Source organism: Rhipicephalus sanguineus, chromosome 8, assembly GCF_013339695.2.
Source record: "Rhipicephalus sanguineus isolate Rsan-2018 chromosome 8, BIME_Rsan_1.4, whole genome shotgun sequence".
NCBI classification, from domain to species: Eukaryota; Metazoa; Arthropoda; class Arachnida; order Ixodida; family Ixodidae; genus Rhipicephalus; species Rhipicephalus sanguineus.
In genome coordinates, this window is record NC_051183.1 from 36,465,950 (window position 1) to 36,610,128 (window position 144,179).

General features: G+C 47.3%; 1 protein-coding gene across 1 annotated transcript; it reads right to left on the reverse strand.

Moving 5' to 3' along the window:
- Positions 1–56,990: 56,990 nt before the first annotated feature.
- Positions 56,991–114,138, reverse strand: LOC119401723 (ras-related and estrogen-regulated growth inhibitor-like protein). Its single transcript, XM_037668657.2, has 5 exons — positions 112,898–114,138; positions 63,306–63,362; positions 62,525–62,601; positions 60,932–61,165; positions 56,991–59,860 (listed from the first exon to the last, which is right to left on the reverse strand). The coding sequence occupies exons 1-5, from the start codon at positions 112,959–112,961 to the stop codon at positions 59,645–59,647; spliced, it is 648 nt and encodes a 215-aa protein (XP_037524585.1). The 5' UTR covers positions 112,962–114,138; the 3' UTR covers positions 56,991–59,644.
- Positions 114,139–144,179: the final 30,041 nt, after the last annotated feature.

The window sequence follows — 144,179 nt, forward strand, 5'->3', positions numbered from 1 at the left end:
TGGTCTTCCTCCCCGTCCGCTTTATGGGGTATATACGTGCATTTAAACCTAGGAGCATTCATCAGCACCGCTAGTAGCCATGATGGCGAGTGTGGAACACTCTTTTTCTGGCTGTAGGCGTCTCGTAGCACGTGATCTTTTTTTACGAGCTGGCAGCTAACCAATAATCCCTCGCATACTACCTGAAGGCATCAAGTCTGCCAGAACGAGACCCTGGTATACGACTATTAGACAGACTGGATCATATTGTGGCTTTAACGTGTAAAACCTGATAATTCTTTATTATTATTTCTAGTACTTAAAAGGGCGAAACCAATACAGGGATATCCCAGCGGTTCTTTATCTATTCTTTTTTTAATACTGCTGGTTGTTGTTGTTCTCATTCTAGTAGTTGTTGCGGTTGTTATCGCAGTTGTTGTGGTAGTATAGTAGTAGCAGCAGTAGTTGTAGTAGTCGTAGTAGCAGTAGTAGTAGTAGCAGTAATAGTATTTAATTTATATGTGAAAAATGGGACTGTAGGCGGTTGCACTTGTTCTTGTGATTGTTGTTGTACTTGTTGAAGTTGCTTTCGTTGTTGCTGTTGTAGCCGCAGAGAACACGTGCACGTGCGTAAAAGATATGGCAGATTTCGGCAGCAACTATTCTGGAAGGCCTTCAAAAATTGAAAAAAGAACGTACCCAATAACACGGTAAGATCAGGGGGTCATTGGAGCAACACAGTTCTCGTGCGCACAGATTTGCATAATTCCTAGACCTCGGGCGCTCTCGAAGCGCAGTGCACCGGAATCCTAAATGAGCACCGGCGCACCCTGTTTACTATTTTTTCTTTGATTTAGCTTTTGTTTTCGGTGCTTGGAATAACGTGGTAGGTGGAAACGGCACACGTGGATGTCTGGAATAAAAAGCAAGTCGACTAGTTATTTAAGTCACTCGGTCAGGAAGGATTCTCTCGACCTTTGCCGCTGTCTCATCGGAAACTAGCTCCACCTTTAATCGCGTCTAACATCTGGCCTATTGCTGCTCAGTGACCCCTTAGCGCATGTACAGCGCATAGTAAAAAACTTAAACGCGGTTGAGGCGGGTGTTTTGAACCGAGAAACGTAGGCGTGGCTTACCTGAAAGGGTAAACGCTTGAAGCTGTCAAAGCGGTCTCTTCTTAGACTCCGTTGCATTCATAGTCTCCATTCGCCGGAAGCGTACCCCGTCAACACTTTAAAGCAGGGTGTCGGAACGGAACGAAAACCGAAAACGAAAAACGAAAAAAAACGATATTTTTGACCGGAACGAAAACGTAACCGAAACTTTATCTATTATTTCGTTCCGGAGTGAAACCGAAATTTTTTCAATCGTTTTTCGGTTCACGAGAAAACTTCGAAGTCCGGAACAACTGGGCTCATGCAATGTGAGCATATCTCAGGTTACTGTATTAACGCGTACCTCAGGCAGCAATTCCAAAGCAAAGATATGTTGAAATTGTGCGAAACACGAAAACAGTGGCAACCAGAGATGTTTATACTAACACAAGTGGACTTTTGCGGGCATGTCATGCAGGCCAAAGTGGAGAGGGCATTGTCGGCGCTGAAGTTTGTTACAGCGAAGGCTCTTATGAGATGACAACAGCTGATTTTGGCCCCATAGTTGTCCGCCGCCGCCCTTGTCCGTGACCACTATCGCGTGAAGTGAGAAAAAATGAAATGAGAAACAAATTTTTAGGATCGGATGGGATATTTATCCGCGCCCCCTGCGTGGCAGTCGAGTCTTACACCACAGTGCCACGCTGGTGCTTATAACTCCGTCGCAAAAATACTCTATACAGGCGTCATGTCGGGCAAGGAATCGTGTTAACGTATGTAATACAGCGTGGCAGAAGAGTAAAACGACAACCAGCCATCACACAATGCTAATTCCGCAGAGTGTGTGGTTTATTGCTTCTCACCCACTGCAAAATGCTCAGCCATAATTCATCGTCATCAGCCACAGCACAAAGCGCACATAATGTGTTACAGATGTGTAGCGGCTACCAAGATTCTCCGAAGAATTACAAAAAATGACATAGTGGGAACTTCGCTACTTCAGAAAAATTACGATGATTTATGGCGTAGTGGGTACCTTGCATGTGTACTTGTAGCAGTTGCCCCAAGAGACTCTACAACGGGCTCTACAAAGTCCACTCTTCGAACTTTCGCTGTGACTGTGCTGCGCATTCCGCGCAGGCCGGGCAATCTTTTTATCAGAACAGCGGTCTCGCACATCAGAGAGTACACTCAATGACGTGCTGCTTCTGAGATCGTGCTCACTCCCTTGACACAAAGCACTGAGCCCACTAAAAATCGTAATTGAATTTGGAAAAAAGAAATACTATGACTTTGAAGGGTATACTGGTTTGTGCTAGTTGGTAGGAATTCATCGTACAGTTACTTCCGCACCTCTGAAGAACGTGTTTTACCCTTGTCCCGCTTTCTTAGGAGGAAGGCAAGTAACTACATCACAAATCAAATGATTTTTTATGATTACTTTAGCTTCAAATTTTCCCATAAAGAAACGTTACGAACCGTTACGGAACATTTTTTTTTCGTTCCGGAACAAAAACGGAACGGAACTTTTTGCGGTGGAACGAAACTAAAACCGAAACGAAAAACATTTCGTTCCGACACCCTGCTTTAAAGCAACATGAAAATGAACACACATGTCTTTAATCGATGCTTTTAAGAGTTACAGATATTGGGGGGGGGGGGGGGTGGTATAGTTATCGGAAAACCCTGCTCCGACTACTGCAGAGAGATACGGTCCTCAAAGGTGCGCTGGGCACATGCGTATTTCTATGCGCCGTTTCCCAAAAATTTATTATTTCTCGATCGTGGGCTTCTCGTTGATCGGGAGTTTCTGATACGGCAATCTAATTTTTCTATCGGCGTCAGTTTTCATTTCATGTTGGCGCGTTTCATTGTTACCTGTATATGAACGCATGACCGTCATTGTTGCCCGTGACAAATGAAGTGGGAAGCTGCTATGCACATGCATGAAGAAACAACTTAGGATTGAGCATTGGTCAATGCTAAAGAAAGAAAGAAAGAAAGAAAGAAAGAAAGAAAGAAAGAAAGAAAGAAAGAAAGAAAGAAAGAAAGAAAGAAAGAAAGAAAGAAAGAAAGAAAGAAGTTGAAGGTAAGCCACGCACTCGCCTAGCTTCGCTTGCTCCCATTGTCTCGCTAGAAAGTGGGTTCCTAAATTTTTATCGAAGTGTTGTTCTAGCTGATGCCTTTAGTGGACATTTGCGGGCATTAGTAACCTTCATACACGTAGCAGGTACATTTTAGCTCGGAGTATGGCTAACCATGTGCCATAGCTATAGGCATCTTATGAAACACTCACCTGATACTTCATAAAAATTTCAGAAGAGCTGTTCGATATTTGCCATTAATCTCAGTTTTTCTTTATTATTCATAAAATGTGACATTTGCATGACATTGGTACATTTTATGGTATTTCTTCACATGTTATGTGGAGCAGCCATGCTTAATTTAGGAAACCAACTATGGCGGAGGTTTCAGAGCTTATCTTTGGTAACATTGCATGAAAATAGTTCGTTAGTTGCACTGGAAGGTAGGTCAACAGTAGTAGCTTTTTAGTGGTTAATTTCCGTAATAAACTCTTCAAGCGGAGTACGAACGCAACGTCTATCCGTATCCCACGATCTCGTTCTCTTTTAGTACTTTCGATCAAAGACCGCGTTTGTCTTTACGGTTCGTAAAGAATGCAAACACGAACACAGGCTAACATCTTCCTCCCAATGCCATTGTCCTACAGAGGCGTTTCCGAAAGCGCCTTGAAAATTTTATTCGCTTTGACAGTAGTTGACCTGCACGAGCTCTTTGCATTTTACGAGCACAACTTGCAGGCGCTTATAAGGAATGCAAATGCGAGCAAAAGCTGGCAACTCCATTTACGCTCCGTTGTCCTTCAAAGTTTGTTCTCAAACGGCAGCAAACATTTAAGCCGCTTCAATAATGGCCGATCTTCATTATTTCATTAGATTTTACGACCACGAATTCCAAGCTTCAAGCGAGGGCGTATTCGAATCTTTTCGATGCCTTGCAAAGAAAGATAAAACTTTGGCATTAAGGATTAAACACGTTGATTCGCTAATTAGGAACAAATTTAGCGAAGGTCATACGAGTTGTGCTAGTTAAGAGCCTTCCTACGTGAACCAATTTAAAACAGCTCTTTTGTTACCGACTTCGTACCTCTTATGAGGATTAGAAAAAGTTAGACGCAGTTGCTAGGGGGAACTTGCTGGTTCGAAGCCGACTGGCGCATTAGCGATTCAAATAACGTTACCTAAGAGGTCGCTAACTGGAGGCTCGCTGTCTAATTTATCTTTACATTGTCGAGAGCGTAAATTCACGCGAAAATTCGATGAATACACAGTTTTATACAGGCACAGGAATGAAGAAACTCGTCTAATGGTTGAGGCCTGTTAAACCGGTAGTAGTCGTAGCGGATGCGTGGGCCAGCCGTCGATTAACTTGCACAAAGAAGAATTCAAATGCCTCAACAGTTATCTCTCACGTAGACTCCCGCGCGTGCCGGATTGATAGGTGTCGCCTCTTGCCTGGGCATGCGCAGACGGGTATGTGTGTCCACTCTCTCTTCCGCCGCTGTGTGTCTTTTCAGTTGTTAGTCGGCGTTTCCGTTGTGCTGACTTCTCTCTCGTGTGCGTGTTTGCACGCATGCCGTCTTTTATCAAATAGAGTTTTTGTGAAATCATATTCTGTGTCTTGAAGATGCGACCTTTCACTTGTGCCTATCAACCGAAGCAGCTGCTAAATCCCATAGGCGCGCGCACAAGGGGGACCGGCCACCCATCCCCCTCCTAATCATCTGAGGAGGGCCCCAAGTTTGTCCCATATGTTTATTCATACGGGCCTGTGCCGTCATTGTTTAAAGTGCAAGATCATGGCCATGCATGTGTCTGAAGATAAAGGCGGCCAAGGAACACTGATGTGGCTCTCGAAGAGCTCTTTTTGCGCCTGCAAAGCTGGGGACCAAAGACAGGCCGTTGTGGGAAGCAGGTCACTGCTTCGTTTTCCTTTTTGCATCCACTACGAAGCTTTTCTTTCAAGTGGAAGGAGGTGGGGGAGTGCTACTGCGGTGAAAATTCGCACCCCCGCCCTCCCTTCTAATGGGGAACCCTGCGCATGCCTATGCTTCGCTCGAGTGCTTGACTAATATGGCTGTGCCAGTTGCTAATCTGTCCGCTCCATATTCTGTCAAGTCGTTTCGGCGCCGTTAGTGACATCGGACCAGGTCCTCAATGTAGGACATCGCGAATGCTACGAGTCGCAAAATGGTGAAGCGTATTTAACGTTTGAGAGCCCGCGCAAACAAAACCATTGACTGAGTGATACACTTTGCACTTGTTTACGTTTATCTTTTTCATTAACCGACTACGGCGCCAGACTTCCATGGACGAGGTGCTCAGAGATTTATTCCTCCGGCGCCTTTCACGTAGTCTCATATGAGGTCCCGCAGGTAAATTTAGGGCAGTGATCCCCGTAATATATTAGCACTACATTTCAGCTCTCCTCTTCTTCTTCTCTACTGTTCCACCCACCTCTCAGTCCACAAGTCTTTAGTCTCGTATCTAGAAGAATTTATTTGACCTTGAACTTCCACCAGGCTTCTAATGACCGCGATGCCTGTATGGTGAAAAACGCCTAAGCCTGGCCGAAACGATCGTCATTAGACACACTATCGACTTCGCTTTTGGGTGGGCACCCTCCGCCGGGCGTTGATAACCTGTAAATCTTGTGAATGGCTTCGCATTCCAGTTTGGGCCTCCCGAGCGGTTAGTTTTACCTTCGCTTCGCGTCTTCGATGAGCATGGCGCGTGGTGTGCGTGTCCTTCTGGAGGTCACGAGTTTCCCTGATGCGCGGGGCTGGTATACGGGGTGTGGTCGCGAGTGAAAAAAAAAATGCAATTTGCGGCCCACTGACGAAACGAAGGTGTGAGGTAATCACCGAATGGGTACTGAGTATATATATAATAGTGGTCACGCGAGCCTTAAATGGGAGAAGCCGCGTCGCCTTTGTGAGTAAATCACGTGGTTCGCGGTGTGAAACCCTTCCCTGTTCAAGAAGGTGCGGGCTGCAGCTTTGCACTTTTTTTCTGCACTTTTCCAGCTTGCGCGAAAGCTTGGCGTGTGTGCTTTCGAGATCATGTGCTACACCAGAGTGTTTTAGGGCGGAGCACCTAAGCGGCTTGCGCACCCAAGCTCTTGCGTTCCTTTGTATTTCCATTTGGTGCGGCTGTGGAACAGAAGAAAGCGGGAAAGAACGCGGAGACCCAAAGGCCTGGCACTAAAACTCTCTATTAGAAAGTTTTAGTGGCAGTAGTACTCGTACATTTAGTGTTATCAGAGAGCTTAGCATGCGTGGACCTCTATACGTCTCGTCCCCAAGCTTTAGCCTTGTTTTGTACTTTCCCCGCTTTCTACTGTTTGCCAACCACTCCCAAATAGAGCGCAAGAGAACTAAAGAGCTTGGGTACGTAAGCCACTTCGGGGACTCGGCACTAAAACTCTCTACTAGTTACTTTTCGGAGTGCTTACCTAAGCTCTCAGTAAACGTAGAGGCTATCGTGTCGGCACATATGGACCCTCGACTAGAGCTGTGCACGGGCCGTATTTCAGAGCCCGAGCCCGGCCCGGGCCCGCTGACTTTGTCGAAGGCCCGCCCGAGCCCGACGGCAAAGGGCTGCGAGCCCGCCCGGCCCGGCCCGACGTACGAAAACACAACCCCGGGCCCGGCCCGGCTTTTTGAAGGTTCGCTGCGAAAACAAAACATCGTTTTCCGGTAATTTGCCATTTTATTGAGCATATCAAATATTATCAAACGACACACGACGAACAGTCTCTAATAGAGACTGTTCGCGGCACTTTTGCTATACAAGTAGACGGCCTCATGCCAGCAGCAATGGAGTTCGCTCGCCAAAGCCGTCACGTGTATGGGGTATGCCTATGCAAGCGTCAGCTTGCACGAAGGCGATCTACGTCGGGTCGCTCGTCGCTGTCGCGTGCATTTTCACTCATATGGGATTTAACATTAAATCTAACGCGGAACAGGCGTGTGGCGCCGTCACTAGCTCAGGTAATGTTACTTCTCTGTTTGTCGGAGTGCAACAGAGGCAGTGTTTTACCTGCTCCCCTTTAGTTTAAAGTAGCGAATGGAAAGGAAAAGCGGCAAAGGGCGGTCACGGAAAAGGCGCTGTATGCGTGCTGGAAAACAATTCCCGCTCTTTCTCTACATTTCGGGCTTGAGTCGGGCTTTGCGCCGGGCCCGAGCCCGGCCCGATAAAACTCCAAGTAGCCCGAGCCCGGCCCGGGCCCGAGGTGAAAATACGTCGGCCCGCCCGAGCCCGGCCCGTGGGCCGGGTCGGGCTTTCGGGCTACCCGGGGCCCGTGCACACCTCTACCCTCGACCGTGCCTACGACGTAGACGAGAGCTGACGTGCCTGCTCACGTGAGCATATGCGTGTGTGGCTGCGGGCGTTGATTCTTTCTATGCTGTCATATCTGTTAAGCCATTTCTTAGCTTATGAATCGTGCGCTAAAAATAGCATTGACCGAACTGAAACAAAGTTCATTGGGAAATCTGGGTTTCCGACGCCTTATCTCGTTCTGACGTACTTTTGTGCGCAGTGTAGAGGAATTCATACAATGACGAGGTCACCCGTAGGCTTCATTTGCATTTTCAAGCCAGAAATAGACTCGCATCAAGGCTAATTTGAAGTGGAACAGCATCCTATTCTTGCCGATACGTTCATTAGGGCACTGTTTAATCGGGAATGTCCTCGTTCGACTTATCTTTGGTCTACAAACGCGGCTGGCCTTCGAAATGTGGGCAGAACGTTTTCCTCGCGGCGTGCCTGGCTTGTTGGCACGGAACACCACCATTTGGCCGCGAAGTTTAATTACTCTCCGATCTCTTTCCTCTTTTAATTAAAACGTGGCAGTGTAGTTTAAACTGCGAAGTCCTTCTTTTATTACGCCCCGCAAGGACTCCCGAGGGTTTCTTTTTTTTTTTTTAAAGACACGTTGCCCACTTATCGCGGCGTGTATTGCATCGAACCTATGCTATCGTTCTACGTCCGTTGTGTCGTTGAAACCGTTTATCTATGTCCCTCGGCTCGACAGGCTACATTCTTCTTTGTCAGCTCACCTAATTTACACACCCATTTAACTATTTGAAAGCCAGAAATGAAGATAGAGAAAAAGAACAAAAGGGAATGAAGTTAAGAAAGAAAGAAAGAAAGAAAGAAAGAAAGAAAGAAAGAAAGAAACAAAGAAAGAAAGAAAGAAAGAAAGGAAGAAAGAAGGAAAGAAAGAAAGAAAGAAAGAAAGAAAGAAAGAAAGAAAGAAAGAAAGAAAGAAAGAAAGAAAGAAAGAAAGAAAGAAAGAAAGAAAGAAAGAAAGAAAGAAAGAGAGAAAGAAAGAAAGAGAGAAAGAAAGAAAGGCTGTAAACGTCTCGCAGCTAGCATACTCCCAGACAGCATCAGTTTCTGAACGCGGAAAACGCAATTTTCCTTACCCGCTATCCAATGTTCACTAAAAAAAAAAATTCTCAGTTTCCCGAAACACGCGGGTCTGATTCCGGCTCCGGTGGTCTCGTTTCAGCGGGGGTGAAATGCTGTCCCCATGTTTTTTAAAAACACTGGCCCACCTCAGCCAGCGCTTACCAGTGCCGGTGGCGAGTGTACACATACGTGAAGCCATGACACAACAGTATAGACTTCGGCGTGGGCGGGGTGTGTCAAGGAGCCCCCCCCCCCCCCTGTATTCACCTAGGGCGGGGGGTGTAGTGCAAAGGTTGCCTCATATTGTTGCTTATTCGGACCTGTACCGTCATTATTTATGGAACAGGGCTATGGCGACGCAGGTTTATGACAATAATGGCGGCGGGCGCTCGTGTTGCGTTCCAAAAACGGTTTACTTTCCTTCTTAACTACCGGAAAGTTACCGAACAAAGGCAGGCTACTGCGAGCAGCACGTCGTCGCTTCATATTCATTTTTTTTTTTCATCCATTGTGAAGCATGATTTGTTTTCGACTTGACCAACGTGGAGATGGTGGGGGGCACGGCGGTTAGACTGTGCCCCCCTACACCCATAACCCTCCCTCCCCCGCCACAATGGGGAACCCTGCGCACGCCTATGCACAACAGTGCTGGGCTTTCACCGTGGGGTTTTCACGCTATAATATGCTCTGGCATTTGAAACATCAAGAGTATCGGAAGAAAACCCAACCCTGTGGCCTAGTGGTTATAGTGCTCGACTGCTCACGTGAAGGTTGCGGGATCAAATCCCGGCTGTTGTTTCCGCATTTTCGGTGGAGGCCAAAATGCTAGAGACCCGTGTGCTTAAATTTACGTGCACGTTAAAGAACCCCAGGTGGTCGAAATTTTCCGCAGCCCTCCACTACGTCATCCCTCATAATCATATCGTGGTTTTGGGACGCTAAACTCCCACAATTATTAAGTATCAGAAGAAAATCTTGCCGAACTGTGGTGCCGCAGCAGACCGTTTCCGAAAAAGCCGCGCGGTTGCGATCGTGGTGGAATGAGCAATGCGAGGGCGCCCTCTCCTAAGGCGTTTGAGAACTACTGGCCGGAAAAAAAAAAGAAGGAAGCGCCGGAACTTTCTTCGCACTCCGATACCGCCAAGTTCCGTTCGTCAAGCGAAATGCCGATTCCATTGCCGGCTGCTTTTGCTGCCGACCCGAAGGTCGCGGGATCGAAACCCGGCCTCGGCAACCGCGTCTCCATACAAGCGACATGCTAGATGCCTCTGTATTTAGATTTAGGTGCACGTTAAAGCAAATCAGATGGTCAAAATTTCCGGAGCCCTCCATCTCGGCGTCCTTCATAATCGTCTCGTGGTTTTGGGACGTAAAATCTCCACAATTATTGTTATTTTTATATTATTATGGTTTTGCTGCCGCTGGTATACCAGCACTTTTTTCAGCGAAACAGTAAATGTCTAGGCGAAATCAAAATTCGTCCGTCCAACGCAGGCAAAAACTCCTAGCGCTTATGTGCCTCAGGAATAGGGAGAGCCCCACTATTCACCTTTAGAAAACAAAAAATTTAGAAGTCGTCTGCGGGCAAAGACGTGCGTCTCACAGAAATTGGGCAGATTCTCCTACTCACCACTGGTCCACTAAAGATGAAGAAGGGAACGCATGGCCGGCAAACACCAATTAAGATTTCTGAACAGACGCAATCAATTATTGATAAATACCTTAGTGAACCATTCGGTTTAACCATAAACACTGGGACCGCACGTTTGAGCTTCGTTGATTAACCACCTGTCTGGAGTGCTTTGACAGTGTTTCGTGTTTCAATGCTCATTCTACATGCATAAGTTGTTACCTTGAGTACTGGCGTCAGTTAGTGAGATGTGGAGGGTCGCAGTGCTTTGCTTCGTGGTTAGTTAGCTTTTGTTTGTAATCCGTGGTTGCCTAAGTGTTACTGAGACCTCTTCCAGAGAATTTACTATCGTGAGCAATATGAGCTGGAACACTGAATTCATGTTTATTCAACGATTACTTGCAATGTACAGATATGAATGGGACGTATTAAATTGTCAGAGATACCTTTCCGATTGAATATTGAGTGTCATGAGCAATTTTGAGCTTGCGAATGGCGTTTAGCCGCTGTGCCTTGTAAACGGTAATTTTGGGTTCCAGCTTATATTTTTCATGACTGTACTTGTAGCCGGGCTTTGTCTAATCTGCATAAAACATGGCCTCAACTGCTTTATTTATCTTCATGCCATAATTAGGCTGCTTGGCGAACTGAGCAAAAAAAAAAAAGTCTCAGTATACACAAGAGAAAATTTAAGAATTCGAAAAGCGTTTCAGCAGCGAACGGCAAGGAATACAAAATATTCTTATTTTGACTCATTCTTATCAAAACAATAGGATTAAGTAATGCACGACCATGATCACGCTGTACTTATCACAAAACAGTCGCCCCCAATCAACCACTACGCTCCCTTGCCTAACATAGCTGTTGTCCTTCCCGTATTCTAACTCGGCCTGCTCGGTTTTAATAAGTGTCTAATTAACAAATGGTCGTTATATATAGCTGGCACGAATCTAGTTCGTCCCTGTTGAATATTCACCCGTACCTTTAGTGTGCTCTATCACATAATCAGGCTTCACAGCCGTAAAGCGCCGAGACCAAAGCATGTATACACAGATCAGCAAGACAAATACCGGCAGAGCAGTAGCAAAACAAAGGTTTGTGTTGTCCGAAGTGATTGAGTACCGAAACCATCACGAACGCAGTGGTTTGTTCAAGGACGATTAGTTAGACGTTGAAAGGTCCGATCAAGGTTCCTCCATGACGCCACGCCGTGGTTCTAGACATTGTTGCCTTTTAGCGTGGTCGTGATACGCTGTTGACGATTCTGGCGATACGGTGTGCACTGGTTCCAAGCCGAGAACTCGGCATGCGTTTCCTCAATAGTGACCTCGGAGCTGCATCTCGCTATTGGAGCCATCGTAGCGGACAAGGACTGCGACCAGGGATGACAGCTGGAAAGAAAGGCACGCGGGTTTGGCAGCGAGCCCAATCTCAACACGGTCGTCGCTTTGCTCTGTTACATTGTGAAATATACGTAGACGTTTGAGGAGAATATGAATTACATCAATGAAAGCCGACGTAGAGCCAAGGAAATCTTTAGCGAGAAAAAAGTCTAGGCTAAAGAAATGTTCCGGCTCCCACACGATACACTCGACATAAATTGTGAAATAGCAAGAAAAATTTATATTTCGACCCCCCCCCTCCCCCTCTACCGAGGGACTATTTTAAAATGCTCAAGCATCCCGTCGTCATGGCTATAGAAGCATCGACTGGGTCCCGCAGCTTCGGGTAAGTTGTTGCCACGTGTCGGTGGAGGCAGTCTCATATCTGTATATGACCCGCCGGCTGCGCTCTAAAAACGTTTGCGCATCTTTCTCTCAGGGGGCACACATATTATCGATGTCGGGGCATTGCGCAAGAGATCGACGGTAACAAGCAAGTACACTCTTAATCAGGTCCTGGCTAAATTCTGGCTATATCCAGGAAACTAGACGAAAAACGTGCGGTTTCTTGGCTATATCTAGCACTTTAAGCGGGACCTGATTAAGAGTGTAATAAACACGGCTACTCGATACGTACTCGATCAACGTGTCGTCATTCGAGAACAGAAGCGGCAAGGTGTGCACTCCCCAGTAATAAAGTAACCAACCCCTGTGCTCATGCAAATACCACACAGCGCTTCAGGAAAAGAGGCAGAGTTCGTAGCTTGAGCCGAGAACGCGGGAACGCGTTCCGCTTCCCGCTGGCGTGTCTTTTTCACTGCACTGCAATACACTGGCAAGGAGGCGTCACAGGCTAACGCAAGGACGAAAATCAAAGCACGTAATAACGTCAATACGGTGGCTAAGCGGGCTTTAGAATAACTATGTAATTACGTCGTCACCGAACCAAATCACCGCGTACGGTGCATTGCGCCTACCGTAGAGTTTCCGACAATATTGCACCGAAAGCCTCCGCTCCGCTGAAACTATCGAAGCGCTCCATGTCGCCCAAAATTGGACTTTCATCTGAGAAAAAATTGGCCGCGTATCTGCGTGCTTCGCTGCAAATGTCGTCGAAAGACGATAGTCTTCTGCCGGCCATACTACATGAGTCCTCCTCCTCTATGTTGAATCGCCGCATCTGGCTCATAGCGTCGCATTTGCAGTGCAGCCTAAGAAACACTAGCATTTTCAGCGCACCCTAAGAAACACTAGGGTCTTTAAAATTACGCATCTATGTATTTTCTAGTAAAGGAACACACCACCTAATACTTACGTATTGATGTTGCACCTCAGATATGCGTAATGTTTGCATTTTGATCGACAATGTTCACAAGTATGAATGCAGCTACCAGTTCAAGATGGTTGAGCGTTCAGCAAGTGCTTATACTTTGGCCGGGTGGCTGAATCGTGTGACAGACAGACAGACAGACAGACCAAAATTTCTGCGTTTAAGTTCCCCAAGAAAGACTATCGTCTTTAAAAAGTGCTCGTCTATCTGCCCATAAATGAGGCCACCGAGGGACTATTTTAAAATCTCGAGTGTCCCGCCGTTGTCATGACAACAGACGTAATCGGGTGGGTCCCGCAGTTTCGGAGGAAGTTTGTTGCCACGAGTCGGTGGAGGCAGCCTCTTGTCTATAACGAACCACCGGCTGCGCTCTAAAAACGTTCCCGCATTTTTCTCTCAGGGGGACACATTTTATTGATGTCAGAGCGTTGCCCAAGAGATGGATGGCGGCGGAAACTTCGATACTGCCAATGGCGCGTTGAGCGGGCCCACGGTGTTTTTGGCAGAGCCGCGAACGGCAAGTTAATCGGTCTCCCCAAAGGAACGAGCCGGGCCCGGTGAAAGGGCGCTCGATCAAAATGTTTCGATCTGACTTCCGGGTTTCCGGGGTAGCACCCCACTGCCCGATGCTGAGGTCTCGATGCAACTGTTCCACTGTTCCAGAGGCCCGGCTGGAAGGCGCCAGCAAGTGAAGCATTGTCGTCGCATCTTCATAGCGTTGTTCGTTCGCATGCATTGATGATATACATAGTAATTCTATGACGGCACTTCTCTATTGGCCAGGTACCCGCCGTGGTTATCTAGTGGTTATGGTGTTGGACTGCTGATACGAATGTTGCGGGTTAGAGTCCCGGCAGCGGCGGCCGCATTTTAATGGAGGCAAATTGTGCTTAGATTTATGTGCACGTTAAGCACGTTAAAGAACCCCAGGTGGTTGAAGTTTCCGGAGCCCTCAACTACGGCGTTTCTCATAATCGTATCGTGGTTTCGGGACGTAAAACCCCAGCAATGATTATTTATGAAGGCATACTGCTGCAAGTCTTACCTTCTATACTAAACGTAACCACTCCATTTTAGTGATAGCAGTATAAACGCTGAGAGAAGTACTAAAAATGACACGGAGCGAAAACGAAGAGATATTACAGTGACTTCAATAATCCCTGCACATAATATGTTTGCTGGTACAACACGTAAAGTTCACTTTACATTAAAAGCAGAGGACACGGGGCAGCATTCTCGGTACTCCATTCTGTGTCACTTATTTACCTCTGTTGTCTTCCGAAAGGACACCTGAGGTTAATGAACCCGCGGCTTCCGATGACAGAGAAAAGCGATACTGAATTCCGCGCCACAGCTCGCCCTGCTTGCTACCGTATAAATCTCACTTCCTTGAGTATAGCTTCCTCGACGGTAATCGTCGCCGCGAGCGTGACGAATGCGTTTTCCTGAAATCGTGAAGTATCTGGAACAAATACGGCACCACGCTTCGCCGCCAGGTCCCATTAGCCCCGACGTCTCTTCACTAACGCCATTTTTCTATTCGTCTAAAGCCCTGCAGCACTCGATCGCTGTTTTTTCCCCGCTGAGCATTAAACGCCTGCTCTTCCGACGTTCATTAGCCGTGATATTCTGCAAATCAGAGGGCGGAAGTATATTAGTCATTCCGAGATAGTGCGTGATATTCGAGATATGCGGTGTTATCTCTCCATGGCCGTGAGTGAGAGTCCACATTTTGTCGCCTCCGTTGCAATATACACCAACCCACGTTGTGGCCCATTTATCACCCACTACGTAGCAGGTATACGGGCAGCGGCTTTTGTAGCGAGCAATTTTATGAAGTCACGTCAAGAGGTTTTCGTATGCAGGTTCCGCACCCACCGCAGCCGCGTAATATGGCGTTGTTCTGATAAGTTTGTGGGTTCTATCCTAGCTGCGACAGCCGCGTTCTCAGGGCACAATGCGAAAAAAAAAAAAAAAAACATGAGTGTACAGCCGTATTTAGGGTTCAACCTGCGCACAACACTTTAACATATCTTTTTCGTATATGTATCAAATATCCATACAATAATGAATGGACCCTGCAACACGTTTTCAGGTGTTCATCGAATGGCCTCATTAAAGAAGTTTATTGCCTCATAAATCGACTGCCACGAGAGTTTTTAGAATCCTTCAAGTACTAGCGTAGTTACCGGGATTTGCCGCGCGCTTTGAGAGCTTTCTCTGTCCTTTCGTACCCGCGAGCGCGCTGAAAGCTTCGGGAAGGAGCGTATCACAAGGGGTCAAGAAGCTACTTCCATTCGTCAGCGGGCGTCATGACCTTGAGCGCTTTCGTTTCTTTGTTTTCTATTTTATTTTATTTATTTTTTTGAGCCCGCGGCTTACATTAGTGTGATGGCGAGTGAGCGCGCGGACACGTGGCGCCATCCCGCGGCGGTCGCGGTAACTATGCAGCTCACAATGCTCAAGTCGGCCAATGGCCGTGGACTTTGGGTTTATGGCGTCATTTGTCGAGAGAAGAGCGAACGATTTTTAGCTTACTTTGATAATTAGTTGCCTTTGATTATTGCCTTTGATTTGATTAATGGCCTTTGATAATTAATTGCTTTGATAATTCCAGGCCTCATGCTGCGCTTTAATGCTTGGCTCACGCGTTCTCAGTAGATTAGACTACCGATCGGCAGCGCTTTCTGACCATGCTCAAAAAGTGTTGCAGGGCCCCTTTAAGTCCAGATATTCAGTGTGAACGCTTGCGAGTTTCAGAGACGGATATCGCGCCGTGTTCCAGGATAAAAAATGGCTCAGCCGAAATTAGGCTACATCTACGTGATTGCTAATCCATATCAAGCGCGTGATCTCTGATAAGCAATGATAACTCATCCGGCAGCAGTGTTGTGTTCACACCAGAGCCGAGACTCGTGACGTTCAATTCAGATCAAAACTCCTCTCTACCGCTGCTTGCGTGTGTTTAGGGTTATTGAATGCCCTGTTAGATTTCAATGAGAGCTTCTTTTCATTTCTGCGCTCCTTTCGACGCCATGTGTGCGAATCTCAGAATTGTATGACGTGCGTGACTGTTGTGAACAGCCTGTGAATTACACGCGTACGTAAAACAATGTGCTTACCTGCATTGGGCATGTACGACATAATGTACATGTACAGAGTCGTCCACATTTAAGCTGAACACCTCATTAGTATTCAAGACCTCATTGAAGCTGTTTTTTAATACATAATTCAAAAAAATCATTACTGTGTTTGTCGACACCATGATTAGACGTTCTATAACGGGCATTGCACTCGTGAAGTATAAGAAACGTTCTAGTTTTACCGGTTTGAATACCAATGAGGTGTTCAGCTTAGATGTGGTCGACCCTGTACATAATGTACATGTACATGGGCATGTACGACAGAATTGCTCTATGTTTATTGATGTCCACGCAGAATTCTCTTTTATATGAGTGTGGCGCCTAACGTCTGTTTTCCCTTTAGCGACGTTTAGTACAAGACTACAGGCGGTACGATAACTCCGCAACTAAGTGAAATTTATTGCGTAGGGCTGTTCCCTTTCACCTCTTATTCATTGTACACAAGAAAATCATGTAATAAAAACAGCGACGGCACGATTAAGTAACGAGGTGTAGTGAGCTGGCGATAACATCTTTTGGGTTTCACGAGGCGGTGCCGTGAAACGCGTTTCTCGCAGCAGTAAATTAAAATCGAGCGTTTCGCCTGACCCAGTGAATAAGAACGCCTTGGTGAATAAGATCAAAAGCGGCGCGTCGAATCGCCAGAACTCATCGCACCTGGGTCGATTTGTAACGCGGTTCGCACTTTCACAACGGCGCGTGGATGCGACAAAACGTTTCCGTTCGAGAACAGGGGATTAAAACCGCGCCATTTGCATATCTCCACCGAGAAGGCCACCCACGATTCGATCTGATAGCGAATCGAGTTTATCGTCGTCACCTGCGTTTCCTGCTAATACGACAACGCAGAAACTGAAGGTGGCAAAAAAGAAACAAAAAATAATAATGAAAGTATCGTTTAGGTATGCAATCGCCGCGTGCAGTGCTCTACAAGTTTTCTCCGGCACAGATCGTGACGATGATTCAGTGAAACGCGTTGCTCTGGGCATGACACGACTTCTTGATCAGCGTCTTAACATCGAAGCCGGGTGAGAGGCTCTAGCCACTCGGAGGATTTCGTTAGCGACTGACCGCGTCCCTTCCGCACTCGGCTATTGCCAAAGCCTGTTCGCTGAGCTGCCTTTCCGCGCCACGCCTTCGTGGGAACGGTTGTGCAGCAAAGGATGTTTAGTCGTTATTGAAAAGGCACAGACCTGATGGGTGTATTCGCGACAGTGGTGTATGCATGTATACACAGTGACTGCCCAGGTACTCGTGTATGCAAGAGGAAAGCACTCATTCGTCACTTTCAATGTTACACTAAAGTACGGGCCAGTCTTTCCACGTTAACGCGCTCTCCATTCGTTGAAGTGGACCGAGCATACACACGAGGTCGTGCTGTTCTGAATCCGGCTTCGCCAGCCCGCGCTTAGCAGGCAGTCATTAGGGTTTGTGAGAGACTAATGGTTAATTGAAACACATTTCTACTGCGGCGTGCGGAGAGCTCATGCCTCAGAGACAGCGTCACGTCTTCATTAAACCAGACGCTGATCTAGCGATTGGTAATACTTACCTGCAAGCACTTTAACGTGCCTCAGTGTTCTTATTTGTGTATAGCCATTATCACTGTATGTTCTTGTTTGTGCTTGAGTCCGGGCGGTGCTTGCATAATCAGTGGGTCTGCTAGCACCGTCTGAACTTATTACTGTCCCAAGATGTTCCATTCTAATGACTTATTCTGACTAGATGCATGGTTACGCGTGAGAACCGTTACTAAGAGAAGGGTTTTTATGCTATATGTTGTGTTGTGATAAGCATGCTCCGGTCTCGAAATATCTACTTTTTTTTTTTTTTGTGGCCGGAAGTCGTCGACGTAATGTCGCCGGAGTCAACGTTCTGGAAAAGAGGCATCGCCTGACCCGGAAACTTCTCACTTGCTCGGATGTCTCCCTTCAGGTTATTTAAACATGTACGCTAGTTATCGCTCTAGGAATTGTATCAGAGAACGAAAAGACTACTAAGAAATTTCGTCTCACGGTCTACAGTGCCTTCTTCATATTCTGCTTCGCTCACAGAGGAGATGCGCCGATTTGTCCAGCGTGAGATGCGATAACTCAGATGGGTGAGAGAACGATTTCAGAGAGATAGAAAGATAAAAAAGGGAAAGAAAAAAAAACAGGAAGAGAGAAATTCTTGGCGATAAAAGATTTCCTGGCGAGTCAGGATTTCAACCCGCGTACACGCGATCCGGAGGCGAGCATCATAACCACTCGGCTATCCAGGCACGTTAGCAGAGCATAACATATCCTTGTATAGTATAGTATGGCAAGGGGTGGGAAAAGGAAGTTAGGGTGAGGAGGAGATATGGGAGCTTGAGAAGGAAGGGAAGAAGGAGGGGAGAGAGTAAAGTATATCATAGGAAGAAAGAGAACGAGAGAAATAGAAAGAAAGTAATGAAACACAGAAAGAGATAGAAAGACAGTAAAAGAGAGAACGAAAGAAAGAGAGAGAAATATATAGACAAAAAAGAAAGGGATCGAAAGAAAGATGAGTGAGAAATAGAGAGAGAGAGAGAGATAAAGAAATGGAAGAAAGAGAAAGAAAGATAGAAGAGCTAGAAAGAGAAATCTATAGAGAGAAAGGAAAAAATAGACATGAACAGAGGCAAGAAAGATATAGAAAAGATATAGAAAAAATAGCGACACAAGATAAAAAGAAAGAGATGAAGAACGAAACAAAAAATAAAAAAAAATAAAGAGAAACAAAAAGCCGCCCAGCTTCACACTTCCTTCAGGCTTGGCGCCACTGTATATAGTGCGAACCTGCCTTGATTTTTTATTTTTTAGTAAGTCACTACTCGCTAAGTCGCAAAGAAGGAGTTCTCAGAATTCTAATCGCTTTCCATGTGGTTAGGCATCAGATCTTGTTGTAAGCTGGATTTCCTGCGATGCAATTAGTGCAACTACGGCCGGACTGGAGAGGCGCGTGGGCGTTCCTTCGTAAGAAACAACGACCGCGCGGCTCTCCACTCCGACCGTGGCCCAACTAATAGGAGCTAGTCACTTCTGCAAGCACGGTATGAAACCGCGATTTGCTTGCGATATGACACTAAAAATGTAGACTCAGCTCTCAGACATGGACACGCATAATAGACAAGCTCCAGCAGGTGCAACTAGGACCTTAACTCCACCTTAAGCACAACAGGTGCCGCCATTAGTTGGGCGAATACGCAGCGCAGGGAAGCGCACCTTTCGTTTATGCAAAATAATATAGTGATTCTTTCATAACCCTCTGTCCATCTATGACACGATTCTATCTTTTAATCTACATTGTACTCCATTATTTCATTAATTATGACGATTAGCTTGTTAAAAAGCAGTTGCAGCATCCTACGCGTCAAACGCGCCATATAATTATCAGTGACTTACTGTTCCCTTGCAATTATATGACGTTTTATGAACAATTAACCTCTGAGCCAAACAATGTAGGGGTGACAGGATACACGAAAGGTGGCATTGTTTTTTGGCTTTAGCCTTGACGTGGAAGTGCTTTTCTCTGTAAAACAATGCTAAACAAAAAAGTAAAGCCATCCGCGATAATTTTTTTTTTTCATTGAGAGCGCTTATGTCGCATGAAACAATGCTCTAGTGGTCTTTAACAATGTACGTTACCATAGCGTTACCTCGGGCTGAAACAAAGTTCGCATTGACCCGACTCTGGGGGCGCTGCTGCATACATTATTCAGGCGAGGCGACGCCCATACGTTTAGCAGTTCCACGTGCTCCGTTGCTACAAAGGGCGACTGGACAAAGACTTTCCTTTCTGCGAACTGCAGAATTAATCCGGCATCAGCAGAGGCGGTTCCGGAAACGTTACTTGTGATCTGCAATTCACGGGCTCTGCAGCGAACGCTGCTCTGCACAGCGTGGTTGAGCGAGTGCTCGATATTAAGAGGGCCGTTGCCTGCTGTAACACGTATGCTTTTAACTCGTATGTCTCATGTCTCGCGTTCGCGTCACGTAAGTCCCACGCTTAATAGAGGATGCACGTTTCGAACGCCCGCGCGCGCATGCCCGTGAACGCCAGCGTCACCGAAGGGCTAATTCGTCTATCCCAGCCAGCGAAGCGACAGCGAAACGCCATAAGGAGGAGTTATGCCCCGCCACGGTGGTCTAGCGGTTATGGCGCTCGAGTGCTGACACGAAGGTCGCGGGACCGAATCCCGGCCGCGGCGGCTGCATTTTCGATGGAGGCGAAAATGTTTGAGGCCCGTGTGCCCCAGGTGGTCGAAATTTCTGGAGACCTCCACTACAGCGTTTCCCATAATCATATGGTGGTTTATGGACGTTACACCACAGATATTATATATGATTATTATTATAAGGAAGAGTTAGGCACCAATCTACGGAAGAGAGAATCGGAGGCGAAAAGCCAGCGATGGTAGTTAGACGCACCACGCTCGGAGCAGCCAACAGTAGAAAAACAATAGAAAGGAGACCATAGAGCAGAAATAGATAATTGCAAGGCATATGAGATAATCACAAGAAAGTGATATGAAATACCACATAATCACGGGGAGAAGAAGAAAAAAAATCAGATAAACACAAACTAAACAAAAGAGAAATGCAGGTGATTTAATGCTACGCAGTTCCCACAGTTTTCACTTGGGATGTGCTGATAGGCACTGAACAGTGGCAACAGGGGAACCAATGCAAACAAGTTCTTTCACCTACAGACACGCTCGCCCTGACCGGCCCTCAAGTGTCCTTGATAAGCGTGGTATTTGTCTAGTTCATTGATTGTACTTCGTTTAACTGAGGGAGTTACGGGTAGTTTGCTCTATTACTGAGGGATCTAGGTATCCCTCCGTCTAATTAGGATGATGATGATGATACTGAGCCTCTGATAGGGTGCTCCTTTTTCCATAGCCGTGCCTTTCACCAAATACAGCGCACACAGGAGCTCAAGATACTCAGAAGCACACAGTTTTAATGTCACTTTTATTAAGATCATCGGTACATAGCTAACAGAATAAGAAAAGAAACTGAGCACGTCCTTGCTCAAGGCGCTACGTAAAAAAAATAAACAAGAAAACATCCTAACAGTCCTACATATATTTTTCTGAGCGACAGTGGTCGCAAAAGACAAGGCATAAAAAAGGTGAAGGACGCTTTCGTAAGGGATGTCTACCGGTCATCCTCTCTTGCTGCTGATTTCGGTAGAGCGGTTCGCTACAATCGGCTGAGGACTGCTAAAGTCGACTGTTAGTAAAAAAAAAAAATGACTTTCACCTTCGAGTCGTTTTAGATGAATGCATAAAGACCCCGTGACTCTTTTTTCCCTGTGCATTTGGATACTTTGATTTACAAATGGGCCGTGGACTAGGAAAGAGCACGTTAAAACAATAATAGGTAAGTGACAATGAAACTGGGGAAGGGCGAGACATGTAGAGAAGGGTGTTTCTGCTGCACTAACGTGAAACCTGGGGAGGGGCGAATCATGCAGTGTGCGCCGGTGTTTCCCTCAGCAAAATCTTTACTCTTTAGTGCTTTACTCGCCACCGGTACACTAACGCATCACTTTGCAGATATGTTTCAAGAAGTGGTGTTTCAAATAGCTGACTTTACCGTAGAGATGCGCGTTTGTGTCTCTGGTTTTAGGTGAGAAACTTGAGCGCCTTAGTAAATTTCGTCGGAGATTCTGACACTGCTGCTAAGCCAAACATAATTATTTAGGCAGTAACGACGAGCCTCAAACTCATATGCATAGTATTGACCGGTAGCGAGTTGTGGGACCTACCCAATTTTTGTGGCGCATACCCGTTTATGACGAACCGTGACGACGACATGACACGCCGACAAGACGAAGCCCTAAGGTGCTTTGCCTCTAAAATAGTCTATCACGCTGTCCTTTGACTTCGTCGTCCTTGTGCTTCCCTGAGGCAGATAAGCCCGGCTGGGGTTTTCTAATGCCGCGGAGCGTGCCGCTTTGCATCCTACCAGTAGTTCTCGACCTGGAGTCCGTATGACGCATGTCTCGGGAATCTGCTTTCTGCCATGGAGCTCTTGTAGGGTTTTCATGGCGTCACTGGGAAAATACTCTGACTTTTTATAAGTTGCGCCGCTAAAAATTTTTTTCTGAAGTTAATCTCATTAGCAGCAAAGTGCATCTCATCCGCTTAGGAACTTCTCTGTAACAACGCCACACTCGCCACGCTCGTTGCTTCTCTGCAGAGGTGAAAAACAGTTATGTGCAAGGCGTGTGCAAGTCAGAAGGCGTTTATAAGGCAGGTAAAATAATGCATTCGATACCGTATTCTTTTCTTGTGCGACTCCTTTTCCCCCTTATCGAAATAACAATCCTAGTTTAGCCAGTTGTGCATTTCCGGTTCTTCCAATACCCTAATTAAACGTTCGTTAGGTTATCGTGCGTTCCTAAAATCAAATCCCACCGCAAGGACAGACAACCACGCGAAATGCTTGCGCTAAGCCGTGCGCACCTAGCGCGTGACGCTACAAAATCTGTCGACCTACATATCACAGATACTGATAGCAACTGCATTAGCGAGACGTGTACCTTTATGATCTCTGTTCTTCATCGGCAACACTGAAGAGGTATAAGGCTTGATATCATCCCATCCTCCTGCAAGGAATCTTTTATTTAGCCGTCACTTCGCCGTGCGGCGCGAGCCCTTCGGCAGAGGGAACCGCAGCGAATAGTGTCAACGTGCAAATTGCAAGGACGTGAATCCGCCAAGTCCGACGTTATCGGCGCGTCCGGTCAGCATTTTACGCCTTCTTCAGATAAGCTAATGAGATAAAAACGGGGGGGTGGGGGGTGGATAGTAGTCGTAACCGGTAAGGAAGACAACACCGGTCCATCACACCCTTCCTCACTCGTATCTTTAAACACCCTTCTCACGGCCGTATTATGTTTTCTTTAGCGGCTTCACACTCGACAAATTGTGGCCGCCGCCGCCGCCGCATCTCTTCTTCCTGTTGAAATGTTGCGCATATGTAGGCTCCGCGGCCCGGAAAATCTAGGTCCCGGTCTGTTGCGATTGCCATCTGAAACCGGACCAGCGCTTCAGGAGGAAAGGTCTCTTGTTCTTATTTTCCTTCCTTTAAACAGATCGAGCGCTCAGCGTGTTGGAATCAATTGGTGAAGAAGTGATGAGCTTCGCGAGCTTCTCTCTGCTCTGGTTCTGCGCTTCAGCTGCTCGATGTCTGGTCATCGATGCTTGGGCGTTCCTGGGATCCAGTGATGCGTGGAAACGGGTACATCTTAATATCAAAAGAAGGCCCGCTCAAAGAGGTGGTCGGCTGCCTTCCCGTTAAAAATATTGACGAGGGGTCAGCGTGGACCCTAATGGCGCGGCTGTGAGGTTTATGCACGAATGTAGAAGCAAAGGTGCGTGTTGCAGCGTTGTGGCGAGATGGATGGATGGATGGATGGATGGATGGATGGATGGATGGATGGATGGATGGATGGATGGATGGATGGATGGATGGATGGATGGATGGATGGATGGATGGATGGATGGATGGATGGATGGATGGATGGATGGAAACAACTTTATTGTGGTGGTGAGGTCATCCGCTTCCTGGGTCCGATTCCCGCCTTGGTGGACCGCGCGTGTCCCCATGAGTGTAATAACCGATCATCACCATCTTCGGCCTATTTTAAGTTTCCTCGATTCAGCATATTCACTAAATACCACAGGCGAATGCAACACACCTAATACTGGTTCTTCATGGTACTTTTATGCAAGGTATGAGCAAACAGGTATGAGCATGATTAACTTCCTTTGCGCAAATGTACAAATAGTTGATAGTTTGCTAGTTGGTGTTGATAGTTGGCGCTGATGTATTCGGTATGTGTATTTTCTTCGCCGTGTCCAGTACTTTTAAAAGTTGATAAGGTCTAACCAACAAGCCCATTGTGAGGTTTTTCTTGCGTATGTGCCAATCAGCTAAGTCGAGACCCTTTGCGTGAAATATGTATCGCGTAAGCCCTAGCCGCATTGGTTGAGCAGTGGCTATCACGTCCAAGTGTCCAGTTTACGGTCATACGTTAAAAGCCGGCGTAGGAAGTCATATTTAAAAGGGCACTTATTTGAATAACGCGCGTGAAGTACTTAGATTTATGTGCACAATAAATAACACGCGGAGATCAAAACTCTCTCCTATACCCTTACCACAGAGTGCCTCGTAATCAGGTTGCTGTTCTAGCTCGTAAACAGTCCTAATATATGAACTATTTTCTTTTGAAATGAGATATAAAGATTATTAATATTATTATTCTCTTAACTACTCTAGGTTACCAATGGTACTCACCTACTGCTAGAACCGACGCATCCATACGTCTTCATGCTTCGTGAATTCATTCCTCATCCTATAATCCCAAGGTATCCTTGGCCGGGCTTTCTTCACTCTTACTCGCAAATCACACTGCTGTAATTGGTCATTCCTTATCCGCTCTGCCCATAGCACTGACCCACCAACGCATCTTCAGGTATAAAAACAAGTTCACTGTGCATTAACAAGTGGAAGTAGCCGAGATAAAAGCACATATGCACTGATCAATTTTTAATGAGCGCGATCAGAGAGCATTAGAAAGAGTGACGAACGCCTATAGGTATTTGTGTAGAAACGTGCACCACCATTCATTGCTAACGTGAACGACTCGGTGATATTTAGCGCCCTCAGAAACGCTAAAATTTGACGCTGGGCTCAGAAAAATGAATTCTCGTCATGACAGGCGCCGCGTTAGCCAATATTCCCACACACGTTGTGACAAGCGCTGAAGTTAAACTTGCATGGTTATGCGACTTGTACGACGAGCCACAAATAACGGGCACTGCACGTTGTGTGTCATCTACACCATTGTACCGGTTCAAGAAAAATGCGGACACGCAGTGATACGCCCGGTTTCGATGCGCGTCAACATCTGTCTTCACATAATATTCACCGAAATATATTAGCCACGACATTTACTGTCACATTAACGGAAGAATAAATGTTATCGTCCATGACCTGCCAATCGCTCCTGTCAAGCAGCAATTGCCACGTCTTTAAGATCCGCCGCTCTTCTAAGGCTGATAAGTGCTTCTCGCAGAGGTTTTTTCGTTAGATGTATTCTTTTTTCCGGCATCGGCTGTGGCGTGAGCTCTCTTTCGCGGCCGCCACATGTCGTCTCATCGGTTGCGCCGCGGCCTTGAGGGTTTAAAAATAAGGAGAGACGTGACTTTCCGGTGGCCCGCCTTGCTCGGCTAGCTAGCGATCGATTCCCGGCCAACGTCTTCGTTCGTCCCAGATTCGTACGTTTACGGCGCCCGATTTTCGTAAGTACATCGTCTCCTTGTGTGAAACCGTACGCGGCGTCTTCGCAAGCGGGCCGCTATGTACTCTCTGCGAAAGCCCCCCTCCCTCCCCCCCCCCTTAAGCCCCGCTCGCTGAGAGAAGCAGCCCAGGGACTCCAGGCACACGTTCCTTTAGCGAGACACAGTGAGGGGAAAGGGTCAGAACCTCGGAGGCCTTGTTTGCCGGCAGAGGGAAGAGTTACAGCGCATGCTTGCCCTCCCAACGTTCTTTCTTTAGATTTGCTTCGTTTTCTGGTCTATCGGGGATCTTGTACCGGTGCTTGTCTAATCTTCGTCTACTTTACGACAGTTCCTAGACAAGCATCACCCGGCGGTAGAGGTCCGGAGGCCAAGTCCGCAAACGACAGCGGGGAGAGGGGTGGGTGGAAGGGGTCAGAACCTCGAAGTCTTGTTCTCGGGGCGAAGAGGAAGAGAGAGGAAGAGTAGCCACGCGTCCTGTCATCACGTTCTTATTTCTTTTATTCCTGCTTCGTTCCTTCACTTATCGCGGAGGATCTTGTACTGACGCTTGTCTAATCTTCGGCTATTTTACGACCTTTTGTAGACCAGCCTTATACCTTGAGAGGCCCGGAGGTGAAGGCCGAAAATAAGATGTGCCACATCCGCCGACGCGACAGTTTCGTGTAGGGGGCGTGCCGTGTTAAAAGAAAAGCGGTCACGTGGGACACTAGCAGTGTTCGGAGCCTAAGAAGGGATACCCAGAGGGCAAATGCAACGGGAAAAGAAGCCAAAACGAAAATAGCGCGCACGGGTAAAGTAAACAGTGAGCGGTGAAGCCGGTGGATGTGGCCTTGAGGGTTGCCGAAGACCGAGGAGCCGTAGTCCTGGATCACGCGCGCGACACTTAAGGGGCGAACTGGCCGCCTTTTATACCGACGGAGGCTGTCCGAATAGAGGGCTGTGACTAATTACCCCGGAGACCGAAATTCGGGCGGCTGTTTTTACCTATATAAGGCATTTCGATGGTTGCATCGGATGGCGTGTGATTTAGAGCGCGAAGAGAAAGGAGGGTTCAGTAGAGCAGTGTGAAACCGGGGTGTTCTTGGCAAGATGCTATAATTAAATCTCCAGACCGCCTCTGCGGTGGCAGCGGCGTCGTTTTAATGGTTCTCGTGCTAGAGCGTCGCCTTTCTGTGTTCCGTCTTTTGTCTCTGCGTGTTTGCATACACGCCAAGGAAAAAAAAAGAGTATGTGTTAATCAGTTCGGTGAGTACAGACTTGCCACGTGTATGACCCTCTTTAAAGAGACGTGTTAAATGGCTTCTGCGTCCCACCACTCTCCGACGAGAGTACCATAGTGATCTACAAAGAGAGCCCATGCGTCTCTTTAAAAAGAGTCACAGACGTGCTAAGTCAAGACTCAGAAAAAAGTCAAAGAGCTTTTTTTTTCTTATAGTGTACCTCTTAGTTAAGCCAGCGCTCATTTTAAATGCAATGGGTTGCCGCTTGTGAATACCATAAGGCGTCTACGTATGGGCGTCAACATCGCTAAAGCATCTAACTGAAAATTTCTAATGTTCCCACCTTCTACAGACCGAAAGAAAAGAAATGGACCAAACGACCTTTTCTGTTTTTTTTTTCTTTAATTTCTTAAACGCAACCTTGAAACGCAATCATATCCTTCGAAGGACTCCAATCGTGTTTTTTATATTGTCAATTAATGTCAATGAGGCCACTACGCGATATTTCGGTAATCTCAGACTATTCAAATTAGCTGGAACACTTCCGCCTCACTTACAACACTCTAAAACCCGCGAAATGTCCTTACTTTGCTTGTCATCACCACCCCATTCATCCATCATCTGTTTGCCTTGTCCAAAAACATAAATCACGAAGCACCAGTGATCACGTCAGGACAGAACCCGCACAAGGCATACGAGCGAGTGGTAGGTATCCAACAACCGTCAACGCCTGTCAGCCGCCGTCGTGCTCGTTAACGCCGTGCAATGCGCGTATGTGTTCCTCCTACGTAAATGATAATGCGGTAGCGTTTTCTCGATTACGTATCATTAATTTTTTTTTCTCGGCAACGAATCAATCACTCTCACCTACCTTTTTCGTGCTTCGTCTCGATCCTTCCAAGAAGGAAGACGGCACCGCTGTCTTTGCAGTTTCGTGTTGTACTGTGCATTGCTGGACTGCGCACTGAATGAGGGGTCAACGTGACGGGTGCGATTCCCTGGAACATGTTTCTTGAAAGTTAGGCGTCAACATTTGCATCTCTTGTCAGAAGGATAGCACTGGACTGCCGTTTATTAGCCCACATCTTTAATTGCTGAGGCAGAGTTCTCAATGCCCTCTTTTGACCATATGTTTCCTCACGGGGGTGTCAACCAAAATCGTCTTTTTTTTTTTTCTAATGGCATGGTTTAAGTCCTTCAAGGTCGGTCTAGTTATAATAAGCAGCAAGTCGATTTGGCGGGAGACCCAGGGAGAAAAAAATTGATAACATATCGACTAATTGAATGCAGTAATTTTGTCTAAGCTGGAACGCAGAATTTATTTAGCGGACGGCAGCTTCAACCAGAATGCTAAATGTACGACTAGACATAATTTAGGGTGACACCTTTTGAATACTAGGACAAGCTACAATAGTTAAGCAAGGCGGTAAAGCGAGATCAGCAGCCTTCAAAAAAGCATTCGCGCTGCCCTTCTCGAAGTGTCCGAATATATTAAGGCGGAGGCCTCAGATGCTTTAAGAAACGCGTAGAGTGACCGTCGGCGCCTACCCGAATGAGGCAAGAAATCACCACGATGTGATGACGTCATCATGTGACGTCGTCGTGATGTGACAGATCGCCAGTATTGCTGACGTCACATGACCACGTAGCTATGTGACATCATCGCCTGGTCAAAAGGGTTGGAGGGGATCCCTGAGGCACTGGAAAAACCACGTGAGGTGCGGAAAGCTAGCAACGCCTCCGATCCCGGAGGTAGTCTACAACCACGTTAGGTGCACCGGCAACGAAATCAAGAGTTGGACGAAAGCTTTTGGGGGGAGGAGTCTGTACAACATTTTTAGACGAACACGAAGACAAGAAAAGACGAAGAAAGGACACCAACCACGGCGCTAAAGCTAACAATCGTGAACCAACCAGCCGAAATGCGTATACTTGGTCGTGTTGCATGCGCCAGAATGCAAGAATTAAACGACTTTCTACGTCCTTGTCTAGTCGCGTTTGCTCAGTCTCCATGGATGCAAACCAACTAGCCCACCAACGTATTTTAACGAATTAAAAGACCCCTTAATTCGGTACCAACAGTTTCAGTGCGACGTAAAGCGCTGTAAAGAATGGATAAAAAATACTTCTCGACAAGGAACAAGGGGCAAAGGAAGCACTTGAAGTCCCATTGCCATAAGGTCAGACGAAGTGGAAGACTTTCGGCAGATTGAGGGAACACATACAAATCCTACATTTCATCAGGGCAACACATCCAAACCAAGCAATCGGTATTATTACATTCAGCCCTAGCCTTGCTAACATGCTCTCATCATTTAGGCAACACAATATTTTATGTCTTATTTCAATTTACATTTGTTTTGGAAATTTTTTTTATGAAAGGCTTGCCCAAATTCACCAGGCGTGAAAGGGTTTAAAACCCAGTATGAGAATGATTCTTACAGATAGGATGTTAGAGAGTCCAACCGTCTTTGCTCTTTGCATTTTCGTAAGGCCCTCACACATACCTCTCCGGTAATGAGGTATACATGCCGAGAGTTTAGTGTTTCCTTAGACGCTTGTTTCATTTGTTCTAACCCATCATCTACGCGCGATCATCTCGTTCTGGTGCGCGGAAAACGCTTTCCTTCCACGCCCGGCAATCTCCTCTGCCACAGGTGCGAAGTACGCGTGAACCAAGGCGCTGAGGGGGTCGCTGCAAATGTTGGTGCGGTGTTAACGATCTCCCGACGATTCCACGTGCCACCCTTGACGAAGGGGGTCATTGCCACGCCCCCTGTTTGCCTGGGCGTGCGAGCTCGCGTGCCATCGATGGCGAAGAAGGGAAGGGGGCGAGGGAGGGCGATGGGATAGCTCGCGTGCCATCGATGCTTGTGCTCTTACCTATTTGCGTTATTCTTCTTCGTTGGGATCCCAAGAGAGAGAGAGAGAGAAAGTGGGTGAGGATGAGTACGAAGGCATGGTATTTAGACAGGGCTGGACACATATTTTAGTGGATGGGAAAGCGCTATACGTTTTAGCAAACATAAAAGAACGATACTTAGCGAGGTTAAACATCAGGAAAACTGTTGCCTTAGTGTAGTACTTAACTTGGTCTCGGAATTCCGGACCTGACGTGATCAACAATGCGGTGACGCCATGGCACAGAGACACTTATGATCAATATTCTCGTTGGCTAGCTTCCTCACCTTGGAAGTGTCCAAGAAAATCTACGTCCCGATCTCTACCGGGGCCGTAGCCAGAAATATTTTTCGAGGGTTCGACCACTCTTTATTTATGTTCGTGCGTGCGTTTGTATGTGCACGTATATATATGCGCATGCACAACTGAGAGCTTTCAGGGGGAGTTTGAACGCCCCCAACCTAGGCGCCCACTCTCTGGCTAAGCCAGTGATTCTTACAGAGCATTGCAGTATAACATCTCGTCTAGGTCTAGCTGGGAGTGGGATAGTTTTGTCACACAGGAAGAATTCCAGAAACTGGAGCGTAAAACAAAAGGTATAGAAGCTTCAATGGGTGACTTATGCACGACATCAGCATGCACGAGATCGTGTTCTACTGGTTGATGTGTAAGGCTGTTGTGATGGAAGATATATTTGTTCGATAACCTCCAAATCGGTAATGCATTTCTTTCTGTAGCATTAAAGGCGGTTCTGACACAACTTGGAGGTACCTAGGAGAAAACTCGTGGAGATGTGTTTAGAGCAAGACTGCGTATCAGACTGTGCAATAAATCGCGAATTTCTAAAAGACACGCGGAATAGCAATACGTTTCCTGAACTAGAGGATGCAAGGTCGTGTGTGGCGCACGACGCTGTCGCTACGAGAGCCGGTACATTACAATCGAAGTATGCACGCCACACGTACTAGCAAACCTCTTTGGTGATAGTTGGCTTTTCGATTGGTTTATTGAATTACTTATTTGTTTAATGATATTGCAAATATGGGCAACATTTGTCACCAACTGCTGCATGAAGTTTTATTAGTCCAAATATTAACATAAGCATAAACTATTGTTACCAACTGCTACATGAAGTTTTATGATTGGAAATATTAACATTAGCATAAACTATTGAGACTTTTACCCACTGACGAGCACTTGTCGTGGACGTCACTTGGATTCACGAGAAGGGTGGCAGGTGGATGCCGCGCTGAGGCGGTTGTTTGGACTGACGTGTTGATCTGTAGCTGACGTCTACCGCAGGATATCGAGAACGCAAGCTGAATACGTCTGTGGTTTTGTCCCGCAGCTAGTTGTTCCTTCAAGCATGTATCATGATACATGCGAATATAATTATCTCGCACAGTTCAGCTAGGCCCTGCAAACTGCTCGAAGAGGCATCGCTTTCGACGCATCCTCCACACCGTGAACATTTCACGCCCACCGTGCGTAGTTGTATGCGGGAAATTTTGACAGAATGTACGTTAATTCATTAGGTACAGTGCGCAAAAAAGTACCCGTTTACGGCCTCTTTCGCGGGAAGGGTCACATGACTCGTTCTGCCCTCCATTCCTTCCTCCTCCTGGCGCCTGCCAACTGATATTGCTAATTCCGGACTGTCGAGATCACATTCGAACGAACGAGCACCGTTAGTTCACCGTTGAGGGTGCGCCGAACCGTTAGAGCAATCTCCGCCGACCCGCCGGACGACCGAGCTTGGCAATCAGAATTCCAACGTCGTTTATGTTACTCTTTCTCTTTTATTCGGCTTTCACCTTCAGCTCGTTTCCTGGTCTTCTTGCCGAGCCTTCCCCCCCCCCCCCCCCCCAACTTTATCGCGCAAGGCTGCATTCCTGAGGCGGGCAATTTCGATTCGACGAAAGCCGTAGGTGGGCTGACCTGTCTTCCTCCTCGCGTAAGCGCGAACAACAGGTTCGTACTAACGGTACACTCGTCCACTGGAGTCTTCGATACTTCAACACTCCGGCAGCGAACAACCGGCCGATGTGTCCGTGTAGCATTTAAAGCGAGAGAAAGTCAGAGCTTGTTTTCGCTTTCTCTGAACGGCTTTCGCTGCCACCACCAAAGAAAGTTGGGCAACAAGTGTCGATCGTGCTGGCCTGGGAGGGGGGCGAGAGGTACTGAAGCGAGATTAAACGGGCATAAAAGCCGACGGGGAGAACTCCATCCGCGTGCCACGGTGCAGCTTCCAAGCCGTAGCTGAGAGGACGGCGCAACCACCACTGTCGAGAAAAAAAGCAAAACCGCAGCGGTGAGCTAGTCAGGCTCCATACTCTCGCTGTGCTTCCGCATTGAGCATGCCTTCGACGTCGTGAAAATCTCATCCACTTGCTGGCGCCAGACGTTCTCCGAACGGCTCCGGATGCCGGGTCGTCTGCTGCGGTTCGGTCGGCGATCGTCTTGCTCGCCTTGGTTGCCCATAGACTGTCTGCATGGGAGGTGGCCTTTTAGGGCTAGCAGTGGTCTGCTGCCCACGACGTGGTGATGATACTAGTTTAAGGCTTAACGGTGGGGCGCCGATACTGCGGAGGCCGCCGCGCCGACTTCCTTGCCTGCCCAGCCATGCTCAGCCATGCCTATGTTCCCACCCTCTTTACACCCAGCCGTGCCCGACAACTCTCTCCCTCTCTTTATTACTTCTTTCTCTAGGCCTCATCGCTCCGTGCATGCCGCCACCTAGCGGCTCATAGTTTTTCTTTCCTTTCCCGGCGTTCTGAGTGGCGCTGCTTACTACTTACGCTCCATCGGTTAACACCATGAGCCGTCGTAACTCTCGAACACTCAAACGGGTTCGGCCGAACCAACCACAAACTCGCCTTGGAAGCGCGCCTTTGATTTCGCACCACTGATGTGCGTAGGTGCGGAATTGCCAGCACCGCGATGCTATTGCCCCAGGAAATATAGTTAATCCTTTCGCGTTGCCCAAAAGTAACCAGTTCGCTTTTTTGTTCGTTCATCGGTGTTCAAATGCGCGCAGCTCTGCCGATAAAATACGGGGTGATGACCTTGAGAACTCGTTTTTGTAGCCGACCTTGGGTGTGATGTGCAGCGATGCTCGAGTTGAGTCGACAGAAATGCGGAAATGGAGTTTGGGTGGGACGTCGCCATTTAGAGTTGGTTGTTACCATTTTCTGGTGAGGTTGTCCGTGATGTATAATTAAACGCTTTCTTATATTTGCTTTTAGCGTCCAGGATAGAATAAAAGCGAGTTTTGTCCCTAACGTGGGCCGCAGAGGAAACCAATATGGCACTTTTATTCTCTAAACATCAAGTGCCCAAAAGCTCTTCGTTCGCATGTTTCTTGGGAATTCAGTCAATAGTCTTTACTCTCACCTGTTCTCGTCCATTGTCACTCCTCCTCGACACCCATATACTCATGCACTTACTGTCTACTTGGAATCGCAAATCTTGTTTCCAAACAAGGAGAGAAGTTGCGGAGAAGATGGAGGCTTGGAGAGATAAAATTCCTTGAACAAGGTGTATCATTGGAGCCTGCGTTTCCCTAAGGGATCTTGTCTTCTTCGAGACAGCTGCTGATACCCCCGGGTCAAGGATTGTTCAAGTCGTGATTACGTTAAGTTCATCAAGGCAGTGTGATGCATTAGACATTTTGACCGCACAAAAAAGACGAGGACAGAGGGAGATACGACGACACGGGCGGTAAACTTTCAACTCATTTTATTCACTGAAAGCCGTAGCAATATATAGACATTTATGACATGCGCAGATACAGTTACGTCCGCTCATCAGTTTAGTGGGGCAGCCACTTGTCGAAGAAAGACAGATCTGAATGAAATAATTTGATAGAGGTGTGACTGACACAATCATCATTTTTATTTCTTATAAAATAAGCTTCTAATAGCTCCCGAGCTGTTCGGTCTTGGCTTCTGCCCAGAATCTTTATCTCCTGAAAGCGTGGTTCACACGCGCAGTCTTTACAGTGCGCGGGCAGGTGCGCCAAAGCGTCTTCTGCGTAAATGATCGAGCCAGGGAACACGAGCAAAAGGTAAAAAGAGAAGACGCTTTGGCGCACCTGCCTGCGCACTGTAAAGACTGCGCGTGTGAACCACGCTTTAAGGAGATAAAGATTCTGGGCAGAAGCCAAGACCAAACAGCTCGGGAGCTATTAGAAGCTTATTTTATAAGAAAGAAAAGTGATGATTGTGTCAGTGACACCTCTATCAAATTATTTCATTCAGAACTGTCTTTCTTCGACAAGTGGCTGCCCCACTAAACTGATGAGCGGACGTAACTGTATCTGCGCATGTCATAAATGTCTATATATTGCTACGGCTTTCAGTGAATAAAATGAGTTGAAAGTTTACCGCCCGTGTCGTCGTATCTCCCTCTGTCCTCGTCTTTTTTGTGCGGTCAAAATGTCTAACAGTAAGCACCAACTAGGCCAAACGCAAGTTCTCCTGAAGTGTGATGCGTACCTTAGAAATGTACGTCCACGAAAGCTATGACTTCTCAAGGGTTCGAATTCGCAAGAAGACCAGAAATAAACCGCACCGGGAAGAGTACTAGAGTACTAGGGAGACGGCGTCTGGTTCGCCAGCGCCTTGTTCACTTTCACCTGATTGCTCACGCCACCACAAGACAGCAGGTTCACCACTCTTACCAGGCACAGACAACAGCAAAGGCCAATGGCTATCAGGTTCGAGATGGCCACTTGCCAGCGGCAAAAACCTCACAACTGCTCTGGAAATCACAGTTCATTCGCTGTTCGCTCAGAACAATACAAGTTCGACATAGCAGCAGTCTTCATCTCCTTTCAGAAAACAATAATCGCTGCCAGATCCATCTGTTCTCGTAAGACCACAGTAATGTCCTCTTGTTGCCCTTTGGAGATGTTCACGAGTTTTCTGGAAGGAACATTCTAATATAACAAATTGCTCTATTTTGTAACCATTTCATTTTTGTTATCTGCACTTCTCAATTTGTCTCCGACCAATTTCGCTCGACCAAATCCTTTCTGTAGCAGCACTTACGTTTGAATGTCTGGCTAATTTGCAATTTAATTTCTCAAACATTTGAGACAGTTAAGAAGGATTCAAACAAAAACTGAATTAGTTGCTACTCAGCTACTTTCAGACCAAACCCTTGAAGTCATATTGTGTATGTTTCCCCGTTTGCATCGGTAAAAAATTTCTCTGATTGCATGTAGCCAGTATTAGAACAGTGATGTACTCGGAAAAAATCAGTAGTAAGCATACGCACACGTGAACCTCATAGGCGACCCTCGATGACTGAGCTCAGCCCGAATATAGCCCGAACATATCGTTGAAATGACCCACCTTTTGGAGGTTAAGACCTTGTTCCGTCAAAGTAAATAACAAATTAAGAATAACCTTCGAGCAATAGGAAATCTAGTTTACCACTGTAGCCCTACCCTTGAATGGAAGGTATGTGGAATTGTGTAACTATGAAAGCACCGCGTTATCATTGTGGGGCATATGTAATGCATTGATAGAATACCCGGAATAGAGCACAGGTTTCTTGGGCCTTCATTCGTTCTCACGTCAATAGGGCCGATATCAAGGCGCTGCTATTGAGCAACGGCTTAAGAGGTATGTGACCCATATTTGAGGAATTCATAACGAGATAAGGCAGTGTCGTGGTCATCGTATTGAGACGACGTCCGGTTTTCCGGCATAGAATTTTGTTAATTTCGTGCCCCCTTCTCTCGCGGCTTGTATTAACCCAGGGGCTTACAGATACACTCAAACTGATCTTCTTTGAATGCTGCTAGTATATGTGTAGTCTGGAGCATTCAAGCCCCCTCGCCTTGGCACGGAGAGCAGCCTCTTCCAGAAAGGTGATGGAACGACGCCGCTCCACGCATCTGTCATATTCTAGGCGATAAGATTCCGCATTATGGCTGGAGTTGGAGGCACTTAAACCGCTTTCTACCAGCAGCTCCGGAAACGTTTGCTCCAGACAGGCTCCGGCCTACATTTGGATCAACTTGTGGAGCCGCTTTACTCCGGAATCCAGCCAAATATGTGTGAGCATCTAATAGTGGAACGTCAACTCCAGCACTACTTTGCGAGGTTTGTTTAGAGTGAACATTACTGCGCGTAAGATGATTAGCACATTTTGGTTGTTTGCAGCGCTCACAGAACTAGGAAAAAGAATGAAGAAGCACAGGAGAGGCGCTATCCTGTGCTTCTCAATTCTTCATGGTCCCGTGACCGCTGCAACAATCAAGAATGAACGCATGCCAACTAGCTCAAGTTTCAATCTTACGCGGATTAGCACACTTAGGTGTGCGCACATGCTCTCTGTCTGTTTTCTCACACCCTGCCGCATCTCTGGGCATTAATTTGTTCACACCCCAACTTAAATACTCCAGCTCAAACTGAGTTCTTCAGCAAGCTGCAATAATAAATATCCGAAAGTCTATCAGCAGCATTAGTGCCCATTTCGTTATTTGGTCCTATGTTAGTAATCCTAGTGCTTCATCTGAAAATCATATCATTAGGTAACCTTTCGCATAGCACTGAACTCGCTTTTAACTCTGTCTTTATACAAATTTTACATAACATCTACGCTGACGGGCTACTCAATGGCGGGCTGCTTCTTCAACTACCGTACGTGTCATGTTGGACGGGTTATGAATGAAGTGTTTCTACACGATGTCTCGTCGCATGAAAGGAGTCTTTAGCATAGCAAGATTTAAACGACCGGGACAATCTCTCTCGCCTCAGCACTTCTAGCTTTTTTTTCCCAGATATCACTAGTGACGTTCCTGCCTTGTCTCCTCATGATTCCACTGACGTTGATTTCCTGTGTATGAGTTACAATAAGCGTTATTTTGTTCGCCTCACCTCAGCGGATATTCGAGTACAGGAAACAAAAGTAGGCGTCTTAGAAATTTCGGTCTCCAGATCGAAACAAATGTTGGGAAAACAGGTCGTTACCACTGCAACGTAAATTCAGTGGCATCATATTCTGCAGCTTCTTAGCAGGTGAAATAGAAGCAACCAATCACTTCAAATCCAATTTATTAGGCCTGATTATTTCAGCGGGGGAAGAAGACGAAGATGGCCACTGATTTTCCTCCAGGACCAGAGCCTGCTCCTTGTACGTATTTAGGCATTGCTTAATTAGACCTGATGACACCGTCTATTTAACTTTCTCTGAGATTATACGTAGCAGTACTTTGAAAGTTTTTATGGCTTGAAAGGGTCCTGCCGACTTTTTTACAACGTTCTCGTATTTAACCCACGATAAGCCAACAGATTTATTCAAAGAAAACACTTCAAGTTTTCATTGCCCTCATTTAATCATGTTTACCATGCGACACGCAATCACGGGCGCTCTCGGGTCTTACATGGAACTTTGCTATAAATATTTGTCAGTCATTATTACATATTTAAGAAGACATTCAGTATGGGCCCTTTTCATCCGCTGGGTCGGGCGGTATCATCCTGTTCGTTTCAAGCTACCTCAGGAGCAGTTGTTCCATCGCTACACCAATCAGCTCGTAGTGGTAGAGAAGCCCATCTTATGGAGTAGACAGCATGTACACAAGCACAGCTACAGCTGATGGTTTGCAATAATGTACTTCAGACAGCGTTGGCAGTGACTTCTGAAAAGAGTAACTGTTCAGATTATCTTGTAAGTGGCGCGTGTGCCGTTCGCACGAAGAATTCTTGGATCTCGAGATAAGTCTAGAATCTGTTCTGGTAGAAGAAGAACAACTTTTATTGAGGGAAAGGGAAGAGGTCTACGAGCTAGATGGGTGGAGCCCTATGTCCAAGGCTCCACTGGCTTGTGCAGAAGCGCTAGTTCAGAAGCGCTAGTTGCACCTCCGGGCCCGAGCTAGCGAGGAGTGCCTCCCATTGCTCCAAAGAGTTTTCTATGCTGTACTTATGCTGTAGGCAGTTGAGGTTATTTGGCGTAAGCATTCAGGTTGTAAAAAGGAACTTTGTTTATTGATCTGCCGATGTGCCGGGTTTTGCAGTTTGACTTCGCAAAAGTTGTTTTGTCGAAAGTATCTCTTCTTTTAGGCGTACAATTTCTCAAAGTAACTTGCCCAGTGTAACAGCTTCTGAGATGTATGCTTCCTTCAAGTTTTCATGCGCACGTACACTCCAGATATTTTAAAGGTACGCCGACAGTCGATGATTTACAAACCTGATACTCTTTTACAAATCTCGTGCCAGTCGCAGTAATTATCCGCTCTATCATCATTGTCAGGAGTTGCAAAAGAAGAAGTGTATAATGGTCATGACGCTGACAACGTTTTTCTTTCAGCGACAAAGTGCTTCCATCACCTCCTTTCCAAACTCGAAATCATGGACTGTGCAGAACCAAAGTAAACAAACTTGTAAACAAGTGACGCGACAAGAGAGGGCGAAGACTCCGTTTTACGTCAGTCTGCTACCGGTTTCATTGGGACCCTCGCTCACCCCGTAGAACCAGGGCACCGTTATCTCAAGAACGCATTTAGAGGTCATGCCCCTTGAGGCACCGTAAACGACCGGGCGATAAGTGAGAGGAGACATCTTGAAGAGGGGAAAACCGTTGCCTAAGGCAACGTGTGACACGACATAAAATCTATCTCTTCTTATAGCCAGCCTCTTGCCCGATTCGTACATGGTAGACACGTTGTTACTCCTATCTTGACGGCGCCAGTAACTAATGGTAATGACCTGGACGTAGAGTAGACCAAGACATATACGAATACGCCAGTCACGCTGCGCAAAACTAAGTTCTTACTGAAACATCTGCATTGTGGTGCGCATAATAATCTGTCAATAAGTGGTATATTCCTCTTGGGAGACTGCGCTGACCAGCTCAGAGCCGCAGGAGCAGCGTCTGCTGATCCGAGGGCACGTGAAGTGGCATGAGACCATGGGGCCCTGAACCTAGGACTCCACGGGAAAATCGTTCATCCTGCTTCACATAAAAGTCGTTTCTCTCTCTTTCAATAAATTCGGTGTGAATGTCAGGGTGCAAGGCGCGATATAACCCAGCCGTCGCCATTACGTTCGTTCTGGTCAAGAATGAACGAGTTGTTGCTAGGTTGATCCCTTCAACAAGTGGAGGTGTTGAAGAATGTGTAAATGTATTTGGCTTTTAGCAAACGATTGTGACCTGCGCGAAATTAAGAAAAGGACGACACAAAAGAAGACACACGAAACAGATAGAACGCCAATCTCTTTTGTCTATCTGTTTTGTGTGTCTTCATTCGTGTTGTCCTTTTATTTGCAGGTCCCAATCATTTACCAGAATGCACCAACTTGCTGCTCAAGATGTTCTCAGTAAAGTATTTGACTTCTTAAACGTACTTCCTCGAAGCGTGTATGATGCCCAGCATGTCAACAATGATTTCTGAACAAAGCGAAATGCCGTATTTATTCGCATACAAGCAGCACTGGCTACTGTTCCCTAACTGTCACGCAATGTTGGCCAACTGAGGGTAAAGTGTAGGCTAATGTATATACTAACGTCGGCTATCCGCTGTTATAACAGCAGCATTGTCTTTATTCAACCTGGATTCAATGACGACCTTTGATAGACGCATTGCCGACATAACGTCCGCGTCGTCTGCGACGGCGAACGTCTGCCTTCCAACGTCGCGTCTCACGTCGGTCGTCTGAGTGACGCGCGGGCAACGCAGGTGCAAGGTCAGAGAAACGTGTCGATCCTTACGAGGACCGCCGCGATCGTTGCGAAAAATAGCGCCGCAAGCCAGACCAGGTAACGGCATGGCAGTGACGGTCATTAGCGCCCGACTCCTCTCTTTCACCTTCTCTTACCCCCATCGTCTTTCGTGCTTCAAGAGACGACGAGACTGTGTACACAGACGGAGCAAGAGGGGGGTCTGCTGACGCCAGAAAGCGTGTCGACCTTGCCGTAACGGCGCTTCCAAGCCTGCCTTCTTTCACCTTTTATGATTTATTTCTTTTTCTTCGAGCGTAACCGACGCAGGAGCTTCTCTTTTGCGTAACGGCGAGTAACGGTCACGAGGACACCCGTCTACCGGCTTCTCGCATCGACTTTCTTCTTTCTTCATTTTTTGTCTCCTTCTCCTTTTTATTTATTTAGTTCTTGTTGTTCGCTCCACCCTATTGTGCCGCGATTAGGCTCGCTTTTCAAGGATCGGCCTCTACAGCGAAGGACAAACACAAAATTTTCGCTCTTTACGCAGAAGCAGCTCACGCTCGTGAGTCCACGAAATTTGTCACGCCTTTGACACGGCGTCTCTTCCACCCGACAACGCTCGATACCTGCCATCTGGCACGTGCATACCGAGCTGTTCCGGCTGTTCCTTTTATCGCGCGTTTCGTGGTAGTCATAACTCGAGACGCTGGGCTGAACAGCCAGTTCTATATGTATGCGTGGAAATACCCGTCTTGTGGTTCGGAGTGGTGCATTCGTCGACCTCGGTGGTACAGTGGCTACGGTACTAAGCCTTTGATCCGAAGGTCGCGGGTTCGATCCCTTCCGCGGCGGTCGCATAGCGATGGAGGCGAAATGCTGAGGCCGGTGTACTGTGCTTTATCAGTGCTCGTTAAAGAACCACCGGGTGGTCGAAATTATCTGGAGCCGTCCCCTACGGCGTGTATTATAGTCATATCGTGTTTTTAGAGCATAAAACCCCCGATAATATTATTACGAGTCTGTTCGTTTCGTGTTTTAATCGCACGTGCTTCGATCACATATACACATGGGTGATGTGGCCAGTGATTCGCCACTCTTCTGTTGATCTTACCTACAAATCTACTTTTTCCCTGCATTGCCTGGTGGCGCACCTTTACACTAACAAGCATAGTTGTTCTCAGAGTTCCCCATTGGCGGGAGGGGGGGGTAGGGGGGGAAGATTGTTGATTTGCCCCTCTCTTAGGTAACTAGTGGGAGGTGGGGGGCCTTGCCACCCCCCTCCCCCTTGTGCGAAGGCCTGTGCTAACTAGCACTTTTTCTACTTTCAGGCCCAATTTTTCCTAGGGGTCCTGTTCATGTTCAGCGAAGCTTTTTGTCTGAAACTTTCTGCGCGTCATTCGCACCCATGAGGCGTCTAAAACCAATATGGAAGTTCACGGGAACATGTAGTCTCGAACGGATGAGAATTCGCAGGGCGAGGAACTTTACTGGAGCCCGCCTTTCTTCAATGAGCTATTTCTTCTTGAAAGGAATTAACGAAAACAATTCCCGTGACGAAGGCAACTCTTGTAATTGAAACGTCGAGTCCGGTGACATGTCCTGGCCAACGACTTCTTACCAGTGCCGAGATGCCTCCTGACCCCAAAATGACAACATAGTTGCGTGTGGCGGCACGCTCTTGACCTGATATTTTTATCCGCCTCAGTATGGCACTGTATAACAAGCATCGTGACAGAGACGTGAACCGGGGCTAGAAGTTGTGGTTAATCCGACAGCCATCGGTGTGTGTGTTTTACGATCATTCGACGCCAGATAGTATCGCAGATTTGCCGCAAGGAAGTGGTAGATCGCAGGGTGCTGTTGATCTAGTTCCGTTAAACCACACAGATTTGGGGTAACCTTGTCAACGACGCCAGCAATAAACATGTATACGGGGATAAAAACTGCAGGCAGGAAAAAAAATGTTGGAAAAAGAAGGCGACCGTTTGCCGGCGTTAAAGCTCGGACTGGCAGTCGAATGCACGCCTACTTTGTGACCTCACATGAACAGATAGTTCTTGTACGCGCACACGCTCAAAGATGCGGATCGGCGAATAAAACTTACGACTCTAAGCTGCCTTTGCGTAACGTGTCGTTCGTGCCCTAAAAGCCGGTTCGCTAGCAACGTGAATCAGGCGCCTAAAGTGGATCATGGCTTTTTCAATGCCATGGTTCTAATATAAAATTTACGTCTACAGTTATTGTAATTACAGAACGTGTGAGAAAGAAGGACTGTTTTCAGTTATATGAGAAAAAAGGTAAGCCCATACGCGACCAAAATGTGCACTTGAGAGCCAACATTTATCGTCAAACAGTTGAGGCCCGCCATAACGATAGCAGTGAAAACGCATGCGTGATGTGGCCTTCGATTAATTTACGCGAAGAAATGAAATTCCTAAACATTTATCTCTCGCGTGGACCCCCGCGTGTGCCATATTGACCGGTGGTCCTACCATACCGGAGCATGTGCAGATGAGTTTTAAAGATGATAGTCTTTCTTGGGGAACTTAAACGCAGAAATTTTGGTCTGTCTGTATGTCTTTCTGTTTGTCGGCACGTCACTCGATTCAGCCACCCGGCCAAAGTTCAACCACTTGCCCAAGGGCCAGCCATCTTGAACGGCTGACTAGGTTCATACTTGTGTACATTGTTGATCAAAAAGCAAACATTACGCATATCTGAGGCGCAGCATCACTAGGTAAGCATTATGTGGTGTGTTCCTTTAATAGCTGGAGGGCGCTGCGGTCGCCGACGGGAGCAGATGCGTCTCACATCGGCTCCGTCTTTTTCGATGTTCCGCTGGCCAATTTTTCGATGTACGACGATTTCAAGCGCATCATCAGATTTGTGAAGTTGCCCAGAACCGACTGATACCACGTGTCGAGGTGGGAACCGATTTTTGACAATTTTATTGGACATTTTCTGTTCACCCTACTTCGCGCGGAGCTAACCCTGACGAGGAGTAGGGCCCGTAGCCGGCCTACGTGCCCCGCGGACATGGCGGATTCCCGCATGGAAGAGGAGGCTTCCGACGTATACGAGAACAACGAGGAGGATTTCGGCTGGCAAGTGGCTACCGGCCGCCGATCCCGTGCTGGAAAGAAGAGCAGCGACGCGGCCAACGCGACGCCACGAAACTCGCAAGCGTCCGGCGGAGACGCCGTCACCGGTGGAGATGGCGTCTCTGGCGGTGGTACGGGACCCGCCAAAGCCACCGCCGCCGCGATCAAGAATCGTATAGTCAAGGCCTCGAGGATGCCCCAACTGCCCGAGGAGCATCACAAGATTATAATCCGGCCACGAGGAGGACTAAACTTGAGCAAAGTAAGTACCACCGCTATTGGAACTGCAGTGATCGAGGCTTCCGGCCTAACGGCAGAGCAAGCAAGTGAAGACGTGGTGTGCCCCAACTTCACGCAAAATATCGTGGTGGTCAGCACGCCTGAACCAGACCATGCGGCAAGGTACGTGAGAATCAAGTCCTTCAAAATCGTGGAAACAGAGTATGAAGTCAACGCCTACGAGACGGCCCCGCACGCCACTTGCAAAGGCGTGATTAGACGAATCGACATCAGGGACTCCCAGTCCGTTATTACAAGGAACATCGTGCACGAGCGCAACCCGCTCGCTTTGGCCGCCAAGCGCATCAAGACGTCGGGCTCAGTCATTGCCCTCTTCGACGGACTGAAAGTGCCAAAATTTGTGCGCTACGGACCGACCTTGGTGAGATGCTATCTCTACAGGAAACAATTTGATGTGTGCTTCACTTGTGGTAGGGTAGGACACCGCTCGGACGTGTGCCCCACGCCGGACTCTGTTCAGTGTAGAGGGTGTGGAGCCCTCAACCCGCCAGTGGACCACGTTTGCACGCCCAAGTGCAAGTTCTGCGGAGGAAACCACCCCACCGGAGACAAGGCGTGCAGGCAGCGGTTTCAAATACCATATGTGGTACGGGTTCGCCGAAGGGAACGCGGCCGGTCGCGATCGGCCACGAGGGCGCCTGCGGAGACGTCACACCCGACGCCAAGCCTTCAGCAGGGCCCCAGAGGGCGCTCACACTCTCGGAGCCGCGCGAGATCCAGACACCGCTCGTTACCCAGGGAGAAAAGCCGCTCCAAGTCGAGAGGAGCGTCCGTGATCTTAGAAGACGGAGCACCTGGTGCCAAGCCGACAGCTGGGACTGCCTGGGCCGATAAAGTAAAAGGTACGGTGAGAATCGCCGGTGGCGCTGCCACGCCAGCGGTGACTGAAGACAATGATGCCCGAATAGAACAGTTGATTAAGGAGGTAAACGCGTTACGGAAAGCTAACGAAGAGCTGACCAAACAGGTAGTAGAACTTAAAAAGAAGGCACAGCCGAGCCCTGCTAGGATAGCAGTAGCCAGGCCAGTAAGTCAAAGCACCGAACCAAGTGAGGGAGATAGCTCCCCCGCCCCGAAAAAGAGAGCAGTAAGCATCGAAATCGACTCGGTTTTCTCAGTCCTCAGCGAGCTGAAAGAGGCAATTAAAGAAATTAGAGAGACGACGGAACGGACTAACTTTAACGTGGACAAACTGTGGAAATGGAGGTTAACGGCCGAACAGAGATTCAAGAAACTCGAAACCAGGTATGACGACGACGACGAATTCTTGCCTTCAGACTCGGAAAGCGCGAAATCACTCCCCGGAACGTCAGGGGGCGCTCCAAAGAGAACGATCGCTGGTAATAGCAAAATGAACCCGTCCAACAATCATGGATAGCAACCACAGTTTTAGTGTGTGGCAGTGGAATTGTCGCGGATTCCTCAACAAAACGGCATCGCTGCGCCAATTAATTAGATCGGTGGGGGTTAAACCAAACGTAATTATGCTGCAGGAAACTTTAGCGGACGAAGTCAAGCTAACCGGGTGCAAATCGGTATGTAGAGAAAAAGATGGTGGAAGGGGATTGGCAACCCTCGTTGACAAAAATCTACCCTTTATCGAACACGATATCCACCTCGGATTGAGTAAAATCGAGTATACCCTAGTAGAAGTCATTCTTAAAAGGCACAAGGGCAAGGGGCACAGTATCTTCTGCCTAAACATTTACAGCAGTCCCTCCGACAAGAAGCAGAGCTTTCGGGCACTTTTCAACAAGGCACTCGCAATCGCCAAGAGCTCCACGCTACTAATAGGAGGGAACTTCAATGCCCCTTACCACGCGTGGGGATACACTTGGAATACAAAGAAAGGAGAGGGGTTATGGGACCTTTCCACGTATCTGGGCCTGTGCCTGATCACCGATCCGGCTTTTCCCACCCGCTGTGGCACGTCCACGTGCAGGGACTCTACACCTGACCTCACTTTTGTGAACAGCTCGACACAAGCTAGCTGGGAAAACTCTGGCACCGATCTAGGTAGCGACCACTATATCATACACATAGGTATAGGCATGGCGAAACAAGAAACTAGAACGTTTCGGTGCACAGACTGGGACCTTTTTAGGAAAGTTAGGGCAAAGAGACTAGAATCGGAACCGATAGAAGTGGGCAGACAGTCCTACCAGACTTGGGTCAACCAGCTCGGAGAGTACCTCAAGGAAGCCACTAAAGAAATTAAGACCGAAGAAAACATAGAGAGCGTAGACAATAGGCTCGCGCATCTGATCGAAGCCAAACAATCCATTCTCCAAAGATGGAAAACACAAAGACTGAACCGAAGGCTCAGGAAAAAGATAGCGTTGCTAAACAGACAGATCCAGGAGCATTCGAGAACACTCGTGAAACAGCAGTGGGACGAAGCTTGCAACTTGGCAGACGGCAGAATCAAACACGGGGGCAGTTGGAACCTCCTCAAACACCTACTGAACGAGAACGAAACTAAGTCAAACAAGAGAACGGCCATTACAAAACTAGTACATCAGGTCAGCCAGTACACGACTGAGGAGGTAATCATGAGGCAGCTCGCAGACAAATATCTTCCGCTCAAACAACCGGGTGATAGTGCAGATTGCGTAGAGTACTCGGGAGGACCGTGCGAGGACATGGACCGTGACTTCACCGAGGGTGAGGTACGGGCCGCCCTCCATGGTCTCTTTAGCAGATCGGCAGCCGGACCCGACGGTATTACTAACAAACTCTTAATTAATCTAGATGACGAATCGATCACTTTCTTGACGGATCATTTCACCGAGTTGTGGAGAAAGGGAGAATATCCGGATGAATGGAAGATGGCCAACACCATCCTCATACCCAAACCGGGAAAACCGCTCAATCTGGTAACCTCCGTCCAATCTCACTTACATCGTGCCTAGGTAAAGCTATGGAACACGTTATTCTCAATAGACTCACTAGATACGTCGAGAAAAACGACATCCTCCCGTATAATATGATCGGTTTCCGCCCCGGGCTATCGACTCAGGATGCCATGCTCCTGATCAAACACCAGCTCATACAGGTTAGCCCGGTGCACGCGAGAGCGATTCTGGGTCTAGACGTCGAAAAAACTTTTGATCGCATAGAGCACAAGGCCATCCTCGAGGTCGTCTCCAAGCTGGGTTTGGGCGAGAGGCTTTTCCGCATAGTCAAGGCGTTCCTCGGCGGTAGGCAAGCGAGCCTCAGGCTAGGAGAACTAAAATCTAAGGTGATGAGCCTGGGAAACAGGGGCACCCCTCAAGGAGCCGTGCTCTCACCCATGTTATTTAATCTAGCAATGACCAGAGTCGCGCGACAACTAGAGCAGATAGAAGGTATACGCTTTGTGATATACGCCGATGACATAACCATATGGAGCGCCAACGGTAACGTAGGCCAAACGGAGACTAGACTGCAGGAGAGCATACAGACCGTGGAAAGCACACTAAGTGAAATGGGGCTCAACTGTTCAGCGGCAAAGTCGGAGCTTTTGGTTCTAAAACATCGATGCAGGGGTCGAAGGCCAAAGGACTACGTACCCGGGGAGGAACCCAAGATTATCTTGCGCTGTCACGACGGATCCGCGATCAAGCAGGTCGAAAAGATTAGAGTTTTAGGCTTCCACATAGAAGCGGGAGGCACGAACCTCAGTACCATTCGACACATTTCCAACAAAACGGACCAAGTCCTGAGGTTACTAAGGAGAATTACCATCAGACATAGGGGCCTTGGTGAGGACAGCGTTTTAAGGCTAGTACACGCCTTCGCTTTCTGTCACTTCACCTACGTAGCAGGTCTACTCAAATGCTCTCAGGCGGAGCTGAACAAGCTCAATATTATTATCAGAAAGCTAGTTAAGGTTACCTTAGGTATACCTAACAGCACCTCGAACGAGAACCTCATGAGCCTAGGCGTATATAATACGATGGAAGAGATGGCGGAAGCGCAACAGATGGCGCAGCAGGAAAGACTGACAAAAACGCGCGCGGGTAGGCTTATACTCAAAGCGATCGGGACAGACCCCAATAGATCGAGGACCCCGAAGGAGGCCGAGGTGGAGCTGAGCGCGGAACTTAGAGCCGCAATCAGAACCACCCCTCTCCCAAGAAACATGCACCCGGAGCACAATGTTAGCAGGAGAAAGGCGAGAGCGAAAGCTTTATTGAAATAAATTGAACAGGTAGGTGAAGAGGCAGCCCTCGTAGACGCCGCCTGGGTCAAAGGCAAAGAGGCCTACACGGCCGTCGTGGTCGACAGCCAGGGCGAGATACGGGGCGCCGTCACCCTGTTCACTAAGGAAACAACGGTGGCGGAGCAAGCCGCGATTGCTTTAGCTATCAGGAACCGAAAATGGTCTTACATTTATAGCGATTCCAAAACAGCAATTAAGAGCTTTGACAAGGGCTATGTCGCTGGGACTGCTGTTAAACTTATCGGCAATGTAGAACCTATAGAAACTGAAATCCGATGGTTTCCTGCACATATGGGACAAGTGGATGAGGCTCGGGTCAACCTCAACGAGGTGACGAATGATCTGGCACGAGGACTCGCTTGCCGTGCCGGTCAGAACCGAACCGACGCCCACTACCATTCCGGGGATCATAAAGATAATTTACTAACCTACAACGAGATCACTAAATACTACTACTTGGGGCGTAGGCAATTCCCACTGCCACACGTAAAGTTGAACAGGGCTCAGGCAGTCACGCTACGTTTACTGCAAACTGGGACGTACCCCACTCCGTATTTTGTAAAAAAAATTCACCCTGAAAGTCAAATTAGAAAAGAATGTGACGCATGCGGTGGCATCATTGAAACATGCTGGCGGGCTGTCCCGCGACTCTCGCCAACCCCGAAGAAAAATGGCTTCACTGGCAGAAGATGATCTCCAGCTGTTCATATGAAGATCAACTACGGGCTGTCCAGAGGGTTCACGATGGCGCCATAAGGCTCGGCCTAACGGTGCCGACGTGGACGCAGCCCGCCTCGGTCTGAAAAGACCGGGCTTCAGGACTCTTAATAAAGTTTTGTGAATTAATGAATGTTCCTTTAATAGAAAATACATAGATACGTAATTCTAGAGACCCTAGTTTCTTAGGCTGCGCTGAAAATGCGACTGCGCTGAAGCTTGCCTTCCTCCGTGCCCTCTGCACGAGCTCATTGTTGTGTTTCGGTTTCGGCTCAATATTGCACTGTACGAATGCCATGGGGTGCCGCTCTGGCATTCCTGTTTTACCCAGGCGACGTGTATATAAAAGAGTGTGTGGAGAGTACTCGTTGAGTGCGGACGTTTCTTCTCCTTGGGCGCTTCGCGCCAAACCGCGTGTTCGGGCTGGCTGGCGTCCCCGCCTGTCGCGTTGGTTACCGCCGGTCTTCGCCTGCTGCTGCGCCGGGACTACCAGCCCGCAACACAGCACTCATATTTCCCGACGTATTGCCAGATGGCGTCCATATCACACGCAGCGCCTCTTCTATCGTCTTTAGACGACATTTGCAGCGAAGCACGCAGATACGCGGCCAATTTTTTTCTACCTACTTTCTTTTCCGCAACAGCGCAGTCTTGTAGTTAATAGTTGGCGTTTGTGTTGTCCGGTTCTGTTTCCACGTTTGCGTATCTGAATGCCTTACATTCTTTTATGACAAACAGCTCACTTGTAGCTGCCGCAGCCAAACTCTGTGAGATATAATCACTTCCGTTTGGTCAATCGAAAGAGGGAGGGGCAAAGCAGAGGACAACGCATGGAGGTCAACGAGCACTTAAAAATCTTACTTGCAACTCAGTCACACTCAGTCATGAAATGTATTTTGCGCTTTAGGCTCACTCGGGCTCAGACTCACCAAAATTTTCCTCAACTGATCTCACTCGTACTCAGACTCACTAAATTTTTTTCTCGCCTAGACTCACACGAATTCAGACTGACGGTTCGATTTGATTCTGAGTGAGTCGACTCATGAGTCCTTTAGCGAATAATATGTTTTTTGGACCATGGTGTCAATGCTCTTTACCACCAATATTAGGCATAATCGGTGCTCTTCGTGGCGCCCTTTGATCTGGTACCTTCAAATACGTGTTATCAGTGCTTGCAATCCAATAAGGACATTTTATTGAAGCAGATTACTCACACGAGATATTTTACCAAAACCTTCCCGTGACAGAGTATGCGAGGGGAGGGGGGTGAGGGGTTGAAGCCACCTTCCTCTGTAACTGACGCCTCTGATCAATGTTCAAGTGTATGAACGCTAGTGCATCAAAGCATGTGGGAGTAACGTAAGTATAAACGTGAGCGGACATGACGCTGAGTGATAGTAATGCTGAAGTTTAAAATAAATAGGGCTATAGGTTGGTAAAAAAATGTGCTCACTCAGATTCACTCAAGGAATATATTTTGCGCTTAGGGCTCACTCGGGTCCAGACTCATCAAAATTTTCAACTGGACTCACTTGCACTCAGACTCATCAAAATTTTCCTCTACCGGACTAACTCATACTAAAACTCACCAAAATGTTTCTCACCCGGACTCACTCAGACTCACAGCCCAGTCTGAGTCTAAGTGAGTCGACTCATGAGTGAGTTTGCCAACCTATGGATCAGCGTCACTGCAGCTCTCTTTGCAGACGTACGTAGAACACGATCGTAATTAGGCAATCAGTGCTAAGGCATGTGTGCATGCAAGCCTATTGCCATTAAAAGTTGGAGGTGTTAATTGCTCGCCCTCTACTGCGAGAGCTGATGAGCTCCGCTTTTTGAAGTTGTTCACTCGGAAAGCGATATTCAAACACCGTTGGCTTGCGCAGACATGTGCCACCTTCTCCTAACAGAACATGAAGGATAGTAGCAAAGAACGCCTTTAAATGTCTGCCACTGACCAAGCATACTTCGAATTGGTGTCGGTGCCAGTCTGCGGATGTCAAGATGACTCAGCTCTTCATTACGCCAAACCATCTGGTGAAAGCGGAGGGTGTCATCACCCGAGGCTGAGTTAGCATCTATTCTACTGGGGCAACTTAAAGTTACATTGTCTTGGATTGCTTTGTCGATTCTTCGCAGATAAGTTTGCACCTTGTGCATGAAAACCTAGGAGACCGATGTATACACATTTTTAATTGTGTCTCAGTTCATAACGTGTACACTTTCGTGAACAACCGATCATATTGAGCAACTCGCTTCACAATGTACATAGGTCCTCCACAGCAATGACGTCTTTTTAGGTGCAAAGAACACCGCTGAATAGGACTCGTGTAATCTGTACATATAAGCTACGCATGGCTTTTCAGGGTAATGAAGATCTCCATGAAAGTTTTGATGCGACGTCTCATTTTTGTGCCAAGTTAGGGAAGGATCAAGCAATATCATGATAAATGAATACTTCACCTCTGGTATCTTCATTACAGCATCGTTGAAGGCAGCGCTCCTTACCGTCTCAATGAATATGCTCTTGTTACAGACAACGTGGCACCTCAGCATATAGACTAGGATTTGTCCTTTGGTACACTCCTTGCGAAAGAAAAATACAATGGCAACATTTCGAGTAGCAGGGATGACCGTTAACAAGTACACTGTGGCCTACTTAGAAGTTGCGTTGCGCGTAAACGCGCGAATCATCTCGCAGGTGACACATGTAGAATGCACTTAGCGCGAATCACTCCGGAAACACATTCCTCCTTGTACAAGAGGAATGTGAAAGAGTAATGTCAAGAGGAACGCCCTAAGTGTCCCATCCTCCTGCGTTGGGAGCGATTCATTCGCAGAGGGCTAAATTGATGTCTCTGGGAAAGATATTGTAATTCAAGGCTTCAGATGTATTTCACTACCTGGTCTTCATCAACGTAAAGCTAAGCATCGGAGAATGGACGTACTAACCGTAACTGGGACAAAAAAGTCAACCTTGAACTTCTCGTCAGAGAACGTAACAGCCCCCTGATCCGTCGGCTTGTTAACTTTTCTCACCCTTATGGTAAATATGTGACGATAAGACAAAGGTGGTGGTTCTCTCGCCAACGTAAGGAAGTCATTCATTTGCATAATCAACTATGGGGACGTCACGAGCATGGTGCAGCGTGTACGAGGACAGGTATTACAAGGGTCACAGCCATTGGTCTCGGCGTGACAACGCAATTAACACCGATCGTGCCGATGGACCCGGTACGGCAACCTTCAAAGCAGCTGTCGCCGAAGTCACGCGTTCGACACCATGCGGCCCGCATTATCGACTGCTGCGACTGCTCACGCAACAGCCTCGTGTTCATAATGAGAGCCAAGGCCGGGAAAATTGCTTCATTAATTTGTGGATCTAACTAAGCGCGTCGTTCGAGATTGTGTTTACTCCTTTCCTGTCTCCCATTCTTTACCCATCTTAAAGGAGTACTGACACGATTTTGAGACATTGCAAAAGGGACATTTTTCATTCCTTGGTATGAAGTGTGAACACTCTCCACACACAGGAGTCGGAGAACACGTATAAAATATTTTAATTTGACATGGAAGTTTTCGTCGCTGAGCATCTTCAAGCCAGCCCCGCTGCAATGCACATTACGACGAGTCAAGACAGTTCCCCCGAGTTTGCGAGTTCTGCGTCCTGCATGCAGCCAAAATCCCCGAAATAACTATCAAGGTCACTGGACGACAATTCACTCATCGTTTGTGTGCACCATGGGCAGATGACGGATTTGCCGCTAGTAGATCGCGAGTTTCTGTATCCCCATGACGTCATACTGCTATGAAACGTCACTGAGAAGCCGCCCCCTCCATACCAAAACCGAAAGTGTCTTTTTAAGATAGCGGTAATTAAAATATATAAGATGCATTCCCAGGCATCACACTACTTGTTTTAGGTTTCTCAGCACCAGTATTTTTATTTAGAGCAACAATCCGAATTTTTTTTTTTAAATTCGTGTCAGTACTCCTTTACGCGTAAGTATATGGCGAAAAATAAAGAGCGCCGACGAATCGTTGAAATAAAAAGATGTTTTGGCCCGACTACGGGGACCTTGTTCACAATGAATAAGATGTTTTGAGTGACGTTGGTTATACTAGTCACGTGATTTGACGTAGGCATCTAGTGTATATCAGAAGAAATTGCCCGGGTTGCGACTGTGCGTGTTTTCCGTTGTCTTAATGTGAAGGGATTCAATATCTCAAGTACAGCAAGCTGCCTCCTCTAGAAGTACTCCCCTGTATCTGCAGGTTTTCAATAGCACAGAAGCACATTTTCCGTGCTGCCGCACTCTTTACTACACATTCCGACTATACTGCACTTTCCCAACTCCACACATCGCGTCTCTTCTTTAAAGGGAAACTCAACAAGATAGCGACCATGTACACCGCCAAACTTTCTGGCTCGTCCTCGCCTATTATTCACACACTGCTGGGCTGGGACTGCCAGGTATGCGCCTGTGCCGACATAGCTCGGTGAGCACCGAGAGTCACCAGCAGTGCCAATGCTCCGTGCATCAACTGTCGCGAAGTACATACGACCACTTATACAATCGCCTGAGGTGACTCGAAGGCGAATGCCATCTTCTTTTTCGTCTCAGCCGATGTATTATTACTCTCCCGCACCCCTTAAAAGCTTTCTGCACCTAGGTTTAACACTACCTCCAGGATTGGAGGTTGTGCACTCGCTTGCATTTTGGTGCTCACCTTTGCCGCTGAACTGAAGTTTAGGAGCTCATGGCTTTTTCTGTGGGCCGTAGCATTCCAGCTATAGTTGGCCGGCATGTTTCTCTGAAATATTCTGAAAATGTTCAGGAGCCCATAGCAGGTCGATGATCACTGCGTATTGGCGCTCAGACGAAGCTAACCTGCGACAGTATCAATTGCTGCACGTGAAATTTTGCACATAATTTATCAAAGATATGCAAATGTCCAATTGTCGTTCCGACCCACGTATGGGCGAAAATATTCCCACAGGTTCCCACAAAATACGAGCCGAAACCTAAAACGCGAAGAGTAACTCCGTAATTACAGACCTTAGGTGATATATTTACGATGTGGCGCGAGTGGGAGCCGGCTATTATTTAATAATATCTCACTTCAGCCCCGGGCACTTGCGTAAGGTCGAGCTGATTATCTTTATGTGGTGGCCCATAATTCACTCAATTAGACGACATCGAATGTAGGAAACAAAATGCCTCTTTAATGTTCGTGTAACGGTGGGTGCAGAAAAAAAAAAGAACGCAAGTGGCGATCCGGACCCTCCTCTTCCAGTCTACCCAATCGATCACGTATATATTCACTCCAACCATGCGATGTCAAGAAAGGCAGTGCCGGACGTAATTTTTTTTCCCTTTTGCAGTAGACATTTTCCTACTAGCCAGTAACAACGCTGAGGCTACCGGGCGCTATGATGGCTCCTCCACGTTTCGTCAGAGAGACTTGTGAGTTGGCTTAATAAGCTTTAGAGGGTGTAATTGGGCGCGTCCTTTTGCAACATATCCGAGGGGAGGAATTTGACGTAATTAAAGAGTGATCCGATTAAGATTGGCGTATAATTTCTCCATCCAAAGATAAAACTCAGAACGGCTACTGGTACCCTATGCCTTGTAGCCCGTCATTCATACTTCCGTAATTGGCCAGCCTTAAAACGGTATAATTGCCTAGGTGGGAAAGGCTGTAGAATTTGCATAACGGTAGACCCCTCTCCTAACTGCTCTAATGTAGCACTGTACACTGTAGTACAGCGCCCCGTTGATCGACTCCGTCGTTGTTTTATTCGTGTGAGGAGGGTGTATGGTAATCGTAAGTAATGCCTTCCGGTTTAAAGTATAAGCATAACAACGTTAAAAAACGCATATCCGCCTATTTCGCTTACTAAGTGCTATTCTTTACTTCAAGGGGAATAGCAATGAAACGAAATGAAGTAGAAGAAAACTGAATCAAGTCGTACAAGATAGATTGCTGGTAAATTGGTTATTATTGGGCCTTCGTCCTGTAGTGTACGTATAATTGGTTGAGAACCATGACAGTGTTGAAAGAGAAACTGTTGAGCGCGTTTAGCGTGTTAAAATTGCGAAATAATAACCAGGAAGCCATTTTTACCGAGAGAAGCGGTTTTTATAAGCCAGAAAACACGTTAAAACAATATACAGCTGTTGACATCCCTTTGAAGTTGGTGCACCAACTAACGGTGTAGACAATCATTTCAAATGGCCTCTCCTCGAAATCGGTTATTGCATTGACCGTAAAAAGGAACAATACGTAGTAGTAGAGGAACCACTAGTAGAGGAACCACGGGCAGACAGCACCAAGTTTGGCGTGTGCGCTACAACGGACCTCCGTACTAGATGGTGTGGTGAAATCTCTGAGTTCGGCACCGACGTGCCTGATCTTGCATTTCGGCGCAAAACCTAAGCGTTACATACCTTGTTTCTAGTCTGATAGCAATTATATGAGCACTCTTGGCGGGTGTTTGCCGTCGTCGCCATGTATATATATATATATATATATATATATATATATATATATATATATATATATATATATATATATATATATATATACACACACACACACACACACATACACATAAGTGACAAGTAAAAATAATTCAGACGAAAAATTTTCCCAAGCGCGTGACCAGGTGTTCGAACCTGCGACCGCACGCTCCGCAGTGCGCTGCCTTAGACAAATCAGCCACGCGCCATACTTCCTCCAGCATACTGACGGCGAGCTATTTATATACACCATTTACCGCTGGTACGCAGATCTCGAAGGTGCTTAAGCGCGTTCGTTGCTCTTGTGTCCGGAGGAGCAGCAGCGTTTGAGAGTTGGATAAAACGTAGGCGGTTGTGGGTCAAACACACGGGACGCGGCACGTGGCGAAATTGAGATTATGCGAGCAGCGGATTATGCTGCGTCATCGCCTGCGCTGCGTTTGCGTCGTCTCGCTCGTGATCAACGCTAGTTTTCGATTTTCGGGTCTTGGGACAACACGAGCTCAGGAGCTCAAGGGTGGCTTGGGTACTGGACATGCGTCTGGCGGCTAGCAAATTTCTTGTCCCCTAGCTCCTTGGGTGGCCAATTCTTAAAGTCTGTAGTGTTTGACCTGGGTTGGGATGTGCGCCTCCGACTTGTATTCTGACATACAAGGCGTGGTCGCCTGTGCTCGCACGCTTATCTCCTGAGAGGGGAGGTTTGTACGCCTTATGCTTCCACCGCAAAGTTTGCGTTAAAGCTATAGACCGCACGAAGGTCACTTCGCTCACTGCAGCGGCCGCGTTTGCCAAAGGAGTGAGCTGCTGCCTAGAAGAGCTAAAGTAGGGGATAGTTGAAGTAACCACTGTGACAGCCTTTAGTTCACGCTCGTCCTGTGTATAAGTGGGCGTTCTTTTCATGCGTTCTGTTTTGTGTTTGAGCAGCGCGCTGCAAATGTCGAGCTGTGACCGTTTTTGTCCGCGCTCACCCCGTGTGTGTTCTTTTCGTGTTTTCTTTGTTCGGGCAGCGCGTAGCAAGTTTCGAGCTTCTTGCCGTTCTTTATGTGACACTCCAGTTTGTTGCTATCGCATTCATTGCTTCGCTCTTGCGGCGAAATTGTGACTTTTTCATTCGGGTCGCGAACATCTGAACTCTAAGTTAATGAATAGAGTTCTGAAGAAGCATGAAGTAGTTTTGCAGCCGAAAAGTGCTTTGTCCCGTGTTTATACCTCAATAGCCACAAAGCTTTAAGAAATTTTGCTGTTGCACGGCATTAAGTTCAAATTATGTGTGTACACTCGCTACGAACGAAACTGCAGAATATGCGTAAGCATTCATACCACATTGCAGCGCACTGAAATATCTCTCCGGAATGTTAGACAAGGATGCCTCATTGCCTCATGCAGTTTTGACTCATGAACTTTTCAGGACATCTAAGTAGCGGCTGCTGCTTTAAGCCAAATGTAGCCGAGGGCGATGACTTCACTCACGCTGTGCATTTACGGAACCAAAAGTACACGGATTGTTATTAAAGTAACGCGAATGGCTTTTTTTTTCTGATTTCTTCACACACAGAGTCGAGCGAGACGTTCGGCGACTTGCACACAGCGGGAGGACATGCACTAAATCTAAAGCCGGAGCTCGCCACATGTCCAAACGCTTGCCGCTACGAGCTAGCTCCAAGATATAAATCAAGCGGCTCCCACGAAGCCGCAAACCACACGTGCGAAACCAATTTCTCCCGCACATTCGGAAACAGCTTTGAGCACTGTCACCGCAGGCGAGCGCTCACAGAAGCACAACCTCTTTCAAGCGTCATCGTCGTTTTTCTTTCAGTTTCAAAGCTTGTGAGCCCGCACGAAATTATCAGTTTTGTCTGGACGAGCAGTTATGAAGCGGGCCTGCGTGCGAATTAAGTTCGTAAACGGACGCCTACGTGGCGGCGATTAAAGTGCCTTTTGATTACACCGCCCCGGGCTGAACGCACAACCCTCCTGGCTATTGGGACTTGGTGATAAATGAGCCTCTAATGAGTGCTACAGTTTATATACCGGCCTACTAGCCTGTCCTGTAGGCTCTCCCCCATATCCTCCCCTGTGATTTCGATGCAGCTGAGGCAGTCTGGTCATGCAGTGCTGGTTCTTCCAGATGACCAATTACAAGGGACGTTCGATTGGCTAACGGGCTCTTTGGGAACATCCTGACGCTGGTGATGCGAGAGAAACAGTGGCTGGCCCAGCTGTCTCATTTATAACGCATTCACGTGCACTGTATATGCTTCCTGTGGTTCTAACGTTTTTCTGACGCTCTGTGGACCTTTTCTGTGAAGAGTTAAACGAGGAATCTAACGCGCGCAGTTACACCGAAGGACAGGTCAGAGCAACTCGTGCCATCCAAGTTGATACGATATTTAGGAATTGTGATCCCTGTCTAGTAACACACCTTGTCATTTCGTATTTGCAAGGTGTACATTTACAGCATAACATAGCCAACACACTCCACCGCTCGCGAAGAATTGTTGTCAGTGTAAGGCTTGGTGGTGAGTGCAGTGGAACCGTTATTTGGTCGAGTTGGCTCATGCTTGGTTACGAGAACACTGACTTGCAACATTGAGCGCTTTTTCTACGTTGTGTTATAGAGACAAAGGAGCAATAGATGGACAACTTGCCTCAGCGTTTGACCTGTGTTTCTTTTCCTTGCTATTGTCGTCACTCTAGACGCGCTGCGTTCTAAAAAGATGAGGTTAGTGCAATCCGGCACAGTGTTGGCATTTTTTGAATGCAGCGCTCGGGCAGAACACACAGTACAGGATCAAGATGACTCGGAAAGCTTGGCTGCATTTGAATGACAGTGCCCCGTGAACGCTCGTGCTGCTGTAGTACATATGAATCTATCCGATGGACTTGTTTCTGCGCTAACCATGTGTGAACGTCATTAAGTGCACAGTCATAGACGCATCACAACACGAAAATACTCTCGTGACATTTTATTATATAGCGCTTACTGGAAAGGGCTTCGTCTTCATAAATACACACAAATCTTTGAAGTGAACACAATCTCAAGAACACACGCGAGATATACAAACTAGACAATATATTGCATAGATCTGACAAGACAAAATGGCAATCACAGCATGCCTGACGCGTGATGAAACAACCCTGTGACACATCAAATGTAGTGCGCCTATCCTTGAAATCTATTCACAGCGAAGACGTCATTTTGGCACTGGTGCTTCGTAATCCCATTTCAGATTGAGGAAAAGCACACTCTAGTTACCTCTGTCGCATGTCATAATGTATGTGTGGGTTAAAATTGCAGTGAAACGTGTTCAACAACGAATACGGTACGCTGCGTACAGTCGAACATCGAATGCTTCTATGAGATCACATGGTTCGATGCCAAGCAATGAATGATCAGATGAAAGTACAAAACAACAATAACGGCTCAGCCGAAGATGGTTTGAATACAGTTTTAAAAGGCAATGAGTATCTCGGTTGAATACAAGAACATTGTAACAGCTGGTGGCAGTAATTTCGTTTACAATTAGTTCGCAGGAAAGACATTATTTCAAGTCTAGTTTTGCTGCATTGTGATGTAAGCCTAGTTAAATAACTGTACTTAAATATGCTACCTTCGCAAGGCTTGTTTTTTATAGTCTGGAATGAGCAAAACTTTACAATAGTTTCCTCGGTTCGTTGATGATATCCCGTCAATCACATACACAGGTATGTGAAGTTTATCTTCCTATTTTTCGAACTGTACTGTATCTTCTCAGACGTAACACTTTCAGACACAAGTTTTGAGCGGAAGGAATGCACAGACTTATGTAAAGCTGCTTCCGAAGGTAGTAAAATTCATCCATTAGTAAATGCTTATTTATGTCAACGAATTACGGGAATAATGAGCCTGTTGTCCACTTTTATTGCAGAGCTAAAATCAAGAACACTTTTGTGCGGAACACCGCAGAATTTTCTTTTTAATTTAAACACTTGACAGTTTGGTGCCTGATTATTTGCTGTAGCTTCACCATCCCACTTCCTTTTGAATGTACCAGCCGACGTGATTTGGAATTAAAAGCTTAGGACCGCCTGAGGTCGGTCTCAATGATTTTGAAAGCCTTGGAAATTTCGTCTTATTTGCAAATGGTATGCGCTCACGCTTACCGGCCTTAAATGGGTGGTAAAGATGTTAATACAAGTATTTCAAATAGTCCACTTCTGTCTTATCCAAATAAGGCAAAATTCAGTTAAAGATAGATTTCAGGATATAATCCGCCAAACATGAAGTGACAGAGGAGCCAGCGTTTGAACAAAATTAGTGGCCTTCGTCAGGGTCGGCACACTTGGCCCCAGCGTCATTCCTTCTTTAACGAATTCTTACCACCTCTATCTCAATGCTCAAAATGTTCCAAATGACACCTGACACATCAGGTGTTTCATGATCTCTCATATGTTATCACGAGCTGGAGAATGACTTCTGTTTTCGAGTCTTCCAATCGGGTTCACTATGCCAGTTCCAAAAAAAAAAAGGCATCACCAGGCCGATAAACATCCAAGAAGAAAAGCACAGAGAAAGATGGACGCTTGATAATGTAGTTTCAATGTCGCGAAACGTTTAGCACATTTTCCCGAGTAATTCATTCGTTTTGCCATCAATTCCGGAAGAAATCGATGAAGTTTTCCTTCCTAGCAACACTTATTTGCTTTCTGAGTATATTCCTACTAATTAGGCTTGATCATAAAAGTTATTTGTCTTGATAAATCCGCACCCTGACAGTCTTTGCAAGAGGCTTTCAGAACGTTCGCCTTTGTACTTGTCAGTCAAGGAAGCCTTGTCAACAATGCGTCCCATACTTGACAATATTCTCCGCAAACAAAGCGTAGGGCACCTCATCTCGTAATATGCCAGTGTGACACAGTGCCTGCCAAAAGACGACGAAAAAAAAAACATCATCGCTGTAGATGGACATGAACACCGTCGTTTCTCACGCCATTCGGCATCGTGAACGCTGTTACATCACAACATGTAAAATCACGCACGGCTCACCAGAACACTCATCCAAGTACATTCACAAAGTGTCAGCATCTTTCACCACCATAGTTCCGATTTCTCTGAGCTCTCGAGCCTTCTTAGCGACTATAGGTTTTCGCAGGCCATGACGGGGTGGCCGAAGCACCATCACTACGATGTCGGCGGTACAGCTAGGCGCAATACACCGAATGTTCGTCATCGAGGAAGCACGCAAAACACATACGCACGGGTGACCCATGTTCTAGTGGTACGTCAGCAATTATCACCTCACTCCTGTCTCACTCGTCGCGTGATCGTCCCGCCAATCTGAGACACCACACTCGAACTCCCATTATTTATATACACACAGTCATGTTCAAGCGGCGCTCTTAGTTTCGTGATTGCCACTCCACATCATTTACAGCACTCCCATCACACTGCTCGTCGCATCAGTCTAGATGTCCGCAGCATAGTTGACTGTTCTTCCACAGGCACTGAATACGTCCGGTGAATCTGTCTCCAGGCTTATCCAGCATACACAGCACATCACAAACACCGCAGAGGGCATCACGGCATGGCTACACCGCAATCGAGCACAGGGGGACGAGCGCGTCGTCACCTTCTCGGTCACCCTCAGATGGACAACGAGGGCCTCTTCTTTCCGTTTCGATTGGACTTGTGCGACTTGCCGAAAACAATGCCGATCATCTTCGACACTGTCATGGCGGCACCCGCCTTGCGGCGTATGGGCAGAGTCCTGAGCGCCTGCAGCGCCCTCGTTTCCCGGATCAAGCTCTGGAAGGCGAGCGACACGCCCACGTAGTTCTCGGCCGCTGACACCTCGTAGAACTGCGTTCATGGAACAGTGAGACATAGATTTAGAATTGCTTTCCTCATCCCCTCGTTGTCATATTTGTTTATAGTGCTATGTTTATCATGTTGCAACAAGGCGACGAACTTTGACAAAGACTTAAGAAGAGTTCAATGGCGCGGTCAATACGCAGTTCAAATAACGTGTAATCTGTTCAAGCTTTAGAGGAAGAAAAAAGATATCAGCGTAATGCGTTGCCCATACGCCACCGAGCGCACCGAAATATACTAGAGGAATCTTTCACAATAACAATACAGGCTTCGAACAGCTGCCACAGGCGCGAATACGGTCACGGCTGAATTATTCTGACAAACTGCCGAGTATATAGCTGGACTATTTATGGAAAGAGCTTAGTATTTACGCACAGGGACAGATGCATACAGCAGATATAACAGTGTCTATTAAGGCGAAAGCCTTAGATGCCTCATCAAAGGCGAAAGTGACCGTCGCCGGGATGGGCATCAACCCGAGTGATGCGAAAAAATCCCCGTCATGTGATGGTGTCACCGCGTGACGTCCTCATGACGTCACAGGTCGCGAAAACCAATGCGAAGAAAAAGAAAATAGCTTTCGCCTTCTAGTCGTCTTAGGCAAATGCATAAGGATCCGAGTAACTTTTTGTAGCTTCTAGGTGTTTCGGTGCCTGTGCTTTGAGCACGGTGTTCCCAAAAGTTCGGACATGAACCAGCTCGCCCAAGACAATGTACTGCGTAATGATTATTTTACGTCGGTACAGGTTCGAGGCCAGATGTGAAAGGCCGAGTGAGGAATGTGGGTTGGGATAAGCAATGACTCTACAAGAAAGTCATTATTGCATTTATCTGGGCTTGTTGGTGCTGTTGAGTGCTTCCATAACACTAGCCCGCACGCAAAGACTGCACAGAACGACAGAAGACAGTCGCGAGAATTCAACTGCGTTGAAGTCTAGCGGTTGCTCTGAAGTTCACGTCTATCGGTTGAAGTCAACCACTGAAGTCTGCGATTGAAGTCTAGCGATTAAGGTCTACTTGACGCATTCACTCTACAAGAACACTGTGCATAAAGATTACCTGGCAGTGAAAGTGAAGCGACGCCTCGTGACCGTCGTCCACTCCAACCTGACGGCAGTGCTCGAGGTCCCGCTTGTTGCCGAGGAGAATCATGGGCGCCGACCGAGCACCGCGAACGGCAACCAGGGTCTCGAGAAGGGCCCGCGCGTGGTCGAAGCTGGAGCGCTCGCAGATGCTGTAGACCAGCACGAAAGCGTCGGCCCACGTGATGTGGTCGTACAGGCAGCCCGTCACCTGAGGGCAAGAAATGAGAGGTCGCGGTCACTCAGGCTGCACACGAAATCTGTGGTTCATGTTGAGAGCGCACAAAGGCGGGTGTATGGCCTTTTATGGGACATGCGTTCCCTGAGCGAATAAGAGCTGTAAGCCCACGATCAATGAGTCTCAGTCAAGGACATTCTGATTACTGGTCATGCCTAGATCATTTTATCATTCGACTCTTTGATCAATGGCCGATCGTTTCATAAGGGATAATTATCAACAACATAAGCAGTGCAACAAGATGGCGAGTTGGGTTAGTTGGTTGGCGTTCATGTTTAAAAACTAATTTGAAGCGCACCGAAGACGTGGACAATGGAAGTGGACAGGGCAGCTTTCTTGCATCTCCTTTATATGGTTTTCCTGACTAATAAGTATTCAGTTGTAAGTGTAAGCGCTGTTGTGTCCACTTCCATTTTCCGTGTATTCGGTGCGCTTCCAACTAAATTTTCAAGATAAGCAGTGATTCAGTCAAGAATTCCCGAACGACGTAGTTCTTGGCAGCTAATCGCCGTAACACCTTGGTCGATTGCACCCATTCCATGACTCTCTGTCTTGCTTTGATGATTTGGCTAATTGACAACCAGATCAATAAATAAACGGTACAACAGCCATCAGTCCATACAGGGATAGGAGCCATAGCATTCCGACTCAATCCAAACATGACACACTCGAATAGATCACCACATGGTATGCGTAAATGAGGAAATATCCGCGGCACGTTAACCGTACATAAGTCAGGATAAATAGGTAGTTCCGCCATTTATCCTAAAATATAAACCGACATCATTACCAACAAGTTTAGCAATCAGTTCGCTTGATGTCAGGTCTTAGCCACGTGACGTTCTTGAGTATAGCGTTCGATCTCTATCGAACCTCATAGGAGCCGAATCATTTACCGAGCCTCCGATCGCCTAGCTAACATACCGTCGTAGTAAGCCTTTAAGTGTAAACGCCCTTCTACGAGTCTGTGGGCAAGTTCAATGTAGTCTCACGTTAGGTGCGCACGCTTTTGCAGCATGGCGGTTTCATGGGCCTGTTTTTTCTCTTTATTCCGTTCAGCGGTCCGCACTCCTCACCCCTACTTAAGCTTGTCGTATGCCATTTCAATAATTCCGTATCTTTTCGGGCGGAATACATACAGAGTCCGTATATTTTTTGTATATTTTTCTATATATATCCGTAAAAATCTTACAGCAATTTCTGGACTTATTGGAACAGCATACGAAGTGCTTCAGTACGGACGTACTATTGTTCATACATTAGGAGAGCCATTTGTACAAGTAGGAGCTGGGAAATGAGGAGCAGCGTAAGCCGCCCTTTCTGAATACTCACCATGCAACACGACGAGTCGAGTATTTCGACGTCTGTCGCTACGTTGTCAAATGTCACGTTGTGCCGGTACAGCATATCTGTGAGATAAGAACCGTGCAGCAAAGTTAAGCACCTTGCCTTGTGGACAGCCTATGTACATAAGGGCACCCAGCTTTCTCACAAATGTTAATGTCAGAATTACTGAACACAGAGCATTTAGTCATGTTAAGTGACGTGTAATTTCTTCGCAGAACCTTTATGCTTGGTACAATGGGACTGTTGGTTATTGCAGCTTCGTCAAGAGCCGTATGTAATGACGTGGGACATCCTATTGCAATTCTTTCGCTTAAACAGCGAAAATGGTGGCTAGACTGTAAAGCCGCACTCGCAGAATTACTGGAATCGGCGCTGTGAGCTGGCCGTTACCATCAACACACGATCCATACTTACCGACTCCTGTACTTTTACGACACAAGTTTGTCGCATAGGCTTTCACATCAAATGTGCCAAAGTCATCCCAGAACGAGCGAATATACGCTCTGTACAAAGCCTTTCAATTGGTTCACGCTCTATGCAACTTTGGCAATATTGGTATGATATTTAACACGCCTTGATAATATTAGATCCCACAGGTTAAGTGGAAATCGCCACTATATCACTGAAGCTTTAGCTTATGCCTTGAGCGGCTGAAATGGATGAGACAAACGGAAGTTCTTAACGGCTCGCTTAAAGTATATTTCAGGAAGATTTTAATAAAAATAAAAAAAAATAAATGCGGGTCAATAAAAGCAACGAGTCCCACCTTTGCTTGAGCTGTATTCTCCGATGTACCGCTTCGTGAGGTATCGCACCGTGACAGCTGTAAAAGTAGAAAAAAAAAACGAAAAAGCTCAGTCACACCTCTGGCGAACCAAAAGCACTGAGACATAAAAACACTGTATTCTTATATATGGACAATCCTATTGACAGAAAATGTAGCCATCAAACGTAATAATCATAACTGTTGTGCTCGAACGACTTAAAACCACGATATCGTTATGAGAGACGCCGTAGTGAAGGGCTCCGGAAATTTCGACCACCTGGGTTTTTTTAATGTGCCCCTAAATCTAAGTACACGGGTCTCAAGCATTTTCGCCTCCATAAAAAAAAGCCATCAAACTTAGCGCTTGGCCTATTCCGACAGAGATGTAGAGCTAATCATTACAACACGAAAATGCTAGCGGTGACCTGCGCCAACCAACTACTTGAAAACTACCCAGGAAGTCAGCTTCCCCACTCACTCTTCGTGTGCAAAGTTCAGTGGTGGTAAGAACTTGAAACGTATAATAAATATATCAGGAAAGAGTGAAAGAAACCATCTCGCACACGCGCTTTAAAGCGCAAGAGAATTGATGCAAGTGCATTTCCTCGTCTCTGCTTCCGGGATGCGACCACACTACGCCACAATGTCGTAGTCCCCCCCACCCCTCTCCCAACAACTCCTCCAAGCTTTCGGTACGACTTAAGCGAAGCGAACCGAGCACGAAATCGACAAAGATCGCAACATATAGGCAGTGACAAAAACATCCAGAGGACGGTGACAGCGTGCGGTGCCCTGAAGCCAATTCCAGGCCCCGACTCGCTAAACTGACAAGCGAGACCGTTTTGTCGTCCACTTAATGTCATCCATTCAAGACCACCCTCCTAGCAACCCGTTCCTACGAGAAAAAGGAGGACTTAAAAAAGGCCACAAGCAAGATTCTTTCGCGAGGTGCTGTGGTGACCGTATGGCCAAAACGTCAGCCGTTTTCGAGCAAACCAGTCACCTGCCTCTCTGTGTGGCTGTCCTGGACTGAACGCGGCCCTTCAAATAGCTGTACTTCCTTTTACTCGTGAGCGAACTTTTCTTTGTAGCCAAACCCCGCAACCTCCTCTGCATTTGTATAATGGGGCCCAGTTCGATTCGCTTCATAAATTTTCCCAAAGACGGCGACGCATTCGACGTGCTATCTGCGCGATTGCTGCGAATAAACGTGACCAACCGAGGTCCGCTTCTTCGCTCCTGCTACGGCATTGGCAGACAAGCGGAACTTCCCTGCTTTACTTTCTTTCATTTTTTTCACCACTGTGAAATGTCTTCGGCGAATGCTTCGCCTCGAAATAGTGAGGCACTGCGACGCTGTATCCGAGTAAGACTCGTTTTGGCTTGCTGACTGACTAGGCCTTACTTTACGTTACTACAAGCAAGTCGATCGCAGAGGTTAGGGCAACCTGTCGATTCGAAAATAAGTAGTTAGTTTCCCCGTCTAGCTCTCGCGCTTTGCTCCCGCGGAGTGAACGTTCGTGCACGAACCAGTACGGCGAAAATAGAATATTTGCGGCACACTCAACTGAATCGTACCGCCTCCATGCGTCTTAAAGCTGCGAGCATTTGCATGCGCTACGTGGTGTGGCTGCTTTCGTTGTTGCTGCCGTGTCTAATTGCGCAGGATCGTTGCTCTTCTTCATGACAAAAATTTCGCGTTTCCGCTTCCTGCACTTAGTATCCGTCTCCCTTTTTACTCCGACCAAGGCAAGCCCCCTCGTGACCTAACCTAACCTAAGCTAGCCTAACCTAACCTAAGATTTCACCAGGGTTGCTTCTTGGGTGTGTTGGTCATCCACAAACGTAGCGCGTATTAGCGCAGTGCAACAAACATAGAAACACGACTCAGACGTAGAGACAGGTAGGTGCTAAACTTCCAACTGTTGGAAGTTAGGAATTTGAGAGCCTACCTATGTCTACGTCTGTGTCGTGTTTCTGTCTTTTATGTACCGCGCTAATACACGCTATGTTGATTTCACCGGCACTTATTTTCTACTTTTGTTAGTCACTACTTAAGTACATAGCAGGCATGCGATTCCTGTAGCTTTACCCGTACGAGCCCAGCAATTCCACAAGTCTGATGATGAAGTCTTAAGTGCAGCTAAGCATGCGCAGTAACAAAGGAAACAACAGATGCCGACTGATAGAATCTTCCAGCAGTAATGCTTCCCTGAAAAGCCGTTATTTTGGGGAGCAGTATCACGAATGGTCGTTACACATAAGTCCACACGTGCGTTCCCTCCGCACCAGTATTTTCCAGTGACTTCGCTTAGTGTTTTCGGGGCTGCACCTCTTCTTTGGCGTAATGAACTACCTACCTAAGCAACACATTATACTGCATACGACTTGTCAGCACAAACGCGAAAAATCACGTTTGGTCGAACTTGTGACAAAAGGAGGGGGACAGCGCAACAAAATTCGATGGAACACAAGGCAAAGAACGGATGACAACAGCGCTGCGCTTCCCCTGCTTATGCAACCATGAACCAACTAGCCCAAGCCTTAACCCTGAGCAGCGTGCTACACGTCAAAAAACAGTAGGTGTTCCAACCGAATGAGAAGAAGCAGGCGCAATGGACTGAGAATGAGAAAAAGAAGAGGAAGATTCAATTAAGAGTTCAATGGAGGGCAAGGAAAACTTTCAAGGAAGGGTTAAAGCCATGGAACGTGAAAAGGCTTTCGCCATGATGTCTATTAGGAAGCACCTAAGGATACTAGTCATTTTTTCTATTGTACCACACCCGCTGTTTGTCGTTGTTTTCCGTTAGCATGAACTTTGATGAGTGATGGTTTATGCAGATTTCTTGCAGCTTGTGTCCTTGAAATCGGATGTACCTGTCTTGACATCCCTTACAAGAATGTATGTAGACAATCTATAGACTCTAAAAATGGGTTTAGAAGGTCTATAGACTGTCTAAATCCATTTTTGTAAGGGATGGCGTACTTCGAGGTCCATGCGATTGCAATGTCACTGTAAATACATTGTAGCAGCCCTCGTGGCGTTGGTGCATAACTCCGAGTTTCCCAGTCATGGAAGCAATGCAATCAAAACCATGGCTAGATCTGTCTCGATGCCATTTCACGATACGTCAACTGCATTCTCAGCAGGTTTGAAATGTGACGCAGACAATTATAATGACACAATAATCATAATAGTTCTTGCTGGCCCTGCGCTTCGGAAAATTGGTCCATCATCAATTACCATAGTCTACCGTTATCCCGCTTAAGGCTGCGCCCCAATAATTATGTGCTCGAAGATTTTATTTATTTATTTATTTATTTATTTATTTATTTATTTACAAGTGCCTTACAGGCCTCGCCGAGGCATTGTGTAAGGGGGGCGATACAAAGTAAGAACAAAGTAAGAACAAATTGGGTTAACATCGAGTCAGTAGGAACAATGCAGAACAACATCAACAACAACAGCAAAAAATGTCCAAGTACAAAAACTAGTAATATGTATGTCACATGAGTAGGAAAGATTGAAACACATACAAGAAATTGAACAGCGTGTTGGAGAGATCGAATAATGCGTAGTGAAACAGACTACGCAGTTTACCGGTACTAGTTGTGATAACAAACAAGACTTAATGCAATAGCATAACTTTGATGACATGAAGTAGATATTAAATAAATGGGCTGATAAATCGCGATGTTAGATTTATCGCCAGATTCAGATCTATCACCAGATTTATCACCGCCCCACCCCCTCAGCACATGGGAAACCTATTCGCCAGCGTGCAGTTGGCTACCCTGATCGGGGAACAAAAGAGAGCAGCAGTTCACAGCAGAAGCCTACTGTGGGCATCTGCTGATGAGATTAACTGCTGTCTTTCAGCCCCGATTCGGGGTAGTCAACTGTGCGCAGAGGCAAAAGTTTCACACTTGCTTGGAGGGAGACACTACATCACCCACCATGCCTCCCCCATGTCCGCTACAATATCTACCAGTATCATGGAACACATCCTACGTTATGGTGGATTGTGGTAATGGATGTTTGACAAATTTCCAATAGATATGGTAGTGTAATCGTCGCCTACCGGCAGTGGGGCACCATTTTGAGAATCCCTAAGGTTGTGTGCGTACGTAGATAGTGTCATTAATGAAAGTCGAAATAAGTTGGTGGGCATCTTTGCTGTATATTAGTGTCATAAAAATGCATGTACGGCTGTGTGCGGGAGTAGAAGTCACGTAGACGTCAATGCAAGGTCGTCGAGTTAGCATAACAGCAAGTTATAATTAATCGCAGTGACTCAGGAGCATTCATGATCGGTTTTTTTTTCCGGTTTCACAAATATCAACTTCTCATGTTCCGGTTTTTCCAAATTTTCCCCTCGATATTTGATTCGAAAACGATTCATCAGATCCTCAAGTCTCCCATCTTTCCAGCGGTTTAATACTTCCTTCATAAATTTCTTCAGGACTTCTGTTAGCTGTGACCACTTCGAAAGGTAAACCTACGGGCAGCACAAAGTGGAAACTCCACTGAGTGGTGCTGAGCAAATGCCTGTTGGTCAGACACGCATATGCGCGCGCACGGGGGGGGGAAGCGTCTCTCCTAGTCACCTAAGAAGAGGGGCGCAAAATCTGCCCCGTACACTGACCCCCCTAGTCACCTAAGAGAGAGGGAGGGGGGCGCAAAATCTGCCTCGTTCATTGACTTAGGGAGGGGGGGGGCGCTGCGATGAACGTTCCCCCCCCCCCCCCCCCGATGGGGAACCCTGCGCACGCCTATGCTCACACGACTCCTAAACTACGATGCGTCAGCCCCCGGATGGACAGCAGGGCTCAGAGAACTAACTTCCGCAACGGTATTTCATCGCGTTGATCTTGGGACGAACAACAACCCAACCAGTGGGGGGAAGGAAGATGGAGACATTCTTCTAATCCGACAAAACAATCTCGTCGTAAGTTTTCCAGCCCCTAAGCTCTTTGGGAACAACAGCCGGGTGTAATCTTCCCTCCTATTGTTCCATCGCCCTGACGACGTCCGAAGAGCGAGTTGACGTCTTGCGCAGTTTACACAATGCGCTTCCGGCCCACAGCAAGCAGTGCATTTGCAAGAGAACTGCGGGAGAAATAGGAAGTCGCAAATTTGGTTGTGAGACGTGCGGTCGGCAGTGTGATTGCTATTGGTCGAATTGCCTTGCCATTTTTTTTTCGCGCTTCTCACTTGTATTCACTTGTGTATTTAGACCAGGACGCGATCCTCTAGGTACATTTTTTTCTTTCAAGTTTTGTCGTACAAGTCCATACACAGTTAAGCCCTACTGAAAAAATCACTGCTGTCAAGACGGAATCCAGGGAAGCTGTGACTATGATGGGTCTGGTATACGGTCTGCTGTATGGGTCTATTATTCTGCTGGCACTGTGCTTCGAGTGGTGCCTCTTTTGATTCGTTATCTCCTATTCGTAATACTCTGTGGATTAGTCCCTTCGCGTCAATAAATGTTCGCCCTTTCAAAAATAAGTCTCCTGGTCAGGACTTTCTCTCCAGCCAGCCGCTTAGCTTGCGGATGCAGTGCTTATCATTTCGCAAGAAAAGTGCTGAATCGAACATTCTGGCGGACTGTGAATTTTACTTTTATTAGGGCTCTGAACTGCACTTTAGAGGTAGCGAAAGAATAGCGCGTTGATGTTTATTCTTCCTTCGTAATTCGCAGCATTTGCATTAAATTTAAACTTCCTCCTTTTTTGCGTACCGCCCCACACGACCCCAACCCAAGTGCTTTTATATCCCACGACATCGTCACGGTTAGCATTACCACGATCTCTCTTCTCTTTAGTGCTCTGTTTCTCCCTCGTGTAGTGTACGCAACAGCACCGCGGTGAAGCTGGCTGAGGTTACCTCGCAATATCAACGCGCTTGCTTTTTTCTTTTAACAATTCTCACGTGATGGATCACGCAATTAATTACAAAATGGTACCCTGCGCAAACCGTTCCCTCGGGGCAGTCTACGCAGGGCTAGACCTCATCAAGCACATATATAGGTATAATATGGTGAATGGGGGTTGCTCCGAATTGCTTGAATCCGCATTCTAACTGCGAAAGTGTTGCGGTCTTCCGGGATCAAGCCCGGAAGTACCTGTAAGAGGAAGCTTACAGCAGAAATGAACAAATATAGAAATCGTTATATTGATAGAATACTTCGTTAAGGCCAATCGATGCGCAAATAAACGCGAATAATGACGGAAGGTGGCGCTCCCAGCAGTGCAATTCTACATCGTAATATCTGGCCATGTGACGTAATTCCATAGCGTTTTATTTGATTACGGCAATCTCTCGCATAAGACAGTGGATATTTCAGACTTCATAGCCGTGAAGCACTCAGCATGCTCCTCCTAGGCGTCTTTTATCACTCAAAAGCTGTAATCTATGCAGCATGCGCATAGCTTACACTTGAGGCTGCATAGCTTACAGATTTTGAGTGATAGAAGACGCCTGGGAGGAGCTCTGAGTGCTTCATGGCTATGAAGTCTGAAATATCTCCTGTCTTATGAGAGAGATTGTCATACTCACTTAAGAACGTTATGGAATTACCTCACAGTATTACGATATAGATATTATTGATATAGTTATTGATATTACGATATGTAGTATACGTAGTGTTGCGAGCGTTGGCAGCGAACTGCGAAGACAGTTGGAGCGACATCTTCGGTTTATGAAACACTCCGTAGATGTCGAAAGGTTCAAACGTCAGTCGCACATGTTCGCCATTCCTGTTCGCCTTGGCTGGGATGAGTACAGTACATGAAGTCTTGTTCTGTCCTTTTTCCACACACACACACAAAAAAAGAAAAAAATGCGCTTTCTCTGTTTTTTGCACTCTCGGTACTGCTCAAATTTAGCAAGAAAATTAATAGTGCGCAAAGACTAGTAGATCACATCGTGCCTGTATTATGTGGCTGGTCAAAGAAGTACCTGGAAAAAGAAATGTCGATTACATGCTCATTCTCTTATTGCCTTTCAAAAGCAACCGCGCACAGACCGTTGTCTAGTTTCGGATCTTTGTCGATCACTACACGTCGAAATAAACCAATCAAGCAAGGATGCCAAGCGTTACATTGCGCAACGTGGTAGAAAACAACTCAACCTTGTTCCTAAGGTTTCGGGAATAGCAGCTGCCAACGCGACATCTCCATTTAAGTTGCGCAGAAGAGAGCTCAGGTCACAGGGAAGAATTCAAGTATTCCGCTTTCGGTCATTGTTACTGTTTGTCCAAACACTAATTCACGTGCTTTCAACGCGTTTTTCCGCTGGAGCCACGCACCGACGCACAGAAATGTGCGCATGTTCTTGCCCCTTGGCGGCCAAGCCGGAATAAGAAAGCTAACAGAACACAGACTTCGTCCTGAGCGTGAACTTACCGACCTCAAGAAAGGGGCAGCTATGTCTGTATGCCAGTGATGCGCGCTCCTTCCATAGCCATTCCTGGCATACCAGCGGTTATTGCCTTGCCATAAGGTCTTCCACCCCACCCAACCCTGGCGTGGTCAAGCCGCGAACACCCTGCTGGTACAAGATTGCCCAAGCGGGTGTCATGTTTTGAAACGCGGTAGGGATCCTCTTTTGCGTTTCCCGCGTTATTGTTTCTTTGAATTTGTTTCCTGCTTGCTTGCTTGCTTGCACTGGGTTCGCTGAAGGCCCCCCGTTGATCCAAACCTTGTTCCTGTCAGAAGGACTGCACGGGTAGAGAGCCGGGCGCCTGGACGATGCAACGCACCCCACCAAGGTAGAGGAATCGACCTGACTTTAGCTGTCTGTAATTCTCGCCCTTGATCTGCAAATACAGTGTCCTGTATTTTGACAGCAGTAGCGTTAGTCACTCGCCGCGGTGGTCTAGTAGTTATGGCGCTCGACTGCTGACCCGAAGGTAGCGGGATCGAATCCCTGCCGCGGCGTCTGCATTTCGCTGCAGGCAAAATGCTATAGACTCCCGTATGCTTACATTTAGGTGCACGTTAAGGAACCCCAGGTGTTAGAAATTTCCGGAGCCCTGCACTAAGGCATCTCCTATTATAATATCACATCGTGGTTGTGGGAGTAAAACCGAAACATTTATTATTAGCGCTAATGAGTCCGTGTGAAAGAAAATGCGGTCTCGGCGTCAGCATCGTTGTCACTGAGCGGAAGACGAGCCGATGGTTGCAAGCAATAAAAATTCCGGCTTGAGCCGGAATCGAACCCAGGCACTCGGCGTGGCAGTCGAGCATTCTATCACACAGCCACGCCAGTTCTGAAAAGAACTTGATGTAAAAGTCTTTAGGAAGTTCTATTCCTCCACATCTGGGTTTCGATCAAGTGTCCGCTGCATAGTTCAACGACATGAAACGCTGTGTTAGATAAAGCCGCCATTTGTTTCAACTCTGGAGACAAGAAAAAGGGCTCAGAAATATACCCCGCTAACACTCAACGTTGCACGGTTGACGCAATTCCTGAAGTACTGCATTTCTCAAGTCGAAAAAGCGCTATTCATTTGCAGAGCCGTTAACTAGTGCATCGCTTATTCGCCATCTGATCGAACCTGTTATACTGCGCGATAATTTTCCAGTGAAGGGAACCGGTCGCCAATGACAGTGCTGTGTCCTCGAACCCGGAACAAAACCATTGCTGAACGTTCTTCTATAGTCAGCGCGTCACGATACTGGCCGCTGATTGCGTTTTGAGCGGTAATGAGTTAATTAGAATGCCTCTTAGCAAGTTTTATCCTTGATGTGTCCTTATTAAAGCGAGAACTCGTTTGTTGGCACGCTTTGTACGCGGATTCAGACACACTTGGTTATTTGCGAAGGCGCCAAGAAAGCAATTAGTTTCGCGCCTATGAGCAATGCGTCGAACCCAAAACGAAACTCAAATGAGATCTCAATGAAGTCTCGCCTGCACGTAGCATCCAGTTTTTACCCTTCTAAGATTTATTTGCCATCATACGTTTAACCGTCAAGACTTCAAAAATGATATACGCAAACTACCCATTCTCACGGCTTGGCCAGTTTGTAGCTCAATCTCAGAGGTGTAGGCTATGATTGGACTCAACTTGACCTAGTCTTAGCAAATATTACATTTTGATGCTCTCTTATAATCATGTTCATAAAAATCTGTTTGAATCAGATACAAGAAGTACTACTGGAAGTGCCGCAGAGAACCTAAATAAGAGTTCGTCTCGACGCATTTGTACTTGAAACCAGTTACAATCTCCCTCGTTCTAAAGGACTCAAATTAGTGAGCATTTCGAGTCACTTAGTTTTTTTTTTAAACAAATTTCGTTACTAACCTCAATCAAGCCGTACCTTTTAGGACACTGTGAAGCCCGAAATGGTTCTGTCAGTGTACAGCTCAAGGCTGCGATGACCAGCTCGCATTATTAGACCCTTTTCATGATCCGCAAATACTCTTCTCTGTGCTGCATATTCGCCCGACTAATGGCGCCACCTGTCGTCCTTCAAGTGGATACGAGATCCTAGTTGCAAGTGCTGGGGCTTGTCTATTCGTCTATTATGTCTTTTTATGTCAACAGAGCTGTGTACATTTTCCGCCTCATAGCGCAGTCAAACAGCGCTTCAACACGCTGTTTCCGCCAAGTGACTAGACGCCATTAGTTGGGCTAACTGCATCGCAGGAGAGCTAGCATTACAATTATGAAAAGGGTCTATTAGTAGTGCAAATTACTTCTACTAATCCAGGCTGGATGTTAGCCTCTACGACGAGATACCATGTAAACCTTCATCATATAAGAAGCTCTACTGGTTATGTACGTCTGGCAGCATCCGCCTTTCATGGCAGTCCCAGCAACGTCACAATGGTCCTTCGTTTAGGGCGAAGAGTCCATTATAGGCGAAAATAGCCTACACAAAGAGCAAAGAATATCTGCTACGACTCTATAATTGAATCAGTTTAGAATATTTATACGAGAGGTCGTAGCATGGCCTATATAGCAATTCTTCGTCAATAAACCCAATTTATATACGCGGAATGAACCAGAAGCAGATCTCAGCCTGCTTCAAGAGATCGAGTACAGGGCAAACTCGAAGAGAAAAAACTGCAAATGCTAAGCGTGCACAATATCGCGATATCGTTAGTTTAGACTAGTCGTTTCCGTCGCCTTCGTCTATTTGCATACACGTACCAGTTGCTTTTCTTGTTGTCGTGGGCTGCGTTGCGCACCCCTTCTTGTTCTCGATACGATCGAACGTAACAAGCCCGTTGTTACCTAACCTAACTAGTCCCTGCGGCGACGCGGCCGATGTGCTGGTGTGTGCCGTATACGAAAGCTCTGAGAGTTGTACAAAGACAACGAGGTTAGTCCGCGGGCATCAGTCACGTTTATTGCCGTACATAAAATGCGCAGTGTACAGCTCACGTGCCACTGCAACGGTACATTTAATTAAACACGTTCGACGTTTGATATTATAGAAGAAGGGGTGTCCAGAAGTAGCTACTTCCCTATTTCTATGTGGATCTTGCTCATTGTTGTTTCGTATAACCGAAGCGTCCTTTATAAATGCATCGGTCACATGAAGAAGCAACTAATCAAACGCGATTTAGGCAAGCGATGGCTGTTCCACGTTTTTGAATTCCAATCGTGATACATATTTCAGGCGATTTCATTCGAGAGAGATAGAATGCAGGAAATGCAGGAAGACATAGGCATGTACACAAGGTGGAGGGGTGGGGGGCATGGGGGGGGGGGCGCCTTCCTCCCTTCAATTATCTAAGGAGGACACCAAGTCTGCCTCATAGCTTTACTCAGCCGGACCTGTTCTGTCATTGTTTATAGTGTAGGTTATGGCCATTCAGGATTCGACGATAATGACGGCCGAGAATCCCTGATGTTGCATTCCAAGAACTGTTTATTCTCAACTTTACACCTAGAAAGCCGGCGACCAAAGGCAGGCGGTTGCGAGAACACGTCATCGCTTTATTTTCATTTCTGCATCCATTGCGAAGCTAGTTTTCTTTCGTGCTCGACGAATGGGAGGGGGGTGGCCCTGAGGTGAAACAAGGCCCCCTAATTGACAACACTGCGCATGCCTATGAATGAAGGTCAACTAGAATTTGTGCAGTTTGCTACCCTATACATGGGGAGGGGAACGGGGCTGAAAGAGAGAGAGCAAGCACGAGTACAGAGAATTCAAAATACACATGTACAGTGTGCAGCGTAGCTATAATCACACGATCATTTAAGTCACTTGCTTTAAGAACTGCCGAAGGGTGCGCGTGGCTTTCCGGGCTGACGTGCTGTGAGGCCAGACAGCAGGAGCCCTCACCTTAAAGAGGCCCTCGCTAGCAGCTTTATACATATTCGATGAATGATCTCAGTAACACTTGCCGAGAACAGCTGTGTGTAACACTGATCGATGTCTAAGGAGAAACTAATGAATCTCCCACTGATTTCAGCGATTCTGTCAGCTCTCAACTCGTTTACAGCAATGCACGTAATGTCAGTTTTGAACCGCTGCTTGTCGTTGCCTGCAAGACACGTGAATGGACTTAGCAACTCTCGGAGTCTCTGTATGATGGCCAAAGCTACTCACGAATGTCCACTGCTGCTGCGGCAAAAGTTCTTCCCTATTTGCTCAAGCAATTAAAATCTAATGAGGAATAGTGGCTGGCTGTCTTACGCACTTCGAGGCCCGACCTTCGGGAGGCCATCCTGAAGCGGACTGAGAAAGCATTGGAGGCCTACTTCAAGTAGTCCGCTCCCCCCCCCCCCCCCCCGCTCCCTATCCCATTGTCCCCCTTCTATTTAAACAGCGATAGATGAAGTTGTTCATTCATTCATTCATTCATTCATTCATTCATTCATTCATTCATTCAAATCTAAGTTGTTTTTGTGGTGACGGATAAAGTTTCATTTTTTTGTCCTATGTTGAAAATTATGTCGAGCTTTTTGTTTTTTAGCCACACAGCCACGCCAGTGCTTAGTGTGTCGAGTTGGGGAGTCCCGGTCGTAGGACGGTATGGCAACTGCAACGATGTCGTCGGTGTAGTAAGAACCATGCGGACGTACGGACGGTAATAGCAAAGCCAGTACTCATCAGCGGAAAATAACACAAAGCGTTGTGAAGGAGTCGAGTCTAGAGGAACTAAGGCGCCATCAAGACCATTAAGCGACTGGTAAATGATTGAGTCTGTTGAGACATGGTCATCTTCGAGTTAAAAACTAAAACAAAAAGCAAGCCGAAAGATTACCTGACGCCAGCCATCCTTCATCTGTTAATGGCCCAGCAAGGCATTCAACACGACGTACACGTGAAACATAATATTCTTCTCAGGCTAACCCACTGCTCGCGAGCTGTAAAGACGGCAGTGAACTCAGTATTGCGCATTTTCAATCGTTTACATTTCTTGCGACCTACACTAACTTGGCAACTTGCGCTGGGAAGCAATGACCTGGCGCCGTACAGGCGCGAGCTGCGATACACAAATGCAGGGGGACCCAAGGTCACGGAACTCTCTCTATAGAATGCATTTCCCCGTTTATAAAGAAACTGTATTGGACACCACCAGTAATTAGCGATGCCATCAGGGCTAGACGCAAGAGCGCCTTCCTTTTAGCTCTGGACTAGGAGGTAGGTGACACATAAGAAAAAGAAGGCTGGCTTAATGGGCGCTTCGAAGTGGCGCCACATTGTCGAAGGAATTCAAGGTGTCGCGACACGTTGGGGACACACGGCGACCGCTGAGAACGGTCTTTTTCTTTGTATACAATACGCAATCCGCTCGCGGTCCTGCTTACCGGAAAATTACCCCGTAGGGTTGGTATAGGCCTAAGTGAAACGCGGACCTTGAAAGCAGGATAGACTCGAACGAAATTGCCTACCGCCCTTGTCGTGTAAAAAGGGACGCCTATTGAAGAGGAGGCGACCGAGAGGCGCCGTCCATGCGCGAGATACTGCCCATATATATCTATTAGCATCTCTGGCCTGCCGCTACGCTTAGAAACAGCTTCTAAAAAAGGAAGGAACGGGCCCTGTCTATACTCTGAGCACATCGAAAAGGCCCGGGCCATACTTTGTACCCAGCAATTAAATGGCAAGACATGTCATTTCGTTTGTGCACACCGTGGTGACATGGCTGCATGCAGAGAGAGAGAGAAGAGGAAACACAGACTTTAAAGGGACACTAAAGTACAAAACGATTTTTCTCGTATTAGTAAACTACTCTTACACGATACCAAAAACACGGTGCTTGCTGCGAGAAGACGCTTAGTAAGCGAGAAGTCGCGCAAGAAGAAAATGTGGTTGGCGACGACGCCTTGAAGTTTCCGCGCTATTCGCCGTGACGTCACATATTTTGACGGCGCCTACTAGGGCCTACGTAGTTCCTAAATGGTAAAAATTAAGTACACTGTCCTCCGAGGGGGCCGTGTAGTTAACGTACCAAGTTTGAGGAAATTTTGTTGAGCCAATGGCTCCAAAATACAATACGTACACTTTGAAATCCGTGACGTCACGCGTGGAGATATTGGCGCGAAATTTAAAAATGAAACTTTGAGCTTCATTTTCTCCTGTATTAATACACCTATGATGGTTAAATTAACGACATTATAGTTCTCAAAGTACAATTTATCAATCGAAACCGATTCATTGTTTCATTTTAGTGTCCCTTTAATGAAAAGCTTGAGGTGCGATCACGTCTTACCAGCTGGCATGATCCAAATAAGAGAAATAAGACAACAGTTCAGGGGAAGATGGGAGCTTCAAGTTCAAAGGAAGATGGGAAGTTGTAGTCGGGGGAGAGGGTACGAAGCGTAAACATACACGTACTAAGGCAGGCAGTTGCTGCATTGAAAAAGATAAGACCACTTCAAACGTTGGCTCCAGCTACACCCCGCGTTCAAGGATTTTTTTCACAGCTGGCATGATATACTATAAGTGCTGGGTGATACTCTGACCGTGCTCATATAAAGACACAAACAGCATAAGCACTCATAGCCCAACAAGTTAACTTCCTTCCAAAGATCTGTGAGAGCCTGTGGACCTTACAGACACCAGCACCGCCGTCGCCGCGCGCAGCACTTGAGTGCGTGGAAAAGTTGTTCCAGTGAATATAGTTGCGCCATGCTGCGCGCCTTCAGACGGTTGAGCTTTTGCATTAAATGTGTTGAGAGTCCCAAAAATATCACTGATATGTGCTGATTCTTTTCGTGGCAAATTGATGCAGACACGCCTAGCGTCGAAAGAGAGCAAGGTATTTACGGCGTCCCGCGACGCGTCTCTTCACTTTTATGTCACACTTTGCGTATTTCTTCAACGCCCTTAATCCAGTTACAGTAGAACACTGTTTTGTGGCCGCCAGCTGGGATAGCCAGTGACAGTAAAGAGGTCGGGTGTGCCATCGTCACAGCCGCATTAAATTCAAAGGCGGCGGAAGCCGTCAGCAGAAAGAGAAAAGACGACAACAAAAAAAGTTACAGTGACAAGTTATTCCCTACACTCTCTAAACACTCGAGAGCGCCTTACAATTTAACACGGCCAATAGCATTTATCAAAGGTCACAAAGTTCGCTGCGTACGTTCCAATCTCCCAGTGATACCTCTGATTGCCTTGCCCCTTCGCAGTGCAGCGAAGACGAGTGTGTGTCCGTTCAAGGTCTGAACACTTAACAGGAACGCCCTTCGAGGGACACAAATTTACAGGCGACAACAACCCAGTCAATCCAAACCGTAGATCTGAATTAATAGTAAATTATGGCAGAATTTCACAAAGTAAAGAATTGTAGACCATTATAAAGCCCAAAAGAATACCTAAACATTAATGCCTTTATTGGGATTTACTGTTAATGTTTTCATGCTCGTTCAAATTGTGCATGATCACTTGGTGCTCATCTTCCAATAAAATGTTTTTTAATTGAATTGTATTTCTTAATGTAATTCGGCAGCTGTACATCCCACTGTACAAAATAGTTATGCAATTAGGCTATATAGATACAGAGTCGCTGCAACATATCTTACTGTATCAATTACCACTAATACATCTACCTAAAATAGGTACACCGCTTACAATTTTCCCTCTGCGTTATCTTTTAGGTTAATACCATGACAGAACATCTTTAACAACAAGGAAAGATCGCTGCGACAGTCATCGTGATATAATAATAATAATCCCGATCATTAGAAATAACCCCGAACGGTTGGCGTAATCAGAAGCAGAAAGCCACGCGACCGTGAACCCTTTGGGAAGAAGAAGCGACGACATGGACGATGATCACCCCGCCTAGATTCAACGTCGCCCCAAGGCGCCCCAATAACCGAAGGTCCGGCAGGGTCTCTGGCAAGGCCGGTTGCCGGGCCGGTTACCTTGAGAAGGTCGCCGCACCATAATCACACTCCCATCGCCAACGCAGCGCGGTTCGACCTACTCACTTTCTTCACGGAGTGTACAAGACCCACGCACAGCCATTTCCCTCCCCCCCCCCACCCTCACCCCATCCTTCCCTACTCGAACGTCCCAACCTTCCTCGAATGTATATTCGGCCGCACGTGCAGAAGCGAGAAGCAGCAAGAACACGAAACCTCACAGCCTTGCAAGCGGTAGCAGTATCAACAACCAACCCCGCCGCACTGGAGCCGCAATCAGACATGGCGCGCCGGTTCGCCGCGCGGCCACACCGTCTCTATTTCCGGGCCATTAGCGACTCGATAGTGTTACACGCATTGGATGAGCGAGCGAGCGGCGTCAAGCCCGCCAAATGCCCAGAGAAGGGCTGTCCTCTGAGCGCCCCGGCCGTCTTCGGGGATCTTCATCTTGTACTTCGCACGTCTCGAAGCGTGAAAATAAGAGAAAACCGAAACTCCTGAAGACGCCACCCTCTGGTGTCGATGTAACGTAGGAGCAACTCAGCCGAGTGATAAGGCGAGACCGCCGCGGGCGTTGCGAGCTTCTTCGTCGTTCGACACGATCCTCGTCGCCACCATTGGCGTTCCAGATAAGCAAAGGGGAGTAAGAAGAGGACATCAACAGGTTAGGCCTAAGAGTCGAACGAGCTCGTAGGAATCGTCCAAGCGCCCGTCGACGATTTTCAAATCGAAGAAGTGAACAGAAAAAAGGTCCAGCCATCGCTCCACATCTCTCGTCATGCCAGCGTCATAATCTGCACCGTTCTCGATCTCGACAGCGCCTTGCGTCGATGGCGATTTCCTTTCCCCTGTTTGCGCATGTGGGCGCAATGTTTTTTTCTTAGGCCAGTGCAACGCATTCATATAGTCGTCTGATTTTACCCGAGCCCTCATGTCATCTTCACTCCATCCATAGAGTTTCGTAATAGTATACTCGAGGGAAATCTGATGCTTGTGTTTGTGGGAGCTGAAATGACACTTCAGCCAGCATGGGAATGATTGGTGGTACATGGATTTGCGTATGCTTCCTTCTTTCGGCTGCGTGTGGCGTGTAGCCGCTTTGTCGCAAGACGAAGTTCAGCAAAAGCTCAGCAGTCCCACCTTACCACCCTGACCCTTTTAGGCTCACCAATTCAAATCAGCTTACGAGGTTCACAACAAGCTGTTCTTTTATCGAAAACAAAAGCCAAAAATAAGAATAAACCAAGCCACAAGTTCGTTCGAAGCCGCAACCACGAAGACTAGATAAATACATGTACTACATCTTTGGTTGAAACAGCGCACAGAGGACGAGGACGAAGAAATAGGACCACAGGACAGGCGCTGACTCGCAACTAAATTTTATTGGGAAAAAAAGAAGCGCACATATATAGGTGATGTACATCCTAACAAAAAGCCGCCAGGCAAGAAAATATAAACACCGGTATTATATTTTGCAAGTACTGCATAAGTACATAAATTCTGCGTCACTGATCAAAATAGATGGGAGGCTGACACAGTTATCGCCTTTCCTTCGAATGTGGGAGGCCTCAATGACTTCTCTTGCTATTCGTGCTTTATGATGTGACAGTATCACAGTGTCGCTAAAGAAGGGTGCGCAGCCGCATTCCTGACAATGGGCGGTGAGAGAGAATGGCTTTGTGTCTGACAATGAACGTTCGTGTTCCCTAAGACGAACGTTAACACATCTTCCGCTGTGACCAATGTAAGTTTTGCCGCATGATAACAGTATCTGATAGACAATGGCCTCCTTGCAATTTGCACAGTGGAAAGTGTGGTTAATTCCGCAGTTGCCAGGAACCCTCTCATTTCGCAAGCTTGGGCAATGACGTGTTCCGGAAAACCCGTTTTCTTTAGTCGTAGCCTGCGAAAAGATGCGCAAACGTTTGAAGACCAATGGAACACAGGCTGGGGGGATGATGAACGACCAACCAGAGCAAAAAAGTACACAGTCATACCATATACTCAGCGAGTGGCACACGGTTTGAAAAACGTGGCCAAACGATATAGTGTTGACGTAGCTTTTTCGTTCCCACATAAGCTTGAGTCCATGTGCGCAAAAGTGCAGAAAAGCAGCGTTAAGCATAGCAAAGACAATAAAAGTGTTCCTGGCAACTGCGCAATTAACCACACTTTCCACTATACAGATTGCAAGGAGGTCATTGTCTATAAGATACCATTATCGTGCGGAAAAACTTGCATTGGCCAGTGCGGAAGATGTGTTACCGTTCCCGTTATGGAACGCGAACGTTCATTGTTAGACACAAGGTCATTCTCTCTCGCCGCCCATTGTCAGGAATACGGCTGCGCACCCCTTTCAGCGACACTGATACTATCACATCATGAAGCACAAATAGCAAGAGACGTCATTGAGGCCTTCCACATTCGAACGAAAGGCGATAATAAGTGTGCAGCCTCCCATCTGTTATGCTCAGTGACGCAGAATTTATGTACTTATGCAGTAGTTGCAAAATATGAGACCGGTGATTATCTATATTTTCTTGCCTCGCGGCTTTTTGTTACGATGTACATCACCTATATATATGCGCTTCTTCTTTTTTCCCAATAAAATTTAGTTGCGAGTCAGCGCCTCTCCTGTGGTCCTATTTCTTCGTCCTCGTCCTGTGTGCGCTGTTTCAACGAAAGATGAACGCTGACCAACTCGCTCAAGTTTCCATTCTTATACATGTACTGATACATCAATCCCATGGTGGCTGAACGATCGCAGAGCAACTGTTCCATCTAGTAAACATTGCAGAAAACTATCACGCCCTTACTCCCCTCCCCATGTGTAGGGTAGCAAATTGAACGTAGTCTAGTTAACCTCCCTGCATTTCCTATATTCCTTCTCTCTCTCTGTCTCTCTCTCTCTCTCTCTATGACGCCACCCTCAGAGCACCGTCCCCGACCTTCACATGTGGCACCTGCGTCCGTCATCTCCAAAGACAGTATTTCCCCGCTGGTAATCTCGTCAAGAAAGACAAACCAGGAACTTTGGTCAATGAGTTTACCGTCACAGCTAGGTCCCCATTTTCGAAAAAAACACCGGCACGAAGACTTCTCTCACGCGACGGTGACGACACGGGGTACTTTAAGGGCAAGGTGAATCGGGCCTAAGGCGACCAGACGTCCGCAATGCGGGGCACATATTACATACACGTACACATAGAGAAGCACAAAAGCCCAAAGCAAACATATGCACACAGAAACATGCAGATGCAAGCGCACGCAGTTATCCCCGCTGGCGGCATCACGCACCCGCGCAGACAGAGAACCGACACGCCGCGTCAGACTACGGTTTATCGGCTGTATCCGATTGCGTTAATGGTTTTTCAATGTGGTCCCCGCACGCGAAGTCGTCTGATCCAGGAGCCAGCGTTGCAATGCAGCGCCAAATCCCCCATATCGCGGCCACTCTTCGAATCCACTCACCCGCCACACTGCACCTCTTTCCTGCCTTCTTCTTTGTAGAACTCGGTCGGCGCCTTTCATCCTCGCAGTTTTCGCGGTGGAAGACACTTGATCGACATGAAATAAAACGACTATCCTCCTCACAGCGCGAGCTGTGTGAAAGGATGCTGTCGTGGATATGGTGCAGCAGGGCCAAGTAGTTCATGAGGAGGAGAAGGTCTTGGCCCCGCCAAACCTTGCATGCATGCGTCAGAGCCGCAGCATTTCTCAAAGAAGCCTGCGTACTACGCCGCGATAGTTGTCCCGCGTTGAATCGTGTATTCCTGGCACGAGAACTCATTTGGTATTCTTTCTTTTGTTTACTTGCTGCCGGGAATTTGTGTGTCTTTCCCGAAACGCCGCCTGCGCTGTTGCCTTTGGTGTATCGGCAAACTAAATACGGCTGTGTCTTTCCAAATGGATGATGATAGGGTGGGGTGGTGGTGCTTTGACCTTTCCCCCCTCGCATGTTGTTCTCGTGTCCACGCCGACGGGGACCTCCCGGTCCAGCTGACCGAATTAGCTATGCGCGGTCACGTGCGCGACTGCAGTACGCTGTGTGTTTTGCAGCGGAATGTCTCCCGAGGGGTCCACAGCATTGCATACGCTGTGGCGTCCCGCTGAAAGATGCAAGCTCGCAAAACTCTGTAGAGATGCGGGAGGAGGTGTGGTTCGTGAGTGACCTGACCAGTCGATTTGCCTTTCAAGCCTTTTCTTTTTTTCTTCTTAATGTTTCCGGTCGAGATTCCACGAAATAGGAAAGTTCCTGACCCCCTTGAATATGTGTTTCTGGAGTGGTTCAGTGAAATATGGCTGTCTCATCGTTCGACCGGATACTCACAAATCAAAAGGTCTTTTTGGGCGAGTTAGTGCTTAGAGATGGTGCAGGCCCGCCCAAAAAAATAAGCTTGCTTCCGCTGCTTCTCAGGCTCTGAAACGACAGAAGACTCTGAACATGAGACTCTGTCGTCTTGCTTGGTGGTTTCAGAAATATTGGCGCTATGTCCTCGGGAGCAATCTTGTAGTCTTCGCTTTCCTGTTATGATAGGATTTCTATATTTATTATAGCATCCTTTTTCTTAAGTGCTACTGCAGAGAGTGGCGGGTTCTAGTGTGCAAAAAAAAAAATGTGCTAAGAAAGAGGCACAGCACTGATCTAAGGTATACGATGTTTAGCTAAAAAAATGAAGTGCGCAAAAGAAACGGGACGAAATTATGCGTTACCGATGTATCACATTATGCAGTTACAAACTTGTTTGTCTTTTCAGTTGTTACTATATGTTCGGGAGGACAATAAACGTGTTTAAATTTTCTTTAGAACGTCTTGTTCTGGCGCAACCTCGTACAGCCCCTAGCTTATTGGTTCAGTGGAAATGCGAAAAGTACAAAATAACTCGTGAAAGTGAGATAAAGCGCTGCCTGTTAGCAATGAGTTAACCTTAAAAGAGTACATGCTTTCTACCGCAAACACTCCTTATCAGCAGATTCTCATAGCCATTAGAACATAGAACATAGCCAACCCACATACCTGAAATATTCATGGTCAATTATTTCCCGCTAATAGTAAAAAAACGTTAGTAACATTATGGATCACCAACTTGCCCAACGAATCGCTCTCTTAGTAAAAAACGTTCCTTCCTGCGGTGCCGTCGAGCCCAGAAGGTATTTGATTAAGGAAAAAAGGCAGGCCCCTAATTTCGGCAGTTACCTAATTTCGAGAGGAAGCGGCAAGTTTTGTCTCTGAATGTCCGTGGTACTCCTGTTTTGCTGCTTCAAGAGACCCTAAACTCAGCGCGTCCGACACTGCACCATCACCATGAGGTAAAGGTGTATTCCAAAGTACGCCTAGTCGGTACCGATGGTAAGCTTATACTGAACATTGGCTAGGTGAGTTTCCTCTGCCTGGAATCATGCGGATAGATAAAAAACTGATTTCGAACACTTTAGACCAAAAATATACTCAAATCAGTTATCGCCACACATGTGTCATCTCCATATTAGTAAGTGCCAGCAGCATGCGCATGACATGGCGTCCACTACTAAAAAAAAAACACAGCTGCGAGTCTTCTTGTCATTTTTCTCAATTTGCTAACAGTTACTTTCACGCTGCCTACTTGCTCTCGGTGCGCTACTGTGCAGGAATTCGTCTACGACTCATCTCGAGGTGTATATTTTCTGCCACCACTGACACATCTTTTATTCTGGATGCCACGGAAAAACGATCGACACCCTCAAGTGGCACAAGAAGGTAAGACTAACAGAAAATGTATACGACGCCACTTTCGTCAAGAAATCACGCACGCACCGCCGTAAAGCAGAAAGGTTCGCTTGACACAGTTGCACGGAATTCGAGCGATGAGATAAATGTTCGGCAACCGAAAGAACGCGAGAACGTAAAACCCCGACCTGCTGCTGCTCCAGCTCTGCGAAATAATCAGCCACTTCTGTGTGTCACATTTTCTCGTTCTAAACGCGCCGCTCGGCTTTTCATTGTTTTCCTTGAATGTGTACACACACGCGTCCCAGCAAAGGGAAGAAAGAAAGGAATGGGGCGAATTCCAGGCCGCAGCTGCGGTGAACACTGGCACCGTGGACTCTTGCGCTGACACCATCTGCGCCTCACGCCTAGGATTCCTGAGCTCACAAACTCTTTCCGTGACACTTAACAAGAAGGCTTATCCTCTGTTACCTTCTTTGAAAGCTCCGCATCTCAAACAAGCTGCGCTTCGGCGGTTGCAGATAGAACGGACGATTCGATCAATAGCAACCGGGAGCTCGACCACTTCACACCATGGACATCGCGAAGCGATGACCGCTTACATCCTTCTCAAGAGCACCGACCCCCAGCCCTCGCCTTCTGCCGAAGAGAAAGCATGTTGTTACAGATGCGCATGATCTGCTTGCTACACAGTGTCACACTTTCTGGCTTCATATGTGCCGCCTTCCTACAGCCCTTCTTTCATTTTCCTTCCTCGAAATCAGCGCGACGTTCGTACACGTAAGAGTTGCCGGTACGGCACCGTGCTCTAGGCCGCATTCCAGGCCAATCCTCCATTGCTTGATGAACAAAAAACAAACAAAAACCACAGCGTGGCGGCTCCGCACTCGAACTGTGACGCCGACAACCACCTCATACCATATGGCACCGCGTAATACTTCCAAAATTCCTGGCATTTCTTGTACGTATCTCTCTTTTTCCGAATTTCATGTTCCGAGATTCCATTCCTCGCGCTTTCCAGGCAGCTGCAATATCTCGCGCATAAGCTTATGGCCTTCTCATATCGAAGCGTTGGTGATGTCGCGAGCGTCGCGACCACGCAGGGTCTCCACATAGACAAGATGTCCCATAACCCTCCCACGTTGCGTATATGGACGAGCGAGATAGTGTACACGCGGTTTCGCGGAAAGAGAGAAGGGATAGAGCAAACAAAAAAGAGGCATAAGCGGGTTGTCGAGCACGCGAGATAATCCGGCGCTCAGTGCGTACACCCACCGACCGCCCGACCATTTCGGTCGCGCACTCGCGGCACCGTTGAACACAAACATGGCGGTCACCGCGCGCCTTCCCTCTCCGCCGCGCTGATGTCGCTATCACTCGCGATGCGCTGGAATTCCGCGCCGAGCTCCTCTTTCGGGCCAGGCGAACCATGTGGCGCGTCGTCGTGGTCGCATCTTTCCAGCGTCGTGCGCACACAGATGTTAGAAGCTGTGCGACGGCGAGGTATCTCGATGCTTTGGCTTTTGTTTGTTGTCCCTATTGGCTTGCCCCCATCTTCCTCCGTTGGCGATGTGGCCGATATATATTTTCATCTGTGTGCGTGCTGGCTCGCGCGAACGAGGGAGAGTGTGTCGAAGCACGGAGCGAGGAAGACGCTGGATCAGATGCGAAGTGATTTAATAGAGCCAGGCGTCTAATGCATTGTGTAAGCCGGGCGGAGATGGCGAAGGCATTGTGTGAGAGCATGGCGTCTTGCGCAACGAGTTGCTTGCTCTTTCGATGGTCGAAAAGAAAGTTTGGAAAGTGGAGAACATGAAAAAGAATGAAATCGTGGGGCCGGCAGCCCACTTTTGCTAGGGCGGAAAATGGATCAGCCGCGATAGCATTTATGGCGTTCTAAAAGACGATGCTGGTGGCGTGCTTCGAAAGTTCCATGGGGATCTGTTGGGGAGAGGAGTTCTTTCTTTCCTCTTGTGGATCCTTGTAGCGATGTGCCTCCAAGTCAACGCTCGCTCGCGGAAGCGTGCATCGAGGTATACATATTTTACGGCTGCTGGGATTAACTGTTCCCGGAATGTTTAGCTGCTGTGATACAATGCGTAATCTGGCACGTCTTTGACTGCTGCATCGACAAATGCAGAGAATTTAGGCCGAATCAAATCGCATCTACCCCGAACTGTACCCAGCTGACTCCTGCGAACTGTGTAGGACAAAACACGCCACTCTGGAACACATTTTATGAGAATGCGCACAAGTACAGTATGGAAATTCAGTCTCCTCAGAACAGCTTTGAACACCGTGGAAAGGCGCGCTGATCATCTAAGATCTACCAGAACTAAGGGCCATCCAGCGAGCCCGATAGGCGGCTGGGAGAAAGTGTCTATCCACCGCCCCTGCCACGGCCTAGGCCCAGGCATCAGTCCGCTGGTTTCTTCAATAAAGTTGTTTCACTCACTCGCTCGAAACCTTGGCGATGTAAGCTTAAAGCTTACTGAGATTCACTTACAAAAATATAAAGCAGTCCAGTTGCCGGATTCCAAGTTACTTAAACTCGGACCTCGTTAAGATGCCTCGATGTTGCACTCACTCAAATCAAACTAAGGCATACTAACTCTCAACGAATTAGTCTCTCACACAGGGCTCACGGGGATATGTGAAATCACCCATTCATTCCAGTAAGTTCAGGCGCGTCAGCCACTTATTTAAACAACGCGATAAAAAAAAACGACACGTGGCGACGTCACCTCTGTCCTCCCTCACTGACATCAATTAACGTCGCAGATATTTAGTGTACGGTGGATAGACTACAGGATTCTCGATCCATAAAAGAGAATTACACAACATTTGAAACTATGCGAAGACAATACGAACATTGAAATGCTACAAAAGCAAAAGCGAACGAAGCGCGTGCAGTCAACTAGACATCTATGACGTAACATTGATTTCCTAACAATGACGTGATGGGCGCGTAACTCAACAAGGGACTTTGATCGTTTGTACACTGCGCAGTGGTCAATGTCGTTTTCCTTTTTGAATTAGATGGAAAGTTTCTTTTTTTTCACGAAAATTTTGCCAAGTTAGACGGGCAGTGCTATTCTGGAAAACGCCAAATTCTCACATGTCCAATTCCCCCATCTTCCAGCCCCTAAGTTGAGGTCTTTTGTTGCCACGTGGGCCACCCAGAATTGACGTGCGACGGGTATTTCGGCAGCATCGCGTCTTGGAGCTTGACAAGTGTCAAAGAATGGCCCACACCGTGGTGCTCATATTTCCCTTCGGTGTGACCCTTTAAACTCATCAACGCCAACTCGACACGCTCCTCAGCGCACGACCACCCTTGTCACGCTGACGGAAGCAGCGGCCGGCCGGCTGCACCGGGAAGTCCAATGCGCGACCTCGCGGTCAGCCTCGCGGTCAAAGGCGGCTCCAGAAGGGTGGCTTACCGCTCCTCCACCGCCAGCCAGTTCAAACCAAACGCTCCGCACGTGAAAACAAAGCAAGAACGTTCGGACGATCCATGGGCGAACCAAGGGCAGCAGCGATTTATACGCCATGCGTGAGATGGGTTGCTCGCTCCCTCTCCCTCACCAAAGAACGCCCAAACCATTGCGGGACGCAGCGTCTTCGGTCTGTCGGTCGTTGCGTCGGCCCGGCGTGGCGTCGGGGTTGCGGGCGCGCCGGCCACTGTGGCGCCGGCGCCGTCTAGGGGAAACCTTCTCGCATGCCGGCCAAGGTCAGGCGGCAAGGATTCCTTCGCGTTCCAGCGAAACGCAAGCTGACGCGAAGGCGCGCGCCGGGGCTTCTCCCGTTCGGCTAAGGCTACTTCTAACTCGCCACTGGGGGTCGCCCCCTCGCCATTTCTTCCGCGTGTGGCACGCCGCCGACGCCTTCCTGGTCTCAGCGGGCTGTCAATAATTACGCGGCGGACGCCGGAGTCGCCCGCTGCGATTGGCGTCGGCATGCAAGTACTGCGCAGTGTAGTGAAGGTTATGACGACGTCTGGCGCGTCGGCGCCTCCAGAAGAATGTCGGAATACACGCGAAGCGACTGACGCAGTTAGCGTCAACCGTATCTCGAGAACGTTGCCGAGGGTGTCCGGTTAAGGACAAAGTGCAACACACACCAGCGGTGGTTCCGCCCATATATTGTACCGCGTGATAACCGCAATGAATATGGTGTTATGCCGTACTTGCAAGATTTAAACGCGCATTTTTTCCCGCTAAAAGTTACCTTCAATGTGTGTGCGCTTTACAATCGGGCTCAAAAGCGAAATCGGCATCAAGCTATTTTGTTCAATTCTCGTAGTCCAAAATTACTTGCGCGTTACTACCTGGGTTGCACTGGAATCCTGCAAATAGAGGTACTACGACATACTGTTTCTTTCTGTCGCAGTACCGTATTTCAGCAACAAAAGCAGTCTTTTTCTGCGTCGTCATCACCGTAACACATTATCAGCCATGCAATGAAAACCCGCGCGATTTAGCCCGGTATTTCTTAAGGTCCGAGATTGGCCCACATATCTTGTGGAGCCGGTAAACGGTAGGGAAACATGCCCAAGACCATTATGAAGTACCAGCGACGAGTTGAATGGGGGGGGAAATCATCTCTCGAAAAAAAAGGAAAGTACGCCGCAGAGGCAAGATTAGGCATCGCCTTTAGGGTTTACCATTCGCAGTACAGGAGGACGTATTTGATTTCCTAGCAATATCGGGACGCTGAGTATCGCATCTCTAGTAGCCAGTGGCAATGACATTCGCGTTTACATGAAACAGACTGAAATGGGGATGAGTTCCATTCCATGGTGCTTTCATACATTTAACTTGAGCTTCTACTTGGATTCGTGTTCTTGCTGTCGCGCTTCCACAGCTGCCGATACAACAAGAGCTCTCTGGATACTATGCCACTCTGTGGATTGTTTCTCGAGACGATGTAACAGAAGCTCACACCGGTACCTAATTACGATTGGTGGTAAACCATGCGATAGCTGCGGATTTCAGCATTTTCTTATAACATCTTTACCCTTGTCATCGCCGGCCGTCTCTTCTATACTCCAGACCATGTCAGACGACCTCAGCTCGAAAGCATTACCGGACGCAAAAGTTATCGCAGCGTGATCACATGTGTCGCTGGCTCAGAAAGTGACAATTGCACCTCTGTAGTTACAGATAATTTTATTTATTTATTTATTTATTTATTTATTTATTTATTTATTTATTTATTTATTTATTTATTTATTTATTTATTTATTTATTTCAACACACTGCAGCCGTGGAGGGCTTTAGCAAGAGTGGAGGTAGTAAATACAAAAATTGCACTGCAACACAAAATGTACTGAGTATGAGGATCAATATTCAGTAACGCACAAAACGATTCAGCAAGTAGTAAAGATCTAGCATGGCCGAGTAAAGCATTCCATTTTTCAATAGTGTCGACAAAAGAAACCTATTTGAAGGCATTGATCAAGAGGAGGCGTGTACAACGATCATGATATGTTCTCGTAGATGTTGGTTCAGTGGGTGTGGTTTAGTTGCTTAGTAGAGAAAACAACAATATCTGCAGTTTTACGTGCCAAAAGCACGATATGATTGTGAGGCACGCGGTAGTGGAGGGCTCAGAAATTTTCGACCACCTGGTGTTCTTTAGAGGGTACTGACATCGCACAGTACACGGGCCGCGGTGGTCGCGTTTCGTCGCCGTCGAAATGTGACCACCGCGGCCTGGATCGAACCCGCGACCTACGGCTCAGCAGCCGAGGACCGTAGCCATCTGTACCACCTAGGCGGACTCTGTAGTTACCAATGTATCACGTATTCGGTGACCATCTGTGGACTTTATGCGTTATTTCGGGTGTATCATCATCATCATCATCATCATCAGCCTGTCTACGCCCACTGCAGGGCAAAGGCCTCTCCCATGTTCCGCCAATCAACCCGGTCCTGTGCTTTCTGCTGCCACGTAATACCTGCAAACTTCTTAATCTCATCTACCCACCTAATTTTCTGTCTCCCCCTCACGCGTTTGCCATCTCTTGGAATCCAGTCAGTTACCCTTAATGACCACCGGTTATCCTGCCGACGTGCTACGTGCCCGGCCCATATCCATTTCTTCTTCTTGATTTCAACTATGATGTCCTTAACCCCCGTTTGTTCCCTGACCCACTCTGCTCTCTTCCTGTCTCTTTCGGGTGTATGCATAGTTTTCTTTTTGACAACCTCAGCTAGAGCACACCGAATTGGACCGTGGTCACAAGCCTCGTCCACTCGGAACCATACAAGCTCATCTCTGAAGTTACTGAAGTCGATCGCGCCTGGTGACTACCTCTGTACTTGATACGGAGTTCCAGATGAGTGCCTTGTTTTGTTCTTTGCTTATTTCCCTTCAGTCCTCCAGTAACCATACTGAGCGTAACTTACGGGAAGTGCGCGTGTACGACCTTCTAAACATTTCTTCTCTGTGCCTGCGAAAGGTGCAGGGTTTCATAGTTCAGTCTTAACTTAGCCCAGCTGAATTCGAATGGCGTTCAATGGACTTCAGTCGACAGCCATAGGTTTAGAGTGATAGTGCCAGTGAGCGGGATTATCCTGGTGTATCTGATATTTCCATCTGATCCGACCAGGGTTTCGAGTGAACGCGACTGGCTAGACTATATTACCTTCAAGTTCAGCGTCCGATGAACTTGGACTGAGTGAGGGACCGAATCATAGGCATGCGCACAGAAGGAGAGATGTCAGCACCCCCCCCCCCCCAACCTTCCCTAAGCCTCATCTTTGTATTGCGTACAGATCGTAAGGGCCTCAGTGGGAGAAGGGTGGGAAGAAGGGTGGGAAGAAGGGTGGGGGCTCTGTGGTGAAACTTCACCCCTCTCTCTAATTTAGGACCCTGCGCACGCCCGTGTAGCGAATCACCATCTCTACAGCTTGGCTCTGGTTTCTTCAATGATGCACCGTTTTATCGAGCTTCGTGCCGTTCGCTCGTATCTCTTCACTGCCCCGCCATGCCCTTGGATGCCTAACTGCCGGCCACGCACGCAGGATTTGCGGACTAGCTGGACGCACGCGCAGCACACCTGTGGTCAACGTGTGGGCCCGGCGAATTCCGCCACGCTGCCGTTGCACCCACCTTGTTGGCCCGGCGCCGTCGATGGCGAATAAAGAAAGAATGCTCGGGGAATGCAGACGCCTCCCAGTCCGGCGGCGAGCACTTATCGTGCTTCTGGACAGCTCCAATCACGCACGCCACGCACCGAACGGCGAAATAAGCAATACATGGTAGGCGAGAAACGAAAAAGTGGAGGAGGCAACAGTCGAGCTGAAAGAACGTCGTTTCTTTTAGCTCACTGAGGACAACACGCAGGGCGCGATATTAGCGCGACGGTCATTATGCTGTTCCGAGAGGTCGTGAGACGCCGCCACATCGAAGGCGTTGCCTGCTAGCACTGCAGGAAGTTAACCAGTAAGTATACGTCCTATACAATTACGTGAACACCCGGCAAAATCATACGAAACGTGCAGTCAGGTATGCACAAACAGCGTGCAGGGTAGTCCTAGTGACGAAGAAGCCAGTTATGCAAATGTATATAAGAGCATAGAATGCAATGGGAAAAACGGGCTATGGCGATTCAAGGGCAGTACCAATACAGTTCAAGCAAAGAGCAGCTGGAGCGTTTGAGAGTGCTAGGATGTATGGCCAGCGTGAAAAATTTAGGCACCACGAGACGCAATATAAAGCTTAATATTCCCGCTCCTTTGGAAGGCAGCCTGGAATTTAGATTTCCGGCCTGTTTAAAATACGCTAACAACACGCACTGTGCAGTTCGACCAAATACAGTCACAAATTGTTCAAAAATTCAGACCTAAAGGGGTCTCCAAACTTTTCACGTCGACTGTACTCGACTGTACTGAGATGCTATTCACGCGAATAAAGCCTATTCTTGTGGATATCATGCAGAAGCCTTTGAATATATGCTGTTAGAACGTTCCAGTGTCCGCTGATGTTTTAATGTCCGAGTTGTAAAGCGCCATGTACTCTGGATTCATTCTATGTAAATATATGTAAAAGCAGTCGTGCCTGCTAAAAGCATCCGTAACTCTTTGCTGTCATAAAAGGGACAGGCACGCCGGCCGTCAAGTTGCTGTACTGCTATCGCCGCTCGTAGCAAGAAGGCAGTTCATGGAGCCCCTCAGGGCTGGTAAGCGTCGTTCTTTTGTGTTCTCGCCATTACCGCTAAGTGTACAGCCCTTGACGGAGCCCTTCACAATTCCAGCTGTCACAGATTGTTTTGACGGATGGAAACCGCAGTGTCGCGCTTCAATCCCTTCGGCACGCAACTCGGGGTAAAGGACCACGCCCGGAATGTGCCTGGAAGACCCACTCGCTAGCGAACGTGTTTTCCAGAACAGGCCCGCATTGTTTGGGAGTTGCCAGTCGGCTGTTTAGTTAGTCAGGTATGTCTCGCTGGAGCTTTCTTCGCAGAAGCTGAATGAACTAAAGAGAAAATGAAGAAGTTCAAGAAAATTGGGAAAAACAACGACGCAGTATCAAATCAGCAATGGGGACATTTCCCTCTGGATTCAAAAATGCAATCCTACCATCTCTTGCACGCCCCCTCCCCTTCTGTGACTCACCAATTTCGGCAGGATTAATCTAAGTTCCATTGAACCACCCGCGCACTTGATATGCATTAACAAAATTAGCAAACTTTTTATGTTTAGGGACATTAGCACACACCGATCGCTTGGCTTTGGTCTGCTTTATGAGCGATAGGTTCGTTCGTTTCAGAACATGGAATTCGCATAACTGGGCGCCTGGACTGTACCTGCATCAAGCTCATTTCTCTTCCATATTCCCGCAAAGTCTACGATGCGTACGAATACACCACCACAGAAAAAACTAGGGTGTTAACCAGCGTACTTTACTTTTAAGTCGAACAGACTTGTCTTTTATAGTATTATATAAAAGAGGCAACAATGACTTCTAAAGCAAAAGCACTTTATATGTCTACAGAGGCCCTGCCTACCATTGGCGAAGTCAAGGGTGTGGTTAGGGGGACCATAAAGCCGCTGTATGTGCTACCTTTAGGTAGCAGAGTTGCGCGTCTGTTTTCTAAACGCCGCTAGCGACCATGCATTGCGAGGGAGCTGATGCCCGGAGGCATTTTTTTTTATTTCTCGACGTCACAGCTGCAGCGAGCTGGATTGACACTAGCCCTCGACAGTGAAGTTCATCGCCGGTCTTCAACAGGTTGGGGCATGTTACCGGCAAGAACAGAGTGCTTCGCCGCAAAGCTGTGGTTGCTAGCCAGATCTATGCGCAACTCTGCTACCTGAAGGTAGCATATACAGTATCGCTAGGGCAACTCCCCACCCCACCCACCCGCGAAATTTTCACCCCTGCTGCCTGCTCTCTTCGTGACGCAAGGTCGGTCTTAATCTTGAACAGCAGTCGTGGATGAACCCGCACGCTAGGTGACGACAACGGACACAATAAAGCAACCAGCCTGAAGGCTCCGTATTCGGCTCATCCCTTGGCGTGAATCGTCAGCAGTCACGCGACTGCATTTTCAACGGCTCGCTGTTGCCGACGCCCACGGGTTGTCGGGTTGAATCGTAATCGGACACGCGCATGTTGGTCTAAGCGACCAAGCTCACGTACCAAAATATTGCAACAAAAACAAAGCGCTCACGCTTCTAGAAAACCAGCTTATTTTCGGATCAACGTACGCCGTGACGTTCTTCGGGAAAGATAACGAACTTAGTGCGCCTGTGCGGAGTCCTTCCTACGAGAAGATTTCCAGTTTCTGCACAACGTCTCGCTCGGTTGGCTAAACAACGTACTCGTCGAGGCAAATGCTTCGCGTATCGTACAGCCGTCCCACATAAATCGTTTTGCTTCGTTTCTTTCTTGTCCACTTTTATTTCTACCTATCTTATCGGGTCTCCACTTACATTGAAGCTACATGTACAGAGAAATTAATAGAACTACTACAAGTAACTTCCCTTGCGATTTCTTTAACCCCGCCAACTATTAAACAGCATCAACGTTTGTGCTTTACAACGCTTGTGCACATTTATTTCCACCTATGTTATCAGAACTGAACATAGATTAAGCCTGCATGTACAGAAAGCTAGACTTACTACAAGTAACTTTCCTTACGGTTCCCTTGACCTCAACAATTAACTATTAAAAATATAAACTCTTTGGTTTTACGATCCTTGTCCACCTTTATTTCCGCCTGTCTTATTAGTTCTTCGCTTAGGATAAAGCTACAACACCGAGGGAAATAGAACTACCGCAAGTAATTGCCCCCATGTTTTCCTTGACCTTACCAACCATTAAAAATATAAACTCTTGTATTGAATGACGCTTCTCCACTTTTATTTCCACATATCTTATCATTTCTTCTGCACTTCGATTAAGCTACAAGTAGAGTGAACTGGGTCTATTACAAGCAGCCTGCCTTGATTTCCTTGGCTTTATGAACTAATAAAAAACGCTAACATTTCAGTACTGCGACGCTTGTCCACCTTTATTTCCCCCTATCTTATCAGTTCTGCTCCTAGATTAAAGCTACAAGTAGAGTGAAATAGAACTAGTGCAATTAGCTGCCCTCATAATTTCCTTGACCTCATCAACTATTAAAAACATCAACTTGTGTCTTACGACGCTTGTCCACTTTTATTTGCACTTGTCTTATCACTTCTGCACTTAGGTTAAAGCTACATGTACAGAGAACTATAACTACTACGAGTAACTCCCCTTGCGGTTTCCTTGACCTCATCAACTATTAAAAACGAACGTTTGTGTTTTATGACGCTTGTCCACTTTTATGTCAACCTATCTTATCAGTTGTGCGCTTAGATTAAAGCTACAAGTATTGTGCAACGGGACCAGTATAAGTAACTTCCCTTATAATTTCCCTGACCTCATAAACCATTCAAAACATAAAATCCTGTGTTTTATGGAGCTTGTCCACTTTTATTTCCACCTATCTTATCAGTTCAGCGCTTAGATTAATGCTACAAGCAGAGACAACTAGAACTACTGCAAGTAACTTCTCCTTACTGTTTGCTTGACCTCGTCGACTGTTAAAAGAATATATGAACTCTGGTGTTTTACGACGCGAAACCACGGCACGATACGAGGCAAGCCGTGATGGGTGAGTCAAGATTACTCTTTATCCTCTGGAGTTCTTAAACCGGCACCCAATCTAACGACATGGACGCTTTTGCCTTTCACCCTAATCGAGATGCAGCTGCGATGGCTCAAAATCTAACCTGCGCCCTCATTCAGTAGGATCGCAACCCTTTCCAGTAGCTGCTGGTTTGATAATATACTGAAGAACAAATTGCCATAACAGATTCATGTGGCTTCAGCAATTCGTATGATGTCCAGAAGAAAGCATTAATTTATTGGTTACCCTATGCATATTGTTACGGGGAGTATTTATTGAGCGGTCGTCAGTCAAGGACCGGTCGAGCTAACGCTGCTCAGAGAGCGCAGGATTGCAGGCCAACAGGGCATCTCCAGACTCAGCCCAACAACAACAACGTTGTCGCCTGCCTCTACTAGGTGTCATTTCAGCGCCCGTTCCGGAGTGACACTTCCATGCCCGTGACAATATTTACAACAAAATGAAACGTGAACGCGAAGATTCTGCGTGCCAACTTCAGGTGGATGATTTTTCTTTTTCTTTTCTGAGGTCTACCATCCCGGTTACAAAATGGGTTTACCTCAATCATTACGTCACGCAGTGAGGCAACTCGTCACAACGTTCTGTTATTCTACTTTACAAGCAGAATAAAAACCCGCAGGATCTCACATGCGTTCGCCTAGGACGACTCTATGGTGGAAACCTGCCGGTGTGTCTATTTCAGCTGTGGGAGTTTTCCCAGCGAAATTAAAACGGCCGGCCTATTCAAGTTGCTACACCAGAAAAACATACTCCTTTCATCGGACAAATAGTGCAAGATTATCATAACAGCAGTTCACCCGTATATATTCCTGCGTAATGATGACCGCGATGCAGGTTTTACTACGGTAATGGTAATGTTAAACGTTATTGAGTGCTTTATAATTATACTGCCATTCTATTTATGATACCGCGTTTATATTAACATCTAAGCTTATTATACAGTTTATATAACAGGTGGGGCATATTGCACACATGCGTCACCATGTATACGCGTATCTTCCCTCATAAGATCTTGCCCTCAATTGCGGTATACTGTTTTCACAAAGCGAAAGCCTCTCACCCCCGCCCTTTCATTTTTGAAATTTTATGCTATTCGCGTGCATTTCTAATCGTAACGGGTGACTTCTGAATAATTGTTGAAACAAGCTCTGTAATTTGTTTCTGTTCTAAACGCCAATGTATTCGAAAACGTTCAGTTCGAGGCACCTGCTGCTGAATTACAGTTACATTTTTTTTTTCACAAGCGTAGATGCGACACAGTGCTAGTTATCTGGCACATAAATCTAAACTTCCGATACACCCACATCGACGAAGCGTATGGTGCCCTTAATCTTCTCGCGATCGCGCGAATTCGTTTTTGTTTCCTTTTTTTTCGTCGAACAGTGGCTTTCGACACTTCTTTGCGCAATGAAACAACTTTACAAGCAAAAACCGTATCCTCGCATTCTTGCGAAATGACTGTGCGATCTACGCTGTCTAACATGTAATGCCTCAGTCTGAATGCTTCTACTTCGCCAGACTGCACGACGCGTTCGACCACGTGCAATGCATCTCTTTCGTTCCTTATTCGTCAGTGATTCGTACGTGCATCAAGATTCGCGAGCCCGTTTTTCGAAAATCCGATTGTCGTGGCGATCAAATATGCATGTTAAAGAACGAGGTTCGCCTGGCTCACGAGCTTTCAGACTATCCCATTTTCAACGGTTTCTGCGAACAACGCCGCTTACGCTGAAGAAAGGAGGTAGGGTGCCTCAGTAGCTCCGCATTATTACTGCCTACTTGTTATTCAGCCCCATTCCTCTGGCGAGTCGCAAGTTGTGACGCAACAAGTGGCGCTGTGACTAAGCGCTCGTATTTTAATTATTCTACATTTTCTGTGTAGACTGCAATGTTAATGACCAACGTTTGGCGTGTTGCGATGAAATTGCGCCACTGTGTTAGCATGCCTGATGTATCGACTGCGCCAACTCGATGCTGGGAAGTGCGCGCAACAGGAGGGTGGGACAGAGGAACGTGAAACGCGGCGCACATGGAAACGTATCTGAACGAGTCCTGTTGCGAAAACTGTAACCAACAGCGAAAATTGAATGCCAGCAATCGCTTTTTCGGGGAAGCGCTCCAGTGATGCGCACTTAACGTAGGACGATTCTTTCTCCACTCAGTTTCATTCAGTTTGACGCTGAAAAACGTTCGCAAACTGGGATGACGGTACATGGAAAACGAAACGCTGCAGCCAAGGATACTTAGAAGTATATTCCAACGAAAATCTATGGCACGAGGTTCGCAAGTGCTGTAGGTTGATCGTCCTCCGCTATTGTTTTATTATTGTGTTGTCTTGTTTCACACAAAGCACTGCTTAAGAGACAATCTTTCTATATTTCGTAAGCATGCTCTCCCGCGTGTCAGCGCAAGCAAAATCCCCGCCCTCATCACTGCGTAAACAAAGGGACGCGTTTCGCTCTTTGAAAAGCAGATAAACCTTCCCAGAAAGACTGAACTCAGTGCGCGAAGAAGAGTCAACCGTTCTTCTAACATCTGTGCGAGTCAGTAATTGCTGGTGACGTGTTTTACGTAGAATGAGACGCTCAGACCGAGCAGCTGCCAGCCAAGTCTACCGTTAAGCTCGCCGTTTTACGCAATCACCACCACACTTCAATTGCAAACCGAAAGTGAGAAGACAACGAGAAGCAGACCGTACCTCTTCAATGATAATGCTAGAGTGAGATACATAATCATTCATTCATTCATTCATTCATTCATTCATTCATTCATTCATTCATTCATTCATTCATTCATTCATTCATTAGCAAAAGTGCACTTTATTCACACAATGGATAGAAAAAAAGACAACAAGACATAAAACCTGCAGAAATAGTGATAGAAGAATGAAAAAAAAACTTGGTTAATTCCGGCAGGCTTGTGGGAAAAGGCGTACTTTCGGATTTCGCACGTTGTGTAAAACACCACTGCGCATGGATCTCCTTTCTAAGCCATTCTGGTGTTCGTTTTTCTTCCTGTAGTTTTTTTAGCATGTATATGAACAGTGTTTGAAATTAAATGCGCCAGTCTAAACGGCTATTTGTGCGCAAGAACTGGTTGTTATAGCATGCTGAGAATTGGATTGGCGTATTCATGGTTACGAAGTGGCGAACCTGCTGTGGGAGCTTAGTGGCTATTGGGTTCGTGTTGCTAGGCATGAGGGTGAAGGTACGATTCCCGAAACGGCCTGGAATCAAACCCTCAGTGGGAGCGATATGCAAAACTGCCCGTGTACTTCGATTTAGGTACATTCAACAGCAAAAACGTGTGGGACGTGAAATGTACGAGAAAGCCATATTCTCGCTTTGTCTCGGAACTAACCTCCAAATAAATGTTCCGTTCTGTATTTAGTATTGCAACCTATACATTCACTAGCTAAATTTGAAGTATTACGCACAAATAGAACAGACATTCACATATGTTGTGGCGACAACGTCTCATAAACCTTTGCTCTTGGGTGTACATGTCCAAGTACCCTCTAAAGGTCAAACTTTATGTGGGATCTTCCGCTGCTGCGTGCCTAAAAATTATAAATTGAATTCAGCATCCGAAACCAGGTATATAAGGAACTAAACTCAGGAGTTGCTGTGGAAAGGTCAGTTGGTTCTTCATCGTTCACAATGAAAGAACGTGTCTTTCGGCGAAGATATCAGAGAAATAAACAGTAAGAAAAGACAATCGCAATCCTTGTCTCATCTCTGCTGTGATTCATGTATCCTCTTGTACAACACTTGTCCTTGACTACTCGGTCATATATGCCCTCGTAGGAAGTAACGATGCTACGTGCCGTACCTCCCGGTTGCATTGGTGATGCATTGGCTAGCCAGCTTGAAGAGCAAGCCTAGTAACGCTGTGCCAAGCCTTGGCTTTATGATGTATGGACGTCTCGCGCTACGGTTCCAACTTCTCGTCCTAATGTCAATGTACGGTCATCCGTTAGTTCTATCAGGAGTGAGAATCCTTTAGCGAGAGATGCGAGCTGTTTCAGGTGCACTCCTCCGCCTTAGCTTAAGCCTTGCATACCAATTTTCCTGGAGTTGTGGCTGGGGCAAAACATAAGATCTTGCCAACTGTAATCTATCTGAGTTCCATCTTGGTTTAAGAAGAGGACGCTTAGGGCTAGTACGTGGTTTACAACGGAAGAAGAGCTCACGCAAAAGGCGCCGACGTAGAACGAAAGACATGTAGCCCAGCACTGTGAGCCTCTTGTTTAGGTGTGGAGGGTAGTATCGGGGAAGCAATGTATTGAATTTATGTCTATACTAAACCACCAAAAGAACCGACTAGACAGTGAAACCCAAGGAAATTTAAGGGCCTTAAAATTTATCTGTCATACACGACATTAATCCCAAAAGCTATTTCGAGGTAAAGATGGTCAAACTAAACCTTTCCTACCTGACGTCAAGCAGGCAGTCGCATCAATGGAGCGCATGCAATAGCTGGTCAAAGTGAAATATAACAGAAAACGAGATTTTCCTTGCATGAGATGCTCACAGAGTTTTATGCTACACGAGGACGGCTCAGTGAGGCTTAAAGACATGGCTTTATATGTAACTCCCTGTTCTTCATGCACCCGTGGTGTCGCCAGGGGTCGACAGACAGTCAGTGGTACTGAACAACGGCCTACTAGATGAAATTAATAAATAAATGTTTTGCCCCGCACATCCAACGCAATCCCGAAGTCTAAGTGATCCTAGGCTTATTTGAGTTAATAAAGTAGCAGTAGCGGTGGATGGCTCTTTCGGAGCCTTCACCTACATTTCATCAGCTGTCTGCAGCACGACTACGAAAGTGGCGTGTGTGGTGCTTGTCGACGGATGCACGTTGCTGAGAGGTTTATGAAAATAGAAGTACTACACGTACTGCCGAATGCAGGGGTTTCATGCCTCCCTTTGGCAATGCGTCATATGTCGCATGCAAATTGTTTGATAATGGCAGCGGGCCCGCACACAGTGACACATGCCCAGTGACACAAGTTGTCTAATCGGCCAGAATATCACCGCCAACTCCCGACGGGGCAGGCAAAAAAAAAGTGTTTCTTTAGTCATTATGAACGAGAAATGTCGAAGAAAACTTGCTGCCAGTTGAAGCCAAACCCACAACCCACAGGTACGGCAGCTGCTGTCCTTACTTCAACGTTCACGTGTGTTCCTCTATGTATTATTATATGGAAGCCTGATAGTGTCGGCGAGCTCCGCTCATGGCCACAGTGACAGAATGTCCCACATCCTATCAGCTGTAGGCATGTGGCATAGTACATCGATTCGCTCGCAGGGAACAGGCGAATGAATTATCGTATTCGTGCCGTGGTACCTCAAAGCTTGAAGTCTAGTGCGAAAGATGCCCGTGTTATCTTTGTTTTCATGGCTTTCGTGGCTCCGCTGACTCTCGTTGATCTAGCCTAATTTTTGTCCACGGTGATTGCGTTGTTCACTGAGGCGGTTATGGAGGAAAATGGAGGACAGCTAGCTGTGCAGAAACTCGCACGAAGATAACAAGGAAAAAATGCCACTTTGATAACATCGTCCAAACTCCTACAGTTGCATCCTGCCGAAGCATTTCGTAATATGTCAATCCTCTTGAGAAGCCCTCCTCGAAAAAGTAAACATTTCAGCTCATGCTGCAGTTAAGTATCATAATAGCGCACGCTACTGGATGGGAAGTTTGAACCGACAAGGCACGATTCGTTATTTCCTCCATCATGCACAGTTATATTATTTAACCAGCTATCTTCAAAGAACCGACAGATGATATAAACTCAACAGAAAGGAAACGCAAAACCGTGAGACTAAAACACACTCCTGGTGCTGTATACTAGAACCGTATTTCACACGCCTTCGTTCACTTTGAAGAGATTACGTATAGGTCGTCGTCGAGGCTGTCCACGCATGCACACTAGACACACAGACCCACGTCTATGTATGCTCGAGTTGAGTTCCCGGTACCAGGATTTCGGACGCATATCGGTCAGAACAACGACGACCCTACCCCACGCCCTTTCGTGTCACGTCGAGGAAACGAAGACACAAGGGACGAAAGAAAAAAAAAAAACACGCCGAGGCGTCGTCACCGCAGTTTCCTTGGGCGGTGTAGCCTTTACTTGCTTCCCGAACGTCGTTCGCACCACGCAGGAAGAGCGAGAGATTGCCGAGTCGGAGCTGGGAGCTGATCAACATGCAGCTCCTGTTGTCCGCACGTCCTTGCACGCGCAGCGGGACTGGCTGGGACGAGCGACAGACCGGCTGCGCGCAGATAGCGACGCCGATCGGCGGCGTGCCACTATGATTCATTCGTGCCATCACCGTGCTGCACGGATAGCGACGAACACGCCTCCGCTGCCCGTTACGGTCGACGCGCACCCAGCCGATACGCGGAAATCGCTGTTGAGTGTCCAGGTAGGAAAGAAACACGAGCACCGGCAATAGTCGAGGCAACAACAACCCTCTCCTCCTCCCCACACCTCTCCTCCTGACGAACAGCTCAACCAGAACCAACGCTTAACCAGCTGTGCGTATAGTCCGAGAAGGATGCATTTCCTGTCCTAGCCATATAGTGTAAGATCGACTTCTGGCCTTGTTGGTTAGACATATTCTCATTGTTTAGCGCAGAAACTTATGAGGACGGAGAGGAGAAGAACTTGTGTGTCCCTTGGCCACGGCGGAAGCGTTTAGGAGAAGGCGAAATGCAAGAGGCCCGTGTGCTGTGCGATGTCAGTGCACGTTAAGGAGGACCAAGAGGTCAAAATTTGCGGAGAACTCCACTATGGTGTCCCTCACAGTCATATAATTCTGGCACGTAACACCACATATATTATATTATATATTGCTATTTACGTTATTTGTGTGTACCCCTCTCGTCCCCGTTTTTATATGTTTGTGCGCAAAACAATGAAAACACCTCAAGTATAGTCATGTGAATGACCACATCATTTGTTCTCTTCTTGTCAACACTGGTGAATATGGTTAATAGTATGATAATAATCTGTAGGTTGGGCCCGTGCCTCAGGCAGTTGCAGACCATTTCCCCCCAAAACCACTCCAAATGTCATAATGAAACATCTCACTCCCCCCATACACACGCAAAAAAGGAATAAGAAAGGGAAAACAAACAATCACCTGTTTGTACCACGAAGCCACAAGGAAATCTATACGGATTTCACAGAAATAAAGCCTCCGGCAGAACTGAAATAAAGCCTTCCGCAGAAGTGATTTGCAACAAAAAAAAAATCACAGCATATCCACGGAGTGAATGATGATGAGTAGGCGAAGCTGCGGAGGTTCATCGGTAAACCGTGAATCTTCCGTGAATTCTGCCCAGTACATCATCACCGACGTGAGATCGGGCGCGTTTATACTAAAGGTTCGATGAGTTATGACGACTTGCAGCTCACGTTAATTTTACATGTACGAATTTTCATTGTTTAGAAAACCATTGCTTTAGAAAACATCTGGCGTCTTTCGTTAAGCAGCTGGCGTCTTTTCGTTTTGCTTTAGAAACATCTGGCGTTCTTTCGTTTTGCTTTTACAAAACATCTGGCGTCTTTCGTTGGTTTATTTCATCAATGAACGGCGTTTTGAACAAAATTCTTGTTGTTTAATCACGCACAGGAGAAATTTCACCAGGCACTACCTTGGAGGTAAACAATGGCTGCTAATGGGAATGAGAGACAGAAGAAGTCGGCTTTTAGCTAACACTTACACTTCTACTTCTACTAACGTTTCCTACTGGAACATGCCAATGGCTGCTAATGGGGAATGAGAGACAGAAGAATTCGACTTTCAGTTAACGCGCACGCTGCGAATTTTTTATTGTTCAACAACGCACAGGAAAAATCTCCCACCGGCACCACCTTGGAGGTCAAGATCTGGTACTAGCGTTACGACTGGTTACGAACTACGACTACGACAACTACGAGGGACGAATGGGTGCCGCCTTAAGGAGCTTCGCCCCTAAAAAAGGCATCCTTGAAATGTGCTTGCCCTTGAAATGAGATAGTCCTAAAGCCACGCCATACAGAAGAAAGCACGCAGTTAAAATCACTTCTAGCCGCTCCTCATGGTTCCCAAATTACTTCTCCGCTTAGCCAAGTTTTGATAGCAAACCCATCGTCTTCGGAGCGAGAGGACACGGGGCGAGCAGGCGATGCCACTTTCTGCGACTTCCTTGATACTAAGTCCCAAACTTCCGCGACACTGCAACGCCGTTGAACTGTCTCGCTCGGCCCCGCCATCCCGAGAGAGGCTTCCGTACCTCGCCGTCTCGTATAGAAGATCGACCGGCTTTCGGTGGGCTCGGTCGAGCTGGAACGACCAGGAGAGAGAATCTGGAATGCTGTCCGTGCAGCGAAACATGGCCTCGCACACGTGTACACCATAATGGCCGCGGCGCGTGGCACGAAGATTTTCTTTTTAACGACGGCCCCCGCGTCGTTTCCAAACGACGTGTCGTGCACGAGGGCGTGTATAGGAGAGCGTGGTGCGACTCAGTTACAACTGTCCCCGCCACCACGGACGCGGAAGCGATAAGCAGTGCCCGTGGAGGGAGGACCTGCAGTACGGCGCTGCCACCAGTCCCCTACTGGCACACTGCCGGACCCTTTATGGCCTTAGCTCGGCTCGCCGCTTGGCGCCCACAAACAAGGTGTCATGCCGTTGTTTTTTTTTATTTATCCCAGGCTATCCACCAATAGGGTATACGCATCAGAGTAAAGCTCCTGGTACGCATGCTGCGGTCGTCTCGTCGCGACACCGCGGTCGTTGGCTGCACACGGACCCACCTTGATAAGGGAAACTCTGTAGAACCCTTAATGCGGAGCTGCGTGTGCCGGGAGAGGTACGCGATGCTTTGTGTCTTCCGGGGGAATTGAATAGCTCAGTACTGCCGTGTACTTGTCACGCAGATAAGTCGGCGTTCGCGCGTTGCCCCGCAGTCACGGTATCACCCACAGGTTCACCCGTAAAGGAATGCCAACATTACACAGAAACGACCTTGAGGACGTACTTACCGTACTGCCCTCATTTTATGAATGTGATATCGCAACTTTAGTGATAGTCACGCCCGAGGCTAAATGTTCGGGCAGCCTAAGGGGAATCCAGACATAGCCAAAATTTGCGGGATGTGCCAGGTTACCGTTGGCTGGTGATCACCAACACACGCACATGTAGTAGATACATCCACACAAGCAGACCACGTGGTTCGACACCTCTCCCCTCCTCCCTTTAGAGCAAGGCTTTCCCTCCCACAAAGGCAGATATTAAGCACGTCCATGTCTGCAACCTGCAAGTAATTCGTAGCCGTAATTGCGCGGGGTATAACAGCGGCAGTAGCACGTCTCTCAAAATCTTCAAATGAGCGCATTTCGCTTGGTTATGTGCCAGCACCTGAAATGTCCCAATTGATTTCGCTGATGCAGAATCGGCTGTTCAACCACGATATTTTCTTGCACGAAACATTCGCCCGACTAAGTACATGATTCATATAATCATAACACGAATATGAGCATTAAGATAAAGATTAACTGAAAATTCGCACTGCTTAACCCCTCTTCCGGTGCCTCGGAAGCTTCATCACATCTACTGGGACTAGCGCGACCAGCGTTTCTAGGTGTTCTGAAGGCGTGTCATTGTAATAGGTGTTCCACGGTTAAAATGAGTTAATCTTCCCCTGAAACATTTTGAAGGAAAGGAGATGACTCTTAAGGCCTCGTTCTTTCTTTGTTAGACACAATATTCATGAGAACTAACAGACAATAACGCCAAGGAAAGTATAGGGGGTGTTATCTGTAGTATGTAGAATATAAATGTGAAGAAAGTAAAGTGGATGAAAAGATGACTTGCCGCCGGCAGGGACCGAACCTGCGACCTTCGAATAACGCGTCCGATGCTCTTGACATTTATCGTACGTCTGTGTAGCATACCCAAACCCGACCCACAAGAAAGTCTGGCAAGGCAGCAGTTGATTCACCCCGTACACCAGGATAGCCAACGCCTGTGCAATGCGTCAGCATTTCTTTTAAAAGTACGCGTCATATGACAGCATATAGCATAGTCTTTACGACATAACGTGCCCATACGTCCACGCGGACGTCAGCGTCTGCTCGTGGTACCAGACACGTCCCACGGGAATTCGTTCTCCTGCTGCACGACATGATGCGCTCCCTCTCTGCATGTACTGACAGCGAAAACGCGCCTGGTCATTATAACGAAAGTGCAAGAATTCCGCTGCGGAAACAGAATACTCTCTCTTCGTTCCGGGAGTCCATATACGTACACGGCGTCCTGACAGACGTTTGTTTAAACTCGCCCCGCAAAGCGGCGAGATCCGCGCGCCCAGCCACCGACGTCGCCTAGCCGGCGTCATTTACGAGACAGCTTTGACAGCGGTGGGAGGTTACGGCATTCGAGGCTGGATTACGGCGACGGCTATTGTGGATCGCGTGCTCCGCGTGCAATTCCCCGCGGAGGCTTCCGGCCCATCTCCACGCCGTAGCCTCGGGGAGCGATGCCTTTTGTTCGCAGTGACAGTTTCAACGAGCAACTCCGGGGCGACTCACTATAAGGCAGTCGTGGCGCGTCGCATTGTGTGCACTAGACGTCACTGCGTAGTGACAGTCTCTTTAGCGACTCGGGAGACCGGTTAGGGTCGTCCGGTCACCGTTTGCCTAGCTGTCTCCGCGAACTTCGTGATGTTCCCGTGCGAAGCGATTGTACTGTCGGACTGCCCACCGGCGGATATAGTTGCCGCTTATGTTTCTTCGTTCGGACCTCTCTGCATTGAAGGCATCAATGCAAACACATCCTTTTGTTCCAAGAAGCGATTGGAATGCGTTGCGGAATTGCGTCGTGAGGGCCTTGTATCCGTTCTGACAATAGGTGTCTCTTTCCTACTCTTTTTACGCTTCCGATTCTGCGCTCGTTCGGGAGGAAGCGTGGAATGAAGAATTCCGGGACATCCCACCTCTTTTGTTGTATCAAAGAGGAGCCTTTGTCTTTACGAGCTATGCTTGAAATGCAAGACCCTTCAAGCATAGCTCTTCGACGCGCATTGTAATCCGGATATGACAAGGACAGTTTGCTGTCTTCTTTCAAGGACTATATATCAATTCAGTGTAGACGACACAGTGGCTTCATATGCCATTTTAGTTCGTGGGCAAAGGAAAACAGCGTGCTTCAAGCCGGAGGGGGCGATGTCAGTGTGATAGAAGGCATGCATTCAGGCCAGCTGTACTCAATAGGGTTGCGCATGTGCCGATAGATAAGAGACGGCTTAAGGCCGTCTCGGATCTATAAGGGGGTCGCACTTCTAAGGAAGCGAAATGCAAGAACACTCAGGTGCTTAGGCTTAGGTGCACGCTAAAGAGCCCCAGGTAGTCCAAGTTAATCCAGAGTCCCCGATTGCGGCGTGCCTCATAATCATACCGTGTTATTGGCTCGTCAAAACCCAGAAATTTACACATTGTGATCCCTATTGAACTTCAGCTGCCCGACTTGAGCTGGGCCATGGTAGACAAATACGTGCACACATCGAAATTCGGAGGGTTGAAACATTTGTTCACGCACGCATTTCCAGAAACTGACCGGCTCTAACATAATGATCTCCGAACTAGCTGAGCTCTGTGCAAATGCAGACCCTAATTGCGACCCCAGTTAATTTTATAACACAGGGATTTCATCAATGGGGAAATAGAAGGGAGTGTCCTGCGGAGAAGTGCAGACCGACGTGAATGCAGCAACAGTCTTTCAACAGTCACACCTTAAAAGCGTTGCATGACCACTGATGGCCGTTGATGGCTGTGTCCGTTTATGATGACTGGGAACTCTGTGATGTGTTAAGGCATAACAGTAACCAGCGCTATCATTTTTTTTTCTTCAGAAATTTAAACTTTGCGTGATTGTGTAGGTAAAGAGGGTCGCAAAGAAATGCCTGCACCAGGGGCGTAGCCAGAAATTTTTTTCGGAGGGGGGGGGGGGTTCAACCGTACTTTAGGTATGTTCGTGCGTGCGTTTGTATGTGCGCGTGTATATATACACAAGCAAAACTGAAAAATTTCGGGGAGGGGTTTGAAACCCCCCCCCCCCTCTGGCTACACCCCTGACCTGCACAAATTGAGTGCAGCTCCTTTTGCAATAGCATCTCTGGTATTTTTGGGCGTTTCTTCGATTTTTGTACTCATGTGCAAAGACACACAATCGCACGTATGCACATGGATATCCAAAGATGCGTATGGAGGGCCAGCGCGTGAGCGTCTATGCGCCCTTGACAACCAGCTACGCACCCCATTACTTGAAATATAGGGTTCGACCCCCCTTACGCCATACCGGCAGGTGGGTAACATGCTTGAATGTCCACGAATCCTTGAAATACATTTCTGGAAACGCCTCAGCGGCGGCAAGATGCATTTCTGCTGCTGCAGGATCTGAACGTCTCTAATCTATTTTCGTATAGCTAAGATGCAAACGACGCAAAAATATATCAAGAAATGAAAGGCAGCAGAAAAACGCGCGAAAGCACGACCACCCCGACCACACTTGATTGTCGATGCATCGCCAAAACAAACTGTTCGTGCCAGGAAAAATAAACGAAACCTGCTCGCCTGCCGGCGCGCTCCAGTCTCCAGCTGGGAAGGGGACAGTAGAGGCGTTAAATCTCAGCACTCGGACAAGCGAGGGGGGGCTCGCCAACGAATCTCGTCAGACCCTGTTACGTCACACCACCCAGCACGCCACTACTCGGTCATCCTCGCCGCGTGCCAATTTGAAGAACAACCTTTCTTTTTGGCTTCGACTCCGAGACAGGGACACAACTGCAGACCCCGTAGAGGTGGAGGCAGAAGTGAAGGAGGGGTCGGCACTCTTCTTGTACGAATGTGAATCTTTTATTTTAAGGTCACCGCGCGCTCTCGACCGACTGCACACTGAGTAGCGACAAGACGTCAAGCTGGGTGCGAGCAGGGAACGACCGCCCTGTTCCAATCGCACAACACAGAGACCCTCCCGTCTCTTTCACGCCTCCGATAAAGGATTCCAGACATCTGCTTTCAAACGCGTTCGTCTCGTACAGCCAATGCGAAAGCAGGCGACGCGAACATCTTCAGGCGGCAATCCACAGCGCGCTCGCGCAGTTCTTCACGTGTCGGAGATGTGAGGACCCTTTGGGGTTCACTAACCCGGCGGCTGTTGAGTTGGTTGTTGTAGAGCGTAACCTACATTTTTTCCTTCGCCAGCAGGCCAGGGCCAGGTAAGGTACGCGAGTGGCCCGTTCATACAACTCAAGGAGCGCGCGCTCGCCCAGACCAGGCGAAATCGGTTTCGAAAGGAGACATAATAAAAAAGACAACACTCACCGGCGAGACGCCGACCAAACAAAAAACGAAGAAGCCCGCGGCCCGCCGTTTAATATCGCGCCAACGGCGTTGCGGCAGCCACCGGGGCGCTAAAGAAGAGATGACCACTATCCCATTGACCGCGTTTCCTTCTTAGCTGTTCCTACCCCCCCCCCCCCCTTCCACTCCGCTACCCAGCACAGCAGTCCGGTTCTGGTTGCTGTGATTGGCTTCTCTCTGCTATCTTTAATAAATGTCACCGCTGCTAACACTCACGTGCGGACGAGGATATTGAAGACGAAACAAACAAAGATACGCAATCCCCTTCAACTTCAAGTTCGCCGAACTTGAAGACCGACTTGAGTCGGTCACGATCTGCGCTTTCTTGTTCGAGCGGGCCTCGACGCGTTCGGCTTGGCTTGTCTATGTTTGTCTTAGTATAAGCGTTGGCTTCTGTTGACTCTCTTGTCGGCCCGCTTCTGTTTGATGCGCCTGCTTCGGGTCCTCGCAAATAGACTGCAGTGCGTTTGGCATCGTAGACGGTTTGCGAGCTACAGCCGACGACGAACTTGCCTGATCGCTTTCTTGAATACTTAAGAGGGAAACGCTGTTCGACCACTTGACTATGCAGATGAAATAAAGACTAGTAAAGTGATTGCTGCAAAGTCTCTTCGTGTTGCCACGACTGCCTCCCTGTGTCGTGCACTTTCTAAGAAGCAAACTAAACGACCGTTGTAAACCGCAAAAAACATTTGTTTTGGCAGGGCTGAAGTAGAACTCATCTGAAACTGATTTACAATCGGTGGCTCTATAATGCGAACGTTAACCAATATGATATCGTTTGCCATTAATTGGAGAATACAAACTTTTCGTATTCATCGGCATGTAAACGACGAATATGTTTTCAGTGTCGTAGCATCAGTTGAAAACCGAGCTTGATGAGGCCTCCGTGAGTAAAAAAATTCGTGCGGTCCCTTTTACGTCTGCCTAAGACAACTCAAAGGCGAAAGCCATTTTTTGTACTCAGTCCGTTGTATGTGTACTCCCCCCCCCCCCCCCCCCCCCCACCTTAACCCCGAAGGCCTTCTGCACCCGACATGGTGTTACAGTGCCTCCAATCGGTTTGCCTTTGACCAAGCGATGATGAAACTGATGACGTCATCATGGGATGCCAGGTTATGTGACGTCGTAGTGATGCCATCAATGATGATTATTCTTTGTCTTACTCGTGTTGACGCCGACACCACCGATGGTCACTTTTCGCGTTTGATGAGGCATCTAAGGCTTAAAATCAGGGCTGTGCGAATATTCGAATGTTTCGAATATTCGTCAAATATTACATTCGAAATATTCGTATTCGATTCCAAAATCGTGTATTCGAAAAGTTTCGAATATTCGATAACTCCGAATATTCGAAAAATTCGAATATGCGATTCGATTATCATGCACATTTCTGCTGCGTTCGTATAGCTAAAAACGTTGCCGAGAGGAGCGATAAACATCGTAAGTACACGGAGGCACGATATTTGCCTGCGACGAGCGCCCCGATACGTATGATTTATTGCTGGTGCATCTCCGACGTGCAGCGCTGTTGGCGATCATGTAACCGTACATTTTCAATATTATGCGGCCGTAACGTGAAGCACTACCACTCGTTCACTATGCGGGACCACTTCTGAAGAAAGACAGTGACCCATGTGACTGGTGGCGGACTGTAGGCACCTTCAGATACCCCAGTTTGGCAAAGCTTTGCCCCATGTACCTCCCTATACCAGCCACTTCTGTTCCAAGCGAGCGTGCCTTTTCAGTGGCAGGGGGGGGGGGGTTGTCTCTGTTAGAAGGGAGCGCTTGCTGCCTGATCATGTGGAGCAACTCACATTTCTTCATGATAACAGCTAGTCATTCGTTTCATTGTGCCGTGATATTTGCTTGCGTTGTGATGTGCATTGTGCTAGCCTGGACATTGTGTTCTGGAGACAGCAGTGTGTGTTTTGTTGTCAGTCAGGCTGTTAATATTTTTTTTCAAATAGCTACATGTTAAATAAAATATTGTTACTGTGTAGGCATTTTTCCTTTGATATTCGATATTCGATTCGATATTCGAAGGTGGATATTCGTATTCGATTCGTATTCGAAAAATTTGATATTCGCACACCCCTACTTAAAATCGTCATTGCATTGCCGAGGTTGATGACGTACAACTGCAGCTGGTACTTACTATCTTCTCGCGCACATAACATGGTTAAAGGACTGCGTTATAACAGTCTTAGAGTACCGTATAAAACACGAAGGTCAACTTATAAGTGTTTTTCTGCAGAAGGATCTTAACTTCACTGCGGAAGTGATATCTTCCAACGTACATGCTCTAAGTGTTTCGGGGGAGCACTCTTATGTGAATCCCGTGTCCCCAACCTACCTATAACAGGAAGGAAACAATATCAACCGCAAATAAACCTCTACCGCATTAATCTCAAAAATATAATCAACAATCCAGTCCCGATGCAGGCGAGGAAGAATGCGTTCCAATGACTGAAAGACCGGGTGCAAGGACTCGGGCTTATGGAAAATACATCGCTCACGTAGGCAACCAAGAAAACTAAACAATCGCTTGAGGAAATTGCGATTATGGCGTAAATCAGAACGTACGTCTAGGTGCAAGTGGTTACATGGGGGCACGTCAAGACAGCTAGCTCTACAAGGGCGCCGTAGCTTATCAGTAGCTGTTGGGTCCCTGTCAGCTATTTGCCGAATACGTTTCTTGATACTCTGAATTGAAGATGCAAGCATCCTGCTCCATTCATCTTCGCTCTGGATAACTTACTCAACCTAACGAGCCATTATTATTTGATCGACTGTAGCACCTTGACGTAAGCACTTCCGCCTACACCGATATCCTTGAAACGCCTCTATGATGGAAGCGTAACGAACCATGCATACATACGCCCGACGTAAGAGTAATTGCTAGAAACAACGCCACAACAAGCAGTGCGGTTGTTATAGTTTTGACGCATGCAGACGGCTCCACTGTCAAAGCCACACTTGCGTGCAAGTGTGGCGATATTTGTGCAAGTCCGAACGCAGCCGCTTAGATATGCAGCAGATAACTTGTGGTGTGCCGTTGTGACATTTGGGAACACAACTGTGCAGACAACGGACATTGTTTCTGCAGCCCAGCCGCTTGCAGTTAGGGCACCATCAATATTAAAGACACACAATCGAGTGCTCCCTCTAACACAGGATCGTCTTGTAAAGGAGCCAAGTAACGCAGACTAACCTCTGTTTTTCAAGGACCTTAAATATTCCCTGCGAATGTACTCGTCTTGCATTAGCACGTAATGCTGACTTTACGACTATACTCATTGTATACATTCACAAGGAATATCTTCTCGCCTATTGTGGCAGTTGGTTTCGAACGATGAACTCTGTGAATCAAAAACGTCACCCAGGAGATTTGCATCAAAAACCACCTACGTAAGTGCGCTGCGGAAACCATAGAATCTGATATAAAAAAATTCAAGTCATCCAACCGGCGGTAAAGTGTATATAATGAAAAAGCACTCGCTCCATCGTGCTTTGTATATGAGCTCTTTTTTTCTGTTTTACATAGAACTACTCTTTTCCAGAATGATGCACGATCGCCTCAAGAGACTTGCATTCACGGATTACTGCGAGGGGCAACCAACACAAGTGCTCTTTAAAAAAACAACACAGGCAAAAAAAAAGAAGAAGCTGCTCTTCCATCGACGCAAACAGTATATCAAAACAACCGCACTTTCTCCACTACGTTGGCTCAAGAATCGCCCTGGAATGCGAGCCCTGTTGGCACACACACAGGTATAAAGGACCGTAAAGGTCATGGAATGTCGTCTATCACGCGTAGGTGCCAACAAGACAGAACGACGCAGTAGGGGGACAGAGATCTCTGAATGCCAAAGGAAAGTGCTAAAGGTCCAAGTTAGAAAGCAACAAAATGGCATCGACCACTCCACTCACCAGACTTTCCGGACCTGGGCCCGCCGAGGACGGCGACCTTGATACGATTCGCTCTGTTGGTCATCCTAGATGTAATCTTCGGCGTCGGCTCTTGCTGGCCGCGTCTCTTGCTTCTAACTTTGAAGAACGCGGTCTTCTACTTCAGCACTTCGCTCAACTGCAGATGAAGTCCCGTGCGGCCATTTTGTTTCCAAAGACGAAACGAAGCGTAGGACGCCTCGGCAGACTACAGGCAGCGAAGCAAGCTTCGGACCACACTATCGTCGACAGATGCGCTAGAAGATGGCCGATAAACTGGCGTACGGAGAACACTTACTGAAACACCCACACACAGCACACGCACAAAGGTGTCACGCTTGTCCGGGCGGAGTCAAACGGAGATCCTGGTCTCCGTACCGACAAACAAACTCCCAGCGAGAAGGCACGAGTCGAACGAAGCCACGCCGGAGAGAAAATAATAAAAGAAACCGAGAAGGTGGCCCTCACGACGAACCGCTTTCGCGCTTACGTTTTCGCGCCGGCCGGCACACTCTTCTTCTTCGGCCAGGTGGTTCTCTTGACCTTCTCCCGGAGGCCGGAGCGAGCGCGTGTGGATGAGGAGGAAGAAGCCACTCGTGATGGAAGCGGAGAAGCAAAAAAAGAAGAGAAGCGGGTCCGAGGAGAGATGCTCCCGATGCAGTGAGCCGTTCGCTGGGGCCTGGAAGAGAGAGCGCGCTTCACTCGCTGCTAGACGGTCGGGGTAGGTAGGTAGGCGAGTTGGTGCGGGGGAACGTCCGTGGTACGAACTTCTCGACCAAGAAGTAGTATAAGTTTCTTGTCGAACGACAGAGGGGACCGCACTCGGTCGTAAGAAACGGCAAGCAGACGCAACGCACACACGTCGAAGGCGTCACGTTTGTCTTCGTTCCGCTCTTGCGTGTGATTGCTGCCGTAGGAGAGGCCTTCTAGTTTCGAGGCCGGCAGCGAGCACCTGCCCGTCTCTTATGGTCTTTTGCCGAGAGCGTTGTGTGTGCGCTCACGTCTCTCTTTCCCCTCTCTTTCTCTCTCTTTCGCCAATCCCTGCTGTGTCCTCCGCGGAATTTCCCGGTGCTGGAGACGACGGAGCGACGGTCGAGATCGGGGTTACGGGCCTACCGAGCTATCCAGCTTCCCTGTTCGATATGCCTGCTTCTTGAGCGGCTAACTCCGATGGCTTCGGTAGGTGTGTAGATATGCGCTCGGTTGCGATCGACTCTTCTGGGCCCGAAGAAACTTCCTCGCTTCGTTTTTGCTCCCTCTTCTTTCTCGATTGCTCCCTGGATGTCCCGATGCCAGGCGAATGTCCCCGCAAGCAGTCGGTCTACTCGTTCCCTCTGGCGGCAAATGCTTCCTTTCTTCTGAGGGCTCCCGGAGTGGCGGTCTCTCTGAAAAAGAATGTGCCGCCGGTTATAAGTTACGCAACTGTCGAGCGAGACACACAGTCGCACACCTGGCTCGAGAAATGAATGCCGCGCGTCGGTTGACAGCGTTATTTATACGCTGGCTGCCGTTTTCGCGACCGCGTGTAGCTTCCGTACAGTACATTACAGCCCGCGCAAGGAGAGTTTCTTGGCCATGTACAGGCCGACCAAATAAGTTTCGGAGCCTTTCGATGAAGCATACGTTTTGCGACCGCGCAACCGGGATCGAACCCGCGACCTTAGGTTTAGAAGCCGGGCACCGTAACCACTTTGTCACCGAGGCGGACCACTGATAAAGAAACGGAAGTGTGAAGCGGGGTTATTGAAGAAATATATAGCAGTGCATTTTTAAGCTGCTTGATGTGCTACGAACTTGAAGCAATTAATTTATAAGGAAGAAAAGACACAGATAAGGTATGACGCATGTCTTGTGTGGAAAAGATGTGAACAGAGCGGTGTGTCCAAGGCTGCTCTTATAGCATGCCATCTATAACCAAGGTGATCCATGTAGTTGCAAGAGCGTATTCAGTCGTGACCTCGTGGCTTTTATTCAGAAACTGTGGCTTTAACAAGCGTATGTATGAGGACGTCTTATGGTATAAATAATCAACAGTACATCAAATTAAACACCCAGCGGCAACCCATCTCTTCTTCTCGTCGCATAACATTATGCAGTGCCACACCGCACTCGATGTTGAGCTCCAAGTTCAAATAGAAATTCCGTTAACTTGACAAATATATTAATACATGACGCCCAAAGGGTGATACTATGTACGGAATGGCATCATGAATCCGAATAAAACGGAGCTGGACATTTAGTACAAATTGGCAGATGCGCCTTAGGTGGTTTACATCTGGTAACAGTTGTTCCGTATCGTACATTTTGCTGTAACGTGTTTACAATTTCAGAACTATAATTTCCAAACACGTTAAACATATATGTCGTGAGACTCGTCGTCAGCAGACCTACATCTAATTTATTTTACGTTGTCTGTAGGACACCAGTAAATGCATTAGTAGTTTCTGATCGTCAATAAATACAGCTGTTACTGTACTGCTGCCGCATGCTCCAGAGCTCATGAGCTCACTTAATGCAAAATTTTTCGAACAAAGAAGACACTACAGCGCGTGTTCTCCACAGTCTGTACATTACTAACAAAATCTCAACAAGCTTTAATGTTCAAGTAACTTATGGACTTTAACAATCATGTTAACTACCACGCATTTTCTTATGTCTAAGCATAAGACATTCACAGGAAAGCGCGGAAGAATGCGCAACATCCAACTGAGATACTATCATTTGCACAGTAATTCCATTCGATCAATGGACAGCTTGTACACGAGAAGGTTCACCACATTTCAACGGCACTTATACCAGCCGGAACACAAAATGCTTCGACAGTGGATAAAATGCGTGTGGCAGATATACTGGCTCCAGTAGTCAAGATAATATTATACGTTTAGCCGCCCCAGAATGCAGACGAAACGGCCTGGGCAGTTGTTATTGGATGAAATATGCCATAATTAGCTTCCACCTGCGCCATGCATCACGCGATTCCCTCTAACCGCGCGTGTGCCATTATAATCGACGCAGAGTTTGAAAAGGCGCAACGTCATAGCAATTGTCAAAGAACGCACAGGCACACACATACAGAAAGAAGATACATGCGCTGCATATCTGCACTGCAGAGTCTACATCAAGAACGGCTCGCCGCTTAAAACAAGCACCACACAGCCAATAAACATTCACACGTGATTAGTATCAACTGCCTCGACATATTGTTAAATGATATCGGCCTTCAAGGCGTAATGGTCCGCCCCAAACTATGAATCAAGTACGTAGACCACAATTAGTCGCAATATTTTGAGTCTGACACCGACCTCGCTAATTACCTTCCCGTCAATACAACTCTGAAATCGCATCTGTGAGCACCTGAAACCGTTCAGGTGGTAGAATGTCGACGAATGTGCATGTGAAACATGCGCACGCGATCTACCCGACCTAAGGCATAGAACAGGCGGCACTCCAAAGATGTACACCTACCTGCTAACGAGCTTTTCATCAAACTTCACGAGTTAAATCAGGTGCACACCTACCTGCTAACAAGCTTTTCATCAAACTTCACGAGTTCAATCAGGTGTAGAACGCACTGAACAAGCGATAATATCATTTAATCTGTCCCACATTTTTGACGCACATCATTGTAAGCGGCAAGACACCTGGCCGCACAAGCACACCCCCAGAACCCGCATGTGCGATTGTTGGTGCCACAACAATGTCTACAGAGCTTGTGACAGTTGCTATCAATTTGCACAGGTCGCGAAGGGCAAAACACGTGTGCGCAAGAACCGCCCGATCCATGTCGTATAGGACCGCTAGTGTCATCACCATACCCTTCAAACTTTCAACATCTGTGGCTTCTGGTTACGCAAGTTAAACGAAACCACGAAACAAGAGCACAGGACGAGCGCTTGTCTTGTGTTCTCTTTATCTTATTTCGTTTAATTTGTGCTGTAAGACGTTGCTTATCATTACCAACTAACCAGATCTCAGAGGTTGCTAAGATTCCATCAAGTCTGCTTGTCTCGTCCACCATGGTGGTATAACCATTACGGTGCTCTTCTGCTGCCCATAATACACGGGTTCGATCCTCGCATTTCAAAGGAGGCGAAATGCTAGAGGCCAGTGTACTCTGCGATGTCAGTGCACGTGAAAGAACACCAGACGTTCTAAATTTGCAGAGCCCTCCGCTACGCCATCTCTCTTAAGTGTATCGTGTTTCAGGGGCGTAAAAGCGCCAACAATTATTAATTGTTATTACAACATGTCTCGCCACGTTTACCAACTATCTAAGCAACCATCATATTCTTTCCTGGCAGGATCGGACCGGCCTTGTGACGCGCACGTGTTTGCAAGTGTATGTCGGTAGACAAAAAAAAAAAAAAAAACACGGACACTTACCTCAGATCTACCTTTCCCTACAAAAAGCGAGAGCTCCCACCGGTTGCAGATTCGTCAAAAGACCGTCCCATGTCCACGACCAGTCTACGAAGCGAAACCCCCACTCCTCCGAGAGAAACGAAAGGTAGAAACAGGGCCAGCGACCTGACAGATAGCCGACGTCACTGTCCTCTAGGCACGACAGAAGCAACGACGTGCCCCTTCAAACCGATCCTGAGGCGAGACCCGGTCCGGGTCCACAAGACGTGCCGGACTAACCGAGCCGACGTATGTCTCGACGTCTCGACGTCGAACTCGAAGCGACGGGAGCTGTTACAACTCCCTCGTGGCGGGAGAGGTTTGCTCGGGGCGTCCTGCTGGTTCAGCGGTCGTTCGTCGACTGACTGACCGCGTCGTGAGGACCTTGCTCGTGGGCCGCGCGAGTTTCTTCCTCACCGGTTCCTCTCTCCGGCAAAAACGCCGGCTGTACGGAGCGAGTGCGGCAAACCGGCTTCTTCCTCCGGCGTTCTCGCCGCTGCATGTGACGCGGCGTGCTGTGATGCTGCTGCTGCTGCTGCTGCTGCAACTGCTTGAGCGTTTGTTGCTGCTGGGGCGTTCTGACGCCAGTTCCTGTCCCTCTTCTCTCAACCCTGCCCGTTGTCCTCTCCATGACTCCCCTTCCTTCTTTGCTTTGCACGCATAACCTTCTTGCGGTCGTTGTCGTCGTTGTTGTTGTTGGTGGTGGTCTTGCTGCTGCTGTGTTGTTGTTGTTTTCCCTTCATCCGTACCTTCGTGCTTGCCATCGTCTTATCTGCACTTCTTTCTTCATCACTTAGATCCTTTCCAGGCGTGACAATTTGTTTGTTGTTGTCGTCGTCATCGTTGCTGTTTGTTGTTGCTCTTGCTGCCGCTGTGTTGTTATTGTTTGTTGTCGTTGCTGTTATTGTTTTTCCTTCATATGTCCCTTCGTGCTAACCGTCGTCTTATCTGCGCTTCTTTCTTCATCCTTCGGTTGCTTTTCAGCCGTAACAACGTTGTTGTTTTTGTTGTCATTGTTGTTGCTGTTGCTGGTCTTGCTCTTGCTGTGTTGTTATTGTTGTTGTTGCTGTTGCTATCGTTTTCCCTTCATCTGACCCTTCGTGCTTACTGTCATCTTACCTTCGCTCCTTTTTTCAACATTTGCTTGTTTTTCATTCGTAACAATTTGGTTGTTGTCGTCGTTGCTGTTGTTGCTACTGATCTTGCTCCCGCTGTGTTGCTGTTGTTGCCGTTGTTGCTGTTGTTGCTGCTATTATTGTTTCTCCCTCCTCCTGTCGCTTTGTACTTACCATCACTGCACTTCTATCTTCATCCTCGGGTTGATTTTCATCCGTAACAATTTGGTTGTTGACGTCGTTGTTGTTGCTGTCTGTCGTTGTTGTGGTTGTTAGTTGTTCTTTTGCTTATTGATGTGAGCCAGTTGCAGGGGACAGATCGCCCTCTGGGCCGCTCGAACATCACCGGCCGTTCGTTGGTCACGGCTTCCGCCGTTTATCCAATTGCACTGAATGGTCGTAGACAGTCCAAGCGCATTATTTGTGCTACCCAGCCACATTATTTGCGCTACCCAAGCACATTATTTGTGAGGGCTGTTTACCATTGGGTAACAACAGCTTTCTCTCGAAGAATAAGTTCTCCGCTTGATGATTGCCTCGCATCTTCTCTGTCGAACAGATTGTCCCTTCTCTCTGAACAACGGCTGCGTTTGTTTCTTTTTTTTTTTTTCACTCTTGCCATGCGTGGAACGGAAGCTCTTGATAGGGACCCTCGAAACAAGCGATAAGAATATACTCGCCAAGCTGTGATGCAAGTCACACGGTACCTTGTGCATTCGGCAAAGGCGATCGGAGTGCGGAAGCCATCTTCTATTTCTTCTGAGTCGATTGTCTTGAGCAGAAGTATGAATAAGTTGTGTATGAATAAGCCGGTAAATACGCCATAGGATGGTGTCGAGCTGGGAAAGCAACGGCGAGTATGAAAGTAAATAGGCCTTTGAATACGCTGACGTAGGAATACACCTGTAAATACAGCAGTGAATATGTCACAGAGTGCGCCAATAAGCTAAAACGCATTTGAGTGTGTCAAGTTGTCAATCTGCAACTGGTTGCGCCGCAGTACTCCTCGGCCAATGTAAACGCCCAATGTGACTATTCCATGGAGTAACATATAAGGCATACCAAACAAAAAAATGAAAGAAATTCCGCCATTTTGTACGCGGGAACATAGAGTTTCCTACAATATTTACTGGAGGGAACTGTTTCGTTGGGATCATTAAGCCATCGTGGGAATAATGGGTAGTACATGGATTTGCCTAGACTTTGTGCTTGCGGCACCGAACGCGCCTGTGGCTCTTTTTATTGTTGTATTTTGGCTCTTGTCTCGGATAAAAGAATGGCTCGTTGTGAACCTCATGATCTCATTTGAATTGGTGAGCCTAAAAGGGTCAAGGTGGTGAAGTGAGACTGCTGAACGGTTGATGAACTTCGTCTTGCGACAAAGCGGCTCCAGGCCAGACGGCCTGGAGCCGAAAGAACGAAGCCTAGGCAATGTACTACCCGTCGTTTCCAAGCTGGCTGAAACGCTATGGGTTGCAGCTCCCATAGACTCTAGCGCCAAATTTCCCTCCAGTGTTCTATTATGAAACTATGGGCGGAAACATATGAAGTGTAAGGCAGCTTCAAATAAATCAGGGGAAACCATACAACATCCATTGATGTGCCTTACGGATTACATGCAACATGACTGCAGCGTGTGTGCACTGTGATCGCACCTAAAGCCTCAATCTGCACCGCTTTCAATCCGTTGTGCTAACGGTGCGAGGCCCCCGAGATTACTTACATCAGAACGGTGTTTTCCTCCGCGTCGAAAGTCTCGGAGGCCACGCGCACTGAAGTGCACATCGCTGAGCTCAGATCTCTTCTTGAACGGCTTGCTATAGCTGCCTCTGAGATCTAGCCATGCCATCTCGAGCACATACACATTGCACCGCACGACCGTCCTTGTGCAGACGCCGCGCAGATTTACCTTTTACCGGCCTTAATACGGTAGTATACGGGGATCACACGACAACAGATTTCCCGAAACCCCCTTTCTACGTACAGCTTATTTATTTTTTTCCTGCGATGACACGATTGTTCGCAATTTAGCTTTTTTTTTTTTCGTCGTCTTCTACAGCCTATTCGAGCGAACTTAACAGAATAAAGGTGGACTAAAACACAAAGATAAACGGTAGTCCCTCTAGAGGGAGAAGGCCACGCGACGGCCATATTTACTCAGCGATCTCCATCTCTGGCGTTGCCGTGCTCCACGAACACTGCCGTACCTGCTTGCGCTTAATCTGCAATGCACGCACCACGCGATCCAGCACCCATAAAAACCGGGACGAAAGGAAGATGTTTTCTTTTTCCGTGCAGCGACAAGACGCGCACAGACGAGAAAATCAAGAAGAAAACAAAAAAAGAAAGGCGACCTTGTTCCGTTCGGCTTGTTATAGTTTTCTGCTTTTGTTTCCTTTAACGAAACCCCTCGTTTCTTTCTTAAGTCATCGGCTACAGCAAGAAGAAACTTCGTATTTCCAAATTGGCTCCTTCCGCATGTATCCGTTTATAAGCCACAACCACTATGCTTCGTGCGGCATGAGAATATGTTAGTGCGAAAACATTGTGACGTGTACTTGAGTATTCGTTTCAGGATAAAGAAACAAAATGAACACGCTGCGTTTATTGCAGCAGTTATAGTTTCTTCTTTTGTTTGCTTGAACGAAATCCCTTGTTTCTTTCTTAAGTCTCGGCTACAACAAAAAGAAACTTCGGGTTTCCAAACTGACCTCTACCGCACATATCCGATTATAATTTAAAGCCCTTATACATCGCGTGTTGAGAGATTCTGTTACTCCGAAACTTTGTGGCGTTTACTCGAGTATTCTCAAAAGTGTGTGAATACGAGCCAGTTGGTACGAAACCCATAGTTAAAAACAGCGCAACGTAAGCACGGACAAGTCGCGTGTGCATCTTGTCCGTGTTTACGTTGCCCTGTTTTGAACTACGGACTCGAATATTCGTGTGAGGCAAACAAACAAAATTGAACATGTTGCTACACACTAGACATTTTTACACCCTTAAGGGTGTAAAAAGGGTGTTAATGACATTAACACCCTTTTTTCTATTGCACAACACCCTTTTTTCTTTATATACACCCTAAGAGAAGGGTGTGCGCGGAAAAAGGGTGTTATTGTCTTTCATAAGGGTGTTAATGGAAGAAGTGAAGGGTGCACATTGAAGCAGTAAGCTGCATCCATGCACGCATATTAAAATCGCGTGCATTGCGCAATGCGTCTGTTGTTGTACTGCCTTTTATAACGTTACGATGTCAGTGACATTACGGAAACAAGTAAATGGTGGAGCCATTGGCACAATGTTAATTCTCGTGATATTTTATTTTCACATACGGTCCCTACGTGGGAGCGGCCCGCTGCCTGTTGAGACACGCCCTGCAGGACCTCAATCAAGTTTACCATACCATACCATAGACAAATGACGAAGTATCATTGCTTCACAAAATACTACAAGACTCGAGAAAATGTGCAAGAAAATCAGCAAACACTTTTTTTTGCACAGGCTCGAGGTGTGCCTTACCGTTTCATATTTTCCAGTATACATATCAACCGCATGAACATTTATACGAGGGCGCATATACAAATGTAGAAGCAATTTAGAACAGAAGTCGAAATCATTACAAAACCTTTCTGGGTATAAAGCTGTAAGTGGGACAGAGAACTTCCCGCCTGCATGAACACTTTACAAGTTTTGGTATGAACACTTTTAATTGTTCACTTAGCCAATAAGACAGACAAAAAAGAATTACTTTGAACAGGCCAAGATATAGGCTAATATAGTACAATTGTACATGTGGAATGTATACAACATAGAGCACGCAATTTTGACATACGTAATTATGCATACATTACACACTGATGCATAAAGTTTCACGACCCACTTGTTTACGTGCGTGCAGTGGAAAATGTATCTGTGGTATGAATTTTTCGTCCACAAACATTAGAGTAAGCCGAGGCCTCACTGAGGTTCATTAAACAAGATGGGATACAATGACACTTGCCTTGTGGTACTAATTAGGCAGCTTATGTAAACATTACGGAAGCTAACACTTCAACACCCGAATTCGTACCACTCATCCATGCAAGGGAAACCTGCAGGGAAATCATTATCGGTTCAGTATACCAAGCCAAAAACTTGCTGCACAATTTCTCCACGTTAATGATTTCCGCACAGAAGCACTTGGAAAAGGTAAGCAAAGACTCGGAAGGAAATTAATGTCACCTTAAGGGGACACACATGAGTAACAATAATGTTAGCACCTCGCTACCGAACGAGGAAAATGAGAACATAGGCGTGCTCAGATTTCTCCATCAGGGGGGAGGGGCAAGTCTCACTACAGCACCCCCCCCCCCCTTGCACTTTGTCGAGTCCGAAAGGAACAAAACAAGCTCAACCATGGATGAACCATGGACGCAAAAATGAAAATGAAGCGATGGCGTGCTTCTCCCGACGGCCACCGGGGGTAAAAAGGTTGGAGGTAAATTGCGCTTCGTATTCACCATCGAAGGTCCTCCGTTGACATTATTGTCGAAGAGCATGCGCAGCCATAACCCTGCGCATTAAAGATGACTCGAGAGGTTCGACAGAGTAAATGTATGGGGCAGAATTGGCGCCCCCTTACAGTTTACTTGAGAAAGCGGCCGCCCCCCTTCCCCCTCCTTGCGCTCACCTTTGCATGAGAGAGTTCCTAGGACACACGAACGTCCATGCATGTATACATGTCGCCTCACATGCTGCGCCGATTTAGCGCAGCGCATGCATGACCGCGCATGCTCGTAAAACTTACGGCATGACAATAAGTGCAAGTCATATGCTGTAAACCCGATGATGGCTGGATGCACGGCACGGCGCACGCACTGCCAACTCCCATCCCACTGCTCAAGGGTGAGAAAAGACGAAGACTACGGTAACTGAGGGAGGGAGCGAGAACTACGCACGCTATGACATCGTATTTGAAGTGTAAGGTACCATGGTAAGGTACACACACAGAGCGCCACTTTCAACAATGTTTACTTCGAAAACAGCACAGTTTATATGCCCATCACGCGCTGTCACAAGCGTGTGCGTACTGTCCGTCGTCGTTACCGCGCCTTACACTTCAAATATGCTAAACCGACACGCCCAGTCTGCCATTCTTACAAACTACGCCATCGCCTCCGAGATAGCGCACCTTCCATCTCGGAAGCCAAGGCTCCTAGCGCTCCTGGCGATGAAAACAGTCGGCAGTCACGTGATAGCGCGCAGAATCACGTGGGGTGCTCTTAGCCTGGAAGCCAGAGGAAGCCGCGCCGGCCGCGCTGTGCTTCGTTCTCGCTTGGCTGTGGTTGTGCGTCGTCGTGCGGTATAGTTTGGTTTTTGTTCGCGTACAGCGATGTGTTAACTTATATGTTGTGCAGCTGTGATTGATATGCGCGTGGTGTGATCTAAGATGTCGCCCCTACGTTGTGCGTTAGCCATGCGTCTTCTCAGGGAAAGTAGGGAAAGTGGCTGTACGCTGTCGAAAATGGATACGTCTAGATTCAGCCGTGCCATTGTGACGCCATTGTTGGCAGTATGGGATCTTATCATCACGAATGTTCCAGGCGAGTACCTGCTTTCTCTTTTATGTTGTTGTGCTTAGCGTTTGTGTCTTGTTTGAGATGTCATTGTATGTACAGAGCGGTTCACTGCTGAATGGAACAGGGAAGCTTGGCGGCCGCTGCCGCCTGCGACGAATTTCGTGCAGGCGCAGCACCCGTTGTTCTGAACTCTTTCGTCCTTTCGTTGTTTGCTGGCGCGCCGGCCGCGCTTCGAATCCGCGCCTTGTTCTCTGCCTTCGTGAAGCGAATCGTTTCAGCGTCGAAAGTGCGCCGTCCGCGGTGTCGGGCAGCGGCTGGTTCGCGCTTCATGTTACATTTGGCTGTGGACCGCTGCGCACAGCCATTTTGTCACTATACCTCAAAGCGCGTGTGTAATACTCGGATGTAAGTGAATGTCTGCCTGAGCTCGTACAATGCGGCGGGACACCTACCTAGGTTATATAATGCAACAGGGTCGACAGTTTGGCTACTTGGGGACTCGGTACGCCCGCGTTAAGCTGCACACAAAACAAGAAAAATACGAAAAAACTTAAGTAAGCGAAACACTCGCTGCCGCTGCTTGTTCGTGTTTTCTCTGCATTGTGCTGTTTCGGGTGTCGCTTCCCCCCCCCCCCCCCCCCCCACACACACACATCTTTGACACGTGCAGTTTCACGTTTTCCAACCGGTTGATCCTCCCCTTTCGGCCTCTATCGCGCGCGGCGTAACTTATTAAATGCGAAGCATTTCTTAGCGAACTTCTGCGACTTTGAGCGTATCTATCTATCTATCTATCTAGCCGCCTACGACTTTGTGCTCTCCTGGTCGCTTCGTTAATCGAATGTACACCAAAGTTGGTATGGTGTAACATGACTGTAAGACGAACATAAATGACAAGTTATAACATGAAAATCATGACACGCATGTCATGTACAGCATGATATACATGCCACGCTCATGGTGCGCTGGCGGCCGTTTCGCTAGCTTTATATACACCAAAATTGGTATCTTGCGCCGTGACTGTGTAACGAACATAAATAACACAAGTTAACGTGAAAATCATGACACGCATGTCATGTACAGCATGACTTACGTGCCACGCTCATGGGGCGCTGGCGGCCGTTTCGCTAGCTTGATCTACCCCGAAATTGGTATTGCGCTTCATGACTGTGTGACGAACATAAATAACACAAGTTAACACGAATATCATGACACGTATGTCATGTACAGCATGACTTACGTGCCACGCTCATGGGGCGCTGGCGGCCTTTTCGCTAGCTTGATCTGCCGCGAAATTGGTATTGCGCTTCATGACTGTGTGACGAACATAAATAACACGAGTTAACACGGATATCATGACACGTATGTCATGTACAGCATGACTTACGTGCCACGCTCATGGGGCGCTGGCGGCCGTTTCGCTAGCTTGATCTGCCGCGAAATTGGTATTGCGCTTCATGACTGTGTGACGAACATAAATAACACGAGTTAACACGAAAATCATGACACGTATGTCATGTACAGCATGACTTACGTGCCACGCTCATGGGGCGCTGGCGGTCGTTTCGCTAGCTTGATCTGCCGCGAAATTGGTATTGCGCGTCACGACTGTGTGACGAACATAAAAAAACGAGTTAACACGAAAATCATGACACGCATGTCATGTACAGCATGACTTACGTGCCACGCTCATGGGGCGCTGGCGGTCGTTTCGCTTGCTTGATCTGCCCCGAAAATGGTATTGCGCGACGTGACTGTGTGACGAACATAAACACACGAGATAACATGAAAATCATGACACGCATGTCATGTACAGCATGACTTACGTGCCACGCTCATGGTGCCCTGGCGGCCGTTTCGCTAGCTCGATATACGCCGAAATTGGTATCCTGCGACGTGACTGTGTGACGAACATAAATAACACGAGTTAACATGAAAGTCATGACACACATGTCATTTACAGCATAACTTACGTGCCACGCTCATGGGGCGCTGGCGGCCGTTTCGCTAGCTCGATATACGCCGAAATCGGTATCCTGCGACGTGACTGTGTGACGAACATAAATAACACGAGTTAACATGAAAGTCATGACACACATGTCATTTACAGCATAACTTACGTGCCACGCTCATGGGGCGCTGGCGGCCGTTTCGCTAGCTTGATATACACCAAAATTGGTATTGCGCTTCATGACTGTGTGACGAACATAAATAACACAAGTTAACACGAATATCATGACACGTATGTCATGTACAGCATGACTTACGTGCCACGCTCATGGGGCGCTGGCGGCCTTTTCGCTAGCTTGATCTGCCGCGAAATTGGTATTGCGCTTCATGACTGTGTGACGAACATAAATAACACGAGTTAACACGAATATCATGACACGTATGTCATGTACAGCATGACTTACGTGCCACGCTCATGGGGCGCTGGCGGCCGTTTCGCTAGCTTGATCTGCCGCGAAATTGGTATTGCGCTTCGTGACTGTGTGACGAACATAAATAACACGAGTTAACACGAATATCATGACACGTATGTCATGTACAGCATGACTTACGTGCCACGCTCATGGGGCGCTGGCGGCCGTTTCGCTAGCTTGATCTGCCGCGAAATTGGTATTGCGCTTCATGACTGTGTGACGAACATAAATAACACGAGTTAACACGAAAATCATGACACGTATGTCATGTACAGCATGACTTACGTGCCACGCTCATGGGGCGCTGGCGGCCGTTTCGCTAGCTTGATCTGCTGCGAAATTGGTATTGCGCGTCACGACTGTGTGACGAACATAAAAAAACGAGTTAACACGAAAATCATGACACGCATGTCATGTACAGCATGACTTACGTGCCACGCTTATGGGGCGCTGGCGGCCGTTTCGCTAGCTTGATCTGCCGCGAAATTGGTATTGCGCTTCATGACTGTGTGACGAACATAAATAACACGAGTTAATACGAAAATCATGACACGTATGTCATGTACAGCATGACTTACGTGCCATGCTCATGGGGCGCTGGCGGCCGTTTCGCTAGCTTGATCTGCCGCGAAATTGGTATTGCGCGTCACGACTGTGTGACGAACATAAATAACACGAGTTAACATGAAAATCATGACACGCATGTCATGTACAGCATGACTTACGTGCCACGCTCATGGGGCGCTGGCGGTCGTTTCGCTAGCTTGATCTGCCCCGAAAATGGTATTGCGCGTCACGACTTTGTGACGAACATAAATAACACGAGTTAACATGAAAATCATGACACGCATGTCATGTACAGCATGACACGTGCCACGCTCATGGTGCGCTGGCGGCCGTTTCGCTAGCTCGATATACGCCGAAATTGGTATCCTGCGACGTGACTGTGTGACGAACATAAATAACACGAGTTAACATGAAAATCATGACACGCATGTCATGTACAGCATGACTTACGTGCCAGGCTCATGGTGCGCTGGCGGCCGTTTCGCTAGCTTGATCTACCCCGAAGTTGGTATTGCGCGACGTTACTGTGTGACGAACATAAATATTAGGAGTTAACATGAAAACCATGTTACGCATTTTGCTAAACGACATACAAGACGATGTATGCAGCTGTTTGCTGGCTGCTTCGCATTACATCGATTCCCACAATGCGTGGGATCTGCCGGCTTTTTTGACGACCCATGTACTCAGCTTTATGGACGGTTTGCAGTCAAAGCAAACGAATTCGTGGAACGAACAATAACGTGCAAAACTGGAATAGAAATCACGTTTGTGTTTAGCACGCATCTCCTGAGGCTGCAATTTACAAACAATCGTTGTAATGCCAACCGCAAGCAATTTTTGTTCTTATCTAAACCCCATTTGAGGTCAGAACTGCCATGTCGGCCTTCAGATATAGGTAGTGAAAAGAGGAGGGGGGGGGAGGGCCTGACGTTGTGCGGGGGCCACATAATGCTGCCCCGCGGGCTTCAGTTGGCCGACCCCCTCCTGTAGAATATTCTTCGTACCCGCTCCTCTCCTATCAGAGCGCAGGTGCCGCGTTTAATTAAGGTATCACTAACACGTAATCGTTCTAAGCCTGCTAAGGTTAAAACGGAGTTGCGACGAATCGCCCCTGTCGTAGTAGCTGGCCATATGCCTACCGGTTGGCGCATGCCGCGATCACGATTTGTCGCGGAAAAATTAACCGCGTCCCTCAACTCGTGATATGGCCGACGCCACGCAAAAGGTCTTTCGTCCTTTGGGAAAGCGAAAGGCCTTGCGAGGGCTAGCTGTTTTAGTTTCCGCAACGGACGCGCACTTCGCGGTTCATCTCAAGGAACGACAGCCAATGTCGGCCAGGCGCGTTTTGCTCGTCACCTATTTACGCCGCGCAGCACGCATACAACAGCGCTGTGGCAGATGGCTTCACTTTCTTATGGTTATAGGGCTGTGCCGTACTGGCAAGTTCATAGGTGGCCGTAACCGCGTTTTTCGTGCTTTCCGGTGTTTATCTGTAACGGCGTTGCCGCATGCATTCGCGCTGAAGTCAGACTTATTGATAGGCCTTTCGCTTTCCCAAAGGACGAAATACCTTTTGCGTGGCGTCGGCCATATCACGAGTTGAGGGACGCGGTTAATCTTTCCGCGAGAAATCGTGATAGCGGCATGCGCCAACCGGTAGGCATATGGCCAGCCACTACGACAGGGGCGATTCGTCGCAATTACGTTTTAACCTTAGCAGGCTTAGGACGATTACGTGTTAGTGATATCTTACTTGAAAGACATGAATGCGTAGCACTCAAGTGTTCATTTGTTCGAATTTGTCCGAATGTTCCAAAAAGCGTGATTTCACACTTTTTAGCCCAATATGCTAATTAATATACATGGCTTGCACGTGACGTCAAAGACTCACAACATGGCTCCAACATGGCGGATTTGATGACGTCAAAGCAGTATAATCACGCGGCGATTAACCTGCTTCAGTGTGATAACGACGTCGCTGGAACGTCATTGGGCATCTGTGTTTGAATAACGAAGGAACCAGCATGCGAGGTACTGATAACACAAACGTGACGTCACCGAGTTCAAGTCCCGTTATGTTGGTGCTCCAACCTGACTGTCTCATTGACGTCAGTGCAAGCCATCTATATTATCGAAGTACTCGATTCGTATTCGAAATTCTGAATACATGCTCACACCTATGTACTATCGATCAGGTACACAACTATGATTGTTATTAAAGGAAAGTAGTTGTTCGAGGGCTAGTTTCTTTGTTAGACAGAGCTTAATATTGTCTGTTGGTTTCATTTGTTGCTTATATGACAGTTATTACAGCACAATATTTCGCCCAGGTTGATCACAGAGCTAGTAGGTGCACATTTATTAACAATTTTTTCCATCTTTTAGAACAGAAGCAGTTGTAGAAAAGGTTCATCACTGTGTGCGCCTTCTTTTTTTAATGCACAGGGAGACCAGTAGCGCACATAGCATCAGCTTTGTTCCCTTTGCCGTTTGTTCCCTGCGCAACTAATCATGCATGCCATTACACTGGCACTAAATTTTCTGCAGTGTACAGGACAATAATGAACAATATACTGTAGCAAAAGGGTCTGGGGAAGTAGGTGTGTATTCACGTTGTATTAGTGCTCGAACACACAATGACACAATAAATAGCGGGAACGTGTTTACGATTGTGTTTGCGCTGTAGTACGAGGTGCATATGCAGTGCACACTCACAATGCATATTATTTTTCAATGCAGGGTGACATTCTTGCAATCCCTTGTGCTCCATCTACTGACAGTGGTATTTCAGAGGTGCCATATGCTGCATCATCTAGACAGTGGTGTTCCAGTGGTTCCAAGTGCATCTACTTGTGGTTTTGCGGATTTCCCCTACCTCGAGGTCAAACATGAACATTTTCTGTTAAGGACAATGAAACGACTTGCTGTATGAATGCGCCCGTTTCAGTTTTGCAATTTTTAGTGCAACGGGCGAATTTCGGGATCTGTTTGCTTGAATTATATTTTTAGTGTTGATATAATAAAAGGTCTGTTGTTAGTTTTCGAGCACAGTAAGAACGCTTTAGATTTTTTTACTATTCAAGATATCTTAATAAGGAATTCATTATTTTAATTTAACAAATCATTTTCAAGTTTCAGGCACCCTCATTGGCAGGTTCGATCAGCTTATGTTTGTTGTCAAAGTGAACATAACACGCAAATTTTCTTCTACGTAAAAAAAAGTGTGATCATTACCCATACCTGTTCTTTCCCAATTTTCATACCTTTCTGTATCACAGCATACGATAAATATTTTAGATTTTTTTTTTAAATCAAGTGTTATGTTTTGCAGACCAGTTTGACTGGATGTGGAAGCCATATGAAGCATTGCTTTGTATGTACATATGCTCGTACATGATGTTGTATATACATATTTATATGTGTGCACTACTTCTGATTTCATTTCATGATCCTTACTATGCAGCACAAGTGGGTGATGACCGAATTTGAAGCTTCAGATGAACACACGAGGCTTACGCATGGATCACTGCAGATTTCACTAATTCGGGGTGTCTTTCCAACCAAGCCCTCCTTATGCGAACACGACCTTTGCCAAACCAATATGAAGACGCGTTTGTGGAATTTCGGTAGTACACCCCGAATTAATGACATCTGCAGGAACACATGCATGACGCCCTTTGTGACCACCTAAAGCTTCTGTTTCGGCCATTACACATGACGCGAAATGAATGGTGTACACCCTTCCAACACCCACACGAAAGGGTGTTAATACGAGCTAACACCCTAACACCCCATAAAATTTTTGCTGAACACCCTTTCTTTAGGGTGTTAAATTAACACCCTAATTGAAGGGTGTAGTCAATAACACCTAAGGGTGTCCGTCTGGCGACAAACTGATTTACACCCTTAAGGGTGTAAAAATGTTTAGTGTGTACGAGAGTACACTATCGTAAATGCACGCATCTCCGGCCCCTTGCAAGCAAGGTTTTTTTTTTTTTGACACAGAAGTGCCCAACATCCCTTCACCTTGTTAGTAGTTTTTTTTTCTTATTGTATTTTTAGATTGATTGCAGACATTTCACGTTACTCTCATGGTTTTATCGGCTATGTATATTTCATGCACTTTCAGTGCGCCGTATTGTAGGCCTCTTTACAGCCACCTTGCATATACTTATGGTCATTGTACATATCGCTTACGGAATTTAATTTATCCTTCATCATCATTGATGAAGGGCATCTGTCTTTTATCAATGTATTGAGGAAAAATAAACATTATTATTATTATTATTATTATTATTATTATTATTATTATTATTATTATTTATTATTATTATTATTATTATTATTATTATTATTATTATTATTATTATTATTAATTTGTCTTGGCGCTATTTGGCCACAACTGGCCCTTGCGCCATTAAACATTGCATGTCACTATGATCACCAACAAAATTAACATGCTGCGTTTATTGACGCAGGGACCACTAAGTGTCTTAAATTAAAGCCGCTTTGAGGAGCCGCCTACATGCCTTTAAAGAAGGCAATATGGTACCTCACTTATTCAGGTGCGGTTTTTTCTTTCCACGATGTAATAAGGGTCATTATTCGTGACGCTTACGGAAGCAATGCCCGCCGGTTACATCATGAAAAACCGGCCACTTACATCCCCAGCCAATCTCACGGGCTGCCTCTGGATACGGGGATGTTACTTGTGAGAATAAGACTCCAGAATAGCGACGACTCTTAATGATTATTAAAGAATGGTAGTAAGCAGGAAACAAGCTGAAGGGAATCGTTCTGGCCTGCGAAGTTTGTCTGGCGTAGTTCTGGCATCGTCTGGAATGGTTCGGCGTTGTATGTTGTTTGTCAACGTGCATACAATGTTTACACGGAGGTGTTCTTGCGTACTCTCCCCGTTGTGCTGCCAGAGCCTATAAAGGAATCGAACCCGTGACAATGTCGCGCACAACTCGAGAACCCCTGGATCAGAAAAAAGTTAATTCGAAGAACGCGTGTACTCGACCTTTCAGTACGTTCCTGGTACATTTCGTATTCAGTCGTTGTCGTGGGTCAATATTCAAACAGTTCATCTCTGACATTAAACGTTTAGTAAGATATCGTAAAATATAAATGAATAAACATAGGCACCCGACTACAGATCTACTATATGCGGCACGGCTATTCTCGGTGTTCATGTCAATTCCTGTTTGCGACGAATATGCTCCCAGCTATACCCGCGTGATTACGGTACGTGACGGTGTTCGTAAACGACCACAACATCCGGAGATGGCAAACCAGAAACACGAGTCTTTATTTTAAATTGAGCTTTTATCTTGCAGTCTACACGAAATGCTGTGCTCTATTGTGATACAATGCGTTCTTCTCAGCGCGCCCTTATAGATGATGGGAAGCGGATAACGACAACCCCCGCACGAGAAACGTTATACGCGACTTCGATACGACCTTGTGTCTGTAAGCTCTTTCGCTCTCGTCCCTGCTGCGCGTGTGAGTTGTTCAATTGAATAACCTTTCAGCAGCGGATGCGTGCGTCCTCTAAACCGGAGGAAGCTACAGATATGGTACCGAGTCGCGTGCATTGTTGCCACAACTATGAAGCAACGTCTGCTACATTAAGGCAAAATTCGCTGTGTTACATCAATAATTGGATGAAAAAATCCGTAAACAGGGGTTGGGTGCTCGAGCCGACATTTCGACAAGTGGACTTGTCTTCCTCAAGGCTAGAACTAGAACAGTTCTAGCCTTGAAGAAGACAAGTCCACTTGTCGAAACGTCGGCTCGAGCACCCCCCCCCCCTGTTTACGGATTTTTTCATCGCAAGCTTCCATCTTTCACTTCCTGCCGTTTTTTGGATCAATAATTGGAGTTACTAGGACTATATAGCGTGTGTTCTCGAGACAGCTATGAAATGTTTCAACGTGATATGTTTATGATATGAAATGAAATGTTATGAAATGTTTCAGCATGTTCCCGTCCTGGAACACCATGGCTCCCTGACCAGGAAGACGGAAGGCTACTACGTTCCCTCCTTTATTTCATTTCTTTATTCCTTTTTTTACGATCTTTTACGAGCATTCAAGCTTTGGTGGGGGTTAAGGTAAAAGCTGTAATGAGACAGCTTAAGGTGCGCTCAGCGACCGCGTTACATTGTGGCAGTGAGTCGCAGAGTCATGCTAAAGAAACATGTTTGCATAAAAAAAAGTTAGGGACTTTAATTATAACATACAGAAGAGTGATCATAGTGAAGCAACTAAATATAACAATGGTAGGTAGAAACAATGCGAACATAACACACTGTGACATTGACTACACTTGAATATATCCCATAAAAGTGAAAATTTCATAGACTTGAAAATATGTAATTAAACAAAAAAAATGAAGTTGCGTTCGATTAGTATCGGAACGAATAGTACAAAGGTAGCATGAGCGAAAACCATCTCATTACAAACGCTATGCAGTGCATATACGTCAGTACAGGTGAAAACGAACGTGGACGCGAAAGCTGGCGCACTTCGTACACTTTAGGCTTTCAAAGCTGCCGCCGTCAAATGAACTTTTACAGCACTTTGTACGAGAAGTCTGCACCACGAACGGTGTGCTCGCAATTAGTTGTCGATCAAAGACGAGCCAGTGACAAAACCAGCGTTCACGTCCCTTTGAAACTAAATATCAGCATTGAAGGCGTTGTTGCTCAAAGGAAAAATGACAAGGCAGGAAACCAGAAGCGTCCGTGGTGTCCTGTCTTATAAGCTGAGCTGTGCCCCCCCCCCCCTATCATGAATGGATGGATAGAACTTTATTTCCTCCCAGCTATAATAAGCTACAGCCTAAGAAAAAGAAATTAGCTTTGCCGCAACGGCGAAGCAATGAACGGGACAGGAACAAATTGGAACGTCATGCGAAGTAAGGCTAGCAGCTAAGGCTTTTGGATCCGACCTCGCGTCAGATCCGAAACGTTGGCGCAAGACAGTACGGCCGCTCAAGGGAGAGACGCGGTTTTCGTGCAGTCTTTTTGCGCTGAGAGCACAGCACGTAGCAAGGTATAAAAGCCGTTTGCTAATGCCTGTCGAGATAGCGCGCGCGCCAGCGATCGCGACCACGCCCTTATAATCAAAGTTCACAGTTGCTGCTCGAGCGACACAGCCCCCCCTCCCAGGGGCGTAGCCAGAAATTTTTTTCGGGGGGGGTTCAACCATACTTTATGTATGTTCGTGCGTGCATTTGTATGTGTGCATGCCTATATACGCAAGCAAAACTGAAAAATTTCGGGGGGGTTTGAACCCCCCCAACCCCCCCTTGGCTACGCCCCTGCCCCCTCCCTCCCCCGGCGTCCCTTCATGCTCCTTCAAAAAGAGGGGCGTTTCCTCTCTGCTTGGGGAGCAATCGAATTCAGGCCTCACACGCGGGATGATGTTGTCGCATGCGCCCTCCGTGCGACGGATATGGGCCGGCTTGTTTCGTCTCTGCTTCAGCCGCGTTCACCGCCCCCGCTCGCTCGCTTTTACCCGAGTGTAGAACATACGATGCGCGGGGGGACGGTAAGGCCTGAACACACGTACGCGTTGCAGCTGCGCGCCCTCTCTCTCTATAGCGAGAGGGCGTGGCGCCGCGTCAAAAAGTCACGCGCTGATACGCTGCAACGCGTACGTGTGTTCAGGCCTTTATCGATTTGGACTTTATGCGGAACATGAAGGTGACGGCGGCGGCAAAGACCTGTCGAGAATGTCCATGTAATAGGTATCGCAGTAAAAATCTCGGACCCGAGAGCTGCGACGCAGTTACCATTCGTCAGTGCTAGAAAGCCTTGCTAGGTGGTTTACATTGTGACCATAAGTACTTTTCTGACGTTAACGTAAACAATACGCATATTAATCATTAAAATTTCATTGTGCACACTTAAAATAGAACGTTTTCTCGAGAACCGTTGCCGGAAACTTTGCTGAAATTTGCCACGAACTTCAAGTTGGCGTCCGACAAGCAGCGACACGAACATGTGTCTGTATAAGAAAATCACCGACCTGAAATACGTGTAACGTGCTTGACGTCACGGAAATGAGCAAATGCAATTGGATGGAGCGTCTATGCAAATTTTCTATGGGTGGGACAGCGGCGGCTGTCGACGCAGCCGATATTTATCCTTGGGCTGTAACCGACCATAGAGCTGCTCAATCCCGCTGCTGAAGCCACGGTGGTCTAGTGGTTATAGCACTCGACTGCTGACCCGAAGGTCGCGGGATCGAATCCCGACCGCGGCGGCCGCATTTGCGATGCAGGCGAAAATGCTTGAGGCCCGTGTACTTAGATGTAGGTGCACGTCAAAGAACCCTAGGTGGTCGAAATTTGCGGAGTCCTCCACTGCGGCGTCCCTTACGTCGTGGTTTGAGGGCTTTAAATCCCTAACAATTGCTATCATTACTAGGGCTGCTGAAATAGCGTTTTTTTCCTAACCTCAACCTCATCTTTGCCTCCTGGTGTCCTGTCCGCCCCTCTTTGTCAACCTCACTAGCTTCTGTGCATCTTCCTTGGCAATGCAACGTTTTCGGTGAGTATCAATCAACTCGCCCCACAAGTTTTACTGATCATCGTGGTTACGAAATAAAGGTTGCGTTGTTTGTGCTACATGTAAATAAACGACGATATTTTTGTTGCTTTCTTCTTTTCCTGCTAGTAATTCATTTTGTTCCGAAAGTGGAGTGTTACCGGATCTCTGTTCGAGGCCATGTGGGAAGCTGTACGGCTACGGCGGTGTTAGACACGCCAACCTTTGCAATTATAGTGCCATCAGATTAGTGGAACTTTTGTGTAATCTAACTACATGTAGGGACAGCTGCACACACACGCTCCAAAGACGATGCTTGCAGAATGTGAATATATCTGAGCAATAAGAATACGTTGTACCCGCGTTGCAAAACGAACGTACAAATAGAACGCTGTCTGTGAAGGCTTCATTGAATTTAGTGATAGTGGAAGCCATCTGTAGGGCACGATGTAGAGCCGACATGGAGGATAGTACACATCAGCAAAATTTATCCTTCGCGAAAATGTAAAGCCAAACTCGCGCTTGGGTGGTGGCGTGGTGCTGCTTCTGAGGCGGCTGTGACGAACGCTGGAAGAAACATGAAAGATGCCATGCTGACGCAGACAGGGAGATGCATGATAAGTTGCCTATCTTTGAAGTGATGTGGCATGGTTTAGTTTTATTTTAAATTGTATAATATATAATTCTTGGGGCTTTACGTGTCAAATTCACGGTATGAAAGACGCCGTAGTGGAGGGTTCCGGAAATTTTGACCATCTGACGTCCATTAACGTGTACCTAAAGCTGAGTATACGGGCCTCTAGCAATTCGCCTCCTTCGAAATGCTGCCGCCGCGGCCGTGGTTCGATCTCGAGACCTTCGGGTCAGCAGTCGAGCACCATATCCACTAGACCACCGTGGCCGGTAACTTCTTTTTCTGCAGCAAACCCGCTCAAGCTTGGTGCATTCGCAAAAGTGAAACAGCAATTCACATACATAGAGAGAGAGAGAGAGAGAGAGACAAGTTAAGGGAAAAGCAGGGAGGTTCACCAGAAGAAAGTTTTTTTGGTTTCCTACCCTGCACTGCGGAATGGGTAAGGGGGATAGAAAGGTAAGGAAGAAAAAATAGTAAATAATAACGAAAAAAAAACGCACAAACACTCAAGCACGGGAGCATCATAGTCGTTTAGCGAGGTCGGTTGAACGCGGAAACTTCAGCAGCGCCTTCGTCGCTTTCTGGTTGGAAGCTCGAACGTCCCGGTACTCCAAAACTGATTGTCCAGAAAGCGGCAGGTCATCGAGGCGTGCTAACCTTGTTGAGAGCTGTTGTCTCTGGAAGCTGTACTGAGGACAATGACAAAGTGTGTGTGCAATGGTTTCCTCGCTGCCGCAGTGAGCACAGGCAGCACTGTCTGCCATTCCGATTCGGTATGCAAAGCTGTTCGTGAAAGACACTCCAAGCCCCAGACGGCAGGGGACTGTTGTTTCGGATCGGGATAGTCCGGATGAATTTGAAGTTGAAGTGACGGATCCAGACGGTGAGGGTGGGTATGCAGAAAACCGGACGTGTTCCACATTGAACTTAAATTATATAATATATAATTGTTCCACATACTGCGTTCACATATACACAGATAGCAGCGCCAATGATAAAGCTCCAGAGGTAAAAATAGGTCATTGCCGCTTCAACGATACAGCGTATCTGCAATGATTCACAAAGAATACGTCACGACCGCCTGCCCACAAGGAGTACTTCACGTGGTGACTACCATGAGACAGTTACTATGGTAGCAGCGTATACATTTGAGCAACTTCATTTGGCATGGTTACGTGGAGCGATGAACGTAGGCCAATTGCTAACACCTATTGCGCTACCTTCATCACACCGTTGAACTGCTGCTAGCGTTGGCGTCAGTAGCGTACATAAAGTCAATGCGCGATAAAGCTGCCACTAACTCGTGGAAGACAGAGGCTTGTGTGCAGCTCACAGCTTCTGCACATGCACCCTAGAAAGGTCCGCCGCACTTAGCAGGGAAAATGTCACCATGCAAGCGTAAGGCTACACCAAGGAAGATTTTAAAAACATGTAACGTTAATCTAATGATTGTGTGGGTCTTTCTGTGGTTCTAAATGCTGCGATAATGTAGTTCTTCTGTGGGCCCTGGTGTAGTTATAAATCCTGCGATTAATGCAGCTGCGCCATCGTGAAACCTGAGGAAATGCGCAACCCGGGCATCCCAGAGGTTCCCTTGGACACGTCTTATTTATCGGCTGTGCCTTGGCAATCGCGCGCTTGCCACCGCCTCTGTTATCGCGCGCATGCCGAGGTGGTGACACCCTCACTTGCATCGCGCGGGTATCAGCCGGATGTTCCAGAAGCGTTTTTCGCGATTGTAGGAAAGTTATTGCCATTAATTCTTGCTTATTTCTGTAGTTTATCCTATTTTAAACCTTATTAGTTTATTTTGCACGGGCTTTTAACAATGTTAGCCTTGTTTTAGGCTTGTATTCTTCCTGATTGGCCATGCGACGTTAGACTGTAGATGGGCGACAAGCCGGGCCCCTAAAGCGCTACACACTTAAATGCATTTTTTAAATCCTCTTTGGCCTACACAGAGGAAGCCCACCTTCAAGCACGCAACAGGGTAGGTTGCTGGATGCGTGGCGACACCTAGCGGAAAGTCTGGAAGCTACCTTCTGGAAGCCTACAAAACTTGGAATTTGCGCGAGCCGTTTCGTACTCGGGCACCCCGTAAATTGTCGAGCCAGAAAACTTTCTTTATTGATTTTTTCAACCGGCAGAGGGAGCACCTCCTCTTGGACTGTTGCACAATAGTACACAGGCTGGCGCATTCTGACGTTGCTGCCTCCGCAGTGCGTTTTTGGGGTGGTCACGCGCATTTGCAACATTCCAGAGGAGGTTGTTGCGCAACCCAGCGAGCTTTCGTAGAAAAAGTGCATAAGCTGTCATAGAATAACATCTGCCAACCAACATTGATTTACCCATCGTCATATTGACAGTGTCTACAAAGGATACTGAATTCATCCGAGTCGCAACCACTGCACTGAGAGCACCTAAAAAAATTAAGGCACCTCCGCAACAGTGGCACCAAACCTGAAGGAAGAGCGGAGCTGATCGGTCTTCTTTGATGCCCTTTAGCTTTCTCTTTCTTTAATCCTCTCTTCTCTCTGTTTTTTTTTTGTCTTTTCTTTCTTTGTTTATTTCTTCTTTCTCTCTCGCTTGCTATCTATCTATTTCTTTCTCTTTCTTGCTCTTTCTATCTTCCTTTCTCTTTTTTCCCTTCTTTTTCTCTGTCTCTCTTTTTACTTCACGCTTGCTTCCTCTTTCTTTATTTTACTCTCTCTCTCTCTTTCTTTCTTCCTTTATATTTAACTCTCTCGCATTCGTTCTATGCTATGCTTTCCTCTCTCCTTTCCTCCTTTCCTCCTCACCCTCACTTTCCTTTTCCCACCCTCTTGCTACACTATACTATACTATACTATACTATACTATACTATACTATACTATACTATACTATACTATACAAGGCTATGCTATGCTCTGCTAGCGTGCCTGCATAACGGATTGGTAAGGACGCTCGCCTTCGGATCGTGGGTACGCCGGTTCGAATGTGGCCACGTCAAGACATTTTTTTCGCCAAGAATTTTTCTGTTTCTCTTTCTTTCTTTCTTTCTTTCTTTCTTTCTTTCTTTATATCTTTCTCTTTCCCTATCTGTATCTCTTTCTGCGCTCGTTCTCTCGTCCATCAGAGTTATTGCATCTCACGCCGCACAAATCGGCGTACGTGTTATGAGAGCCAAGCAGGAGATGAAGAATAGCACGAAGGTAGCGCGTGCGGGTTCCTGATGATGACCATTCCTGTTCACCCGTCAAGGAACAATGCTCGGCTTAAACAACTCCGCTGATAATATCCGTATCTAAAGCTGACGTTTACATTCTGCTTTCACCGTGGTGTAATAACTAACAGTACGTGAATTTGTGTGGCAAGCTTTTTCGCTTTATTCTGCATTTTGTTTCCTTAACATTTTACTCCATTATGGTATGCCTCATAATCATATCGTGGTTTTGGCACGTAAAAACCCACAATTGTTATAATTATTACTTCGCTTTTATGTTAGTTCAACCTACGTGGTGGTCTTCTCAGTCACATTCTCGGTCACGTCTTCGCAAACGCTGAACAACCTTGCAACGGAATATCAACGCATGCTAGGTGACGGGGTTGAAGTACAACATATTGCGAAACAGGACAGATGAGCGTGGCCGAAAGTTCTTAAAACGTATTTCTGCGGCGATCCGCCTCTCGACGCTTAGCTCAAAGCGAAACTATAGTCGGATACAGCTTCAGAAGTCTGCGGCATTTCCTCTCACCAAAGGCGAATGCATTACAAGACTGCATCAGAGGGCGCGCATTTCGTACTGACGTAATGAGCCAGACGGCCAGTGACTCCGCCTTCGGAGAACATCGCCGAGTGCATGAGCGGTACTATTAGGGGCGAAGCATATCGGGGCCTCGCCTTGTCGGTGTGTCATGTCGTCGTCACGGTCCATCATAAACGGGTATGCGCCAGAAAATTTCGGTAAATCCCACTACTCGCCACCGCTACATACTATGCATATTATGAGTTAAAGGTTCGTCGTTACCGCCTAAAACGTTATGTTTGGCTTAGCAGCGGTGTCAGAATCACCGACGAAATTTACCAAGGCGCTCAAGTTTCTTATCTAAAACCAGAGACACAAACGTGCATCTCTACGATAAAGTCATCTATTGGAAACACTATTCTTGAAACATATCTGCAAAATGGTGGTGCGTTAGTGGACCGGTGGCGAGTAAAGCAGTAAAAAGTAAAGATTTCGCTGTGGGAAACACTGGCGCACACTGCATGCTTCGCCCCTCCCCAGTTTTTAACCTCTGTTTATCACAGCCTATGTATGTAATATACAAATAAAGTACTAACAAAGGGAACTGAAAACTATGGGCTGCCAATACACTTCTTTTTTTCTTTAGTCGCGGAGCTGATCGGCTGCCGTACTGAGATCGTGTGGGCGGGGCCTCTCCGGACTTCTTAAGTTGTATCCGACTATAGAGTTATTGTATATGTTTATTGCATATGTTCCGTCAGACCCTCATGACATAAGAGAGTTTGAGAATTGGGCACCCAAGACGCTGGGTCCCCAAGCTGCGTTGGGCAGCCTGCTCATGCGTTCGGAGGATCAGCAGAGTTTGAGAATTGGGACAAACGGAGGCTGCGTTGGGTCAAGCGCACGGAGCGCCACACGCGGGGAACTTAAAATTATGCGAGACGCGGGCCATACTGCGTCGTGGCCCACGCCGCGCCTGCGTCATCTGGCTGGCGACCCAAGACGCCGTGGGGACCCACGCTTGTTTTCGATTTTTGCGTCTTGGGTCAACGCGAGCGCAAGAACCCAAGACTGGATTGGGTTCTGCGCATGCGCCCTGGTGGGTCGCAAATTTCTTGGGTCCCCAAGCTCCTTGGGGCCCCAATTCTCAAACTCTCTATTAATCCCAGCCTGCACTCACACACATATACAGGCATGCGTGTGCATGACACAATGCGAGAGCATGCTTACATGCGTTTATTACCCTTACACGAGAGAAGGATTGCACGGCCCCGATGTGCGTTTCAACCAATCATCACGAGTGGGAGAGTAGGCTACAACGCGCAGATTGCGGCTGAAATTCCTTACCCAGTGAAACAACTGGGCGCTACCAATTTTATGTTGTTTATTATTGATGAATAGAGATATATGCGACTTAGAAGCGTTAGAGAAGTACCGGCCGCTTGATTTCACACGAGATCACTAAAAAAAAAACAGTCTCTCATGTATTTGTCTAAGACAATTGGAAGGCGAAAGCCATCTTCTCTTTCTTCTTGGTCGATTGTATAAATCACGCCCGAAAGCTTTCAGCATACAACAGGGTATTGTACTGCCTCTGAGATCGGAGGAATTGGGAGTGTTTTGCACCTCGCATGGTTTGGCAATGCCGTCGTGATTGTCCCAACTTTGATCAAGCGATTATATTTATGATCACGTGATCGTGTGACGTCACGTAATACGATCTCATAGAGACGTCACGACGAAGTCACCAGTTTTGGCGACCTGTGACGCCGTGGTTACGTCATATGGCGACGTCACCACCTCGTGATTTATTTTTTTCCATCAATCGTGTTCACGCCGCCGATGCCGACGTCCACTTTATCGCGTATATGAAGAGGCATCTCAGGCTTTCACCTCAATATGAGAAAGAACGTTACAGCTTCGAAAGATCTAGAGGCGAGTGATCTAAAAAGAAAGGAACCATGTCGCCACAAAATGCGAAACACGCCTACCTTGCTTCTTGGCACTCTTTCGACCAATCTCGCCTACGCAACACGGCCCGCTCTTAGGGCAAGTTCGAGTGTGACCCACGCACGACAAGTTTCTGCCCTCCCCACATACACAGCAGACATGTCGTTATGCCGTCAGGGTCATCACGGCGTGCATGTCGTCAGGAGGCCCTTCTCGTTAGGTCTGCTAGTAGGCTCATGGGATGTTCCTGTCACGGCACTCCCTATCCTTACCGCATCCTCCGCCACGTGATCTCTCTCACCCACTTTCCACTGTATGCCATCGTACCTTCAATATGTTCTTACGTCACCCGTGTCGGCCACCCAAAACCGTGCCTTTCAAGGATCTCTGAGCCTATACTATAGTCGGATACAATTTCGTTATAATAATTTGTGGGGATTTACGTCCCAAAATGACGACACGATTATGAGGGACGCCGTAGTGGAGGGCTTCGGAAATTTCGACCACCTGAGGTTCTTTGACGTGCACCTAAAGTTAAGCACACGGGCCTCCAGCATTTTGCCTCCATAGAAATGCGGCCGCCACAGCCGGGAGTCGAGACGTCCGGAGAGTCCGGAGAGGCCCTGCCCAGACTATCGAAGAACGGCAGCCGATCGCCTCCGCGACTAAAAAATATTTCCGCTCGTGCACTCGGCAATGTTCACTGTTGACGGGGTCATCGGCCGTCCGGCTCATGACGTCTGTGTGAAGCGCGTGCCCATTGGAGCAGCCTTGTGCGCATCCGCCTTTGAGGAGGAAGTGCCGTGGACTTCTAGAGTTGCATCCGACTGTAGTAAAGTGCTCCTCTCACAGGTGATGATGATGCTTGCGATAATGATGATGATAACTTCCAACCATGGCTTATACGTACCTCTAGAAATCATGATTCGAGTACCGGAGGCACAGCGGAAGAACCGAATTAATGTTTTAAAACTCTGTCAGTAAATGAAACTTTGAAGAGGGGGAAAAAACTGTGGCTGCAGAACGTGAGACGCCAAAGAATATTTTTAAAAATTCCGGCAGATCCCACGCATTATGGTAATCGACGTCATGAAACGCAGTCAGCAAGAAGCTGCCGATGCCGCAGTGTTTGGCTTAGAGTTACTGTATATATTCTCCTTGGGGGAACATATATTGTATATGCTCCCATAGGGAACATACAGAACAACTCTATAGTCGGATACAACTTCAAAACTCCGGAGAGGCCCCGCCCGCACGATCGCCGTGCGGCTTCGGATCGAACCGGCGTACCCACGATCCGATAGCGAGCTTCCTAACCACTCCGTTATCCTGACACGCTAGCGGAGCATAGCATAGCCTTCTATAGTATAGTATAACAAGAGGGTGGGAAAGGAAAATGGGGGTGACGAGGGAAAGGAGGAGAGGATAGAGTAAAGCATAGCATAGAACGAATGCGAAAGACCGAAAGAGAAAAAAAGAAAGAAAGAAAGAGAAAGAAATAGATAGATAGCAAGAAAGGGAGAAAGAAAGAATAAACAGAGACAAAAGAGACAAAAGAACAGAGAGAAGATAGAAAAAGAAAGAAAGAGAGGAATGAAGAAAACGAAAACTAAATTGCACCAAAGAAGGCCGACCCGCTCCGCTCTTCCTTCAGGCTTGGTGTCACTGTTGCGAAGCTGCCTTTTTTTTTAGGTGCTATCGGTACAGTGATTGCGATTCAAGCCAATTCAGTATCAGTATGCACTGCGGATGCAGTGCATACTGAATTGCACTGCGGATGCAGCAACGTCAGCATGCGCTAGCCTTTGTACTCTTGTGCAAGTACAGAAAGGATGTGCTCCCTCCAGGAGCGTAGCCAAGGGGGGGGGGGGGGTTGGGGGGTTCAACCCCCCCCCCCGAAATTTTTCAATTTTGCTTGCGTATACACAAATTTCACAAGGAGGCTGCCATTTTTAAATCACTCCACCGCCGCAGCGCCGTCTATCGTCTGCGACGTTTCGCCGCCCTTCCGGTGTGTGGGGTTCCGCGGCGGTATATGCAGCGTATGCGCTTGGTTCACAAGGTATTGCTGTTCTTCGCGGTACACGGGCAAAACAGGGCAACGCTTTTCGAGTGTAAAGGCGCTGATAAATAATCGCTAAGCTTGCAGCTTCAAAATGGCTGAAACAGCAAGCAGCGGCGGCCCACGAGACGTTCCCGCAGCAGCGCCGATGATGAGAATAATGCCAATGCAGTTCTTAAGCAGCATGTGTAAATTGGTAATTGCTTTGTATGTTTTGGTATAGCTGGCCGGGTGAGGTTCTTGGAATAATCACTATAAAAGAGCGTTA

Excerpts from the sequence above, each read along its gene's own strand:
- LOC119401723 (XM_037668657.2), bottom strand. The coding sequence starts at position 112,961 with ATGACCAACAGAGCGAATCGTATCAAGGTCGCCGTCCTCGGCGGGCCC. Across the intron at positions 63,363-112,897 it reads GCCCAGGTCCGGAAAGTCTG|CTGTCACGGTGCGATACCTC; the intron begins GTGAGTGGAGTG and ends CTACTTTTACAG. Across the intron at positions 61,166-62,524 it reads TCGACTCGTCGTGTTGCATG|GTGACGGGCTGCCTGTACGA; the intron begins GTGAGTATTCAG and ends TCTTGCCCTCAG.